This window comes from Lontra canadensis, unplaced genomic scaffold, assembly GCF_010015895.1.
Source record: "Lontra canadensis isolate GAN:19392208 unplaced genomic scaffold, GSC_riverotter_1.0 scaffold85, whole genome shotgun sequence".
Classification (NCBI taxonomy): Eukaryota; Metazoa; Chordata; class Mammalia; order Carnivora; family Mustelidae; genus Lontra; species Lontra canadensis.
In genome coordinates, this window is record NW_022631079.1 from 7,794,331 (window position 1) to 7,907,435 (window position 113,105).

The following is a 113,105-nucleotide window of genomic DNA, read 5'->3' on the forward strand; positions in this document are numbered from 1 at the left end:
AATATTACAGGCCGATTTAAAATGGAAAATACCATGTGAAAATGATTGGTATGCATAGATAAATCGGAAAAAGATCTTGATTATTTCTGTTTAAAACTACCAAAGTATAGTTTTCAAAAGTTTATATTTAAAATACATTCTTACATGAACTGAATTTACATTTCATTATATATAACTGTACATTTAAAGATCCACCATTTCACACGATAAAGTGATAACAGTCTGTTTATGGCTGTGGAATGTTGGATTGTTAACAGGCATCCAGAAATGGAATTACTAAGTTAATGAGTATGAACATATTTTGAGTTCCTGGTGCATATTTCCAAATTACTTCGGAAAGGGTAACACCACTTTACAGTATCATTGGTAATGCATGAAAATATGAATTAAAATCTGCTTTTTTGAGGAATAAACGTTACTTTCATAAAATTTTGCTAATTTAGTAGGTATGAGGTGCATTATTCTAATCTACATTTGTTTACTTTCTAACAAAGTTGAATATGTTCCCATAAATTTGACAGTTAGATTTTGTATGTGCGAATCATTTGGTTATGTTTTCCGGCTACCTTCCCCATCGAAATCTTAGTGTTTTTCTCATTATTATTATGAGCTGTGTGTTATGTATATATATAATATTATCCTTTTATCTTCTGCATTTGTTGTAAAGAACATCTTCTATATTTACGTATATTTGTTTTTTCATTCTGTTGCTTGTCTTTTGTTTATGCATTATTTAAAAAAGCATCAGGGCACCTGGGTGGCTTAGTCAGTTAAGCACCTGACTCTTGATTTGGCTCAGGTCATGATCTTAGGGTCGTGGGATGGAGCCCCGAGTCAGGCTCCACGCTCCCCAGAGAGTCTGCTTCTCTCCCTCTCCCTCCCCTCCCCATCTACCCCCTCTGTGTACTCTCTCTCTCTAAAATAAAAAAATAAATCTTTAAAATAATTTTTTTTAAAAGCATCAGATATTTGAATTTATAGTATATCTGCTGATCTTTCCCTCTAATAATTGTTTTCTGAAGCATCTGGGAAGTTCTCTCTCACATCATCCCTCAAGTTGTTAAATAAGGAATTCCAGGGTGCCTGGGTGGCTCAGTGGGTTAAAGCCTCCTCTTTCAGCTCAGGTCATGATCCCAGGGTCCTGAGATCGAGCCCCACATCGGGCTCTCTGCTCCATGGAGAGCCTGCTTCCTCCTCTCTCTCCCTGCCTGCCTCTCTTGCCTACTTGTAGTCTCTGTCTGTTAAATAAATAAATAAAATCTTAAAAAAAAAAAAAAAGGAATTCCATTTTCTGTTTCTTCTACTAGTTGAGTTTTTATATAGTATTTTTAGCATTTTGATTATGATAAGACTTAGTGTCTTTTTCTTCCTGTTTCTTGTGTGGGTGTTTATTGAGCTCCCCGAATCTATAGATTTATCATTTGTCATCAAATTTGGGAAATGTCCAGCCATTATCTCTTCAAATATTTTTTTCTGTCTGCCCCTGCCTTTGGGGATTACAACTGCAAATAAATCCATCCACTTCAGGTTGTGTCATAATCTAGTGGTAATTTGTTCATTTCAAAAAACAATTCTCTGTGGGTGTTTTGTTTTACATAGTTTCTATTCCTATGCTTTAGAGTTTACTAACCTTTTCTTCAGTGACATCTACTTTGCCGTTCCTCCCATTCAGTGGATTTTTCATCTTACACATCAGTTTTCTGGTCTTATAGTTCAATGTGAGTTTAAAAAAAAAACCTATGTCTCTATTAACTTTTTGAACATATAGGATATAGTTATAATAATTGATGATTGTCTTTGTCTGGTAATTCCAAGGTCTATGTGAGTTCTTCACATTGATGTTTCTTCATTATGTGTCCTATTTTCTTCCTTTTTGTGGGCCTCATCTTTTTTTTTTCAATACCAGGTATTGTGAAAATTACCTTGTTGGGTGGTGGTGGGTGGTTGTTGGGTGGTGGATATTGTTGTATTCCTTTAGACATTATTGAGTTTTACTCTGGAATGTAGCTAGGCCACTTGCCATCAGTTCTCTCTGTCATGTCTTGCTATGTTGGGTGGCGCTGGGCAGTGCTTACATCCAGCCAGTTGCTCCAATTACGCCACTTCTGAGGCAAGACTCTCCTGTGAACTCTACCCAGTCACGAGGCTTTCATCTCACTGGGAGGAATAGGCTCTATTCTTGGTGCTGTGTGAATGTGTGCAGGTTCCCTCTAATCCCTTCAGATAGTTCTTTCTTCATCTTTAGCAAACTAACAAACTCTGACCAGTACTCAACAGGGAATCCCTGCAGATCTCCACAGCTCTCTCACACTCTCTCTCTCCTCTCTCTCTCTGAGGGTCTCTCTTCATCAGTAAACTTTAGCCACCTCGCTCTCCCAGACTCTTAGCTTCTCATCTTCAACTCAGAGAATCCACTGTGCTTGCCTGGGTTTTGCCTCCCAGGTTTCCTGTCCTCAGTCTCTGGCCAGGAAACTCTCCCAAGATGGTACACTGGGACAACGATGGGGCCACTTCTTTTTTATCACGTCTCTCTGAGATCACTGGTAACTTAGTTGCCTGATGCACAGTGTTTTAAAAACCATTGTTTTGCTTGGAGCACTGGGTGTGGTGCATAAACAATGCATTCTGGAACACTGAAAATAAATTTAAAAAAATAAATAAAAATAAAAAAAAAAACATTGTTTCTTACATTTTATCTATGCTTTGGTTGTTTCCAGTGGGAGTGTTACTATAGACCCTGATTACTCCATTCTGTTCAGAACTATGATTTCTTTAGGTATTCTGCAATTAATTCTTGTGTATGGATTGAGGTGAATATCTATTTTGATTTTTTTTACTCCACCCAAATTACCTACCCTAACATCAACTCTAGTGAATATTTTCTTCCTTGTCCTTGTGCTATATATTGGGGTACATTTCTGCATTAGCTCTTTGGTACTGTGGATCTATTACTCATTTTTGCCCCAGAGCTTTACTCTTTTACCTGGAGCTTCTTTGTCATATATTTTTAATAGCTGATAACGCTAATCTACCTTATTATATTTTTTTATTAAATTTCCCTCTGAGAATTTTTATTTTATTTTTTCAAGTTTTTTTTTTAGAGATCTTACTTATTTATTTGACAGACAGAGATCATAAGTAGGCAGAGAGGCAGGAAGAGAGAGAGAGAGGAAGAAGCAGGCTCCCTGCCGAGCAGAGAGCCCGATGTGGGGCTCAATCCCAGGACCCTGGGATCATGACCTGAGCAGAAGGCAGAGGCTTTAACCCACTGAGCCACCCAGGCGCCCCACCCTCTGAGAATTTTTTAAATGTATTCTGTTATACTTATTCTTTTACATCCATTTGGGAAACATTTTGTCAAATATTTAAAACCATTCTGGGATTTTTCTTAAGACTGAATTATATATGTAAATTAACTTGGAGATGACACATAGACATTTTATATAATATTTGTCTTCTTATCCAGGAGTGTAATATACCTATCAATCTTTACTACTCACTCAAATGAGTTAATTTTTCAGAAGTTTTTATTGTTTCTTCACAAAGATCTTATATATTTCTCTCTCAAGTACTTAGTGTTTGTGTGTTGTTACTGGAAATGGGCCTTTCTTTTGTCAGTTTGCTTTCCTACAATTACAGATAAAAAGCTATGGACAGGGGTGCCTGGGTGGCTCAGTAGGTTGGGCCTCTGCCTTCGGCTCAGGTCATGATCTCAGGGTCCTGGGATCAAGCCCTGAGTCGTCTGGCTCTCTGCTCAGCAGGGAGCCTCCTGCTTCCCCTTCTCTCTCTCTGCCTGCCTCTTGGCCTACTTGCGATTTCTCGCTCTGTCAAATATATAAAATCTTAAAAAAAAAAAAAACCTACGGACATCACATGCATGTAGTGTGTGTCTGTGTGCTTATACCCATGCCTATTTAGTTTCCTATATTCCATATTATATCCATGTGTCTCTAGAACTGAGTCTTTGGCTTCTCTAAGTATTTAATCATATTACTGGGAAATAATGGTATTTTCACTTCTTTATTTGCAATACTTAAATAACCCACATTAAACTAAACTGGTTTATTAAGTCTTGAAACTAGATACAGCATAGTTATACTACAAAAAAGTATTAGTCCGGCTCCCATATAGAACTGAAAATAAGCTGAAATCTTCAGAGAAGTCTTTTAAGAATACCAAAGGGAAGAGGGGCGCCTGGGTGGCTCAGTGGGTTAAAGCCTCTGCCTTCTGCTCAGGTCATGATCTTGGGGTCCTGGGATTGAGCCCTGCATCAGGCTCTCTGCTCAGCAGGGAGCCTGCTTCCTCTTCTCTCTCTGCCTGCCTCTCTGTCTACTTGTGATCTCTCTCTCTCTGTGTCCAATAAATAAATAAAGTCTTTAAAAAAAAAAAGGAATACCAAAGGGAGGCTCTCTGCTCCTCTCCATTGGGCAAATAGGGGCATCTTCTGGTGCAGTGCCAGCCACCTCCCCGAGACACGATGGTGAGGGTTGGAGTAAACGAATTTGGCTATGTTGAACACCATGTCGTCGGGGCTGCTTTTTATTCAGGCTAAAGTGGATATTGTCCACCAATTACCCCTTCATTGACCTCAACATATTCCAGTATGATTCCACCCATGGCAAGTTCAATGGCACAGTCAAGGCTGCGAATGGGGAAACTTGTCCTCAACAGAAACTCCAACTCCAACTCCTAGGAGTGAGATCTTGCTGACATCAAATGGAGTGATGCTGGTGCTCAGTGTTTTGTGGAGTCCACTGTGGTCTTCACCACCATGCAGAAGGCTGGGCTTCACTTGAAGGGTGGGGCCAACAGGGTCATCATCTCTGCCCCTTCTGCTGATGCCCGCATGTTTGTGATGGGCGTGAACCATGAGAAGTATGACAACTCCCTCAAGGTTGTTAGCAATGTCTCCTGCACCACCAACTCCTTGCCCCTCTGGCCAAGGTCATCCATGACAATTTTGGCATCATGGAAGGACTCATGACCACAGTCCATGCCATCACTGACACTCAGATGACCATGGATGGACCCTCTGGGAAGTTCAAGGGGCTGTCCAGAGCATCGTCCCTGTTTCTACTGACACCAAGGAGGTAGATGAGGTCATCTGTAAGCCGAATGGGAAGCTCACTGGCATGGCCCTTGTGTCCCCACCCCTGACCTGTCAGTTGTGGATCTGACCTGCCGCCTGGATAAAGCTGCCATGTATGATGACATAAAGAAGGTGGTGAAGCAGGCATCAGAGAGTCCCCTTGAGGGCATGCTGGGCTCCATTGAGGACCAGGCTTGTCTCCTGTGACTTCAAGAGGGGCCCCCTACTCTTCCACCTTGGCTGGGTCTGGCATTGCTCTCAGCGACCACTGTGTCAAGCTTGTTTCCCGGTATGACAATTACTTTGGCTACAACAATGGGGTGGTAGACCTTCTGTTTCACGTGGCCTCCAAGGAGTAATAGCCTCCTGGACCACCAGCCCCAGTGAGAGCAAGAGGAAGAGAGGGGCCCTCAGCCGCTGGAGAGTTCTCACCCCAACTCATCCCCAACATGCTGAAAATCTCCTGACCTCTACTACACAGTTTTCTTCCCAGACCCCTGAAGAAGGGACGGGGGGAGGTCTCAGAGAGCCCTACCTTGTCATGTACCATCAATAAAGTATACTTCACCCAGCCAAAAAAAGAATACCAAAAGGAGAATACAAAAGTAACACAAAGAAAACATCTAAATTTTTTTTCTCTGGTTACTTCCTATCCAATACCATCTCACACATGGAGCTGCTCTTTTCTTCAATTTATCGCCCAACCTCTTCTCTACCCCCTAATTCTCCAAAGCCAACTCACAGAGAGCTGAATCCTTCCCCTGCATACCAATCATCTAAACTTTCCTGGATTTTCCCATAACTCTTTGTCATTATGTTTCTATTAATTTCGCCTTGCTGGTTTTCCTAGGTCTCTACTTCACCACCCAGTTCTCTACTTCTCTGGGACCCTATTCAACACAAAAATCTCCCCCTAGCAAACATTCAATGGAAATTAACTTAGAATGTGGTGGGGCGGGAGAAAGGGATTCAAGACATCCATACCTACAGTTTCGTGTTTGTTAAACAGATGACCGCGTAATTCTCATTTACTACGAAAATCTAAACGTTTTCAAATCCTGTGGGTCTCTAAATGTTTAAAGGCCTTCCTTTTATTGCCTTTAATAATATATCAAAAATTATATGAACCAATGTTTATATAATTTTATACAATTTTTCAAATTTAAAAAGTTCGAAAGCTGCTGCTTCACGTTTCCTGGGGATAGTGTTTAATGCCTTCTGGGGTCAGGAAAATGCTTCAGTGCCATCTGCTGGTTCCTAGAGCTATATCAGGTATTTATTCTAATTGCTTGCCAAATCCTTTTTTTTTTTTTTTTCCCTTTAAATTCCCGGTTCTCCTCGACTGCATTTCAAAATAACCAGAAAAATAATTACCATTTCCAGTGACAGGACCACAAGTATTCAAATTAATAATAATGTAATAACCTTGCCTGGGACAAAATATGAAGAACAAATATTTAACTTCTCGGTTTATTGAACTAATCATGTATTTGTTGCCACTAGACTCAAGTGTAAATTTCACATGCTGAATTGACATTGCTCATTACATACATCTTATTTCATTTCTCACCAATGGATATATTTTCAGGTAGATAGTGTCCCATGTGTTGTGATATATGATGCAAATAATGTACAAACAAAAAAAAAAATTGGGAGCTTCTGAATAACTTACTTTTATTACTTTAAGAATATTTTTAAGTCATTCCTATAACAATACTACTTTCATTTACTTACATTTGATATACATTTCTTGAACAGGAAGGAGATACATACAGAGACAGTTTACACATGTATGTTCAGCCAATAAATATTTACTGTCAACCACACCCCAGGCATGTTACTTCACAGCAGGGATTTAGAAGTAAGCATGAGAAAGCCCTAATTTCAAGACCACCCTTGGGCTGGGGTAAGATCTGCTCCCTACATATCACAAACACATTTTTAAAATTTGCTTAAAAATGTGGGAGGTGGGGCGCCTGGGTGGCTCAGGGGGTTAAGCCTCTGCCTTCTGCTCAGGTCATGATCTTAGGGTCCTGAGATCAAGCCCCTCATAGGGCTCTCTGCTCAGCAGGGAGCCTGCTTCCCCCTCTCTCTCTGCCTGCCTTTCTGCCTACTTGTGATCTCTCTTTCTCTGTGTGTCAAATAAATAAATAAAATTTTTTTTTAAATGTGGGAGGCTGGATGCCTGGGTGGCTCAGTCTTTAAACGGCTGCCTTCGGCTCAGGTCATGATCCTAGGGTCCTGGAATTGAGTCCTGCATTGGACTCCCTGCTCAGCGGGAAGACTATTTGTCCCTCTCCCACTCCCCCTGCTTGTATTCCCTCTCTCATTGTCTCTTTCTCTCTCTCTCTCTCTGTCAAATAAGTAAATAAAAATCTTTTTAAAAAAAATGTGGGAGGCTGTCTCTCAAAATCTGCCTTTTAGCCCTGCTGTGGCATAACCTGTGAGCTTAAAAATCCAATCTCTGATTTGTGTGTTTAAGTGTCAGGGAAACAGGTCTTTTGTCCTGTGTCCCCAACTAAAAGAAAACCCTGTTTGAATGCAGGGAAGACTTATGAGTTGTACTGCTTCTGGACCCTGTGTCAGAGTGTAAGGAAGATTTGTATGTAAAAGGGTTTAGGCAAGAAAGAAAAGACAAAGTAATTTACTTGTCATGTTCTTCCTTTCAGACTGCATGAACACAATAGACTTCTGCATAATGAAGTGTTATTTCTAAGTAGTTCCAAATGTACCTTGTTGTTTCCTTTTGTTTTCCACTTCATGGGTCTGGATGTACTCATGAACCAGCAAAGTATTCTCAACAATTGGATATGGTAGCTCAAGACTGTTTACAGTATTAAATAATTCATATGACACATAAATTTGAAAAAAGGTAGAAATAAATGTAACATGAATGAAGGGTAATACAGATTCTATACATTGGCAACTAGAGGGACATTGAATGACAAGCTTCTGAATATTCAACTCACAATTTTTTGTGCAAAAAATTTTTCTGTCTATTTAATTATTTATTTATTTGACACAGAGAGAGAGAGAGAGAGAGAGAGAGAGAACATGAGCAGGGGAAGGGGAAGAGGGAGAGAGAGGCACAAGTATACTGCCCACTGAGCAGGGAGCACAAGAGGGGGCTCCATCCTAGGACCCTGAGATCAGGACCTGAGCTGAAGTCAGGCACTTACTTTATTGACTGAGCCACCCAGGTGCCCCTTGGGAAAATATTTAATAAGGTAATAATATTTACAAAAAATTTAAAACTTCAACTTTATTTAATCTTATTTAAAAATTTGTTGTTAATTATAATATATTTTGCCTTCTTAAAAGAAAGATAACTGTTGGGGTGCCTGGGTGGCTCAGTTGGTTAAGCGTCTGCCTTTGGCTTGGGTCATGTCCTGGGTCTGAGCCCCACATGGGGCTCCCTGTTCAGCCAGAAGCCTGCTTCTCCCTCTCCCTCTGCCACTCCCTTTGCTTGTGCTCTCTCTCATGTGTGCTCTCTCTCTCTCTCAAATAAATAAATAAAATCTTTAAAAAAAAGAAAAGAAAAAAGATAACGGTTGAAAACAAATGAAAAATAAAATGCATTGGCTTTTTACTTAATTTATATTTTTATGAAAATATATTCAATTTTTGTATACTTGGAATAGAATAAAATTTTATTTTTTAATCTTTTTTGATCATTTTTGTCAATAGAACACAATTTATGAAAATTTGGGTGAAATAACATGATTGGTAATTTTGCTGAAATGAAGGCAAAATTTTACAGAAAAAATATATATGGAATGCATTAACTCTACAAGTCTTTTTCTTCTTTTTAGCTCTATATGTCCTTATTACTCATTCAAAATCATCAGCCAATCAACATTATACCCAGATAGATACAATAATTAAGTACTGTCATCTTTTATATTTTGTCACCTTTCATTTATATACAAACATTTTTATTTTGTCATTATAAATGTTTACTTGTTAAAAATAGTGGTTGTGGGGCGCCTGGGTGGCTCAGTGGTTAAAGCCTCTGCCTTCGGTTCAGGTCATGATCTCAGGGTCCTGGGATCGAGCCCCACATCGGGCTCTCTGCTCAGCAGGGAGCCTGCCTCCTCCTCCTCTCTCTCTCTGCCTGCCTCTCTGCCTACTAGTGATCTGTCTGTCAAATAAAAAAAAAAATAGTGGTTGTAACAGTTAACAGTGGAGGAGGCGTTAATAGTGTATTAGGTTGACTTATAACTTTTTAAAAAAAATTTTACCTATTTATTTATTTGACAGACAGAGATCACAAGTAGGCAGAGAGGCAGGCAGAGAGAGAGGGGGAAGCAGGCTCCCTGCTGAGCAGAGAGCCTGATGTGGGGCTCCATCCCAGGACCCTGGGATCATGACCTGAGCCGAAGGCAGAGGCTTTAATCCACTGAGCCACCCAGGTGCCCCTAACTTTTAAATAATTAGGGGCACCTGGATGGTTCAGTCAGCTGAGCGTCTCACTTTGGCTCGGGTCATGATCCCAGGGTCCTGGATCAAGCCCCACATGGGGCTTCTTGCTCATCAGGGGAGTCTGCTTCTCCCTCTTTCTCTGCCTGCCACTCCCCTTGCTTGTGTGCTCTCTCACTCGCTCTCTCTCTGTCAAATAAATAAATAAATAAAATCTTTTAAAAAATTAATATTTAGACCAATGGTAGGTGGGTCTCTATTTGCACACTTGCCCAGCTTCCACCATCGGAGGAGCAGATTTCATGTCAGCCTGTATGAAGACAGTATTCAAGAGAGGGGACACAAGAAATAAACAGGCAAGCAAATCAGATTGTTCTAGATAGTCATAAATGCCATGGAGAAAATACAAGCTTGGTCTGTTTGATGGATAGAAAGATGATCTGTTGTGACCAGAGTGGAGTGAAGGTCAAGATCAGTCCTATCTGAGGTGATCTCCATTTTGTCAAGACTTTTCATTCAGGTGTCTGCTTAAATGTCGCCTCCTCAGAGGGTCCTTCTCCAACCATTCAAACTAATGATGCCTTTTCTTGGTCCCCCCTAACATATGGCTTTGTAGTAGTGTCATTATAGTACTTACCACATTACTTGATGCTTTTCTGGTTTTCAATTTGTTTACTGCTTGTCTCTTCTTGGTGGAATGTAGGTTCCATGTTCACTACTATATGCCTAGCCTGGCATAAAGTACACATGGAATGAATCAAAGTATTAATACTGGAGGTTAAAAGGGGTAGGGTGAAGGAGGGAGGATAGCCTTTAAAAAACAAGTTACCCAGGGTGCCTGGGTGCCTCAGTGGGTTAAGCCTCTGCCTTCACTTGGGTCATAATCTCAGGGTCCTGGGATAGAGCCCCGAATAGGGCTCTGTGCTCGGGGGGGATCCTGCTTCCCCTTCTCTCTCTGCCTGCCTCTCTGCCTACTTGTGATCTCTCTCTGTCAAATAAATAAATAAAATCTTAAAAAAAAAACACAAAGAAAACAACTTATTCATTCAAATCACTCTTAGAAACTGTGGGGTGGAAGAGAGTCCTTGCCTCAAACAGTGATTGAATTGAGGAACAGAATTCATCACTCTACTGTAATGACATCCCTCATCAGATGAAAGAGCATATGGTGAAAATACCATCTCTGAAAACCATGTTTATCCTTGCATCAAGAAATATTTATCAGCTACAGCTGAAGTTGTGGATTTAATGAATGTAAAGTAGTGAAAGCCATGAAAAGGATTCTTAGGCAACTGATATTTTAAATTCGAATAACAACTGAGAAAGTAAGTTTGCTCTGGTCCTCAATTGAATAATCAAACCAGGAGATAGGCATATAATCACAAAAACCAAGAAGGAGATAATCGAAACACAATCAGGAATATATCTAAAAATTCTTCTAAAATGGAGGAAAAGATGTAATTCAAGATCATGGTATTTTTAAAAATAAACCCATATTTTATATATATTTTATATTATATATATTTAAATAAACCCATATTTTATATATATTACATATATAAAATGCCTATACAAACACATAAATATAAGTATATATAAAATGAGTCTCTGACTTGTTTTCTTTCCTACTTTCAAAATAAAATTCAACATGGCACCGTATACCATTGGAGCTGACATAGAAAGGCATAAAATATTTCAAAATGGAGCAAGCAAGATTAGCTAAGCCTAGTTGTTTTAAACAGGGTGGAAAGACCATGAAGGAGGAGACATTTATGAACATCCTCAATGGAGGAACCATGAACTTTTTTTTTTTTTTTTTTGACAGAGATCACAAGCAGGTGGTGGCGGCGGGAGAGGGCAGGCGGGGTGGGGGAGCAGGCTCCCTGCTGAGCAGATGCGGGACTCAATCCCAGGACCCTGAGATCATGACCTGAGCCGAAGGCAGAGGCTTAACCCACTGAGCCACCCAGGTGCCCAGGAACCACGAACTTTTTGCCAGCTGCAAGCCCTCAGCCTCGACTTAATTCCCTCATCATCATGACACCTGAATCTTTCAAATTCTTCACTTTGAAAGGAGGCAACTTGATTTGACAAATTTCAACCCTTCATTTATCTATTATTCCAATCAAGCCCAATTAACATACTTTCAATTCCTATTTTGCATAGAGGACCTAAAAGATAACAGCACTCATGACCTTTCAACTTTACATCTCTCTCTCCTCCTTGTCTTCCGCAGAGCACGTTCAAGTTCCTACCGAATCTGTCTCCCGAATTGCAATTCTCATTGCCCAAATAAATGCCTGTTTGCTCGACTTCTCAGTGAATTATTTCTTGGTTGACAAAGAGTTGAACCAAACACCTGTAGCACTTTTCTTTTTGTTTTTGTTTTTATAAAGCTTTAAAATATATATTCAGGGGGCGCCTGGGTGGCTAAGTGGGCTAAAGCCTCTGCCTTCGGCTCAGGTCATGATCCCAGGGTCCTAGGATCAAGCCCCACATTGAGCTCTCTGCTGAGCAGGGAGCCTGCTTCCCTTCCTCTCTCTCTGCCTGCCTCTCTGCCTACTTGTGATCTCTGTCTGTCAAATAAATAAATAAAATCCTTAAAAAAATATTTTTTTTCAGGATTTTTAAGTGAAAAAGCAAATTTGTAGATAAAATGGTACTGCTTTTTCATTTCTTACTACTCTTTAACTTCTCCCTAAGCCGATTGCTCTTATACAAGTAAAATTCCCTCAATACATAAGGACAAAACAATCTGAGAGACGTGTTTGTGTGGGTAAAGTAGATACCACCAGAATTTTTAAAAATCCTGTTATCCTCTTAAGGCAATTAACACCACATGAAAAAGGAGATTATTAACTATCTGTAGGAATAACTGAAGAGATTTTTTAGGTTGTTCTGAATGTTGCTGAAGTAAAACAAGAACAAAAGACTGTTAAAAGCAGAGAATATGCATTGAGTATAGAAGCAGAGAGCCCCCAAATCTGTAACTGTTTCCAACAAGCTGCAGGGAAGAGGGTTATTGAAAGACTAAGAGCTTGGCACCGAAAAGTTCCATCTTCTGAGAGAAATGAATGCATCCAGAACAGGTATAGGATATCCAACACTCCTGCGCCCTGGGTAGCTTCTTGGAGAGAAGCCCCCATCTGTAGCACATACCACGCTGCTTTGGAAATAGACGGTGGTATACCCATATGGGACACTCTTCAGCAACATTAATCTTGAATGATGCCAAGACGCAGCGGTTGTCTGGGGCTTGGAGTGGAAATGGGTATCACAGCAAAGGGGCAAGAGGGAACTTTCAGGGGCCATGGAAACTGTGTCTGTGTCTTGACAGGGGAGATAGTTACATCTTCATTTGTTAAAACTCGTAGAACTGTTGAACTGAGGTGGTTAGTTCGATTGGTAAGTTGTATCTCAACAGGGTTAACTTTAAAAGAAAAAAAAAAAAATTCAGTATGCGCTCTCCAGGAATGCAAAGTAGTGACAAGCAAGCGCGCACTGCGCGAGCTCATCTCCTGATATCCTCCGCCTTTCCCCAGTTTATTAAGAAGGTAACAAACTCAGAGAGATGAAGTAATTCCGTGGAGCTCACACAGCACAGGGACGCCAGCGCCGGGATTTGAGCCCAGCCAACGTGACTTCGCAGCTCACATTTTTAACCCCGGGCGAATCTGGTGGTGCACAGTAAAGGCAGGATAACTGTATGTTTAATAAATGCTACCAGTTACAGATCCTTAATGCTCACAAAACGCTCGCCCTGAGACTGAACCCTTCAGGAGCAAACCGCACAGTGCGGCCGGGTAACCCGCAGCTGGGGAGCCCAACGCGCCTCAAAACCGCAGCCTGAGCCTGAGCCTGTACGGCGAAGGGGTGGGGCTTCGACGTAGAGAGGTGGAGTCATCTTATCGCCTTTCTGGTAAGCTTGTACCTCTTCTCTTGCCGTAGTGCCTGAAACCGGAAGCTCTTCCTGAGCGTGCTCTGGATTTCCGGGCGAGAGCCGGCCGCTTGGGTACCATGTGCGGGCTGCTGTGAAGACCGGTTACTCTGTACGCGCCTCCCGCAGTGAAGTTCCCGGTGAGCAAGAGCTGTAGGGCAGTAGACGATATACCAGCGGAGGGGGAGGTGACCGCGGGTTTTCGAGTGTCGCAGAATCAAGGCTGAACAAGCGGTAGCGCGGCCCCAAGAGCTTTAACTGCGGTGTCTGCACCTTGGAGTCCGAGAGTCACGGGGCAGGCGGTGTGTGTCCGGGACAGCGCTGAATGCGAGGAAAGTTGCTTGTATGTGAGCCATTAGGGGCTTGTAGTTAAGCCACTCTGTAGTTTTTCCTGGAGACTTCTCACGGTGGCTTTGTTTCCTAGTCTGTGATTTTAGGAATCCGCCGGCGTGAGAGATGACGTCCCTCGCTCAGCAACTCCAGCGACTCGCCCTCCCTCAGAGTGACCGCAGTCTGTTATCGAGAGATGAAGTTGCTTCTTTGTTGTTTGACCCCAAGGAAGCGGCCACCGTCGACAGGGACACCGCCTTCGCGATCGGTGAGTTACCCGTTAACTAAGAAAAGCTCTGAAGTATTTGTTTTGTAGATGTTGGTGTATCGTTTTTTCTTCTGACTCTCCCTCTTTCTTAGCAGTTTCTAACTTGTTCAGGGGTAGAGAGTAACAAATAACTATGTGCTAGATGCTTGAAATGTATGTAGGTAGCGGCTACCTCAATTTCACAGGTTGAAGAAACAAAGAGGTTGGCTAATGGGTAAAGCGAACAACCGCTGAAAAAAGTCTGGAGGCAGTGACTGGGTTCCAGGAGGAATCTTCTAATCCCTGGGAGGACTGGCGTAGTTACTGAGAGGTGTTTGCTTGTTTTTAAAGGAGTCGCTTCTGCCCTGCAGAACTTTCCTGTTTTTAGTGAGGGAGATAGGATTTATTTTTTTATGTTGAAAATTAGAAATCTATGTTTGGGACTGTATTACAATTATATCTGCTAAAAGAATACAGAGATTTTGGGGGTAAGTTAGATTGTAAAGGGAGCTAAGATGAGTTTGCTTGCAGATAATTGTTAAATTAGCTGGCCTTTTTCCTAGGATGCACTGGCCTGGAAGAGCTACTGGGGATCGACCCTTCCTTTGAGCAGTTTGAGGCACCGTTGTTCAGCCAGCTAGCAAAAACATTGGAGCGCAGCGTTCAGACCAAAGCAGTGAACAAGCAGTTGGATGAAAACATTTCATTATTCCTTATTCACTTGTCTCCTTACTTCCTACTGAAGCCAGCACAGAAGTGTCTGGAGTGGTTGATTCACAGGTAACAAATAAAATTACAGAAATAATTATGAGCTAACAGCTTTGATCTTAAAAAAAAAAAAAGCATTGAGAGCACTTAAACAATTTAAAGCTGAGAAATTAGGCATATTGAGAGATTAACACCATATCTGTTGGGTAAGATAAGCATGTACCTGTTAAACTCACTTCTTTTGATAGAACTAGAACTCCTAGAGATTTTGAGAGGCCAACTTCAGGGGCACCTGTGTGGCTCAGTCGTTGATTATCTGCCTTCAGCTGGGGTCATGATCCCCGGATCCTGAGATTGAACCCCACATTAGGCTCCCTGCTCCACGGGGAGCCTGCTTCTCCCTCTCCCTTTGCTTGCTGCTCCACCTGTTTGTGCTCTTTCTTGCTAATAAAAAAAAAAGAAAAGAAAAGAAAATAGGCCAACTTCATTTCTTCTAAGGAACTCAAGTTACTTTGCCGTTACAAATTATTACTGCATATTTGGAGCAAAGGTGTTCTTAACTACTTTGTTGCTGATATAACAAAACCAATGTTGGAGAAGAGGAAACTAGTATCCTCTAAAATACTGTAACTTAAGAAAAACAATAATGGATAATGTGTATTGAACATTTTTGTACGAGGTGCTATGGTAAGCACTTCGCATGCATTCAGTGCTTAGAGCATTCCTATGGAAAGAGAGTTGTACTGTCCCCCTTTTACAATATACAGAATTGAGGTGTAGTTAAGTTACCTATGTCACGTAACTAGTAAGCTGAGACACAAAATTGGTTCCAGGGTTTAATCTTTTATCCTCTCTGGAATTGTCTTGGTAAGTATACTCAGTTTATATTCCCACTTAGTGTCCCTCACATCACGGCTCAGACAGTTTTGTTTATTCTGCCATGTGTTATATGTTTTGTTTGTGTATTTGTTTATTTAATTCTATTTATTTGACAGAGACAGCAAGAGAGGGAACACAAGTAGGGGGAAGCAGGCTTCCCGTTGAGCGGGGAATCAGGGCTTGATCCCAGAAACCTGGGATCACAACCTGAGCCAAAGGCAGACGCTTAACAACTGAGCCACCCAGGTGCCCCGTGTAATATGTTTTAAAAGTAGAAAGACCTGCTGTGTCATTAATTGGAGACATGGGGATAAAGTGATTTCCCTTCTGGAAGCAGTTGAGTCATTGGGAAAACAAGTTTAACTTGGGTCTTCTGATTATCAGAACATTAGAGTCATCAGATGAAAAACAAGTCTGTAATATTTCTCTTTTTCTTCTAGCATTTAATCTCCCCTCTCCAATAGATCATTAGTGTAAAGAATACTTGTATTTGTGTAACTTATTTACTAAGCAAACATTAAGTTTGATACAAGATGAGTAGCCGCCTTGGTTATTGTTTTAAAATAAAGGTGTATGCAAAGATTGGGGCGTGTTGTGCTACCTGAGGTAGAGAGAAGCTTCATAGAGAAAGTAGTATCTTGGCTAGTAAGTTTAGAGTTTAGATAGACACAAGGGATCACTTCACTGGGAGAATTAGGAAAAGCATTCTGAAAAAGGAGATATTTGAGCTAGGTCTATCAAGGCTAGAAAGGATTTAATGTATCTGATGTAATTAATGAATCACATTATGGTAGAGGAACCAGTACAAAGTTCTGTGAAGTTCAGGGACAAATTATGTATGGTTGTAATTTAATAGGTTTTTCTTTTTTTTAATTCAAGGAAAGTAATGTGATTTTCATCAATCTTCTGGTTTTAGAATTCTGATAATTAGGGAAGCTGAGGAAGCTGTGGAAGGTGAACTTGTTAGAGCATGGAAAGGAGCCAAGCTTTACTGTCTGTTGACCAGTTGATTTTCTGTTGGTTTAACCACCGTGATCACACGGTTTTATTAATTTAATAATAGGTTTAAAAAAAACTGAAAGTGAATGGCATGTAAATTTTGGTATTGAATATTAAAAATACTACTGCATAAGAGTTGACCAAATCCTGCAAAATAGAGAATTATCATTTAATGCCCTTTTATCTTATAGTTATGTGCTAGTTTTCACTGATATTTATTCTTAGTAGTTTTAATTCATTGATAAACAATTTGGACATGTAAGGAAATACATGCTTGTAGGTTTTGCGTCAGTTTGAATTGTTTGCTTCTCTCCCCCCAGGTTCCATATCCATCTTTATAATCAGGATAGCCTCATTGCTTGTGTTCTACCATACCATGAGACAAGAATATTTGTACGGGTTATACAGCTCCTAAAAATTAATAATCCAAAACACAAATGGTTTTGGTTGTCACCAGTTAAGGTATGATTATTGAATGACACATGTTTTACTGAATATTGAGTGTGGCAATTCAGGCTAGGAGGAGGACAAATGGGGACAAAAGTAGACTAACAAACTGTAGGACCATGGAAAAAGTTAACCTTATGCATAATGTGAGGTCAGTGATCAGAAATACAGTTTGAGTTTGAATGTAAAGCACTTGAACTAAAGGGTGTTCAAGAAGAGAAAGCCAAGCATGATAAAGCTTATCACATTACTTCCTCTGCTAATAACATGAAGACCATTTTTGCCCTTACTCTACACACAGACAGTGATGCTCTCTAGACACAGTTGTTTCAGGTATGCAAACCCCATTCACTATTAAAGTTCATTTTAGATTCTCCTTTCTTTGATTTATTCAATATTCATTAAGCATCCAGTATATGCCATGCATGATGCTAATAAGCGGTGGGAATAGCAGTATAAGTTTTTTGTGTTTGTCGTCTATTTCTGTTACTAGTGTTATTGTAAAGCGGAGAGAGCCTGTCACATTGGCTGAAAAAAACGAATCTAACTAGGGGAGGTATTAAGAATCTGGAGAATACAGGGGCGCCTGGGTGGCTTAGTGGGTTAAAGCCTCTGCCTTCTTTGGCTCAGGTCGTGATCCCAGAGTCCTGGGATCGAGCCCTGCGTTGGGTTCTCTGCTCAGCGGGGAGCCTGCTTCTACCTCTCTCTCTGCCTGCCTCTCTGTCTACTTGTGATGTCTGTCAAATAAATAAAGAAAATCTTTAAAAAAAATAAAAAAGTCTGGAGAATACAGACTTAGGTAAATACATAATCAAAATACAAAACATAAGTGGGCAGTATTCACTGAGTGTCTGCACCCTTGCTGCTCACCTCCTGGATTTCTAAACTTTGTGCAGTTTTATATGTTAATCTCCTATCTACCACAAGCTGTATGGAGAGACTGTATATTTTGTATTTATGAACTGAACCAGTAGGAAGTTGTTACTATGGTAGATACTTTAAAAAACAATAATTGTTGATGGATGTCCTTAATGATAGTTGGTTCTTTCTGTCTATAACAGCAACACGGAGTGCCCTTAGCTAGGGGAACTTTGATTACCCACTGCTACAAAGATCTTGGATTCATGGATTTCATTTGTAGTCTGGTGACAAAATCTGTGAAGGTAAGTAGTATCTTGTTTCATGACTATATAGTTCCATTAAAAGATTGCTTGCTTGGAATGGGGAAAGCCTGCTAAGGCATTTCCTAATTACTGTACTTTGAAGAAGTTCCTTTTAAGTAAAAGAGCATGAGCAGTTCAATCAGTTTTGCATCACTAAAAGTGTTTTCCTACAAAAATTATTCTGTTTCCTGCCAAATTCTCTTTATAGTGACTGTTTAAATAAAGAGATGGTCTAAAAATGTCAGGATTGTTCATTCTTGTCATATTTAATTGAACTGTTGCATTTGTGTATTTAATGTTGTATGTGGTAAAAATAAACATGTCAGCCTGAAGTAGTTGAGGAGAGCTGTAAATATTCTTAAACTTTTATCTAGTTGGGCTTCCACTTTTATATGTACTTTGTGTTTTTTTTTTGTTCTAGGTGTTTGCTGAGTATCCTGGGAGTTCAGCTCAGTTGAGGGTGCTCTTAACTTTTTATGCTTCTACCATAGTGTCTGCTCTAGTGACTGCTGAGGACAAATTGGATAATATAGTTGCCAAGCTGTTTCCATACATCCAAAAGGTTGGCCTTGCTCATAAGTAAAGTAGATAATTTTGTACTTGAAGGAATTTCCTGGCTTTTAAAAGTTTCACTTGACGATAAATATTTTAAAATTGGCCGTTGGTAAGATTTAATTTTTTGGTTAAAAAAAATAATAATAACTTGTCTTAAAAACGTAACCAAGGTGGGATCTTAATAAGGGTTCCTTAAGAATTAATGTTGGCTCTTTGGCCCTGCCGCTGTCTTCCAGATCTGGTTTTTTAGCAGTCATGTTAATTCACTGGAAAAGGAATGGATTTAAAAATCTCATCAAGGCATAGGCTCTTTTATTCTTTTTGCAATGACTGACTTACACTTATCAGTGTTTCTTCTTCTCAAGTGCCTTGTTGCCTATCACCCTTCCGGATCCCTCATGGATTTACTGCTTTCACTTCCTACTGGTGTCCCAAAATTATTATCTTTAATCAGACACTGTTTTGTTTCTGAAGTCTCCTTTATAGTGGTGGGTGTTTGCCTGTATAAGAGCCTATTGGCTGGCCCCTGTTATCATAAATAGTGGATGTTTGAGTTGGGAGACCTTCTGAGATCCCTCCCTTCATCCAGGAGACTTACCTCTATGTGCTCAGGAAAGGAGGTTGACTTCTGAGGTGTGGTTGACTCTCAGCTTGTGTTAGGTAGTATTAATCTATTATGGCATTTTCAATTTGTCAAGGTAAAGTGACATTTTAAGTAGAATTCAGTGCTATAGTTTATAATTTTTCCTTATATCTTAAAAAATATTTAGGGATTGAAATCATCTTTACCAGATTACAGAGCTGCCACGTATATGATAATATGTCAGATTTCTGTGAAAGTGACAATGGAAGATACCTTCGTTAATTCGTTGGCCTCACAGATCATCAAAACACTGACCAAAATTCCCTCTTTGATCAAGGATGGATTAGGTTGCTTGATAGTGCTCATGCAGAGACAGAAGCCAGAGAGCCTTGGAAAGAAGTATGTACAATTGAATTGAAAAATGATAGTAATTAAAGGAGAAAGAAGTTATTTTGAATAATTCTTTCAAAGATAAATTTTATACTGGGTTTTCTTTAAGTTGCCGTATATTTGACTTCTGAAGTTAACATGTACTTATTTCTCAAAGGCCATTTCCTCACTTGTGCAATGTTCCTGATCTCATTACAATACTTTATGGGATTTCTGAAATCTATGACATCAGTCCTCTTCTGCGTTACATGCTTCCCCATCTGGTTGTCTCCATTGTTAATCATGTTACAGGTATGTGGTTTTACATTTTGTGTTGAGAAACTTAATGTCTAAGATCAGATTCTCTTAAAATAGGAATCACATTCCTGTTATCTCTAAGATATTTAAAGGTTCTTATTACTTGTTCTGTGTCATTTATTGTTCTGTGTAATTTATTCTTACGTGAAAAACATTTGAGGTGGGGAGTTAGGTTGGTTGAAGGGAGATCCTTCCTTATTCATTGAAGGATATACTCAGAATTCTGTTTTGTTTTTTACCTATCTGTACGTGAAGACAACTATGGAATTATTTTAAAATGATTAATGTATGTTGCCAAGTAAAACTTCCCTTTCTCATTTAGATAATTAATGAACTTCAGTGACTCATTTATAAATACTCAGTTGCCAAAAAAGTTTTTCTCCTTTGAGTCTTTGACCATAGACCAAGAAAATCTCATACATAAAAATCCAGATTTTAAAAAAATCTTTAATTAAAAGTGATTATTTCCATTATTTGCTTTTTTATCCTTCAATAAATACAGAAAGACAAGAAGAAATGCTTGGTCCTATTACCGCTTAGGCTAAGAAAGACATACTAAGGAAGACATCTCTAAATTATGTCAGTCTGTTGAAAATTAAGTTTGCTTACCCAGATCTTGGTTTACATATGTTTTTCAGAAACATGACTAAATGTTTAAAAGTACATTTTTCCTATTTTGGTGGCGATGAGTAATGTCCCAATCTTTGAAGGCAGGGCCAGCATACATCTGTGGTCAGTCTGGAATATTAGATGACAGCTCTTGGTTCAGTAAGGTGTATCGAGGTGATGATTGAGCTTGTTTTCAGAGCTAGTTTATTAAGACCTAGGCTTGGGTCCCTACTTCAGCCCCTTCTAATATGACCTGGAATGACTGTTTTTTGGACTTCTGTTTTAGTAAGATAGGCATGAAAAACTTGTTAAAAATAAAGAGAATTTCAGGTAAAGCGTAAGTGAGGGTAATGTATACAAAAATGTAAAAATATATAAATGGCTAAATAGGTAAAATACACTTTTATAAACAGGTAAAAAGCTGGTTTCAGATGAATATGATTTAGTTATTCCTATAGGAGGGTTTTCTACTGTAAATTTAATAATGTTAAGTGCAAAAAACTTTTCCCAATCAATTTTAATTTATGTTGTATACTAAAGGAGAAGAAACTGAAGGGATGGATGGTCAAATCTACAGGAGACATTTAGAAGCTATACTTACAAATATATCACTGAAGAACAACTTAGACCATTTGTTGGCTAGGTAAGAAGGTATTATTTCTGACATGCTTTTGATTGTATTTTGTGGTTTTGTATACTTTTTAGAATTTTCCAGTATGTCTTTATGATGTGCTTCTAGATTTGTCAGTATCATTTCACTAATTAGAAGTACTTAGTGCAATAATTGTGGCACTAGAAGGAAAAAATAATTTCTCTCTAGTGCTTATGTGTGATCGTGGAAATTTAATCGTTAAGCTAAATTTGGGTTATAGCTACATGTAGCTAGTGGCTGTTTAGAGTTTCCTATTAATGATCAAAATGCCTGAAGCAATACCTCACAGTTGGCATTTAGTAAATATCAATTAGAAACTTAATACTGAGGGTTGGTGTGAAGTGAGGGTTATTTCTTATTTTTCTGTAAAGATAGTTGTTTCCCATTTTCTTTTTTTACTTAAAGGTCAACTTGATATAAATGCAAAGAATGTAGGGACTGCATTCAGACATGGGCTTGAATCCTGCCTCTCTCATTTCCAGGAGAGTAGAGTAATAAGTTCTGAAGGTCAGACTGCCTGGATCTGGTTTTGCTGTTGTGTAACATTGGCCTGCCTGCTGGTGTGTGTCATTCGTGCCCCTTGCTCACAGAGTTGTCTTGTGAATTTCATGATAGTATACGTGGGAAGTACTGTGGAGAGTGTGGGCCCCTGGATCAAACTAGAGTTGAAAACACACAGTAGGACTCACTAAGTGTTGGCTGTGGTGTTTCTCCTTCTTCGATCTCAGGCAAATTACAAGAATCTTAGCCCTGGTTTTTGTCTAAAGAATGACTTCTACCTTGTGGAAGTATGGCAGATGATATTTCTAAGGCATCTAGAACATAATGAGTACTCAGTAAATAGCTCTCATGTCTGCTTGTACTTGTTTTGCAGCCTTCTTTTTGAAGAGTATATTTCATATAGTTCACAGGAAGAAATCGATCCCGATAAAGTATCTTTGCTTAATGAACAGTTTCTTCCACTTATCAGACTTCTAGAAAGCAAGTAAGTTGTGTGTTTGTGCTGTTCTCTAATGTGTGCCTCTTGATTTATAAAAAGATTCACAGGTCACATTGAAATAAAGTAAATGAATTCTAAAGAGGCTGTCCTTTTTGTTCCCCCTTGAGGAAGACAGGTGAGGGATTTAGGTATATTTGAAATTTGACTTTCATATAGGGAATAGGGGCTATGTGGAGACTATAGAGAGTATAATTGTTTTTTACGGAGAGTCTCTGTTGCAATAGTCATAGTTACAGACTTGATTAACATCACCAGGTTTTACGTATACTGTTTTACGTATACGTTTGTTAAAATTATAAGTCTCAGTCTCAGTAATTTCTGAAGTTTTATTTATGTTTTTTTATATGTGTAAGGTGCATGTGGTCAGTGACTTTACCAAGAATAATTAACTCATTAATTTCTTCCCAGATATCCCAGAACATTAGATGTTGTACTAGAGGAACGCCTAAAAGAAATTACAGATCTAAAAAAACAAGAACTTTTTCATCAGTTTATCTCTCTTTCCACAAGTGGAGGAAAGTATCAGGTAGGTTTTTCTTCAGAGAAATTACTACAATTATGGGTATATTTGTGTGGTTCTTTGAAGAGCTCTAGAAGGAAGTTTGCTACTTCATACCTTTCTTTGGAAAATTTTATGGACAGGTGAGATTTAATACAATTTATCTAGTTCCCTGAAGTAAGGCCGTGAGGCAGGGGTTGAATCATTGGAAAAGGCACAGTAATTTAAATAACTGAAGTGATATGTATTTCGGAAGAGTATTGTTTGGAAATGTTACAGATGATCATCAGCAATCCTTAGAAGGTGGCTTCACGTAGTTTCCAGCATGTTCTTATTTTTGTCCCATATCTGTACTTTCCAGTGCAGTACCCACTAGCTGTATATGGCTATTTAAGTCATTTATTCAGAAAAAGGGAGGTAGATTTTAATTTCATGAGCATGTTAGAACTTAGAAATTTCCTGGTGAGTAACCCTAAATCTTTCTACTAGAAGTTAGGCAGTTCTTAAAATTAGCCTTGAAAATAAATATGAAGAAAAACTTGATTGTTTTGGTTTTTCTTTTCTAATAATTAGACTTTCATCTTTAATGGCATTTCATTCCCAAATCTTAGTGAAGTAAGTTGTCGTAAATCTGTCACTGTTGTATCATTTAGATAAATTGCTTTCTGTCTTCAGTGACCAATTTTTTAAATTTCTATTTTCATTTAGGTGCTACTACAATGATATATTTTAGGTACTTCTCAGTCTGGAGTCAGATCTACATAAAGAAAGCAAAGTTACTTCATAGAATTGCTTCACTAAATAAACCTACCCATAGACATGAGGGTACTCAAAGTCACAACATTAACAATGTATATTTTGTTCATCTGTTGTAACTCATACCCTATTCTAGAGACAAAGATTTTACTTTATTTCATGGTGTCTGAAGTTAGATGGTTGTTATCAAATATGTTGGGCATTTTGGGATGGTTTTCTCTAGTTTTTATTCTTGATCAGATGCTGTTCAGATTTAATGGTGAAATAATTTGGTGATTGTGATGAATCCTATAGTTTCTAGCAGATTCTGATACTTCCCTGATGCTCAGTCTGAATCATCCACTTGCTCCTGTGAGACTTCTGGCCATTAATCATCTGAAAAATATGAAAACATCAGAGGTTTGTATCAGATAGCTTCATTTGTGGTATTTTTATCCTTAAGGTGAACAGTGTCATTCTAGAATAAGAAATTGAAGTTACCAACTATAATTAATATTGTGTAATTACAGATACAAGATGAATAAAGCAGAGGAGAGTGTACAGGACAAAGATTTAGGACCATACATACCAGCAGGCGGCACTTTTAACTTGTGTATGCTCTACTAACAACTGTCTTCACATGTTTCCACGTTGCAGATTATTATTTAGCTTAGTGTTTTTCAGACTAGAATTTCTAGATTATTTACAGAGGCTCACAAATTATCTGAGAATGTTTTAGTTTTGAAATTTGACTTTGATAGTCTCAAGTTCAACATGAGTATATTTGGGAACATGGGAATGAGAGCTTTTGGGACACCGTTCATGATCTCAGTACCTGCAGTTGTATTTGTGTTTCACATTTTGGTGGCTGCGAGAAGTAAGTACAAAGGCTGACTTAATTTGTAAATAATATCTTTATACCAAAATGGTATTTTAGAAGACTTTGTAATGATTCAAATGAAGCATTATTTTTCAGAATTGAGCCATTCAAACAATACCTTCACGATTTTTGCTTTGTTTGCTTACTGTTGATACTATGTTCTTAAAATTTTTCTCCCACTTTTAAATGGACTCATTTTTACATAGCCATCAAATCATGGGTTTGAAGAGCTAATTGGTAGAGATATTTTACTGTTGTTACTATAATTGAAATGGGAGTGTTCATTGCTGTGATATCTGAAATCCTCTTGTATATGTACTATTATTAGCATATTTGGAAAATTTCTGGAATAAAAAAAGTGGTCCCAGAGTTGTTTCCCCATGGCATGTAGTACTACAAACATGCTGAACTCAAACTTGTGTCATGGTTGGTAGATCCAGATTCATGTCACAAGTAGAATTGAATTTCAGCTAATCATAATTACCCTAATAAATACATTTCAGTTTGAGTTTTATTGGTTTTATAGGGCTTTTAAATATTGGACTTCAAATTTTTTTTTATTTTTGATATTTTTATATTTTTGAGTTAATTTTAAAATGATCTGTAAATAAAAGTATTAGGATCTGTGAGAATGTTTCTTTAAAAATGATTGTAGTATTCAGATTTATAATCTGTTGATTTTGATTCATTTCTGATCTGGCATAAGGTTACGTTTCACAAACTGCTGATAAGTATGTGCTATTGATTTTTTTTTTTTTTTTTTAATTAAACTACTGAATTCTGGTCTTTTGTTTTGATGGGAAGATTCCAGTGTCTAGAATGAAAAAGGGATTCCTGGAAGCTCCTGATACTCCTAAAGCTGTTCTCAGCCTTCTTTTACTCTTAATCCCTACCTCCCCTATCCTTTTCTGGATCTGGTTAGATTTTCAGTAAAAGGCACTGTATACATCTGCCTTTTAGGTTCAATATTGTCATTACAGTTACTGTCTTTCTCTGCATGCTTTGATTTCACTTTCCCTTCTCCATCAGTGACAGAACATAGATCCTATTATAGAATTTCAGATTGGGATATTTGGCTACTTGTTAGCTCTAGAGAAAATTTTGGTGACATTTGGTACATGAGATTTGAGCTTCAGTTTTGTGAGTTCTAGGGATTTGGGTTTTATCTCCCAACAGAGAGCCCTGTTACTTTTTTATAGCATTATAAAAAATGCCACCTACAGGTAGGGATCTATTTAGGTTGGCTTGTAGTCTTACTTTTCCATTACTTTGAATGATTATATGCTTTATTTTCTTTTGTTAAGAAAAATAGGATCTCTTTTGACAGACTGGCAACTGGCTTCTCAGCAGATGTCCTCATCCTTGTAAAAATCTTGATAATGATAGCTAACTTTTAACAGTACTTACATTGTGTAAGGCCTTGTTCTATGCACTGACAGGTATTATTTCATTTTGTGGCAGTCCTTTGAGATAGGTGCTATTATTAGCTGTCTTTGATAGATAAGAACAGTGAGACCTGGAAAGGTTAAGTAACTTGCTACAGGTCACACAGTTGGTAAGTGGTCGAGCTAGGATTTAAACCAGACGTTCTGGTTCTTAGGCTATGCACTCTCAATATCCGGGCTCTTGTTTAGCAAGATGAACGTCTTAATGCAAAAATTATGTTTGGATTATACATATTCTATGGTATTTTCAGTAGAAACTGGGAAAAGTTTGTACCAAATAATTACTCATCTAAAAAAGACCCTTTAGAGATTATCAAGTTCAGTGCAAGTATGCTTAGAGTGTTTGAGTTTGTGTCTAGGGTAGAGCCTGTATTTCTTGATGGATAATGAGTGCAGTGCTTTTCATAAAACTAAGCTTTCTTTTTAGTGTAAACTCTTGGGGAGGTTTTAGCAATAACCAAATTTATATATTTTTTCTCTTGCTTAGGAGAGTGTTGATGAGTCTTTCATAAAAGAAGCTGTTTTAACCCGATTAGGTGATGATAGCATAGATGTTGTTTTGTCAGCTATAAATGCATTTAAGGTGAGTGAATTTGTTTGTTGAAATACACAATTTGTAAATATTTTTTCATTCCCAGGTGATTCTCTGCTCTAGGCAGGAACATATTTGGAAATTATTCCTTCATTGGGAATTTGTTCTGAGAGCATAGACTTAAGCCTGATTAAGGAAAGCTCATGGGAAAAACTAGACTGCAGAGTTTTATGTATATGGAAGTTCTTCAAGAGGGAAACGTGCTTTGTGAATTTTTATCAGTAGTAAATACCTTGGGATCATGGAAGATTGTCTCATAAATGCCACTTTTGAGAAACTGTTCTCATAAAGCTTTGAAATTATATGAGGACTGTTGGGAGATAAATTCTTTATAATTCATTATTTTTTTAAAGTTCCTTTAACAAGTACCATGTGTATCTGAAGCAAGTGAAAATTTACTTATGTATGTTTCTTCCCCTTTAGATTTTCAAACAATATTTTAGTTCAGAAGTGACGGTTTCAAATCTTCTCAGCCTCTTTCGAAGAGCAGAACTTTCAAAAAATAGGGAATGGTATGTATTCATTTCTCCTCATACTGTTTTGAATTGACAGAATTCTACGTCCGTTTCAGTTCTATTTTCTTTCTTTACATTTTTGCATCTTATAATTTAGTTACATGGCCCTTTGGTCATGGTAGTGGAATGGATCATAATGTAACTTGTGCATCATAAAAAGAATGAGGGTTTGTGGGGGTTCTGTATGTTTGAAATTTTTCTTAATAAATTTTCTTAATAAAAATTTTCCTAATAAAATGGAAAGATTACATAATGGTGACATAAACGGTGAAATCTGAGAAGTAGGGTAGGAAGTAGTTTAATTTTCTGCTTTATAGAATTCTATTTGATTGTTTTTATAAGGATAGTATATTACTTTATAATTAAAAGTAAACATATTAAAATAAGCTCAGAGGCACATGGTCACCTGTAGTGTTTGATATACTCTAGTTACTTCATTTTTTGCATCTAAGCTTTTTGCACTGAAAAAATGACCTAAGCTCCTGGGGGGAGGAGAGCATGTCTTACAGATTTTTGTATCTGTCGTATTTAGTTCTTAGCACACAGTATGTGTTTATATATTTTTTTAACTTATGAGTGAATCCTTCATTTCTAATGGAGTTAAGATATGTTGTGAGATACATATTTTATGTTATAGTCAACCTAGTGATTTCTCCAAAAAAAAAAAAAGCAGTTTACAATTACTGTCCCAAATAGCTCCCTGTTAGCATGGATTTTGAGTGATTGTCTAGGGTCTCTCCGAATAATGTATTTGGTGAGGAGATCAAGATAGTGTCAGTTGAGCGGGAACAATGTAATCATTTTTTTTTTTTTGCTGAGTTTAAGTTTCTAATGGGTCCCTCAACCAAATGTGTTTGTGTTTCAGGTACAAGGTACTTGAGGTAGCAGCAGACATATTAATTAAGGAAAAGATACTGAGTGAAAACGATCAGTTGTCAAATGAAGTGATGGTGCATCTGCTGCCATTTATGATTATTGTCAATGATGATATGGAATCTGCTGATACGAAAATCGCCATATATTTATCGAAATCCGGAATTTGCTCTCTGCACCCTGTATTAAGAGGCTGGAAAGAAGGTAAGAAATTTGGTTGCCTTTGTGGGGGGGGGGGACCAACAACACTTTTTAAATACTTTAAAAAGAGGGGCATCTGAGTGGCTCAGTGGGTTAAGCCTCTGCCTTCGGCTCAGGTCATGATCTCAGGGTCCTGGGATCGAATTCCAAAGGGGGCTTTCTGCTCAGCAGGGAGCCAACTTTCCCCTCTCTCTCTGCCTGCTGCTCTGCCTCCTTGTGATTTCTGTCTCTGTCAAATAAATAAAATCTTTAAAAAATAAATAAATACTTTAAAAAGAAAAGTACAATTAAAAGTTGGCTCTAATCATTATTTGAAATCATGTTTGCTGTGGTCTATGTCAGCAAGATTTTTAAAGATTTTTGCCAAGGTCAGAAACCTACGGTTGACTCTTGAACAGCGTAGGGTTGAATGGCATGTGGATTCACTTAAATGCAGGTATATTTTGATAAATACAATACTCTAAATACATTTTCTTCTCTTATTATTTAAATACTACTTTTTTTTTCTCTAGATTACAGTATTGTAAGAATACAGTATAGCATGAATACAGTATAGCATACTTATAACATTAAAGGTGTGTTAACTGTTTGTTATTTGAAGGCTTCTGGTCTGTAGTAGGCTATTAGTAGTTAAGTTTTTGAAGATATATGCAGATTTTCTCTTGTGTTAGGGAGGGGCATTGGCAACCCCATTCCCCACGTTTTTCAGTAGTCAACGACAATGAAAATGAAGCTGACCTAGAGATAGATTCAGAATTGGATAAAAGGAAAAATACAGAGCAAACCTTCATAGGAAAATTGAAACTTTTGCCTAAATTTCTTACTCTACAGAATTCATGAGGCGAGTATTGGTGATACAAGGGTCCTCTGTGTTCATTTTTTTTTTTTTTTTAACAGCTCTTGAAAATGTGATTAAAAGCACAGAGTCAGGAAAACTAATTGGTGTAACAAATCAGAAGATGATTGCATTATTGGCTGACAATATAAGTTCAGGGGATCCTTCTTCAATGTTAAAAATGGTACGTATGCTGTCAAAGACCACCCCTGGACTTCCTAAAATTTATTAGAATCTCAGTGTTTGGTGTACTAGATTTTTTAAAATAACTTTTACATTTTTTACTACTTTGTTATGCTTTAAACATGTTTGGTTTTACATAGTATGTTCCGCAGAGTGTTTGAAATCTTCTACATTTTATATAATTTTTTGTGGTTTTACATTGGACTGTAAGAATAGTGTGTACTTTTTTGCTTTCTTGTTTCCTGTCATTTAAAATACAAAGTCATATGTTTTATTTAAATAACAATCTCTAAAAGGATTTTTTTTCTCTTTTGCTTTAGTAAATCTTTGTCAAGGTTTTAGGAGTATAATTTTAAAGCATTTATCCAGTTGCCAGATGCAATTATGTTCATTATAATTCTGAGATTATTTAATTTTATTATTACTTTAGAAACCAGTGAAGAGCTACCAGTAATGGAGTATGTTTATTTTTCAAGGTGGAAGACTTAATAAGCTTTGGGGAAAAGGAGTGCTTTAGCCTGAAGCAAAAAGTGACTTTTCACGTGATCATGGCTGTGCTTGTTTCTTGCTGTTCATCTTTAAAAGAAACTCACTTCCCCTTTGCGATCAGAGTCTTCGGTTTATTGCAGAAAAAAATAAAGAAGCTTGAGAGTGTGATTACTGCGGTGGTAAGGAGTGCAAAGTTTTTGGAACATTGAGTAAAGTGGCAGCCCGGCTTACGAATCACAGCAGCACTGAAAATTGGGGGCTGAAATGCTAAATCTTTGGATACGAGGGGTGAATGTGAAGCAGCCTTGGGTAGCAATAGGTAGAGAGTTAGAGAATTTAATTGAATTATAGAATTTCAGGGTTGTGATGTTCTGTATCTGATAGTTGACTCTTCCCTGTATTATCTTTATTAATTACCTGAGTTATACTTAACTACACTTTGTGATGAAGAATTCACTAGGCATGTTACTGCTTGAACACAATATTTACTTCATTCTGTTATTTACTAAGAATTGATTTTTTTTTTTTAAAGATTTTATTTATTTATTTGACAGAGATCACAAGTAGGCAGACAGGAGGCAGAGAGAGAGGGCGAAGCAGGCTCCCTGCTGAGCAAAGAGCCCGACATGGGGCTCGATCCCAGGACCCTGAGATCATGACCTGAGCTGAAGGCTGAGGCTTAACCCACTGAGCCACCCAGGCGCCCCACGAATTGATTCTTTTTAAAATAATTTGAGAGAGAGAATACACTTGAGAGGGGTGTGAAGGGAGAGGGAGAGGGAAAGAATCTCAAGCGGATTCCCCAAAGAGCACAGAGCCCTATGTGCCATGGTCATACAATCCTGAAGTCATGACCTGAGTCGAAACCAAGAGTCAGACGTTTAACTGAGCCACCCAGGTGCCCCAGGAGTTGATCTTTTGTATTATTTTAATATTACATCAGATTTGGATCTCACCAGCTTACTATCATCTTTGACAGTATTGGCTAAAGAGCATGTTTCAGTTGTTTGTATTTTTACCTAGTATCACATCTTGAGGTAATAAGATGATTTCTTTTAATATTTTTAATAGTATTTTGTTTTTGTCTTCCAACAATCAGAGGGCTCCTCATTTTAGGGTTCACTGAAACGAATCACATCTTTCTTGCATTTACATATACCCTGAGGATTTTACAAGTTCTAGCCATAGTCATTGTTACCTAAAATTATGTAAACTTGAAAAGCATGAATTTTTCAGAGCTCCTGGGTGGCTCATTCAGTCAAGCATCTGGCTCTTGGTTTTGTCTCAGGTCACGATCTCAGGTCATGGGATCGAGCCCCTCCTCGGCTTCTATTCTCAGTGCGGGGTCTGCTTAGATTCTGTCAACCTCCCTCTTGTTCACGTGTGCTCTTTCTCTCTCACTCTCAAATACATAAATAAAAATCTTAGAAAAAAATATAGAAGAGTGGTGGATTTTTATATTTTAAAAAGTAGCCCAGATAAGCCCTTCTTAATTTCTTTCTTTTGTAGAATATAATAACCTGAATGGTATTTGCCCTTGGTATTAAAAGTATGGACAAATGGGTTGTTTTTTATATGTGCAGATAACATGCTGTTTTATATTCAGTACCCTTTATAGGAGTCCTGAGTCTCTTTCTGGCTGCAGCAGCACACTGAGCCAATAAAATCCCTCACTAGAGACATTTTCTCAAGTCTGGCTTTGGGTTATTTTCCTTCTAAGTTACTACTTTGCACTCTTCTGTACAGGGTCTTATCATTTTTCTTCATGTTTTCTCCTGCTGCTTTTTAGTATCTGCTGTATAATTTTTAAACACCCTCACATTTTGCTACTTGTGTAACCTATTTGCACCCCATTAGAAGTATGTGACATGAGAAAGCTCCTTTTAAGGGTCTCCTGGAAATCCAACTCCTTTCTTTATAGAAATGTGCCATTTAATAAACACAATTTATATGGATAACATTTGTTTTTAGATATGTGTTTCAAGGAAATATAGATAAAATGAAGCTGTGGATAACTTAATCTTTCTGTTGTAAATAGTGGTAGTTAAACCTTACAAATTTGGTTAAAGCTATTAATCCTGTCCTCAAATGAGACGAAATTTTGGATATTACCCAATCATATATCATTGCAGTTCCCCTGTGTATAACCCATGTTCAGAACTCCTTCATATTTATGTTGTTTCCTTTACTATTTCAGGAAATCCCCTCCGAATGGCATTTTGAGCTGATGATGGACAGAGAGATACCAGTGGAACTGTGGGCCCATTACATAAAGCAGCTCAATTTGGCCCAGCGTGTTGCTGTGGAGGACTCTGTTTTACTCATATTTGCACTGAAAAATTTTATTCATGCACTGAAGGGTCCTAAATCTTTTCCTAAAGGTAGGACAAAGTGTGACTTTTGAATGTGATACTCAAGAAAACAATTATTTTCTCCACAACTATTGTTTGTTTTGAGTGAAAAGTTCCCAGCATGTGTTCACGTAAGTTTATTCATCGTTTCTCTCTCTCTTCATGTCCATGTAGATGATATATGGTGGAATCCCGAGCAGCTGAAAGAAGACAACAGAGCCTATCTGTGCTTGCTTATTGGGCTCTTTGAGATGATACTCGGTGGTACTGATGCCACTCATTTTAGGGTTCTGATGAAACTTTTCATAAAGGTACTAGGCTCATCTTTTTCAGGCATACTTTTCCCTTTCAGAAGATATAGCAGAGCATTTATGACAGTTTTTTAATGAAAATGAAAGTAGATTTTTGAACAGTGCAGAGTATGGGGTAATATACACGGGCCCTGTGAGGTAGTGGTATCATCATGACACCAGTCAGTAGGCCAGAGACTAACATTGCTGCATGCCTAGTACTAGTAGTGTGTTAGGCCTGTCATGTATTTACTAATCACAGTTCATTACCAGTGAGAAACTGCTGTTCAATGGGGTAAGTTAGCTTGTGCAACTCAGTTAAGAAATTTCATGGACCTCCGTGTTGCTAGGTCCAGCAGTTAAGTCTCTGTTCTTGTCTTACCCCTTTCAGCAGCATTTGGCACCACTGGTGACACTTATTCCATCTTGGAATTCTTTCTTAACAAGGCTTCCCCCTCATCACGAGTCTTGGTTTTCTGCTTATTTTCACATGTTGTTACTGTTGTCCAGTGTGTACAGAGTCAAAGTTATAGCAAGTCCTTTAGATTCATTTACATACTTCTCATTGGTTAAAATAAGTATGGAAAATTTTAAGTCATGGAACAGGGCAAATCATTGCAACAAAGTGTTTTCTGTAATTGTACACTAGTGAAAAGAGGATTTGGAATTAACTAAATGTGAGTAAAAATTAAACTTCACTGTCGTTTATTTAATTTAGGTGCATCTAGAAGATATTTTTCAGTTATTCAAGTTCTTCTCTGTTTTATGGACATACGGGTCTAGCCTTTCAAATCCACTTAACTGCAGCGTGAAAGCAGCACTGCAGACTCAAGCTCTTTATATAGGTTGTGAGATGCTCTCTGCTCAGAAGGCACAGGATAAACATCAGCTGGCATCTGTATCTTCTCCAGGTATCATGAGTAGCGTGTTATGTTCTGTCATGACCAACTTTAATGCTTTCTCTATATGTAGTTTATGTGGGTTATAGTTGGGAGAATTTCTTTTTAACTTTTTTTTCTGAAGAGTACTCACAGTGTGTGCACTCTCTCTGCTGTCTACGTATATTATAAGTTAGGTGTATACATATAAATTCTTATATATAAACTGTATATACGTATATATAAATTTTTTTTTTTAGATTTTACTTATTTGAGAGGGCATGCACACCAGCAGGTGGGGAGGAGCAGGGGAAAGGGAGCCCAACATGGGGATTGATCCTAGGACCCCGAGATCATGACCTGAGCTGAAGGCAGACACTTAACTGAGGCACCCAGGAGCCCCTATATAAACTACTTTTAATTAACAAAATGGGTTGTTAATATCCAGCTATTCATGTTCTGCGTTTCATCAGTAAAGGGTTACATGGAGAAGCCACGCCATTTAATACAGTTCTGTATTCATCTGACTACTTAGAAAATGGGTCTCCAATCAGACAACCTTTCTGAATTTGTCTCTTTAATCATGTGTAACTTATTTTCAGGTTGGGCACTCACTAATAAAACACCCCAAGTTTAAATTTATTAAGTTTATTTTTTGATAAAATGAAATTTGCAAATTTCATGAAGTTGATGAACGTGATACTGGAAAATAGGTACTTTAAAGCTACTGACCAAAAAAAATTTAAAAAAGCTACTGACAAATGAGAGGATCTGGCAGAATTAGACCCTGTAGCAATTAAAGATGAGAGAATTGATAAGGATGATGCATATGATTGATACTTCAAACTGGAATGATTTTAATGTCAAAGGAATAAGAGTGGCCCTTGGGAAATTTGAGGGTATTCTAGATTTTTTTTTTTTTTTAATTCTAAAATTGCTTTTTTTTTTTTTTTTTTTTTTAAAGATCTATTTATTTATTTGACAGAGAGGGAACACAAGCTGGGGGAGTGGGAGAGGGAGAAGCAGACTTCCCACAGAGCAGGGAGCCCAATGTGGGGCTTGATCCCAGAACCCCAGGATCACGACCCGAGCGGAAGGCAGACGTTTAACGACTGAGCCACTCAGGCACACCCTAAAATTGCTTTTTATAAATGTTCTGTGAAAGTAAAGTGAATGATCATATGTTTTTCCCAAAATCATTTCTGTTTATCTTTCGTTAGCTCTGTGAAAGAGCACATAATTACAATTGTAACCAAAATTTTGTTAAATACAAGGTAATGTACATACATAGATTTCAAGTTTTACTTAATAAAATCCCATGAATATAATTTCTTTACCACTCACTGTAAAATTGCCTTCCCTTTTTTTAGGTAGACTTACTTTAAGAAGGTTTTTTTCCTAGTTTTTTTTTTCTGCCTTGGATGAGAAGACCATCCTGTACATTTTTTAAACTCTAATTCTTTAATAAAGTATTAAGTATTGTATTACAAGTATTCTATAGTAGTACTTTATATAAGAATTTATTTTAAAATGTCTGCAAATTATTCCATTGTATGGAAGTAGCATGATTTATTAAAATGGATATTTTTGTTAAATTTGGGAGTTTTCATAAAGGTATGTGTATTTTATTTAGAGGTCATAACTATTTGGATTTCCTAATTAAGTATGAAATGTCTGTTATCTTTTGGTATCAAAGGCAGTAGTTTCTGAGGAATGATATCTCCAGGAACCAAAGACTTAACTTTTGCTGCAAGATAGGCTCCCTGTCTACCTCTGACTTGTCATCTGTCACTTTCCTTCTTCCTAAAGTACTTTTGCATTTATGCTGCTAGAAATGTCCCAGTACTCCACTGAAAACAGGAGAGATGCACCTTGTTCTACTGGGAAGCTCAAGGAGTGCACACTAGAGTCCCAGGGGGCCTAAAGTGGAAGGTCATTTAGCCCTTGGACCTGTCCTCCATGCTCTCCTCTTTCAGTACACAGTGAGCTTCTATGCATACCTTGTCTGTGAGGAGTCCAGGAAGTGTTGGCTGATAATTCTTTTAATCTGTTTACAAAAAACGTTATGCCTTTCAAAAGAAAAAGGTATTGGCATATTAATATAGTATGCCGTTATTTGAATTAAGTCTTTGTCAGTGGCTTGGGAATCTAACCACCATTTATTGCTTTCTGTCCAGATACTTACTCAGTTCAAAATTTGCTTACATACAGCAAATTTTGTTAGATGAATAAATATTTAACCTCATTTGTAAAAAGATGTAGACTGCCTTTGGTTTTTTAATACCTGATAAATGTAGTACATTCATTTATATATTTAAAACCAAAGCTCAGTATTTTTTTTCAACTTTTGTGTAAAATAACTTTTAAATCTAAGTAAAATGATTTGGGAGAATGAAGTCACAGAGATTTTAAATGGAAGAACATTCCTAAAAGCTGATTGTTTAAGGTAGTTTTTGCTTACCTTGAGTTCCAGTATGTTACTGGAACATGGTAACTGTAGTACTTTGTTCTTTGAATTCGTTTTTGAATGATACAGGGAATTTTAGCAAGTAGTATCTTGACCTGATGCTGCCCCTTGCATGAATTCAGCTTTCGAGCTGTTTGTTTCTGACTTTATGAGTTAACATTACAGAGACCAGGAAAGGTTTCCAGCTTTCAGTTTACCTTCTCAGGTTCAAAAGTTTGTTGAGCTGTTTCTTAGCATTCCAGAAATGGAATATATGGAATGGATCATTACTACCAAAATAAAAGTTGGCACAACTCGCCTCAGTAGATAGCACAGAATAAAGCTTAAATAACTAATTACCATAAAAGGATTTTAGGTATCGTTTTCTCCCGAAGACATTTTTTCAAAAAACCTCAATTCACTTGAGCTTACAGATACTCTACCAGATTTTTGAAGCAGGTTTTTCAGTGCTGTTGAACTGAGCAGGTCATAGAATGAAGAAAAGCTTCCAGATGCTTTGTCTAAAACAAGTGTAACATTGAAAGTTGACAGTTCTTCCAAACAAAAAAAATAGGCATGTTTCTTTGAATAATTGGATTTCTAAAGTATTTGCAAATTGAGTCCAGTATATTTTTAAAAAGCACGTATTTACCCAAATAGAGTTAATTCCAATAATACAAAATTGGTTCAAAATAATGAACTCTTAGTATAATTAGCCATATCAATTTGAAAGGAGAAAACCCATATCATTTTCCCAAAAAACTGAAAAGGCATTAGATAAAAATCAGTAATTCTAATTAAGTGGCAGCAAAATAAGAGTGAGTAATAAAAATACTTCTCAGATCAAAAGCTAGCATTCTTAATTGCAGAGTTAAAAGCATTCCTTCTAAATTCATTACATTACCGGGCTTGGTTCTAGAAGTAGTAGTTGGCAGCAGTAGCTATTTCAGATACTGACGGAATGTATGAATAAAAAAGCTCTAGAATTTTTAGGTGGGTTATTAAATGGGACATCTGGCTAGCCATTTGGAGACATTAAAAGTTTGACTCCAATCTTATTCCTTAGACAGAAATTTCATGTGAACTAAAGATTTCACATTAAAAAAACAACACACAACTTAGCTTTAGCGGTAGAAGAGAACATGTGATACATGTGGCCTCTCTCAGAATATGAAGATAGACACTTGAACAACTGACTCAGTGTGGGGAGGGCCTCTCTAAGCAATGTATAAAACTAGAAGAAAAATTAGACTAATTTCTGCTTTAGAAACTCAGATGTCCACTAAGGACAAAATATTTGCAAAGCCTGATACACAATGGGTAGTTTACTCTGCGTACTTGCAAGGATGTGTGTAAAGAGATATTTGTGTTAGCAGTTGTAGTGCTGAGAGATAAGGAACAACTGAGTCACCAGCAAGATACTGGTTTAAAAAATACAGAAAATACAATGGAGAACCATACAGTTTTAAAGAATGATTTGATTTAGATACACTTACGTAGAAAATACTTCAAAATAAATTGAGATGTAATCATTCTGTGTGTGTGTGTGTGTATGTACATTGTGTGCTCTGCTCTCACCTGTATGTTTTCAAAAGGATGTAGTAGCATATAGCTAATAACATTTTGCTAGAATAGTAAACAGTGAATGGTCTTAAGAGAGAATTTCAGTGAGGAGGAAAACTTCAACATACTCTCTGGTACTATTTAAGTTTTGTACTGTTTAAATTTTTTAAGTTGCTAAATATTTTCCCCTTTGGTTTTAGTGGTGATATCTCTACTCATTAATCTGGGAAACCCCATAAAAGAAGTACGAAGGGCCTCCATTCTTTGTCTCCAGGCCCTCAGTGGAGTGGTGTCTCAGTTCCACCTGGTAATAGATCATTTGGTTCCTAAAATAGAGGAGATCACCTCAGATGCCACCTATGTTGCTCAGGTAAACTCATCATCAAAGAAGACTGATGGTGTGCGCATGCCTGTGTATACCTGTGAACGGTTTTGTCCTCTTTTGACATTTTGCTTTGTAGGGATTTTGATCGAGTCAAGTCACTGAATTTGGAAATTGATGTCAATATCTGCACAACTTTCTCTTACCGTTTTTGAAAAAGATAGCATACAGTGTTTCAGTATGTGGCTTTTGATAGTACTAACTTAGAGGTATTGTACCATTTCCTGTTAAGGTTTCAACAGGAAATGAAAAATGATTCACTATCACGTGATTTGGAAAAGACTCTTCTATGATCAGTACATTTAGCCTTTATAGTTTCTTAACCCTTTTTTATCTGATTTTCTTTTTGGTGTGCTAGGATTTAGCTACTTTATTTGAGGAACTACAGAGAGAAAAGAAACTGAAATCTCATCAGAAGTTATCTGAAACTTTGAAAAACTTACTCAATTGTGTATATAGTTGCCCATCTTACATTGCAAAAGATTTGGTGAAAGTACTTCAGAAAGTCAATAATGAGGTATGTGCAATTCAGGTGGCTTACACATTCCATGTAATGTTACTAAACACTATTGTATCCACTAGTGAGTAAGGAAAACATTTGCAGGAGTTACAGCTACTCACTCAGAAGTGAAATTTTTCTTTCTAATTTGGGAGAGGGAAGTGAGATGTAGAAACAGAGGACACAAAAAGCAAGTACTGGTAGGTTTTTTTTCTATTTAAAAAAAAAATTGTATGTTATCCCTACTTAATCATTTACTTGAAGTGAATTTTAAAAAGTAAAAATATGGGGAAAAACACTGAAGATGCACTGCTGAGAAAACTGTTGGTTTGTGTCTTCTGGTGGAAATCCTACACAAGATAATGTATTTGGACATAAGCATGAACATTCCAGAATCCTTTGTTCATTCATAAAATGTGTGTGTTTGAACATTAATTCTGGGGGAAAATCCACAGCTTTCATTATGTTGTCAGGGAGGCCTTGGCACAAAGGAGGTTGTGAATCACTGGTTTTTGTGATGGCACGTGTGATCAGACGGTTGCAAAGTGCATGGATGCTTCACTAGTCTCAGACTGACTGCAATGTGGAGAACTAAAGCAGGGGTCAGTGCAGTGAAAACCACATGATCAAATTTTCCTAGTGGCAGCCAACAGATGGCATTGAGCGGCTTTGTGTCATCCCTTGTAGTTTAAACTAGGAATTGACTGTCTTGTTCTGTGAAAGACCAAATAGTAAATATTTGTTCTGTGGGCTCCACAGTCTTTCTTGCAGGTGCTTGGCTCTGCCATTGTATTGTGAAAGCTGGAGCCAGTTATGTAAACATGAGCTTGGCTGTATTTCAGTAAATAAAATTTACCAAAACAGGTGGACCTCTGGATTTGGCCCACGAGCCATAATGTGCTGGCATTTGGTTTAGTTGTTAAAGACCTCACATACATAATTTGGAAGCTCTGTTTGAGGAAATATGCAGTGTTTGCTAAAATTTATTTTTGTGGTCGAAAACTTTAGTTTGTGTTTCTTGTTATCAGAAAGTCTTGGGATACCCACAAATTACTCCTCATTTCTGAAGGGTTTAGAGCTTTTGACCATTATAAACTGAACCATCAGAGAGAACCTGAGTGCTTAATTGGATTAAATAGCCTTGCTCCTGTCCAAGGGATCATCTTTAATTGTTTTTTTTTTTTCTCCAGGCTAAGCTCCCAGGCTTGCAACATCGTATCTTGGGATGTCTTTGTAAAGCAAGCAAAAATAGGTGTCAGTATAGATAACTGTTTGCTAATAAATTTCTCCAACTTTAGATGGTGCTTTCTCAGCTGTTGCCTATGGCTGAACAACTGTTAGAAAAAATCCAGAAGGAGCCGACAGCTGTCCTAAAAGATGAGACCTTTATTTTACATCTCACTCTGGGAAAATATAATGAATATTCAGCTTCCCTTTTACATAAGGACCCAAAGAGTCTGGATATATTTATAAAAGCTGTACATACAACAGAGGAACTTTGCACAGGAATGCCAACCATTCAGATAACAGCTCTTGAAAAGGTCAGTGACTTTTTTCAAAGACTAAAGTATGTTCAGGCTCTTAAAATTTTGTAATGTTTTACTTGGAGAAGCTAAAGTGGACTGGACATGTTTTAAAATGGATATGATCTGTTTGGCCTGCTTTTGCAAAATTGAGTGATACATATGTGTGATAAAGCTGCAGTTTAGCTGACAATGGGAATGATATTACATCATAAGAAAGAACTGTTTAAAGGTCATTTTTGGGATTCACATTTGTTGAGCTCAGTTGCCTTTTTTCTACCTCCTCTAGATTACAAAGCCATTTTTTGCAGCTATATCAGATGAAAAAGTTCAGCAGAAGCTTTTGCGCATGTTGTTTGATTTATTGGTGAACTGTAAAAATTCACATTGTGCTCAGACTGTTAGCAGTGTTTTTAAAGGGGTAAGTTACACAGTTTCTATAATTTATTTATTATTGTTCTCTTCCAAGTAACACCATGTTTAATCAACCTCTGATATCCAGTGCTTTTAGAATGTCAGATGTTAGCATTAATAAGAATCATGGACAAGTTTAGCTCCTAGAGAAGTGCAGAATCAAAATTATAAGTCTTCACCATGATTTTTATTTTGTGAAATATTTATATTTTAACCAGGTTGGGTATAGTGTTAGTTTGGCTCTTACATTAGATGGGATCTATCTGTTTTATGCAAGGATTTTCAACGGAGTGTTACTTAACAGAGTACTCAAAGGGTTCTACTTAATTTAAATAGTTGTTTGATGACATGTATATCATGGAATTGAGCATGTGCTCATTGGTTTATATGTATATTAAAACATAGCTGTACGTCAGAACAACCACTTACTTTGTTGAAAACACAGAAAACAAATTCACAAAAATAGGTGCTAGTATGGGGAAGTCCTACTATGCAGATTCACCAGCTCTCAGTATTTAACATATTTTCTTAGATTTCTAAGGTGCAGATTTCTAAGTGAAACAAATTAAGGTGCAGAGCAGTGTGTATACTACACTCCTGTTTGTGTGGTGTTTTTTTTGTCTTTATACAGCTGTTAGGACATGGAAAAGAATATGGTGGCATTTGCCTTTGGGGTTTGGGATTGGTTTGGGCTCTGAAGTCCTAGGAAAATGTGAAAGTGGACATGGACATTTAAGTCAACATCTGTTTCTCTAATTTTATCCCATTGAAGTGTGTCATCAGTCATTCTTCATTCATATTTCAGATTTCTGTTAATGCTGAACAAATCAGAATAGAACTGGAGCCACCAGACAAAACAAAGTCCTTGGGCACAATTCAGCAAACGAGAAGACAAAAAATGCAGCAGAAGTAAGAGCTAGGAGTGCAATGAAAACATGCTGTTTATTCCTCGGGCCTTGAATGTTATGAAACCGTTATAATTTTTTGATGCCCATTAATTTGGCATACATAGTATGATAATTTTTACTTTGCATTGATAGTGTTTGCTTTTCAAATATTTTCTGTTTCCCAGAAAATCACAAGATCTAGAATCTGTTCAGGAAGTTGGAGGTTCTTACTGGCAAAGAGTAACCCTCATCCTAGAATTACTGCAGCACAAAAAGAAACTAAAAAATCCTCAGATACTGATACCAACTCTTTTTAACCTGCTGTCAAGGTACTGACACTTGCCTTTGCATTTGATCTATGAGAGAATAGGATTCTAATTCATGCACATCTTACTTAACATTCTTTTTAAAAATACAGTCTTTTCTTAACTAGTCTGTAAAATAAAGCAAGTTAAGTACTGTAGTTGAAAGGTTAAAAGAAAGTTGTTAGGTACCCATTGTCAATGCCCAAATTGATCATCCTCTTGTGTTGTATAGTGAATGACCATTCCCCTTATAGCCTGTTTCTTAACTTTCAGCATCGAGTTCTTGGGGCATCCTTACTTTAAAGATAAAGGGAGAAACCCGCTATGGTTTTTAGGTATAAATTACCAGATAGCTGTAGTGTTTGCCATTGTATTGTAGATAAAACTTGTTTTTGTCTGAAGAGAATGTAATTCTCAAGGTGGTTCTCTAAGATTTCAAATAGGTTGATGGAGAGTACAACAGAGAAGAGAGATAAAATTTGACATTAAGCACCTGCCCATATGAGAAAAAAAATCAGTTAGAATCTTGTGTTTTATAGGCTGTGTTTAATGTAAATATTTTAGTTACTCCTAATTAAATATGTATTCTGGAGAGTGGTCATTAATGCATAACTGAAATCGTGTAACTTCATTTCCCATTATGTCTTTGCCGGGGGTTCCTGAAGGAGCTTAGAACCTCTGCCACCGGAGCAGGGAAATATGGAATACACCAAACAATTAATTCTTAGTTGTTTGCTCAACATCTGCCAAAAACTCTCTCCAGATGGTAGCAAAATACCAAAGGGTATGTACTTTGTTGGAAGGAAACCATGGAAGGATTACTTGCTTTGCATGCCTATGTACATACCACTTAGAGATTTTTTTTTTTTTCCTCCTCACTCTAGATGTTCTGGATGAAGAGAAGTTCAATGTGGAATTGATCGTTCAGTGCATCCGTGTTTCAGAGATGCCGCAGACCCATCACCATGCCCTTTTACTTTTGGGTACTGTTGCTGGAATATTTCCTGTAAGTACTAATGATTTGAGACTTCAGCAGATATTTTGATATTTTCTTTCTTCAGTGGAAATGCTTAAGCGCTCACTGGTCTGAATTCAGGCGACTTTGGGTCTTATTGGTGGGACTCTTAGCCCTGTCTCTTAACAGTTGTGGCACTGTAGCTGGTTGATCTTGCTAAGCTTCAGGTCCTCTTGTAAAATGGCAATGATAGTAACCTTCTTCGTAGGATTATTGTGAGGATGTGACTGGGTAGTTTATGGTTTGCACTTAGCACAGAGCCTGGCACCATGTAACTTATAAGCAGTAGTGTTGGTGTTTCTTGACAAAAATTACCATCCCATTGTCCTCAGACAGCTTTCGTCCAGTGAGTTGAGAAAAAGTACTTTGATTATAAACTACCTCGGCTAGAGAAATCATATTCCTTATAGAAGTACATCTTTTGAAGGTAATTGAGATTTTTTTTCCTGTTGGGGATTTAGGTCACAGGTTCTTAACCTGGGGTTCTCTGGGAGCTTTAGCGGTCTTTCAGTATACTAAACATCATGTAGATTTTATGCATATAGGACTTTTTTCCTTGAAAGAGAATCAGTAGCCCTCAGAGGAGTTGATAACTAGAAACAATTAAGAATCATTGATATTTTTTCTTTGCTTTAATTGAAATATAGTTCATTTACAATAAAATTCATCCATTTAAATAGATTTTACTATTCACTGATTTCAGTATGTTGACAAAGTTGTATAAATATCACCATTCTCTACTTCCAAAACATTTTCATCACCCCCAGAGGAAACCCCATACTCATTAGCCGTCACTCTTTATTCCTTCTATCACTATAATTTCTGCCCCTGGCAAACACTGATCTACTTTCTCTCTCTTGGTTTACCTGTTCTGGACATTTCATGTAAATGGAATCCTATTATACGTGTGCTTTTTAATGCTTTACTTCTTTCACTTAGCACAATGTTGTCAAGGTTCATGAATGTTGAAGCTTGAATCAGTATTTCTTTTTTTATGGCCAAATAATATTCCAGTGTATGTATGTGCCAGATTTTGCTTATTTGTTGGTCAGTTGACAGACATTTATTTCTACATTTGGAGTATTGTGAATTATGCGCTGTGAACATTTGTATATGAGGTTTTGTATAAATATGTTTTGGGTTCTCTGGTATATACAGAGGAGTGGAATCTGTGTGTCAGAAGTTAACTTTAACTTTCTTAGAAATAGCCAAACTGTTTTCCAAAGCATCTATATAATTTTGTACCCACCGGCAGTTACGAGAATTCTAATTTCTCTAAACCCTCACTGCTAGCTGATCTTTTTTTTTTTTTTTAAGTCATCTTAGGGTATGTGAAGTTTCTTAGGATTTGGATTTTGCATTTCCTTAAATGCCTAATGTTGAGCATCTTTTCATGTGCTCATTGACCATTTCTTTGTCTTTGGAAAAATGTCTTTGGGAATCCTTTGCCCATTTTTAAATGGGGTTTTGTCTTCTTTTATTGCTAGACTATAATGAATCATTGATATTTGGTGTGCTTAAAATGGAAAATGTTGAAAGATGTATTTTCTTTCAGGATAAAGTTCTACACAACATCATGTCTATTTTTACATTTATGGGAGCCAATGTCATGCGTCTAGATGATACTTACAGTTTTCAGGTTATTAACAAGACTGTGAAGATGGTTATTCCAGCACTTATTCAGGTAAGCTGTCTTTATACCATCAGTAGTTTTTTATTGTTTAAGTGTGCTCCATACCCAACATGAAGCCCACCACAAGGCTTGAACTCATGACCCTGAGATCAAGACCCAAGCTAGTAAAATCAAGAGTCGGACGCTTAACTGACTGAGCCACCCAGGTGCCCCAGGTTTTTTTGTTTTTTTGCTCTTTAAATTTTTACATAGTATGAAAGTAGAAGTAAGTGACATTAAAAGCGTTTCTGAAATGCTCAGGTATTTGTGCTTCTTATATTTCAGAATGCTGAAGCTAATAATTAGTTTTAGTAACAATGTTCATTCCAAAAATACAAGGAAACATGCGTAACTCGTTTGCTGTGCTAAAAGGGTAGAACTATACCTGGGGCTTAATGTTATGCTGACAAAGTGAATTTAAATTTGCCGTATATTTCAGGATGTTGCACTTGGATAATACCATTATGCAGGTTAGTAGAGGTAGGGCATTTTAGAGCTACAGTGGCAAATTGGTTAATTCAACAAACATTTTCCCAGTGTTCTCTAAGAGCCATGTACTCAGAGATGATTGAGTCTCTGCCAGGAAGGATGAACCATTTGAAACTAAAAATCATCCTTAAAAATGAAAGAGCTTGATCATCTGCATGAATTTTCTGTTTACCCCCACCTGTTGTTAATGTCTTCTTCACATTATTGGCCATTCCAGGGATGACCGTATTCAGCACTCATCTTCTTTTAATCTTGGTATTAGGTTGATACTCTCTGTGTCCAACAATTGGCAAGTACAGGACATAGATGTTAAAAGAAAAATAACTGTATGCATCAGCATCATATATGCCAGTTGAATAGGTCTGTGCTGAAAGAGTTCAGAATAAAAGACAGCACCCATGAGCCAGAAAGACCACAAAGTTTCATAAGAAATACAATTTGAACTGATAGGAATGGAGGACAGGATTTGCTTGATGAAATGACAAGGTCCGGGAATGTGTATAGTGTGTGTGTGAAGAATATAAATTAGAGTGATGTGTGGAGTGTAGAGTGTTGAGACAGGGAAAAGTAGAGGGCATTGGTTCATTCATTCTTGCATTCAACAACTGTATTTGGAGTATCAGTTCCAGAGTTTAATGGTTTGAACATTAGTCTGTAAGCAACAGGGAGTTTTTGGCCTTTTCTGTGTTCTGCTTAGGTAGATTATACCCATTTTTCTCCGGGCAGAACACAAATCCTTCTTGTTGCATGCAGGCTCCCAGTTGGCCTAAGAGCAGACTTGTTCTGAGTACCACATACTTGGGATCTGTCATTCAGTACCTCCAGTTGGTATCTTTCCCCACGTGAATCTTGTTCATACAGATGATAAATCTTCTTTGTGGCGGGGCTCACATCCTACATGTTGTATTCCCCTCAGGGCTATGCAGTCCCTGGTATGTAATCTGTACTCACTGAATATTTACTAATAGGTCCTTGCTTATTCGTGTTCTTTTGATCATTTTTGGGGGGGGGCACATCTGAAGGCCTTCCCAGGTCTACCTGAAAGCTTCCTTGTGAAGGGTTATTTGCTCCTACTCATTGTCTCTGCTTGCTGTTCTGCAGTCCGATGGTGGAGACTCTGTAGAAGTCACGAGAAATGTGGAAGGAATCGTGGTGAAAATCATTAACGTGTTTGTGGACGCGCTGCCGCACGTTCCAGAGCACAGACGCCTGCCCATCCTTGTTCAGCTTGTTGATACATTAGGTGCAGAAAGATTCCTCTGGGTTCTCCTCCTCCTGCTCTTTGAACAGTATGTCACTAAAACAGTGCTGGTGGCTGCCTATGGAGAAAAGGTCAGAGTTCAGGGCGGGGTGACTAGAAGGAAATGTTGATGTTTCACACATACTTCGTGATACTTTCCAGTTCATGTGTAGGGCCAGTGATGCTTATTTCTGTTATTTACTTATTTATTTGTTTGTTTATTTTTTAAAGATTTTATTTATTTATTTGATAGAGATCACAAGTAGGCAGAGAGGCAGGCAAAGAGCGGGGAGGGGGGAAGCAGGCTCCCTGCTGAGCAGAGAGCCCTACGAGGGGCTTGATCCTAGGACCCTAAGATCATGACCTGAGCAAAAGGTAGCGGCTTAACCCACTGAGCCACCCAGGTGCCCCATTTATTTATTTATTAAAGATTTTTATTTATCCATTTGACAGCACAAGCAAGCAGAGTGGCAGGCAGAGGGTGTGAGAGAAGCAGGCTCTCCACTGAGCAAGGAGCCTGATGTGGGACTTGATCCCAGGACTCTGGGATCATGACCCTAGCCAAAGGCAGATACCTAACCAACTGAGCCACCCAGGCGTCCCACTTCTGGCCGTTATTTAACAGTACTTGCTCAGGACTGTTTTAAAGGATGTTTTTGACTTTTTTTTTTTTTTTTAAGATTTTATTTATTTATTTGACAGAGATCACAAGTAGGCAGAGAGGCAGGCGGAGGGCGGGTTGGGGGGGAGAGCAGAGAGCCCAGTGTGGGGCTCGATCCCAGGACCATGACCTGAGACCTGAGCTGAAGGCAGAGGCTTTAAACCACTGAGCCACCTGGTGCCCTGTTTTTGACATTCTTTACGATTGCTTTCAGAGCCTGTGGCACTCCGAATACCCTCAGTAGCAACAGATGATTTGCTGCGGGTGATCGTACTTTCCGGAGAACTGGTCCGCAGTGCCATGCTAGATGGATCTGTTTTAAGCCTAACACAGTCCAGCTATAGAGTAACTAAACTGTGTCTCTTGAAAATGGTTTTGAAGGCATTTCATGGGGAAGGGGAGGAGTGTCAGGATCATCAAAATTGTCACAACACTGGTGATTGTTTTTAAGAGCCCTATTTGCATAGATGAGGGTAGAACTTCTAGGTCAAGGCTAGGCTTTTAAATGACTTTTTACACAGAGGATCGGGGATAGGTCTAGACCTACCCTAAGTAAAGGAACGTATTTTATTCTGCTAGAAATCACAATGCAGATTTTCCTGGAATTAGGCCCACACAGTTCTCATAAATTGGCTTTTTTATGTAGGACACTTCGTAACTCATTCATCTGGGATACACATGACCGTAAGGAACAATACGTAATGCCTTTGCATGCTAAGAAATATTGTTAAAGCATTTCCCTAACGTGCACTTACTAACAAATTGGACAGGTATAGTTTTATTACCTATTTCTCTTCTTTGTACAGGATGCTATTTTAGAGGCAGACACTGAATTTTGGATTGCGGTCTGTTGTGAATTTAGTGTCCAACATCAGATACAAAGCTTGATGAATATTCTTCAGTACTTAACAAAGTTGCCAGAAGAAAAAGAAGGTAAGCATTAAGTGTTAATTAATGTTTCATCTGAAAAATTAGGAGAAGCAGAAGACCGTGCATGTTATCCTTAGAGCACATAGTACGTTTTTAGAAGGGTTTTTTGCAAGTAACTTAATAATTTTTAACAAGTATATGATTGTGTGTCTTCTCAAGTCCTTGTGGAAAATAGAAAGTAGGACTTCAGCTCACCTCTCCTCACACACTGGCTTTTTTACTGCTGGGCTTCTGTGGATGTGTTGTCTGTAGAGTGTTACCAGGGGCACAGGTCGCATTATGGTAAAATGACAGCAGGTTAACAGGGACTTAATAGCTGTCTCTTGTCTTCCCATTAAAATATTTGTGAAGAGACAGGAAGAAGAAAAACAACACAACTTTGGTAACTAGGGGCGCCTCAGTGGCCGTTGGTTAAGCATCTGGCTTTGGCTCAGGTCATGATCCCAGGGTCCTGGGATCAAGCCCCATGTCGGGCTCTTGGGTCACCGGGGAGCCTGCTTTTCCCTGTTCTTCTGCTTGCCATGCCTCCTGCTTGTGCTCGCTCTCTCTTACTCTCTGTCCAGTAAATAAAAAAGATCTTTAAAAATAAATACTAAAATTTTGCTGTGTATGTGAGTCTAGAATAAAATTCCACAGATTCCAGCACCAGTGAGCCTGGTTTAAGAAAGGGTTTGATGTGTTCTTCATTCTCTGCCCTTTGAAGCAGAGCAGCAAGGAGTCCACAGGGACTATTTTCTGTACAGCTAGCTGATTTGGCCCTGCAACAGCTTGTCTGATCCTCCATTCTGCTTAGGTCTGGCAGGGACAGACCAGCCTGGAGAGCTGTATATAGTGACCTGTTTATGGAAGAAGTCTTCAATTTGAGTCACTTTCTAGGACAGTGTTTTCTAAGAGGCCCATTGTGGACTTCTAATTACTGTATCTTCAAACCCTTCTATATTAGATAACTGTGGATATGGGATTCTACAAAGTTTTCGGGGACACATCTGTGAACTTTTAGAATTAATTAAACATTGAAGCTAGAGAAGACCCTTCCTTTATTCTGTCCCGGGCCACTAAGTAAATGCCTCTGTGGCTTCAGGATTGGGAATAGATGCAGTACTGAAAGACGCATTTTGTAGTGCTTTTGTCTTTCATTTACTTGTCTCCATTGCCTTGGGTTTTTTTTGTTTGTTGTACTCCCAGGGCTCTTGGATATGGTAATAGACATCTTTCACTAATTCAGAAGATGAAAAACTGGGTGTGACAGATTCACAAATTCCAATCAGAAAATTATATCCCATGTACCATGCTCTTTATATCCATATCTTTCTAAAGATTTCACATGAAGATGAGTGAGGTCACTTGTCGTCTTGTTCTTTTTCAGAAGCTGTTCCCAAAGCTGTATCAACTAAAAGTGAATCACAAGAAGAAATGCTACAGATTTTTAATGTAGACACTCACACTAGCAAGCAACTGCGGCATTTTAAGTTCTTGTCTGTGTCCTTCATGTCTCAGCTCCTGGCTTCCAGCCATTTTATCAGAAAGGTGATGTGTTTTTTAAATGTATTTATGAAAAAATTATTTTTTTGAAGGAACTATTTTGAAAAAATTAAATTTTTTTAAGGAACTATCATTTAAATTAGTAAAAAGAGATTGGCAAATATAAAAACATGAGGCAGCCCTTAAAGATGAGAAAAATACAGTAGACTTTACCATAAACTCTTTGGCGTGATCTGTTATGGCTGTACACATGTAAACCCTGCCACTCCGTAGTTCCACTCTCAAGCGGTACACAGGCATACCTCGTTTTACTGTGCTTCACAGGTGCTATGTGTATTTTTTTTTTTTTTTAACAAATTGTAGGCTTGTGGCCTCATGCACCAATTTTCCAATAGCAATTGATCACCTCAAACTTTTTCATTTTATTTGGTACGGTGACCTGTGATAAATGATGATGACTTGCTGAGAGCTCAGGGGATGGTTAGCATTTTTTAGCAATAGGGTACTTCTAAGGTATGTACTTTTTTTTTTTTTTTTTTAGATACAACACTATTGCACATGTGATAGACTACAGTTAGCATGAATATAACTTATATGCCCAGGGAAACTTATATGCCCAGAAAGTTCATTCAACTCACTTTACTGTGATGACTTTATTGTGCTGGTCAGGACCTGAACCTACAGAATCTTCGAGGTATGCCTGTGCACCCAGCAGAAACATACATATGAGCCAACGTTTAGCATACGTGCTAAAACACATTGAGGAGAACTCCCGTGAGAGCAGTAGTTGTGGTAGCCCAGAACTGGCAGCAAGCCAGGTGTGTGTCAACAATAGATGAAGTGTCCGTCGTCATAAATGGACACGAGTGAATCTCAAAAAGGTAATAGTAAAAGAAAACAGGCAGACACACAAGAATATGCCCTAATTCCAATTGTGTAAAGTTGAGAAACAAGCACAACAAATCTGTGGTGTTAGAATTAAGGACAGTGTTTACCTTTGGGAAGGAGGCAAAGAGTAGTAATGAGATCAGGTAGAGGAAGGATTCTGAAGTGCTTCTAATTGCAGGCTCTTTCTTTATCTGCATACAGCAAGCTCTGTACCTGTGATTTATATGTCTTCCTGTTTGTGTGTTAAACTTTACACACAGGAAGAAGGAAATACAGAAGCAAAATGAAGAGAAGGAAGGATTGGGAACATCAGAGTGGTTGAACATTAGAAAGTCTGTTCTGTGTCTACTGCATGAGCAGGTCAACAGGGGAAACCATATGACAGTTGAAGAATTTATAGAGAAATCATTAGATAAAATCAGTACTTATCATGGTTTAAGAAAAATCCTCCTAGCCTCCAACATGAATGGGAACGTCCTTGGCCTAATGAAGATACCAGAAACTGGTTTATATCACACTTCTTAATGAAACAGACATTGTAAAGTCTGGAACAAGGAGGATGTCCTGTCCTGTCCCATTGCCGTTTCTATTCCGCAAAAGAATGGAGCCTAAGAATCAGAAAACATGGTCACCAAACTCCTAGAGCTAATAATTCGTTTTGCAGGCTTGCTTGATAGGGGTTAGTGTGGACACTCCTGAGGATCCGTCTGCCGAGGACAGTGGTGGTACACGAGCAGTCGGAGGGGTCACACCCGTACAAAAGCAAGGGAGGTGATGATGTGGCGGGAGCTTTGCGAAGTAGGTGGGGAAAGAGAACTGTCCTATAACTAGAGCCACCAGGGTTTGTTTTCCATTTGGGGAAGGAAGACTGATCTCACACTGTATACAAAAGATAATTTTAAGTAGATTGAAAAGGAACACTTAGAAGAAAATTGAGAACAGTGTAACCAGAGGATGGAGATTTAAAAGTTCAGTTCAACAAAAGGCCACCATAAACAAAATGAAAAGAAAGCCACAGATACAAAGTTCATCAATTCAGTTCCCCTAAGAACATCTGGCAGAGAATATGAATTCACTAAAAAGGGAACAGAAATGGCCAATTAATATGCAATGAATAACGTTCCTAGTAGGAAGGAAATTGCAGGTTAAATGGTAATGCCACTCTGATGTCCCTCAGATTGGCAAAAATTTAAAAGCTCTTTCTACCAAGAAGTGGCAAGGCTGTGAGGACATGGTTATTTGTGTCCACAGTGATGGGTAAGGTCTCTGAACAGGGACTTCAGAAAGCACGCAGCAGTCTCCAGGTTGGAGATGTGCATCTCCTCAGATCTAGCCATTCCCTCTCTTGGTTATGTGCCCTACAGAAAGGGGCCTGCTTCTTCAGGGAGATAAACAAAAATGTTCTTTTCGAACGTTCTTACCAGCAGAAGACATGGACATAAACCAAAATGTCCATGGTAAACAGAGGTGGACAAGCAGATACGGCGTGGTATGTCCTGTGGTGTGTGCAGGGAGCACTGTGTGCCATTAAATAAGCACTAGGACGACATGAGTTCCCGTAGACAGATCCCAGAACTCCCATATTCCCAGAAAAGCACATTGCCAACTGCTGTGTACTCTGACTTCATTTAACGGCAGGTTCAAGTTGGTGGGGCTGGGGGTATTGGGAGAAGAGAATAGGGAGCAGTACACGGGACTACACCCGTATCTGTAGTGTTCAGTGTCTTAAAATCTGCTAAGAGCTAAGGAAAGCATTTCATAAAATTTCATAAAATTAGTATAAAATATGCATAGAATAGCTAAAGTAAGGGGAACCAGAGTTATTAAAGTATGATGGGGATAATCTGAACCTGATTAAATTGTAATGTCAGAAAACAGCCCCTGGGAAGTTTGAACTGAATAGTCTTAGATAGCTGAGTTTTACTGCATTTACCTCAAATGATGTTATTACTAATGTCCATACTGTTCTGATGATACGATGTTTTCTTTAAAAATTAGGTAGTTGAAAGTGGTGGTCCTCAGGTTTTAAAAGGCCTTGAACAGAGGTATGTTACTTTTTTTTAACTTGGAAATAATTTCCAACCTTCTATCAAAAAGCCAAGAATCGTGCAAAAAATTCTCATATGAATCTCCTTTGTTTTAGGTTGCTGGAAACAGTTCTTGGCTATATTAATGCTGTAGCACAATCCATGGAGAAAAATGCAGACAAACTAACTGTGAAATTTTGGCGGGCACTGCTGAGCAAAGCTTACGACATGTTAGATAAGGTAGGTTTTCATTTCTCCCCATCTCCTGTGTTATGTTGACTGTTTATGTCATCGTGAAATGATCTGACATACAAAGTTTTACTTAAAAAATAAACTTAGCGATAAACTTTTCTTAATATACTGCAGCTTACATTTTTCTTAGAAAAGAATCCCTTGATGGCTAGAAAGAAATTCATTTGTAAAAGGATTGTTTCCCTCCCAATTATGAGAACATGTGTCTCTGTCTCAGAACATGTGTCTGTCTCATATGCTTTGAATATTCAGTCATCTAATACTGTATTATGTTCCACTTTATTCAAGTGAAATAGAAAAATACCTCTTTAGGTAGAGTGTTGGGGGATACTAGAAATATCACTGGCCTTGACATTATGATCACTATTCAAAATCTAACTACAAGGCTTTGAACAGTTCACTTACTCTTAGCATCAGCCTTTTTTCCTTCTTAAAATAAACATGGTTAGTAATGCCTCTCTGAAAGGTTAGTCTAAGAAATAAGAAAAAGGATCTCTAAGTGTCTGGAACCTAGAAGCTCTGCAGTGAATAGAAGTCTGTCTTATTCTGAGTGGATCTTCCTTTTTAAAAAATTTTTTGTTCATTGTGAAACTGCCGTCTAGGTCAATGCCTTGCTGCCCACAGAGACATTCATTGCTGTGATCAGGGGGCTGCTGGATAACCCACTGCCATCTGTCCGCCGGAAAGCACTGGATCTTTTGAACAATAAGCTACAGCAGAATATATCCTGGAAAAAGAAAATTGTAAGTGGAGACCATACACCAGACCCATTTACCATTCTTGGCTTTATCAGAGCACTGCATTTAACTCCCTAGTTCATCCAGTGGTACAGTTTAAATAAGTGTATCATTATCTGAACATAATGCCATGAGGTGTGTTTCTAACATGTGATGTTAATTCTAATAGGAATTGTGATAAGAGTTCTTAGAATGGAATCTCAGCCTAGTGGAATTCTTGGTAATATGGACCAGATGTTGTGGTTTAGCATACTGCTTTAGCATAATTCTAATCCTTTTTTGCTCCAGACGGGTAGGGTGCTTTAGATAAATACGTCCGAAATTGGTCACAAGCACATTCACTGGCTCAACGGTAAATAAAGCAGGTGGGGAAACAGTTGCTTGTGTAGAATTGTTTGGCATAGGACATCCTGGTCTGATTTCCATTTAGACGGTCTCAAACAATAAAAGTGGGAAAATGGACTAGTGTTTTATTTTGCAGCTTTAATTATATGAAAATCTTGGCTGACCTCTTCAGGTTTATCGTTTCCTCAAACTGGTTCCGGTCCTTTTGGCCATTGTGCAGCATAAAAAAAAGACAGTAGAAGAACAAGCAATAAACAGACAGACAGCATTATATACCCTGAAGATTTTATGCAAGAATTTTGGTGCAGAAAATCGAGAACATTTTGTCCCAGTGCTGAACACTGCAGTGAAACTGATTGCACCGGAAATGAAAGAAGAGAAGAATGTCTTGGGGAGTGCTCTGCTGTGTGTGGCCGAGGTGGCCTCCACTCTGGAAGCACTGGCCATCCCCCAGCTTCCCAGGTGGGCTGACTGGGACCTGGGACAGGAACCGTCACTTTGGGTTTCTGGTACATGTTGAAAAATAGTACGTTAGTGGCTTTTTTGCCTCTAAGTAAAAGTTATGTAACATTAGTTACAGACATGATCTTTGCTTCAAGCTAAAACCTACAACATTATCATATCCCTTTATGATGGTTATTGTCCCCTGATTTTTCATTCCCCTTTGGCCTGCTATAACTAGGAAGTGTAGAGGGTAAAGTCCCTCTAGAGGGCCCCATCTCTTTGGGCAAAAGCTGCATCCTGCCACCCACATTCTGAAGTTGGATGCTCCTGACTTTGTCCTTGGCTTTGGTATTTACTAGTTGCGCAGCCCTGGGCAGGTTACTTAGTCTATTAGAGCTTTGCCATCTCTAAAACCAAGATTATACCTCCCACATGGGATTCTGGTGGGACCATGAGTGTAAGGGTTTTCACACAGTGCCTGACACATAGCAAATGTTAAACTGAGAGACCCCGTTATTTTTAAAAATGACTGCGTAACCATGGGTACTGGGAGATCTCTTGCTCTTGGGCTCATAACATGTGCAGACGCCGTTTTGTGGACTGTGCGGTGAGGTGATGTAGCAGGCACGGTTTGGATTTTTTTCATGACTTCTACTCCATTCTATTTCTTCTTAAAGTTACTCTACAACTCGTTTTCTCATTTTAGCCTGATGCCATCATTGTTGACAACAATGAAAAACACCAGCGAGCTGGTGGCTGGTGAGGTCTATCTGCTCAGTGCTTTGGCGGCCCTACAGAAGGTTGTGGAGACCCTCCCACACTTCATCAGCCCTTACCTAGAAGGGGTCCTGTCACAGGTGAGCCACAGTGACCTCAACATGTTGTCTGAGATGGCAGGGGCGGGAGAAGGGGGCAAATTACAAAGCTAACAATTTTGTTTTTTCTTTAAGTTTTTAGTTTCTGTTTCGCGGAAGCCTCTTATTTCTGAAAGCTGTCTTGCTTTTTTAGTAGAAGTTCCCTTTTTCTCTCCCATTGTCCCACCTGCTTGATTGTGACAGTGATACGGTTATTGCTGTCTTGCAAGGCTCATCTCTTTCGGTTTTGCAGAATGTGTTTTACTGCCTTTCTTCTGCCTCCCCACCATGAGATTTTTGGCATTAGGCTGGTAGAACTGCATTTTATTAATTCTTACAGGAACTAGTGTGCCCTGTTTCTAACATGAAGGATTTTTTCATCGTACGGGATCTTCCAGAGCAGGATTCCTCTGTCGTAGTTCACTGCATACTTGGCAGACAGGCAGCGGGCAAGTGACATTTCTAACTGAAAACGCTCCCAAATGATCCTTGTTCTGTTCTCCCATTTGCCATCCACGAGGTTAGGAGCCTTAACTGCCATGGTGAGAATTACTTCGCTGATTCACACACTCTATGGCCAAGATTTAAATTACAGAAAGGGACCACTGCATCTGAGGGGATTTCTTTTCTTGTTTTTTTTTTTTGTTTTTTTTTTTAAGATTTTATTTATTTATTTGACAGAGAAAGATCACAAGCAGGCAGAGAGAGAGAGAGAAGCAGACTCCCTGCTGAGCAAAGAGCCCGACGCGGGGCTGGATCCCACGACCTGAGATTGTGACCCGAGCCGAAGGCAGCGGCTTAACCCACTGAGCCACCCAGGCGCCCCTCTGAGGGGCTTTCTAGGAAGAACTGGACTTTCTCATGGTCCCTGCATTCCTGTCCTCTAAAAAAACAAAAACAGAAAAAACAGTGGGAGTGGGGCACCTGGGTGGCTCAGTGTGGTTAAAACCTCTGTCTTCGGCTCAAATCATGAAATCAGAGTCCTGGGATCAAGCCCCGCAATGGGCTCCCTGCTCAGTGGGAAGCCTGCTTCCCCCTCTCTCTCTGCCTACTTGTGATCTCTCTCTCTGTCAAATAAATAAATAAAATCTTTAAAAAAAACAGTGGGCGTGCTCTGTGTCCTTCTGCCTTCCACCGTGTACCTACATCCCTGACTCCCACCTGGGGAAGAGGCATCTATTCATTTTTCTCTACAGATGTTCAGGGCTGGCTTTAAAAGGAATTCTGTGTGAAGCGCACTGAGCTTTCGGCAACCACTAGCATCTGAACTGAGTTCTGTGAGTGTGCAGACATTGTCAGTGAGTTCTAATACTGGCTTTGATCACTCTTTTTTATATTCCTGTAGGTGGTTCATTTGGAGAAAATCACTAGTGAAATGGGTTCTGCCTCACAAGCTAATGTCCGTGTCATATCCCTTAAGAAGACACTGGCTACCACACTCTCACCCCGAGTCTTACTGCCAGCAACCAGCAGAACGTACAAGCAAATTGAGAAGAACTGGAAGGTTAGATCATACTGGGTATTAGACTTTGGAGAAGGGAGATATAGTATTAAAATTCTTAAGTTTTCCCTTAAAGAAGAGGATTAATTCCTTAATGAATGCATTAATGAACTCTGAGAATATTAAAAATTGGCACATCTCTTTACTCTGTCACTGGTAGAACCACATGGGTCCATTTATGAGCATCCTGCAAGAGCACATTGGGGTCATGAAGAAGGAAGAGCTCACCTCCCATCAGTCTCAGCTGACCACGTTTTTCTTGGAAGCCCTGGACTTCCGAGCACAACACCCTGAAGTAAGCTCATTTCCTTTTCCCCAAATCCTAAAGTTATCTGCCTTTTTAAGAGCCAGAGAAAAATCTAGCTGTGTAACCTGTTTTATTTGTGAAAATTATTGAGAGCCAGATATTAGTAATCTGGCTAATAGATCAGATGCTCTTTTGTTTTCAGAATGATCTGGAGGAAGTGGGAAAAACAGAAAATTACATCATTGACTGTCTAGTAGCCATGGTTGTAAAACTTTCTGAAGTCACGTTCAGGCCGCTATTCTTCAAGGTAGGCTTTCTTCTCCCACGTCTCCTTTGTATCCAGATATAAACGGTACAAGATAAATAGAATAAAGTAATCCTACTTTATCTTTTTAGCTGTTTGATTGGGCTAAAACAGAGGATGCCCCAAAGGACAGACTGTTGACATTTTACAACTTGGCGGATTGCATTGCTGAAAAGCTGAAAGGGCTTTTTACTCTGTTTGCTGGCCACTTGGTAAAGCCTTTCGCTGACACCTTGAACCAGGTGAACATCTCCAAAACAGGTTGGTAGCGGACTCTAGTTAAGTGGACACCTTTACTCTTGCTACCTTACACACGGTACAGTAAGTGTAAGGAAGGTGAAGTTTTTACTTCATGGTCAGTTGACAGACATTGAAGTGTTTGTTTCAGGGTAATGAAAGCGTGTTATGGTCCACTGATGCACTTGGGAGAGAGAATAAAGCACATGGGCGCTAACTGTAGGTTCCTGAAAGGAACTCTAAGATGTTCAGACTGGCGCACTGCCCAGTGACCCACTTGACAGCTGCTAATTGAACTTGCCAAACTAAGTGATCTCAGCTGAGAATCTTCTCCTAAGAAGTTATGTATCCAGAGCCATTCATATTGTGCCCTCATCCTGATTGATTTCATTTTAGAAATACCGTTCTGTTTGTGGTGTTAATAGTGATTTGAATTTAAACATTGGCGATTAAATTGTGAAAAATTTTTTTTCACTTTTATTCTCTCCTATCTACAGATGAAGCGTTTTTTGACTCTGACAAGGACCCTGAAAAGTGTTGCTTACTCTTACAGTTTATTTTGAACTGTTTGTATAAAATCTTCCTTTTTGACACTCAGCATTTTATCAGTAAAGAGAGAGCAGAGGCCTTGATGATACCCCTGGTGGACCAGGTAACCAAACAGAACCATTTCTTTTTGACAAACGATGAGGAAGCCGCCATCCCTGTTAAAGTGTTAACATCTAAAAATTACAGCTGCTGGGTTTTAATCAGACTTTTTAATGAAATTTTTATTTCAAAATTGATTTTCATTTTGAATGGAAGGAACTTCTCTTCACAGTGGGGTGTACTAAGTCTTACTTTTGAATTTTTCAAATGAAAGGCATGATATAAGGCGCCATGGTTAGATTTTTAATTTTCTAAACTTGAATTTATTGAGAATGTTTTAGGACTTGCTGCTCTCTGGAAGAACTCCTGTCAGCTGTTCTGGAGGGAAAAGAGTGATGCTAAGGGTTAGGAGCGTCTGAGCTCCAAAAGGTGGTAAATTTGTTCTAGAGAGAGTACTAGAATTACACCTGGTTTTTGAGCCTGCTGCCATCATGAGAGTGAAAAATTACTTATACATTGGGTATTTTTTCAAACAGAAAGGAGACTTGTTGCTCAAAGTCCTTGTCTCTCCCTCTTCATAGCTAGAAAACAAGCTGGGAGGGGAGGCACGCTTCCAGGAGCGGGTGACAAATCATCTGATCCCCTGCATCGCGCAGTTCTCCGTGGCCATGGCAGATGACTCCCTTTGGAAGCCGCTGAACTACCAGATTCTGCTCAAGACCAGAGACTCCTCACCCAAGGTAGGAACCGTGGTTGACAAGCATTGAAGCTGTGTGTTCACCATACAATCTGAACAACCTTAAAGCAGTCGAGGATATTAGGACCCTGGTAAATCTGCAGGGACACAGCTTGTCTTGTAGAACTAGAGGATGCTTGTGAGGCAGAAGTTTGAGCCTGACAAATTTTTGGTTTTTACTTAAACCCTATTTATAAATAACAGAAGTCCTCTCTCCACCGCAGTGTTAGACCCAAGTACTAACATTTTGTAAATACTTCTAAATTTTGAGAAAACCTGAATTCCTTTGTTTAACCTGAATTCCACTGTTTAAGTGTCTTTGTGTTCCCAGAGACAGTCTTTTTCAGTTTGCCATGGAATATTCCTTTGAGCTAGAGCAGTGTATTATCTTCACTGTAATTTATCAGGCTTAGGATTTTGTGGAATCATGAAAGGTAATAAGCAGCTCACTGGGCTGTGCAAGGATGAGTGGAAATTAAAATCCCATGTCTGAGTGTCAGTGTTTTCAAACTGGTTAGCAGAGAATCACCATTTCTTTAATTATCATACAGGAGCCTCAGAGAATAACAGACCAAAGCAAATTTTATTGAAAGGTTTTGTACTTGAAATTCATAATATTTACTTATTAGAACAAAGAGAACAATGAAGCTATTTTCATGAGCCCCCAGATTTTATTTTTTTAAAGATTTTATTTATTCATTTGATAGGCAGAGATGTCAAGTAGACAGAGGAGGAAGCAGGCTCCCCGCTGAGCAGAGAGCCCGATGTCGGGCTCGATCCCAGGACCCTGAGATCATGACCTGAACCGAAGGCAGAGGCTTTAACCCACTGAGCCACCCAGGCGCCCCAAGCCCCCAGATTTTAAATTGCAGCTTTTTACAAAGTTGCAGCATGAAATTTATGACTGTATAATACCAAGAAAGTCTGGTTTGAACGTAGGTGGTTACAGATGCTTAAATCATTTTGCTGTATCCGAATATTTTTTTAAATGATCCAAAACTAGAAAGAAGACTGGTACAGCTTTGATTTTAAGCTGAATCACTGGAGCACCTGGTTGGTTCAGTCCATTAAACATGCTTTTGGCCCCTGCATTGGGCTCCCAGCTCAGCAGGGAACCTACTTTTCCCTCTCCCTCCTCTTTGGCAACCGCCCCCCAGGGCGGCTGGTGCTCTTGCTTATGCAATAATTAATTAACAAATCTACCTAATCTTTTGTATTTTAAAGGTAATCACTGAGTGCCTGACAACCACTTGCATTACTTCTCATAGACCAGTCACGTGAGACACCCAAACCTTTAATTCTGTGCTGAGCATGAGACCAGATCCAGTGCCCAGCCCCTCCCACAACTATAGTGGTGACACAGGGCTCTGGGGGAGGGGCCCTGCCTGAGGTGACCGGGATGCTCTTCAGCCAGGCCAGCGTCCTCTCCAACAGCCAGGCGAGCCACTGAGTTCCAGCATACATAAATTTGGGAGAACACTCTTGAGTTTGTGTGTAGCATTTTATTTTTAAAGGAAAACGTGGGGGTGCCTGGGTGGTGCAGTCAGTTAAGCGTCTGACTTGGTTTCAGGTCCGGTCCTGATCTGAAGGTCATGAGACAAGCCCCACATCGGGCACCATGCTCAGCATGGAATCTGCTTAAGATTCTCTGTCTCGGTCTCTACCCCAGCCTCCCACCACCTGCACTCACACGCATGGTGCGCTCCCCGTAGGAGGGGGCGGGGAGAAAATGTTATAAAAACAAATTCGCATTGGGCCCAGCAGCACTGGAAGACACTTATAAAATACCGGTTTGTAGAAGGTTGCTCATATTAAATCATCATTCTTTACCTCTGTCCCTTTCAGGTTCGATTTGCCGCTCTGATTACCGTGTTAGCACTGGCTGAGAAACTAAAGGAGAATTATATTGTCTTGCTACCAGAGTCCATTCCTTTCTTAGCTGAATTGATGGAAGGTAATTCCTAAACTACTAAGAAATAATTAGAGTAAAATTCTGTGAAAATGTACTGAGTGATAATGGGAATGTAGATAGAATGGGGTGAGCCCTTGGCTCCCACCTTCCTCCTACACCGCATCTCCTGCTGCAGATGCGGGAGGCGGAGTTCCTGTTTTGAGTAGGGTGAGGGAGCACGTTAGGGGACCACCAGGTGTTCGTAAGAAACTTCGTTTACACTGTAATCACTACCTGTACTTTGGTGTTATGATGGTAAGATCGTCCTATATGGTTTTTCATCAACCTTGGATGTTTATATCCTTGAGTATCCTGGTCCCCAGACATAGGGCTATTGTAGCAGAGTGTCTAGTGCCATTAAGATGGCAGTAGATGAGCTGCCTGTTAGTAATGACCATTTACTCCATGCTCTGCATGCAGGATCTCATTTAATCCTCACGATGGGCTATATGCCATTATCCCTGTTCTCATAAAGGAAGAAACTAGAGGCTTTATAAGAATCTAATAAAGTGGGACAGGTAGAAGTAGGGTTGGAATCCAGCTGTGTGCACTTGTGGACATACGGCACTCGTGCCATCATGCAGCCCGAGGGAGAAGCGTTCGGGTCTTACTCAGCAAGGCCGACAGAGCCAAGTAGACACTTTTTCATTTTAGTGGTTCGCTACTTTTCTAAAAGTACATTCACCTGTTTCTTATGTCCTGGATGAGGGGCATCACCAGGAATTTGGGATTTTCATTAGTGTACCACTACCTTAAGGGCTCCACGTTACTCAGCTTCCAGGTCCAAAACCAAGAAGGGAACCAAGGCAAGAATGGGGCATGCGGAGGAGGGTTCCACGATGCTCTCTGCTCCATTTCCCTCTGGTGACCAAACAGTGGCCACAGAATGCAACATCTGAAGTATTAGACGAGTGATTAAAGCAGAAGATTGGTTCAGTTTTTATTTTTGTTTTTTAGATGAATGTGAAGAAGTAGAACATCAGTGCCAAAAGACTATTCAGCAACTGGAAGCTATACTGGGAGAGCCGCTCCAGAGCTACTTCTAAACCTTGGGCTTCTGGTGTTTCTTCTTTCTTCCTCTGTTCAGAGGTCAGATTTATTTTTCATATTTTTATTTTTGGGTGTTTGGTACCATATTACTTTTGGTACCCTGACCCCTGTGCGGACTCCTTTATAAAATTCCTGCCTGGTTTGTGCTCCCATAGAGCCTCTCCCACCCCCTGTACAGAATGGCCACGAGAGTAAATGGTACCCGGTGTTTGTACGCAGTCTGTGTTTGTTTAAACATTTGTTGGAGTCTTTTCTGATTGAAGTCATTGATACTATGGCTGTGTTTAAGTTGGGCGCTCAGAGTTGAAAGTACCTCATTTAGACAGTAAAACCTTAACTCTTTCCAGAAAGGGAAGTCCTATGTACGTGTGTGCAAGTCATGATCTCACTTATGGTAGCTCTTCAAGGACATGCACTTAGCAGCGCTTCGGACTGGAAGCTATTTGGAATACTTTTCATTTTGGGTAGATGACACTTCAGCCCTAATTTTTGTGTGTGTGGCCACAGAGGGAATTAGTTCTGGAATGCATTTCCCACTTAGGACTAGGATTGTCTTCTTTACCCTTCAGTCTTTGGGGTGCCACAGCAGTGGGCTGTGGAGGCAGGGCCCAGAAACACTAGGTGGCATGGCTCCTCCAGGATTAGAAGTGATGGCATTTCCACTGGTGGTGATCCAAGAAGTACTTGTATGAGAAAGTATCATTTGCTTCAAAGTTTTGAAGTTTTCTAATCTGTCATGTGAAGCAAAGGCTTAAGAAAAATTAAACCTGCCTTTATTTAAGGCATTTACTTATGCCTTTTTAAAAAAAATTTAAAGCATCTAAGAACTTCCCATAGAATGTTTAGTTTGAAAGCCTTTATTATAGAAATTTAGTGAGGAACTGAAAGAAGCAAAAGGCTAAAGTGCAGCTTCAGAGATACGGCTTGGGAGGACTGGGCACTCCCAGCTAAGAAATGTCTTGGTAAGATTAATTCGTAAGTGCTAACAGCTTCTTCTTAAAATACTGATTTTTTTTTTTCCTGTCACAGAACTTGTCTTATGGCTTAATAATACCTTCATGTGTAACAAAAGAGCAAACCTAAGTATGCTTAGATATTAGAGAAAACAATATATGTGGGCTTTTATTTTTCTCTGAGTGGCCTGTAGTCTGCATGTCCTCTGATGTTCTTTTTTTAAAGGGGAAAAAAAAAAAAAAACCTGGGGGATTCCTTCAACTTTCCCAAGTGAAAGTTTGACAAGAGGCAACATAATTAATTAACATGAATAGAAAAGAATTAAGTGTCAGAAACTTCTTCCCTGAGTATTTCTAAAAAAAAAAATCAGATTGCTAGTTTAGTCTTTTTGGTATATGGGTACAAATAATATCTAACCAAAACCTGTAGAAAATATTTCTAAATGCTGGCAGCATATTCAGCCCAGCAACTTAACATGATAAAATGATCAAACTGATTCAGCTTTTTTACCTCCTTACTCCCAAGGCTTTGAAACTTCCTATAACAAGATCTGACCTGTAAGAATTGTACAAAGAACTTCTGCCAACTCACTTCAAAGAATAATAGAAAAAATTACAGAAATGCAATAATTTAACCTGCTGATACAAGTCTGATTTTAATCACTTACAGTGGAACAGTGTTTTGATCTCTGTCGCTAATGAGGGACTAACCGTTAGAGGAGCAGAAAGGCAGGGTTCGTTTGCATAGGGACAAGCAACAGATTGTTACACCCCCTCTCTGTCCCAATGGTCTCTGTGTATTTACCCTCTGATAGTGCCTATTTTATCAACAGTCATGATATCTAATCTTGACTTGATTTTAGTTAAGTCCTGTCCCTTAAAATTTTCTGTTGGGGTATGTGCAGACCTCGGACTCATCCTGAATTCAGGTACACCAAGCATTTACTGACAGACATCATTGGCCTTGAGACTGACATCAAGTTCATTTTAATACGACTGGTTTTGTTTTGCTGCATTTTTTGCCTTAATCTTTGTGCTGTGTTCAGATTTTGTAGTGTTAAATTATTTGGCAATGCTTACAGCTAGTAAAGCTAGGTATTTATCATGCCAAAGGAAACTGCGAGATGGAAGGCAACATCAGTCCTTTCCATTATGGGATGTGATTGAAAGCGATTGCTGGAGAAGTAGTGTTTCATAAGTTAGTTTATGTAGGTGACTTCACAGCTGAGTAATTATCTCTGGTTACTTTAGGTGACTAATGCCTGTGGGAAAAGCAGTGGCATGATGTCAGAGCACAGAAGATTCTGAGCTTGAGAACAGGGAATATTGTGCTCCACTGTATACTTCTGTCCTCACAGCTACTTGTTGAATGTGAAGATTTAAAAAAGAAGAGGCCAGGGTGGGAGAGAGAATAGAAAGACCTGAATAATGACTGGACGTTGCTGTTGCCTCAAATTTCCTTATTCTGTGCTAGACAAAACCACACTGTGTGGCAAGGAACACAGAGTGAGAATGCCTAGTAGGACTTCACGTTATACAAGCTCATCTTCATATATATATACAAATATAACAGATGCATTTTAACAAGGCCAGTGTTACATAAGTCATTTTGTATTTCAGTTTTTGTAGCAAGCATATCAGCTACCAGCTCCTTACTTCCAGTAAGTGAATATCTCCATCAATTTCCAGTGTGTCGATATCGCTAAGCTCTTTAAATCTGTGTTTGTACTCCAGGCTGTGTACACCATTTACCGCAACCTTGAATTCTCTAGCGTCACAATAAATTATCATCTGGAAGGAAAGTACACACAACATTAGTGGCTCCCCTTGGGTTTGCTCTATACAGATGTTCTCCCAGCCTGCTGCTGTTAAACTTCAGCATCTTAGAAGTTATCTGGTAGTAGCATCTTCTGCTTTGTCCCACTCAGGGAACGGAGTATGCTTGGAGCTTCACACTGTCCCCAGGGCCTGAGGCCTTCCTTCCCTCAGCACATTACCTCTGCTGTCCCCTTTCCTGCCTATTGTCCCCGCTCCCCTGCCTGTGTTCGGGGATTGTAATGATGCAAGAAACTGCCGCCATATTGGCACTCACAGAGAAGCCGATTCCAGCTTACAGTTGAAAACCAAGGGACCTGGATTGGGACTTTTCTGCCTTAAACTCTAGGGTCTTAGACAAATCATATAATAAAAAACCAAGTTTTTGCACTCTATAGGATTGCACAGCTGCCTCGTGGCCCTGACTTCCCTCCCAGTTCAGCACCTCTTGGTCTCCATCTGTTTCCCAAAAGCTCAGGCTTCCGTGAATCCATGGAGGAATTCGCGTTCCGATTCGTGACTAGTGAGTCTTTCAGAGATGTCTTTGCCTAAAACTCAAAACAGTGAAAACCAAAAGAAACTCCAATCCCTTTAATTCACTCTTGCACCTAAAATTCCTACTTCTGATAAGACATTCCTGCTGCCAATCAGCCACAATTCTGCCATTTGTTCTCCACTCCCACTAAAAGGACCCGTGTGGTGAACCTGCACTATGTTCTCCCGACTGCATCTTCCCTCTGTCAAGGCTTCAGCAGAGCGGAAAGGAGCAGCCCTGCTGCAAACCCGGCTCCATCCCCAGGGGCCAGGCTGAGGCAAAACCTAAATCTGCAAAGAAGCAAAGAGTGTATTTATTCTTTTGCTCTGACTAGTGCAAAGGTACCTTTGACAAAATCTCAACACAAAATACAGCCTCGTGCCCGGAAGGGGCAGTAGAGGGGCGCAGTGGGAAAAGTCCATCCATCAGTCACCACATCGTACCAGAGCAGGTGGCACACCGCTGCCTTACCAATGGGCAGGACAAGTCTGTGGCCCGGGGAACACACTGCCACTACACAAGTACACAACATGCAAAAGACAGACCCACAACCGCCAAGAAAATATGGAACAACAAAATCCCTCACAACCATTGGATGTTCTAGAACAGCTCATACCAACGTGATTTGATGATTTAAAAAAAAAAAATTTACAGAACTGAAATATTTCTTTAAAGACTGTAGTAGTTCGAGTGAATAAATGAATTTTAAACAATGAGGAACAGAAGATACTGGTTAAAATCAAACTAATGGAATCGAGAATCTTAAAAAAGGCAGGCATTTCAAGCAGAGAAAAACGGATCACGATAGACAATTAACAGTGGTCTAAGAGGAGGTTAATTACTGTTCCTGAGATACAGAACAAAAGGAAAAAATGATTATTTAAAAGAATTCTTGTCCTTTTTCATTTTATTACAGAACCAAACTTGGGGTCAGTTCAAAGAACAAGTTATGTCACTGGTTTCCTGTCACCAACCCCAGGGGTCCACTTCCTTCTGCAGCTGTCACCTCTGTGTCCTTCCAGTGAGCCCCCGTTACCTTTTATACCTGGACTCCTGCCAAGCCAAGAAAACCCCTGTGCTATACTCTCCCCTCCCCATCTTGTTCAAATCATCCCCTCAATGTGGAAAAGCCACCTTTCACTTCACCCTCCTACATCCTTCTGAATTTCAAACCCATATCCACACCTTCCAGGGAACCTCCTACAACTACTTCACATTGGTCACAGCATGTACCGGAACTTACGAATACATCCGAATGTCTGACTGCCGTCTTCTATTCAGCCTTGACGTTCCTGCTGTTAACAGCTACTTTTGAGGAGTCCTTAAGAACTCCGTGTAATGGTCCAGAGCAGGTGACCGTTTGTAGGATGTAGAAGCATGACCTAAATCCGGGACCCTGAATGACCATGTAAGGCAGCACTTCACCTAAGCTGGTGAGCGGACCTAGCCAGCCACCCAGCATCCACGTCTCATCCGCTCAGCATCCAGAAGATTTTGGGAAAGGCTGCTTGACCATAATATTCACACACATGGGGGACTCAGGACTGTATGTCTTTAAGTTCTAAGGGTCTAAACCTCTTTTTCCTTGAATATACGTGAACAGGACTAACCTGGAAGAAAGGACTGCCACCTAAAGCTACATATAACCAAGATGGCAGGTGACAGAGCAGACAATTTCATGGCTCCTGTGTCCTTAGGTTCACTTAGCATTAGCCTAAATCGGTCTTGAGGCACAAGGTTCCTGTTAAAATTCCTACAAATACAGCACCACACAGTAATAATTCCAATGCAAACAGTGTGCTGTTCTACTTGCTGTGCCATTTATGCCAACCAAAATACTGACTGTATTTTGAATGCCATTTATATGCACAGTCTCCAAATAAAAGCCAAATGCAATCTCCACATGGACTTGATTTTTAAAAGACCATTTATCCTATCCCTCCTCCCAGGATTCTTTGCCCTGTCCCATGATGTAATCTTACCTCAAAGTACATCCCAGGACTAAATGGGAAACAGGTAATATTTCTCTCTTCTTCTCCCCAGGCCTCGTGAAGAAAAGAGTTTCTTACGAATGCTTTAATATTGAGGCGTGGGTTCAAGTGAAGAGCAATATCCTTTGATTTTCCCGATACGAGGTTAACATTAAAGCTTTTGAGAGAATAAAGAAAATTAACCGGTAGTCAGCAGTGCTCTTCCTAGAACTCTTCCCTTAACAAGCAGAACTGAGCTCTCTTCACAACTACACAAAACGTGTGCACACACAGACCTAGGGATGCGGATGAAGGTAGAGTTTTAAATTCGGAGTTAGCATTCCACTGATGTAAATATGCTCTCTGCAAAATAAAAACCTAAAAAACTTGGACATTAGAGTTGAAGCCACAGATCTGGGTGGGAAGCAACTGAAGGGTTAGAGCAAGTAACCAAAGGCTTGCTTCAGGCTGCGGCCCTCTCGAGTACTGTTCTCGGTCAACGTTTACAGCTGTTCTGTTCTTCAGTTCATTGCTTTCTAGGAAATAGGGGATTTCAAGCTTTTGAATGTCTCTGGAAAAGGTTCTTCAGAAATTCTACCAAGTCACATGACATAAGGGGCCCTAACAAGTCAGCGGACCTCCTGGCTGCCCTCAAGTCTTCAAGGCACGGGTGGGCTTCCCAGACAAAAATGCCACCCTGCGGTGTGGCCACAAAAAGCCTATCTCAAAACACCGGCCTTCAGTCCCTGATTCTGCCACCAGCTCGTTAGCAGTCTTGCTGGCAGCCTCCCCTTTCTGGTGAGGATCAGGACACTAGGCCCGCGCCCGTCTCCCAAGACTGTTAGGGGAAGAAGGCAGGAAGAGACGTGCGTGGAAAGTGTTCGCCTCGTCCTGGTAACTGGTACTGACCCTTTGGCAGTTTTATTCACTTCTCCTTTAATGAAGACGGTTCGTCCAGGGCCCATTGAAGAGTTCAGCCTCGCAGTGAACGGCAGAGTCTGAAGAGAAACCACAGTGAGCACTAGAAGGCCTGCAGAAAGCGACCTCATGGGAGAAAACTGTCCGAAGATACGGGGCCATGGGTAAAGGACTTGCCCCTGTAAGCCCCAGCGGTCAGCACCGCCTGGCTCACAGCCAACACTCAAGGAAAGCGTCTCAGAGGAGGAAATGAATAAATGTGAAGCGGGGCTTGAAATCCCTTGTGTGAGTCACACACTCTGAGAAAGCCGCCTACACTCGGGGCCTGCAGCCGTGCTCCACGTTCTGCCTGAGGGAAGCGGCCCAGGTGGGAGCATTACAGAAACACACACTCAGCCCAGAGACTCGATGCCCCGCTGACTCTCCTCTGTCCGGGGTCCGCACAGAAAGGCAGAGTGGCTGCTCTGGGCTTCTACTGAGGGCAGAAGTTATACATCACCAGCTAATTCAAACTTAATCGGTTATACAAAATTAAGAAAATTTCTGGTTCTTCAAACCTTTGACAAACAGCCGGTAGGTAGTATTTTGGCGCAAGTCAAAGTGTGATGGGCAGTCGAACCTTTGCTCTTGGTGTAGACAGTTCTGGGTACGATTTTAGAAATGTCTCCTCTATTACTAGGCTGTTGGGGAAAGAGTTCTGCAGTAAGGTGGGGAAGGAATGAAGCTGTCTTCTAAGGTTTAAACTATTCATGTCCTGGGCGATTTTACAAAATGTTCCCTGTTATAACCTGGGCAGAAATACTTACAAAATGTGGCGTGTCGGACTTCAGCACCTATTGGAAGAGAAAGTCAAAGTGAAGACATTTGAAAGGGAAAAATGCATTTTCTAACATGATCAGTCAGAGCCTATTGCTTTTAACAGCCAGAGCCGGCGCTTCCTGATGGTGCGCTGTGGAGCTGTGAGCGACAGGCTGCTCAGGCTGGGGCTACAGCCTCATGGCCCTGGTCATCGGAAGCCTGTATCCTCTGGCATAAATAACTTTTTTGTAGGACTACGTGTGAACCTCAGACATATTTTACTTGTTCTTTCCAAGGTGCTCCCAAGATGCTGAGCTACTGTATTCCATCTATTAGGTCACAGGTTCCGAGACCATAAGGCATCCCTTTGTCCATTAATAACAAAGACTGTACTTGTTCCTACCAGCGAAAAGATACATGTGGGAGTTCATGTGCCAATGCACTGTGTTCAGTATTTATAAATACTGTGACAGTTCTCCTCAACAGTTACAAGTGAGAGGGGTTTTTTTGTTTTGTTTTATGTAAGAATGGCAGCTAGTGGGCAGATGCACTGAGAGCTCAAGCATCTGCACAACTAACAGGGCCTGGGACAGAAGGAAATGCCTTAATTTTCAAATGCTTACTTCAAGCCTATTAATATTAAAAATAATTTTTCACATTAAAAACATAATTTTTAAAAACTCAGCCTACCACCTGATTTACATGGCAACTAAAAGAACATTTTCAAACTGGTAGTTCATTAAAAGATGTAATATTTACATTTTCTTTACTTATCTCTGTCAGTTCCAGAGTAGATGCTTGGGTACTTCTGAAATCCTGAAGATAAGATTAATTTTTAACATCCATCAGAATTCTAAATACAACCCTCCCTGACATATCAAAAACAATTATTAATAGTACTAAACATGAAAATATGCTTGAAAATTACAATCCAAAAATGTACTTAACGTAACGTAAGGGTCCTCCCCCACCCCCCAATCAGACTGGCAAGCATTACAGAGACTAAGAATGAGCATCAAGAAGAATGTGAGCGAGCGGGCAACGCGGCCGAGACTGTAACGTTCCTGGAAAGCTTTCTGGAGGGTGAGCTCGCCAGCCCTCCAGCTGCTATCAGTTGTAACTTAAAATGCAAATACCTTTGACTCAGACTTTCTACTTCTAGGAACTGATCTTTGACAAATCCTCCATTGTATTCCTGTGTCAAGGAATTTGCCCCTGTTAAAAAGGGTTTTTGTTTTGTTTTGTAGTCACTGTTTTGGGTTTTGGGTTTTGTTGTTGTTAGAGCCATACAAGATTTGAGATCCTATAGACACTGAAGCCCTGGCCTGGACATAGCAAATTACCAGTCTGAAAGATTCACTTCCAAGAAATTAATACACTAATGACGGAAACATTTACAGAATTTTTACCTTAACAGAAGACACTAAAGATATTTCCTACCGTTTCATCAGAAGACATCAGCGAAGAAGAGCCCAGCGGTGGAAGGGTACTCACCGAGCTGAAGCTATAACCAACTGAGTGGACATTCACTTTGCCATAAATGCCCAGAGTGTCTACTTTCCCTGGGCTAATCCTGTGGGCATAGAGCAGTATGTGTTTCCCATTTACAGCCACCTACATGGACAGAGAAGACAGCCCAGCACCCCGGAAAAAAAAACAGAACAAAAAAAATTAATACATTTACTAATGCATCCAAATTTAAATCATGTTTGCTTGGGTTTAGTATCTTCTCTCACAGGTCTGCACATTCTATGTCTGACCAAACTGACTGGAAGCATCCATAATATTAGCAGTGTTTCTGAACTTCCTCTGAGGAACAACCATGGAACTCCCCGCCCACTGACAAATTATGCATTTATGAATACAGATGTGCATACGCATATGTGTCCCCATGCATGTACATGAGACACTGGGCTTCAGAGTCACCTGATCCCCTCGTCCTGCAAGCCTTCCACCCTGCCTGCTGTCCTAGAGGACCACACTCTAAGGAAGACCACCCTGCACACCACAGGCGCTCAGTAAATCTTCTATCTGCTGAATGAACACACATGGGCCAGCTACTCAGTTCAGCTTTAATTCCTACCGTAAGTGGGAAAAGGCTCACCCTCAAGGCAAGGGCTGCTGTTGGGAGGAGACCAGAAAGTCACTCCTGAGCGTCCTGCAGCACCGGGCCTGCCAACAGGGACCCACTCCACTTGACTCCGCGGCCCTCCCTCCCAGACGGGATGTCGGGAGAACACAGGCCACATGCACGATTCCCCAACCTCCAGAAGCTTAAAATCCCACTAGTGGGTAAAATAAACCCAGAAGGCGGCACCGCAGTACAGGAAGGAGGGTTTTAGAGAATGCTGTAGACACAAGTGCTCAGAAAGCCAGGCAAGGGAGGGATAAATGGCGACTGGGCGATTCAGGAGCGGTGTCTTGGGAGCATATCCCGAAGGACAGAAAGGACCCGCACTAGAGATGGGGAATCTTCCCTCTAAGGCGAGCGGATCTAGGTCTGGGAGGTTCAAGGCTCCATGGGGCTTGCGGGTCAGTGCGCCCTGTCCAAAGCCTCCAGGGCCACCTTCTGCCTCACCCCCACATGCTAGTACGGGCAGGGTCTTTACCGCTTGAAGCCAACGCTGGTATTTACTATGCGTAGGACTTCTACGAACTCCTCTGCGTCTGAAATCTAATGATCCTAAAGAACTTGTGGCGGGACTTAACTCGGATTCCCTATCCATCTGTGAGTTCCAGATGCCCCCACATCTGGGTCACGGTGATCACCGTTTACTATCCCAGTTAGAGGATGCTGTGCTGATTCGGATCTAAGCTCTGCCATGCTAGCAGAAACAGGATCGAATAAAAAGGTCTGGCTGCCCTGGACACATTCCGGGTGAAACACCGGAGGCAGACACAGGTGTGCCCCACCTCACATTCAGGTACTCCCCGGGCCCCTGCTTTCGAGCCAAAGGATGGAGCCACTCTTTTTCTCGGAGTTAAATTAACAAAGGAGGAGTTCGTGGATGTGCAGAGCTGCCCTGGGTGCTTATGGTCCTTAACGAGGATTCCACCTTCTTTCTCCAAAACCTACCTGGAATTTATCTTTCAACACCATAATCACAATTTCAAAAGATTTTTCTTTTTTGAAAGGCACATCGTAGGTGATCTCTTCCCATCCCCATTTTTCATTTTTCAGAGTATTGCACACGATGCAGTCAGACCACTTGAAGCGCGGATTGAAATGAAAGGCCACGTCGGCACGCGGCTTCACGCTGCTCCCGCACTGCAGATCAACCTGGAACCTGCGAGAGCAAGGAGCGAGGAGCCGCGTGGGAGCCCAGAAGGAGGCTGCAGGGGGAAACCCAGCAAGCCCAAAACTCCAGCCTCAGAGACCTAGGACTGATCCGCTGTTCACTCACCCAGGTGGCCTAAATACCTTCTTACAGAATCTTCCTTTCCTTCCTCGGTGCAGAGCCCTGAGCTGGGGCTGGGGCCATGTCAATGCAGAGCAAGAGCCCACATTTTCCAGCCTCCCTGGAAGGCAGGTGGCCTCCGGTGCCGGAGGCTCTGCTGAGGTGCAGGTGCTCAGGGAAGACTCCTGAGAATGGCCCCAGTCAGCTGGCATCTGTCTTTTGTCCACTCCCCTCCCCTGCGCCCTCCCCCCAAACCCCACAGGCACCCACCCAGCCACCCAAAACATGGTGTGAGGGCTGGGTTTCTAGCTGCCACGAACCACGAGAAAAAGGACCCAACACAAGGGACAGCAGAACCGTGAGTTGAGGCCTGCTTCTCTAGATTCTACGGAACTCCCTAGAAACATGTGGGCTATCTTCTTCAGACTTGACTTTCACTTCTTACTTAAACCGCTGTCATCCAGGCCTCAGAGGCGGCCCAGCTCGAACTTAAGACAGCCTCATCCAGTTTGTACCAGAGCAAGCATCAGACGACTCACCCGGAACAGATCATAAGCAATGCTGTGGTAATGTTACATGCAACTCGACCTTGTCCCTGGGGTCTGACCACGATTCCCATCGCTAACTAGATCTCTAATACTTTACAGCAGTAAAACAAAACATCCAAGTGAACTTTATCTCAGCCGCTTATTCCCATCTCCTCAGCACCTGGGCCGTCGAGGAAAGCAAAACCAGGGCTCAAAGTACGAAAACAGTCTCCCCACAAAAAGTTCAGTCTTGTTCCTTTTTCAGCCAATATGATAGCTTTACCTGTCCGAATCACAGGGAACATGCCCACGTATTACAATCAAAGTTCCAGGCTCCAACTGCCCAGGAATGGTCCCAACATAGGGGATTACCTAGGAAAAAATAATTTTAACAAGTGGATGTTTATAGAAAACAAAGACTACATTTTGAAAGGATGCATGTAAATCTCAGAATCTTATAGCATTTTCCAAGTCACTATTCAAACAGGATAGTGACAGGATCTGAAACATCTTGGAGTACTTCAGAGAAAGATACAGCTGGAAGTTCATAGAACTTTTTCTTTGGCTGGGGGTTTTGTGAAATAAAATGTCTACTTAATAGGATAATTCTGCTAACAGAAGAAACAACTTGCTGGAAGTCCTCTCCCCCTCCCCCTCTGTTTCCCCTAAAGTTCCACTAATGATCCAAACGTGGGACCGAGACCATGCAAGGCCCCAAGCCCATGTTGATGGAGGCAGCAACATTCACTGCCTGGGGAGGGGGCTCCAAACATAGCCCTTCTCCACACCTGGGATCCGAGTGTCTAATCTTCCCTGCCAGGATTCCAGACCCTTGCTGGGAATCAGAACCACGTGATCTTAGGGTGCCTATGGTCTCTCAAGGCCTAGCACCCGCCTGGCCTGGCCTGGTCCAGTCTGCAGACTTAGGTTGTAACACAGTATCCAGGTCTCTGCCTGCCCCCTTATCACAGAACTCAGCCTTTCTGCCTGGGTTGGGACACACTATCAGATCTTGTCTGTCCCTTTCCCCAGAGCCGACTCCACCATCCTCCCCACCCACTGGCTGTGTCTCCTGCATCACGACCATCGCCCCTTCCATTCAGGGACATCTGAGCAAGACAAGCAGGCCAGATGCCATCATGCTCTACACCAAGCTCACTCCAGTTATGATAAAAATGCTAAAGTCTATCCAAGGTAGCCCTGATCATCAAGAAATAAGACCTAAAATGAGAGGACACATAAAAGTAGCTGTAGAGGGGCACCTGGGTGGCTCAGTGGGTTGGGCCTCTGCCTTCGGCTCAGGTCATGGTCCCAGGGTCTTGGGTTCGAGCCCCCACATCAGGCTCTCTGCTCGGCGGGGAGCCTGCTTCCCCCCCTCTCTCTGCCTGCTTCTCTGCCTACTTGTGATCTCTCTCTGTGTCAAATAAATAAATAAATAAAATCTTTAAAAAAAAAAAAAAAAAAAGTAGTTGTAGATTGGTTGCTCCTAAACAGAAAATCTCAGCTCAAGGGCCATCTCCTCCATGAAGCTTTTTTCAGACTCCATGGGCCAACAGACTTAACCCCTCTCCTAGGACCCCTCACAGCACATGAGACGCTGCCTCAATTTTAAGCTGCGCAGGGCAGGCCTCAGTCGGCACCTTCAGGTGCCCACAACTGGGGTCAGGAGATGATCAGTGGTTACATGGTGAGGAGTGAGTGCTCGTCAGCCCAGAAACTGGGTTCCGGCAAGCCACACATATGCAGCGGAGTGGCAGCTGAGCGGCGGCAGCTCAACGAGCATGCTGCGGCCTTGACCAGTGAGCTGAGCGATGGCTGAGCACAGCAGGAAATGATTGAAGCCAGCTGTCACCCAGTGTCGTGACAACTGCTGAGAGCAAGGTGGGTGGGAGGAACAGAGCCCATCACACCAGAAAACACAACACACGCCCAGAAGGAGGCTACTGCCACACACCAGAGTTGCTGGGTTTTGCCTGGAGAGGATACGGAAGGAATTACACGTCCACACTGATCTGGGCCACGGCCAATTCCAGGAACAGCCAGCAGCACCCTTCGCAGGGTGAATCTCTTAATCAACTGAACAGTCTTCGTGACTTCGAATTTTATATACATTTCAACTGTATTTATGCAGAATGATGCAGAAAGGTAGGGATATAAATATTAGTGAGAAAAGAGCCTGTAGAACTAGACACAGTATGATCTTAACTAAGTTAATGATAAACATTAAAAAAAAAAAAAAAAAACCACTGTAATGAAAGGAACCAAGAACGTTAACAATAGTTTTCTTAAGGAATGGGATCTTAATTTTCTTCATGTAGTTTTATATTTTGCAGATCTCTATGATAAGCATTTATATTTTTATAACAAGTTTTTATTATATATTTAACTTTAGGTTTGGAAACTTTCTGAGACCAGTAATCTATTCCCATCACCGCTAATAAGTTCTCCCCAACTGTTAATAAATTGTTCCAGTCTGAGAAACAACAGCGCTGAACACCTTCGCCATCTGCTGTTTCAGCTGTCTGCATGAGCGCTTTCTACATAGGAAAGCGCCCTCCACGGTGTCAGTCATTCTCAGGTGACTGGGACCATGTGAGTGACACAAAAGGCTCTGCAGCCCACTCCCTGAACTCAGAACTCTGCAGAAAGGGAAAAGGGTATTGTTTTGCAGGCAAATGTCAGGCTTCGGATGTTTCATGAATAATTTATGTAGAAAAATTAAAAGCCAGTTCTGATCACACTGGAGACAATACCGTAAGCTGAAGCCATACTTGGGTTTAGTGTTACCTGCCGGAGCGTCCTAGCTGTCTCATCCTGCTCTGCCTGTTGTAGGATTACTTCCGTGATGTCTGCTACCCACAAAGGCCTCTCCTAGGCGGCTGCTGCAGCTAAAAGAAGTGCGTGAGTCCTGTCCAGGAGGAGCTTATAACACAGCTGGGGAGAAGAGCCCCGTGGAAATGGGATACTCTGGCTGTTCAGAATCACAGTCTTGTCCCGTATCTGGAAGATCCTCCCTCAACCTCATCCAGACTGCAGGAAAGGGCAAGGGCATGGAACGAATCCCCGTTCCTTGGGACTGCCAGACCTCCCAGACAGGAAGTTAGAACCAGGGCAGAAGCCAGAATCAGAGTGCTGGTTCGGCCGGTGGGCGGCAGCGCTCCCTGGGGTCAGAGGCACAGCTGGTCCAGGTGGGGTTGCCAGTGCAAGGGGACCATCTTGGGGGAGGAGGGTTAACAGTCATACAGCACGACCTGGGGTGTCGTCTGTGATTCTGTAGTTGCCAAGTGTGGTTCTTCAGTCCTGCTAGAGATTCTCAGAACTATTGGGTGTCAGTGAATAATGCCTTTTCGGCTCAGACTGGTTCCTGTGCTTACAGCTGCAAGCTCGAAGCTCAACACCTTCAAATATAGGGCAGAAGAGGCCAAATTGGTGCTCCAGAAACCATTCCAGGTTGCCCAAATACAGTTTCTAAGGAGGTGTGATGTGAGCTGGGCAGTTAGGAGGGGAAAGCCAGTTCAGGAAGACACGTCCATCTACAAAAGCAGAGAGGCAGGAAAAGACGAAACAGATCTGGCAGACATAAGCAGTAAGGGGGCAGTACAGAATGCCTGGGTGGCTTGGTTGAATGTCTGCCTTCGGCTCAGGTCATGATCCCAGGGTCCTGAGATGGAGTCCTGCATCAGGTTCCTTGCTCAGCAAAGAGCCCGCTGTTCTCTCTGCCCATTGCTTCCCCTGCTTGTGCTAGCTCTCTACTTTGAAAAATAAAATCTTTGAAAAAATTAAATGGGGGTGGGGGAGAGTTCAAGACAGAGGGTCAGACTGCAGTATGAGATCATGAAAGCAGGGCTTGGGGACAGCAGTCCAGTCGGGAACAGCACAGTGGAGCATGGGGCATTCACGGGGAGAGTGGCTACTTTAGGGAGCCGGAGACAAGGACAAGCCAGGTTGATGGCAGCAGACATGGGGAGACGTGGGGAGGAAGAGACACACACAAGAACTACTTCCAAGGGAACGATCTACAGAGGGCCACCATCTAACATGGTAAAACTGAGGAGGAAACCAATTTCAGAAGAAGAGGCGTATCATTTTGAACAAGTCTGGTGTGACGGGTTGGGAGAACAGCTAAGAGCACATACACCGAAAGGAATAGTGGATACAGGGCCACACGGGATGCGAGAGGCCAGGACTCATGCTCTGAGTCCAAGAAGAGAGGGTTACTCAAGGTATCAAGGCATGGAACCTAAGAGAATGGAAAAGCTGGGGCAAAGGTTTATAAAATGGTTTGTAAACTGAGGGACTATGCAGAAGGGAGTTCACAAACAGACCGCCAGCGCTGCAAGGCCTCCTGACGAGGTTGGCCCTTGGCTGGGGTCTAGGAACTTGGATCTAGGGAGTGCACCCACCACCCAGACGGCTAAGGGTGGTCTCCTGTACTTAAACTGCAAGCCATGTGCAAGCTTCCCTGGCGGGCGGCATTTCACATGCACTGTCACAGCTTGTTGCTGGGGGGTTTCAGTGGGTCCAGGGGAGCCCACTGGGGGAGGGCCTGCGGAACCCGGCACCTGGTTTCCCCTGGACTTCGCCCCAGGTGCCTTTCCCTTAGTGACATGGCTCTGTATCGTTTCACTGTAATAAATCACAGCCATGAGCAGGACTCTGTGCCAGTGAGTCATCACGCCTGGGTGTGTGCGTCAGGGACCTCGATGCGGGGGACGGGAAGAGAAAGGAGAGAAGGCCCGGTCAGCTAGACACATCAAGGAGGTCAATTTCCACATGGGAAGGCTGTCAAAATCCTTAACATGGAAAAATAAGGAAGATTTTTTAAAAAGATAACGAAGTGGCTATCATGCCCTTTGATCCAGTGATTCCACTTTCACAGACTGTAAAATTCAGGCATACACCAGGCTGTACCACACAGCACTGAATCACAAAAGCCAACAGTCCTTTAAAGGAAACGGGCCGAATAAGCGACAGTACACCCACACCACGGGCCAGTCGTGCAGCCAGGAAGATAAGCGAGGCAGTGCCACGTGTATGTACTGAACTCCCCGAAACGCATTCACTGGGGAAAGCAGCACACAGAGCAGTGTCTATGCAGGCACACTCGGAGAGACTGCGGGCTCGGATTCCGGGCCACTTCAGTGGAGTGCAGAGGGCAGTAAAGCTCTTCAGATATGCTGTTTGGTTTCCCAGTGCAGGAAGCAGTTCTATTTACGTGAAACCACAGTCTATTAAGTGTGCAATGGCACTACACCTAAAACAAAAAGTACTTTTTTTAATTTAAAAATACTGCTATGGGGGCACCTGGGTGGCTCAGTGGGTTAAAGCCTCTGCCTTCGGCTCAGGTCATGATCTCAGGGTCCTGGGATCGAGCCCTGCATCAGGCCCTCTGCTCGGCGGGGAGCCTGCTTCCCCCTCTCTCTGCCTCTCTGCCTACTTGTGATCTCTCTGTCAAATAAATACAATCTTAAAAAAAAAAAAAACCTTTAAAAAATAAAAATACTGCTACAAAATGCAAACCATCATCTGAGCTTTCAGCAGGTTGTAATCACTGATTACTAGAATTGAAATGATAATAATGAAAAAGTCTGAAGTGTTCCAAGAATTTCCAACCTGTGACACAGACACGAAGAGAGCAAACGCTGTTGGGAAAATGGTGCTGAGAGGCCCGACTGGGCCTGCCACAGACCCTCACTTTGCGAGAAGCACCACAAAACGAGGTCTGTAGTGAAGAAACAGGATCAACAAAAGTGATACAACACACTCTGGGATATTCACGTGTACTCTCAGAAAAGATATACAAAAAACCGGTAAATATGGTTGCCTTCAGGGAGGGGAACCGAGCACCAGGGCAGAAGGAAAATGTATGGCTTAATGTAACCCTTAAATACAGTTTGAATTTTTAAAAGTGATTTATACATACTGTCATTGGATTTTAAAAATAATAATAAAAAAAGGAAAAGCCACTGGGTTTGACATAAATAAATGAAATTAAATTTGGAACACAGATTATCCTCAAACTATTCAGGGCTTGGCGGCATGGGAGGAGGCATAATTAAACAGCAGAAAGGCATGGAAAGAAATGGAAACCCGCAAAAGGGAAGCTGATTCGGGGAGGAAGACATGACTTTAGTTATAAACTCCTCAGTCCTGAAAGGCCGGCAGAGCATCTAAAAGCATTGGGTAAAAGGCCAGAACTGCTCACATACTGTGTACATACTCAGAAGGTCTAACAGTGATCAGTAAAGACAAAATGGAAAAGACATGACTAGTAAAGACAAAGAGGAAATTTTTTTTAAAGAAAGAGTTAAAAAAAAAAAATCAGAGGGCAGAGCTGTGGTGAGGGAATGAAGACTGCAGAACGGATGCTGTCTCAGGACACTAGTCTGCAAGGGGAGAACAAGAAGGACATGGGGCTGGACGAGACCATGGAGGTTAAGATTTTACTCTTCTGGGGGGCCTGGGTGGCTCAGTGGGTTAAGCCTCAGGTCATGATTTCAGGGTCCTGGGATTGAGTCCCGCATCGGGCTCTCTGCTCAGCAGGGAGCCTGCCTCTCTGCCTACTTGTGATCTCTGTCAAATAAATAAATAAAATCTTAAAAAAAAAAAAACATTAAAAAAAAAGATTTTACTCTTTTGTGTTTTAAGATTCAGTGGTAAGGCAGAAAGGGGGCTACTCAGAATATGAAGGAGAGAAGGATAAATGTGGAAGCGAGGTTCCCAAGGAGACTGGAAGGGTGTTTTGGAACCAGGTGGAATGAATGTTAACCACCAGTGTGAGTCACTGCTAAAGAGCATCTTAACCAGCTCACACTAGGTCACAGATTAAGAACTGCATAAATAGCAATCAGTGAAATGAATTAGGTATGAGAAAGCACACAGAACAGTTAACAGTGCACTTTGCTTTTTCTAAGAAGACAATGTGGATAGAATTTACTGCCAATGTGGATGGAAACTTTAGGAACATTAAGAAAAATTAAAAGGCAGTAGTTTCTGTGTCTTCCTGATAAGTCAACAAACACATGAGTGTGCACACTGCTTAAGCTCTCCTCCCATCTGCAGCTAGCTGCCCTTCCAATGTTCAAAACAACGGGTAGAAGAAATAGAGGCTGCCAAGTAATTTAGAGATTTTAAGTCAATCTATTAAGATACTGTACAACCTAGACTTAAAAAGAACTATTTTCTTGCATTACAGTTATTTTGTTAGTGAGCATAGCAGTGTGAGCACTTGGTGCTATGAACATTGCTTTAATAAGTTAATGACAGAGCACAATGTCATTTTTTTAAAGATTTTTTTTAAAGATTTTTTAAAGATTTATTTTAGAGAGATTGAGAGACAGAAATAGAGAAAGGCATGGGGCGTTGGGGAGCAGGGAGAGAAAGAATTCCAAGCAAACTCTGCACCAAGCACAGAGCCCAACACAGAGCTCGATCTCATGACCCTGAGATCACAACCTGAGCCAAAATCAAGAGTAGGACGTGCTGCCCCAGCAAAATGTCATTTTTGCTATTCAGGTCAATCTTTCTATCTCTACCCTTTTCTGCTTGTGAAAACAGACTATAATACAGAAAAGCTTTTTTAAAAAAAAAGGAAAAGAAAGAAAGGCTATCCGCCAAAAATCTTTACTGTGGAAGAATGTGTCACCAGAAACTACCCTCAGAGCAGGAGCGAGGCTGTATGGATGCCCTGGCTGTTTCCTGCCCTGGAGCAGCACTGTCTCTGGGCCCTTCGGCAGGAAATGAACGTCAGTGTACTCTTGTTTCGACCCTTCAGCTGAATGTGCTAAAGCCAGAAATTACAGGAATCATCAGCATGCTTGTACCAGGATGCACAGGGATTTTAATCTAAAAAATGACTCTAAATCACACTCAGAGGAGGCACCTTCGTGCAGGAAGGGCAGAACTGTGGAGCATCACCCAACCATCCCTTCCGCCTCCTTTAAGTGGGAGGGAGGACTGTGGGAGCCAGGACTGTACTCCAGGCACCCTTGTGGACAGGTTTGTTTTTTTTTTTAATCTTTGCAGAAAGTCCATCTACAACCTTGAGATGTTGTTGCTGTTGTTTTTTAAGTAGGCTCCACGCCCAGCACGGAGCCCGGTGTGGGGCTTGAACTCAGGGCCCTGAGATCAAGACACTTAACCAACTGAACTACCTGGGCATCCCCAACCTTGAGATGTTTTTAACTCAAAGATACAGAAAATCATTTTAAATGTCTCACTGACTTCAAACTCGGTCTTCCTTTTTAAGGGACGCCTACTACTGAAGGCTATTTCTTCTAAAATGGAACTTGCTTGAGTGCTGGTTGTCCCTGCTCTGCACAATGACATCAAAACCTGGATAAAAAAGAGTTACCACTAGAAAGTAACTAACAAAAAAAGGGGACCACGAACACTAATGAGACTGGCTTACCTGCTTTAAGGACTCACACCCTGTCTCTCTTGCCCACCAGTCTCCTGGGGGATGGTTACAAAAGAAAAGCAGCAACTCTACCTCAGACCTAAATTCAGGATTCAGCTTCAGATATGTGGAAACCAGCCATTTCTAAAGATTGTTGCCACCACATTAAAACAAGTTCATTACTTCCCGGGATGTTCCTGAAACTTCCAGCAATTGCAGTCACTGGGGCTTTTGGACCACAAGACCCTAATTCTTCTCTTTTGCCATCTTGCCCCTAGCTTTTGACCTTTTCCCCATACAAGTATGAAACAGTATTTGAAAGGCAGAGGGAAAAGCTGAGACATTTACTTCTCATGAACCGGGTCTAAAGAAAAAAGAAAATTAAAAATTTGTAGAGCAATTAATCCATTTTCCTTTGAAAATTATGTCTTGTGATTATCTTCCCACCACCACCAAAGCTGGCTTCCCCGCACTGTACCCCCATGCTCTCCATTCAGAACACGTCCTCACCACCCTGTATTGTCACCGTTGACTTCGTCCTCCACTAGACTGAGCTCCACCACAGTCCCTGTCACAGTCCCTTTCCATATGTTTACTGAATTTGATGGTCTCTTCTCCCCAGCAATGGACAATTACTATCCAATTGGATTTGCTCTAAATCCTGCCACAGATAAAAAGTGATTGTATAGCAATCACGTACCGGGTTAGAGATGATATTCTGCAGGTTTGTCAAGGACAACATCACTCTTTTCCACCTTACTGTTGGTTGAGGTCTCTCCTCTGTGTAGGATCTAAGATTTTAAGCAAGTTTCATTTAATGGCTTCCCAGATTGAAACTGATGCTCTTGCCCTGTGTAAAATTAAAAGTCAGAAAGAAAAATTAGCATGCATTATTTTTCTTTTTAACTGTTTTTAATTTAAATTACAAATTATTTTACTTATATCTACCAAATAATAGGATATTACAATCAAAGCTGTGACCCCAATTCTTTCATTGTGTACGTGCACACTAAGTAATTTTGTTCTCAAGTGCACATGGAACCTTCTCCAAAACAGACCACATACTGGGTCACAAATCAGGGCCCAACGGATGCCAAAAGATTGAGATTATTCCCTGCATATTCTTAGATCACACTGCTTTGAAACTGGAGCTCAACCACAAGGAAAAGTTTGGAAGGAACTCAAACACCTGGAAGCTAAAGACCACCTTGCTTAAGAATGCTTGGATCGACCAGGAAAACAAAGAACTTAAATCATGGAAACCAATGAGAATGAAGACGATTCGGTCCAAAACCTATGGGATACAGCAAAGGCAGTCCTAAGGGGGAAATATATAGCTATCCAAGCCTTGCTTCAAAAAATTGAAAAATCCAGAATATACCAGCTATCTCTACACCTTAAAGAACTGGAGAATGAACAACAAATTAAGCCAAACCCACACACAAGAATGGAAATAATCAAGATTAGAGCAGAGATCAATGAGGTAGAAACTAGAGAAACAGTAGAACGCACCAATGAAACTAGAAGCTGGTTTTTTTGAAAGAATAAGATCGATAAACCATTGGCCAAACTAATCCAAAAGAAAAGAGAGAAGACCCAAATTAATAAAATTATGAATGAAAAGGGAGAGATCACAACTAACACCAAGGAAGTAGAAACAATCATCAGAAGTTATTATCAACAGTTATATGCCAATAAGTTAAGCAACCTAGATGAAATGGATGCATTCCTGGAAAACTATAAACTCCCAAAATTGAACCAGGAAGAAAGTGACAACCTGAATAGACCAACATCTAGTAACGAGATTGAAGCAGTGATCAAAAACCTCCCAAAAAAACAAGAGCCCAGGACCTGACGGATTCCCTGGGGAATTCTACCAAACTTTCAAAGAAGAAATAACACCTATTCTCCTGAAGCTGTTTCAAAAAATTGAAGCAGAAGGAAACTTCCAGACTCTTTTTATGAAGCCAGCATTACCCTGATCCTCAAACCAGGCAAAGACCCCACCAAAAAGGAGAATTTCAGACCAGTATCACTGATGAATATGGACACTAATATTCTCAACAAGATCCTAGCAAATAGCAAATACGATCCAACAGCACATTAAAAAGATTATCCACCATGACCAGGTGGGATTCATCCCTGGGTTGCAAGGACGGTTCAACATTCGCAAATCAATCAATGTGATAGAACAAATCAATAAGAGAAGAGAGAAGAACCACATGGTCCTCTCAGTTGATGCAAAAAAAGCATTTGACAAAATCCAGCATCCATTCCTGATTAAAACACTTCCAATTATAGGAATAGAGGGAACATTCCTGAACTTAATAAAATCTATCTATATAAGACCCACAGCAAAAATCATCTTCAATGGGAAAAAGCTCACAGACTTCCCGTTGAGATCAGGAACACAAGGATGCCCACTCTCACCACTCTTGTTCAACACAGTATTACAAGTTCTAGCAACAGCAATCAGACAACAAAGAAATAAAAGGTATCTAAATTGGCAATGAAGAAGTCAAACTCTCTTTGCAGATGACATGATACTTTATATGGAAAACCCAAAAGACTCTACCCACAAACTACTAGAACTCATACAGCAATTCAGTAAGGTGGCAGGATACAAAGTCAATGTACAGAAATCAGTTGCTTTCTTATACACTAACAATGAAAACACAGAAAGGGAAATTAGAGAATTGATGCCATTTACTATAGCACCAAGAGTCATAAGATACCTGGGAATAAACCTAACCAAAGAAGTAAAGGATCTGTACTCGAGGAACTACAGAACATTCATGAAAGAAATCGAAGAAGACACAAAAAGATGGAAGACCATTCCATGTTCTTGGATCGGAAGAATAAACATTGTTAAAATGTCTATATTGCCAAGAGCAATCTATACTTTTAATGCCATTCTGATCAAAATTCCACCGGTATTTTTCAAAGAGCTGGAGCAAATAATCCTAAAATTTGTATGGAATAGAAGAGACCCCGAATTGCTAAGGAAATGTTGAAAAAGAAAAACAAAACTGGGGGCATCACGTTGCCTGATTTCAAGCTTTACTACAAAGCTGTGATCACCAAGACAGCATGGTACTGGCATAAAAGCAAACACTTGGACCAGTGGAACAGAGTAAAGAGCCCACATATGGACCCTTGACTTTATGGTCAAATAATCTTCAACAAAGCAGGAAAAAATATACAATGGAAAAAAGACAGTCTCTTCAATAAATGGTACTGGGAAAACTGGACAGCTATATGTAGAAGATTGAAACTCGACCATTCTCTTACACCGTACACAAAGATAAACTCGAAATGGATAAAAGACCTCAACGTGAGACAGGAATCCATCAGAATCGTAGAGGAGAACATAGGCAGTGACCTCTTCTATATCAGCCACAGCAACTTCTTTCAAGATAGGTCTCCAAAGGCAAAGGAAACAAAAGCGAAAATGAACTTTTGGGACTTCATCAAGATCAAAAGCTTCTGCACAGCAAAGGAAACAGTCAACAAAACAAAGAAGCAACCCACGGAATGGGTGAAGATATCTGCAAACGACAGTACAGACAAAAGGCTGATACCCAGGATCTATAAAGAACTTCTCAAACTCAACACACACAAAACAGGTAATCATGTCAAAAAAATGGGCAGAAGACATGAACAGACACTTCTCCAATGAAAATATACAAATGGCTATCAGACACATGAAAAAATGTTCATCATCACTAGCCATCAGGGAGATTCAAATTAAAACCACCTTGAGATACCACCTTACACCAGTTAGAATGGCCAAAATTAGCAAGACAGGAAACAACGTGTGTTGGAGACGATGTGGAGAAAGGGGAACCCTCTTCCACTGTTGGTGGGAATGCAAGTTGGTGCAGCCACTTTGGAGAACAGTGTGGAGATTCCTCAAGAAATTAAGTATAGAGCTTCCCTATGACGCTGCAATTGCACTACTGGGTATTTACCCCAAAGATACAGATGTAGTGAAAAGAAGGGCCATCTGGACCCCAATGTTTGTAGCAGCAATGGCCACGGTCACCAAACTGTGTAAAGAACCAAGATGCCCTTCAACGGACGAATGGATAAGGAAGATGTGGTCCATATGCACTATGGAGTATTGTGCCTCCATCAGAAAGGATGAATACCCAACTTTTGTAGCAACATGGACGGGACTGGAAGAGATTATGCTGAGTGAAATAAGTCAAGCAGAGAGAGTCAATTATCATATGGTTTCACTTATTTGTGGAGCATAAAAAATAACGCGGAGGACACAGGGAGATGGAGAAGGGAGTTGAGGGAAATTGGAAGGGGAGATGAACCATGAGAGACTATGGACTCTGAAAAACATTCTGAGGGTTTTGAAAGGGCGGGGGGTGGGAAGTTGGGCCAGCCTGGTGGTGGGTATTGTGGAGGGCACGTATTGCATGGAGCACTGGGTGCGGCGCATAAACAATGAATTCCAGAACACTGAAAAGTCATTAATAAAAAATTTAAGTAAATAAATATATAATTTTGGATCATCAGTGCAGGAAATAGTGATTTAAAATATACATTAGTAGAGGGGCACCTGGGTGGCTCAGTGGGTTAAAGGCTCTGCCTTCGGCTCAGGTCATGATCCCAGCGTCCTGGGATCGAGTCCCACATTGGGCTCCTTGCTCGGCAGGGAGCCTGCTTCTCCCTCTGCCTCTGCCTGCCATTCTGTCTGCCTGTGCTCGCTCTCTCTCTCTCTCATAAATAAATAAAATCTTAAAAAAAAAAAAAAAAAGAAATCTACCCAATAAATAATTCACAGTAATGGTCAAAAAGACACTGACCTAGGGAGAAGAAATGAGTGAAGACATTGAGAACTTCAACAAACAGAAAATATAAGAAAGTACCAATCACAGTCTTCAACTGTATTCTTCAAATACAATAACAGAAATGAAAAATACAATAGAGGGAATAAACAGCAGATTAGATACAGAAAAATGGATCAGAGGTCTGGAAGACAGGGTAGTGGAAATCATCCATAATGAACAGTAAAAAAAGAAAATAATAAGTTTAAGTACAAGATAGTTTAAGGGACCTCTAGGACAATATCAAGTATGCTAACATTCACAGTATAGGGGTCGCAGGAAAAAAAAAAAAAAAAAAGAAGGCAAACAACTTTTTAAAGAAATAATGGCCAAAAATTTCCCAAACCTGAGGGAGGGAACAGACATCCAGTTCCAAGAAGCACAGAGAGTCTCCCCCAAAATGAACCCACAAAAATCCACTCAAAGTCATGTTACAATTAAAAGGTTAAAAATAAAGTGAGAATCTTAAAAGCACCAAGAGGAAAAAAAAAAGGGCAGACCCCCCCCCCTTGGATTATCAGCTGATTTTTTCAGCAAAACCTCTCAGTCCAAGAGCGAGAAACACAATATATTCAAAGTGCTAAAAGGAAAAACAAGAATACTCTACCCAGCAAGGTCATCATTCCGAACTGAAGGGGAGGTAGTGTTTCCCAGAAAAGCAAAAGCTAAGGAACTTACTGCATCACCACTAAACTGGCTCTACAAGAAATATTAAAGGGATTTTTTAAGCAGAAAACACCATAACGAGAAATAAGAAATACATTTTAAAAATCTCTCTGGTAAAGGCAAACATATGGTTCAGATAGCAGATCAATAACAGAGAAAATTAGTATGAAGGTTAAAAGAAAAAGCAGTAAAATCAATTTTATCTACAATAATTAGTCAAGAGACACGCAAAATAAAAGGATGTAAGACGACATTAAAAAGACATGGAACGAGAGTAAAAACGTAGTGCTTTTACAACATGCGCCAACTTATGCAACCACCAACTTAAAACAGACTGCTATATACGAGGTTGTTATATATGAACCTCATGGTAACCACAAACTAAAAGCCTGTAATAGACAAACACACATAAAAGAGAAAGGAATCCAAACATCACATGGAAGAAAGTCATAAAATCACAAGAGAAGAAAAGGGAACTACAAAATCAACCAGGAAACAATCAATAAAATGGCAATAAATACATACTTTTCAATAATTACTTTTAATGTAAATGGACTAAATGCTCATTAAAAGACGTAGGATGGCTGAGTACATTTCACAAAACTAAACAAAACGAAAAAACAAAAAAAAACCATAAGGTGGACTGTAAGGGCCTATATGGCCAGAGCTGCTCCACCTCGGTTGAACAGCCATTTTGTTGTTTATGCAGTAAAATTTAAACTGACCCTGCCCCTCCCCCTCCCGAGGGGACTTACTTAAAAAGCAAGTCTGGGAAACCAGTAAAATGTGGTCCACCAGTCCCTGGTAACAGAGCCCAAATACGAGGGCGGGTCAGGTCAGGTGGAGATAACAGAACCTAGATGCAGGAAGGAGTGGGAAGGTGGAGACATCCAATCAGTGGGGGCGCAGACTGTCTCCCTAGCTACCAAGGAGTGTGGGCCGCGCCTTTCGGGCGCCAATTCTGACCAAGGAGATAGGCTAGTTCAAAAGAGCTACTATGGGGTGAATTGTAATTCAACTGGACACCCGTGTGTGACCCAGCATGACTGTGCAGCTTTCTCTGTGTGTTGCAATCTCACTGGCCACTTGTGTGTGGCCAGGCTCAACCACGTGGCCTTTGCTCTATAAAAGTTAGTCTGTGAGGCTGGGAGGGGTCGCTTTCTCTGTAAAAGGTGGCCCCGAATGGTCAGGTTTGACCCTCGATGCTTGGCGTGAAATAAAGCTTTGCTTGACCTTCGCTTTGTATCAGTCTCGCTCCTTTGATTCGGACCTCTCAGGAGGGATGCCGGGAAGATGGTGCAGTAGAACCCTCAGCTCACCCTGTTCCACAGACAGAATTAGACAACACCCATATCAGCATAAAAAAAACAAAAACAAAAAACCAGAAAACCACCTGAAGGCAGAACAAACTCCAGAACTAAATGCACAGAAAAGACAACACGAAAGAGGGCAGGAAGGGTAGAAACACAGTGAGGAGCTAAACAGACTATGAGCCTCCCAAAGATGGGAGGAACGCGCAGGCCGGGAGAAGGGGAACAGACTATCGCACTAAGATCACACGGGGAAGACGAATTCCCTTAATATTTGGCTTTGAAAGCCAGAGGGGCTGAATTTTGTGAGCCTGTTCAACCAGTGGGACTTTAAGTCTGGAATTCTAAAAATCAGTGGGCCCAGCTGTGGAAGAGCCCCGAGAATGAGCAGCTCAGTCCTTGCCCTTAAAGAAAGAGCCCAACAAACAGCCTAGAGAGATACAGAATAGAAGCAGCAATTTGAAAAATGCTTGGGGCCCATGGGAGGGAGATTTATTTACTAATCTCAGAGCAGGTCCTAGAGGGGCAGGGGTCACTGGAATACTCCACCAGGAACAAAGAAACTGACAAGCACCATTTCCCTCCCCCACCCTCCCCCCAGCATAAATACAGAGCAATCTGTGGGAACCAGCACTGTGCTGACTTTCACTACCTAACTTGCTTCCATCACTCCCCGCTCCCTGGCCTTCAGGAATATGCCCCCTTCCAGCCAGGCGTGCTTCAGTTCACTTCTGGACCTCTCCTGTAGAAAATCAGCAGTGTGCAAACCTTGCTAACACTGCTGCCCACCACACACACACACACACACACACACACACACACACACGCCCCCCATGCTACAGATCTACAGCCTCTAATACACTCCTGGATGGGGCCCATTCAAAGCCGGGCCACAAGCCAGGCAGTGTGCGAGCAGCCCTGGCAGGGGCTGGCCTGACTCCCAGTGACTACTGCCCTGGGGCGCGGGGAATATGACCACACATACCAGTCTGACCGCTGACCCAGCAGAGGAGTGGAGGCAGACGTCTGCTCTGACTGCAGGTCCCACCCACCAACTAAAGCTTCACAGGGAACAACAAAGAGCACCCAGAAGTTCAGAGCTACCACAGCTCTGGCAAATGCTTGTTCTGACTCAACTCAAGCCCTAGCAGCCCAAGACGGGTCCACTCGCACTGCAAGGACCAAACACTGCCCACAACAAAGAGAGCCACTGAGGACTGAAGTCACAAGGGGCTCAGCCACCACAGCAGGGTGCATGTAACACACACAGGACACACCCCTGAGGCACCAGGTTCCAGAACAGGGACACCGCACTAGAGGACACTACAGGAAATCCTCATAAAGCCACGACTTTCAAGACCAGGAGACATCGGTGACTCTCCTAACACACAGAAACAGACACAGAGAATTAGACAAAATGAGGAGACAGAGAAATAGTTGCCAAATGAAAGAACAGGAGAGACCACAGCAAGAGACCTAAGCAAAATGGAGATAAGTTATATGCCTGACAGAGAATCTAAAGTAATAATCATATCACTGGATATGAGAAAAAAGTGGAGGATGTCAGTGAGACCCTGAACAGAGATAAAGAAGATCCAAGCAAAGATGAAGGACAAAACAAATGAGATTAAAAATACACTAATGGAATAGACAGCAGGGTACCAAAGCAGAAGAATGAATCAGTGACCTGGAAGACAGAGTAATGGAAAGTAATCAAGCTAAGCAGTTAAGAGAAAAAAAAATGCAAAATGAGAATAGACTCAGGGAACTCAGTGACTCCATCAAGCATAACATTTGCAGTATAGAAATCTTAGATGGAGAAGAGAGAAATAGGGGGCAGGAAATTTATTTGAAGTAATAGCTGAAATCTTCCCAAGTCTGGGCAAGGAAACAGATATCCAGATCTATGGGATACAGAGATCCCCCAAGAGAATCAACCCAAAGTGGCCCACACCACGACACAAAGTAATTAAAATGGCACAAAGTGGTGATAATGAGAGCATTTAAAAGTAGCAAGAGACGGGGCCCCTGGGTGGCTCAGTGGGCTAAGCCTCTGCCTTCTGCTCGGGTTGTGATCTCGGGGTCCTGGGATCGAGCCCCACATGGGGCTCTCTGCACAGCAGGGAGCCTGCTTCCTCCTCTCTCTCTGCCTGCCTCTCTGTCTAGTTGTGATCTCTGTCTGTCAAATGAATAAAATCTTAAAAAAAAAATCCTCAACAGAATATTAGCAAATTGAATAAAAAAATACATTAAAAATATCATTCACCACTATCAAGTGGGACTTATTCTTGGATTCAAGGGTGGTTCAGTATTCCCAAATCAATAAATGTGATATAACACATCAATAAGAGAAAGGATAAGAGGGGCGCCTGGGTGGCTCAGTGGGTTAAGCCTCTGCCTTTGGCTCAGGTCATGATCCCAGGGTCCAGGCATCAGGCTCTCTGCTCAGCAGGAAGCCTGCTTCCTCCTCTCTCTCTGCCTGCTTCTCTGCCTACTTGTGATCTCTGTCAAATAAATAAATAAAATCTTTAAAAAAATTTTAGAAAGAGAAAGGATAAGAACCATATAATCATCTCAATAGATGCAGAAAAAGTATCTAACAAAGAACAAGTACTATTCATGATAAAAATGCTCAACAAAGTAGGGTTAGAGGCAACATATCTCAACATAATGAAGGTCACAGATTAAAAAACCCACAGCTAATATCATCCTAAATGGGAGAAACTGAGAACTTTTCCCGTAAGGTTAGGAATTAAGATAAGAATGTCCACTCCCACCACTTTTATTGAACATAGTACTAGAAGTACTAGCCACAACAATGAGACAAGAAAAAAGAATAACAGGGATCCAAATTACTTAGGAATAAGTAAAACTGGCACTATTTGCAGATGACATGCTTCTCTATACAAAAAAACCCTAAGGACCCCACCAAAAAAACTACTAGAACTGATAAAGCAATTCAGTAAAGTTGCAAGATACAAAATCAATGCACAGAAATCCACTGCATTTCAGTATACTGATAATGAAGCAGCAAAAAGAAAAATTAAGAAAACTCCCATTTACAACAGCACCCAAAATAGTAAAATACCTAAGAATAAACTTAACCAAGGAGGTAAAAGACCTGTACTCTAAAAATGATAAAACACTGATGAAAAAAAAAAACCAAAAAACTGAAGTTGACAAAAACAAATGGAAAAACATTCCGTGTTCATGGATTACAAGAACAAATATTGTTAAACTGTCCATACCACCCAAAGCAATCTACACACTTAATGTAATCCCTATCAATATACCAACATTTTTCACAGAACTGTAACAAATAATCCTAAAATTTGTGAGAAGCCATAAAGTACCCCAAATAGCCAAAGCAATCTTGAAAAAGAAAAATGAAGCTGGAGGTATCACGATTCCAGATTTCAAGTTATATTACAAAGCTTTTAGTAATTAAAACAGTATGGAACAAAAATAGACACAAAGATCAATGGAAAAGAATAGAATGCAAATAAATAAACCTACAATGTTATGGCCAATTAATCTTTGACAAATGAGGGAATATGCAATGGGGGAAAAGAATATGTAATAAGACATCCGTTCCTGATTAAAACAATTCAAAGTATAGGGATAGAGGGAACATTCCTCAACTTCATAAAATCTATGAAAAACCCACTGCGAATATCATCCTCAATGGGGAAAAGCTCACAGCCTTCCCTCTGAGATCAGGAACACAACAAGGATGCCCACTCTCACCACTCTTATTCAATATGGTACCAGAAGTCCTAGCAATCAGCAATCAGACAACAAAGAGAAATAAAAGGTATTCAAATTGGCAATGAAGATGTCAAACTCTCTCTCTTCACAGGTGACATGATACTTTATATGGAAAACCCAAAAGACTCCACCCCCAAACTACTAGAACTCATTCAGCAATTCAGTAATGTGGCAGGATCCAAAATCAATGTACAGAAATCAGTTGTTTTCTTATACACTAACAATGAAAATACAGAAAGGGAAATTAGAGAATCGATTCCATTTACTATAGCATCCTAAACCATAAGATACCTGGGAATAAATCTAACCAAAGAGATAAAAGATCTGTACTCAAGGAACTACAGAACATTCATGAAAGAAACTGAAGAAGACACAAAAAGATGGAAAAATATTCCATGCTCATGGATCAGAAAAATAAACATTGTTAAAATGTCTATACTGCCTAGAGCAATCTATACTTTCAATACCATTCCAATCAAAATTCCACTGGCATTTTTCAAAGAGCTGGAACAAACAATCCTAAAATTTGTATGGAACCAGAAGACCCCACATTGCTAAGGAAATGTTGGAAAAAAAAAAAAAAAACTGGGGGCATCACATGGCCTGATTTTAGGCTTTACTACAAAGCTGTGATCACCAAGACAGCATGGTACTGGCATAAAAACAGACACTTGGACCAGTGGAATAGAGTAGAGATCCCAGATACGGACCCTTGACTTTATGGTCAAATAATCTTTGACAAAGCAGGAAAAAAAATATACATTGGAAAAAAGATAGTCTCTTAATAAATAGTGCTGGGAAAATTGGACAGCTATGTGTAGAAGAATGAAACTCAACCATTCTCTTACAGCATACACAAAGATACACTCGAAATGGATAAAAGACCTCAAGGTGAGGCAGGAGTCTATCAGAATCCTAGAGGAGAACAAAGGCAATAACATCTTTGACATGGGCCACAGCAACTCCTTTCAAGGTATGTCTCCAAAGGCAAAGGAAACAAAGTGAAAATGAACTTTTGGGACCTCATCAAGAGCAAAAGCTTCTTTCTGTATGGCAAAGGAAACAGTCAACAAAACAAAGGGTAACCCATGGAATGGGAGAAGATATTCGCAAATGATAGTACAGACAAAGGGCTGATATCCAAGATCGATAAAGAACTCCTCAAACTCAACACACACAAAACAGACAATCACATAAAAAAATGCGCAGAACATGAACAGACACTTTTCCAATGAAGACATACAAAGGGCTAACAGACATATGAAAAAGGGTTCATCATCATTAGCCATTAGGGAGATTCCCATCAAAACCACACTGAGATACCACCTTACAGCAGTTAGAATGGCCAAAATCAACAAGACAGTAAACAACATGTGTTGAAGATGATGTGGAGAAAGGAGAAGAGTTAATAGCTATTTTAATACTGTTACACTGGGGCACCTGGGTGGCTCAGTGGGTTAAGCCTCTGCCTTTGGCTCGGGTCATGATCTCAGGGTCCTGGGATCGAGCCCCGCATCGGGCTCTCTGCTTGGCAGGGAGCCTGCTTCCTCCTCTCTCTCTCTGCCTGCCTCTCTGCCTACTTGTGATCTCTGTCAAATAAATAAATATTAAAAAAAAATCAAATATATCTTAAAAATTAAAAAAAAAATACTGTTACACTGTTGGTAGGAATGCAAGTGTGCAGCCACTTTGGAAAACAGTGTGGAGATTCCTTAAGAAATTAAAAATAGGGGCACCTGGGTGGCTCAGTGGGTTAGGCCTCTGCCTTCAGCTCAGGTCATGATCTCGGGGTCCTGGGGTCGAGCCCCGCATCAGGCTCTCTGCTGAACGGGGAGTCTGCTTCCCTCTCTCTCTCTACCTGCCTCTCTGCCTACTTGTGATCTCTCTCTCTCTGTGTCAAATAAATAAATAAAATCTTTAAAAAAAAAAAGAAAGAAATTAAAAATAGAGCTTCCCTATGACCCTGCAATTGCACTACTGGGTATTTACCACAAAGATACAGATGTAGTGAAAAGAAAGGTCATCTGTACCCCAATGTTCATAGCAGCAATGGCCACGGTCGCCAAACTGTGGAAAGAACCAAGATGCCCTTCAATGGACGAATGGATAAGGCAGATGTGGTCCATATACACAATGGAATATTATGCCTCCATCAGAAAGGATGAATACCCAACTTTTGTAGCAACATGGACGGGACTGGAGGAGATTATGCTGAATGAAATAAGTCAAGCAGAAAGAGTCAATTATCATATGGTTTCACTTACTTGTGGAGTAAAAGGAATAATATGGAGGACATTGGGAGATGGAGAGGTAAAGGGAGCTGGGGGAAATCGGAGGGGGAGATGAACCATGAGAGACTGTGTACTCTGAGAAACAAACTGAGGGTTTTGGAGGGGAGGAGGATGGGGGTGAGCCTGGTGGTGGTATTAAGGAGGGTGTGTATTGCATGGAGCGCTGGGTGTGGTGCATAAACAATGAATTCTGGAACAGTGAAAAGAAATTTAAAAAAAAGAATATGCAATAAGAAAAAGACATTCTCTTCAATAAATGGTATCTGGAAAACTGGACATGCAAAAGAACTTTCTGACACCATACACACAAATAAACTCTAAATGGATTAAGTACCAAAATGTGAGACCTGAGACTGTAAAAATCCTTGAAGAGCACACAGGCAGTAATTAATCTGACACAGGCCATAACAATGTCTTTCTAGATATGCTTCCTGAGGCAAGGGAAACAAAAGCAAAAATAAACTATTGAGACTACATCAAAATAAAAAGCTCTGCACAGCAAAGGAACCAACCAACAAAACTAAAAGATAGCCTAATGAATGGGAGAAGATATCTGCAAATGACATATCTGATAAAGGGTTAACATCCAAAACATAATACAGAACTTACACAACTCAACACCAAAACCCCACAAATAATCCAATTTTAAAATAGGCAGAAGACACGAACATTTTTCCAAAGACAACATCCAGATGGCCAACAGCCACATGAAGAGATGCTCAACATCACTCACATCAAGGAAATACAAATCAAAACCACAATGAGATATAGCTAAATCAAAAACACAAGAGGAGGCACCAGGGTGGCTCAGTGGGTTAAAGCCTGTGCCTTCGGCTCAGGTCATGATCCCGGGGTCCTGGGATTGAGCCCCGCATCGGGGTCTCTGTTCTGCAGAGAGCCTGCTTCCCCCTCTCTCTCTGCCTGCCTCTCTGCCTACCTGTGATCTCTGTCAGATAAATAAACAAAATCTTAAAACACACACACACACACACACACACACACACACACACACACACACAAGAAACAACCAGTGCTGGCAAGGATGTGGAGAAAAAGGAACCCTCGTGGTAGAAATGCAAACTGGTACAGCCACTGTGGGAGACAGTACAGAAGTTTCTCAAAAAATAAAAAATAGAACTATTCTATGATCCAGTACTTGCACTACTGGATGTTTATCCAAAGAATGCAAAAACAATTTGAAAGGATATATGCACCCCTACGTTCACTGCAGCATTATTTACAACAGCCAAATTTTGGAAGCAACCCAAGTATCCATCAATAGATGAAAAGATAAAGAAGATGTGGGATACACACACACACACACACACACACACACACACACAGGAATATTATTCAGCCATAAAAAAGAATAAAATCCTGCCATGTGCAACAACATAACAGATCTAGAGAGTATAATGCTAAGTGAAATAAGTCGAAGAAAAATACCATATGATTTCACTCATATGTGGAATTTAAGAAACAAAGGAAAAAATAAGAGACAAACCAAAAAACAGACTCTTAACTACAGAGAACAAACAGAAGGTTACCAGAGGGGAAGGGCTGGAATATGGGTGAAAGAAGTGAAGGGAATTAGAGTACACTTATCTTCATGAGCACGGAGTACTACAGAGAATTGTACTGTACACCTGGAATTAATATACCACTGTACATTAACCATACTGGAATTAAAATAAATTTTTAAATAAATAAATAAACAAGCAGACCTATCCATATACTGCCCACAGGAGACTCACTTCAGATCTAAAGACACACAACAATTCAAAGTGAAAGGATGGAAAAATATATTCCACACAAACAGGAAATAAAAGAACATGGCATAGCAATACTTATTTTAGACAAAGTAGATTTTAAAACAAAGACTGTAACAAGAGACAAGGGCATTACATAATGATAAATCAACCCAACAAGAAGATATAACAATTGTAAATACTTATTCACCCAACATAGGTGCTCCTAAATAAATAAAGCAAATATTAACAAACACAAATGAATAAATTAACAGCAATACAGTAACAGTGGGGAACTTTAACGCCCACCTACATCCCTGGAGAGACCACCCAACCAGGAAATTAATAAGAAAACACTGGCCTTAGAAGATACATTAGACCAGATCGACTGAATAGATATATACAAAGCATCCAATCCCAACACAGCAGATACTAATTCTTTTCAAGTACACACGGAAATTCTCTAGGAAAGACCACACATTAGGCCACAAAATAAGTCTCAATGAATTTAAAAAAGACTGAAATCGTATCAAGCAACTTTTCCAAACACAATGGAATGAAACCAGAAATCACTTACAGTAAGAAGAAAAAAAAAAAAAACCTCCACAAACATGTTAAGACAAAGAACATGCTACTAAATAACCAATGGATCCATGAAAAAAATCAGAGAAAATTAGACAAATGAAAACACAACATTCTAAAACATACGGGATGTAGCAAAAGCAGTTCTAAGAGGAAAGTCCATAGCCTACCTCAAGAAAAAGAAAAACAAAAAATAAACAATCCAACCTTATACCTCAGGAGAACAGAAAAAAAAAGAAGTACAAAATTAGTAAAAGGAAGGAAATAATAAATATCAGAGCAGAAATAAATGGAGACAAAAAATGGTAAAGTTCAATGAAATGGGTTCTTTGAAAGAAACAATATTAATAAACCTTTAACCAGACTCATCAAGAAAAAGACAGGGCAAGGGTAAGTAGAATCAGAAATGAAAGAAGTTATAACTGATACCATAGAAATACATAGGTCATAAGAGACTACTACAAATGATTATATGCCAACAAACTGGACAACCTAGAAGAAATAGATAAATTCTTAGAAACATACCATCTTTCAAGATTCAATCAGCAAGGGTGCCTGGGTGGCTCAATGGGTTAAGCTCCTGCCTTCGGCTCAGGTCATGATCTCGGGGTCCTGGGATCGAGTCCTGCATCGGGCTCCCTGCTCAGCAGGGAGCCTGCTTCCCTCCCTCTCTCTCTCTGCCTGCCTCTCTGCCTACTTGTGATCTCTGTCAAATAAATAAATCAAAATCTTAAAAAAAAAAAAGATTCAATCAGCAAGAAACAAAATCTGAAGAAACCAATCACTTGTGAATGAAATTGAATCAGTAATCAAAAAACTAATAAATTGAGAGGCAATGTGGGGGCTTTGGGAGGTAGGAAAGGAATAAATGAAACAAGAGAGATCTGGAGGAAGACAAACCATATGAGACTCTTAATCTCACAAAACAAACTGAGGGTTAGGGGGATGGGAGGTTGGGTTATGGTAACTGGGGAGAGTGTGTGCTATTGTGAGAACTGTTAAGTGTAAACCTGGCAATTCACAGACTTGTACCCCTGGGGCTAATAATACATTATATGTTAATTAAAAAAAAAAAAACAACTCCTAATAAAAGTCCAGGACTTAGAAACCTTCACAGGTGAATTCTATGAAACATTTCAAGAACTGTTAATGCCTATTCTTCTCAAACGCCTCCAAAAAACTAGATCAAAGAATGCTTCCACTCCAAACTCATTCTACAAGGCCAACATTACCCTGATACCAAACCATACAAAGACACTACCAAAAAGTTACAGGCCAATATCCCTGATGACCATAGCTATAAAAATCCTCAACAAAATATTAATAAACTGAATTGAGCAATACATTAAAAAGACCATACATGTGCTCAGGTGGGATTTATTCTGGGGATGCAAGGTTCTTTCAATATCCGCAAATCATTTTGTTATGCCCCAATAATGGGTCCGTGAATAAAGGAGCGAGACTGATATAAAGCGAAGATCAAGCAAAGCTTTATTTAGCACCAAGCATCAAGAATCTAACCGAACGTTCGGGGACGCACCTCTTACAAGACAGGGCGACCCTTCTCTGTTTCACAGACTAGCTTTTAAGGGCAAAGGCCATGCAGTTGGGCCTGGCCATGCGCAGGTGGCCAATGAGATTGTAACACACACAGGAAACTCCACAGTGATGCTAGGTGACCAACTGAGTTACAATTTACCCTAGCAGACATTTGACCCAGCCTATCACCTTGGTTGGGATTGGCGCCCAAAAGGCTCCCAAAGAGCGGGGCCCATACTCCTTGGTAACTAGGGAGACAGTATGCATCCCCCCCATTAATCTAATGTCTCCACCTGGACTGACCCACCCTTGTATTTGAGCTCTGTTACTTGGAGCTGGTTTCTGGGACTTGTTTTTAAGTAGGTCCCCTGGGGGAAGGGGAGCAGGGACAGTTTAAGGGTTAAACAACAAAGTTATTGTTTAACCTCAATAGAAGCCTCTGGCTAAAATAAAAATATAAAATAGGTCCTTACAATTTAACATGCTGTACCACATTAACAAAACAGAATGAAAATCATATGAACATCTCGATAGATGCAGAAAAATCATTTGCTTAAATTCAATATCCACTTTTTTTTTTTTTTTAAGATTTTATTTATTTAGGGGCGCCTGGGTGGCTCAGTGGTTTAAAGCCTCTGCCTTCCGCTCAGGTCATGATCCCAGAGTCCTGGGATCGAGCCCCACATCGGGCTCTCTGCTTAGCAGGGAGCCTGCTTCCTCCTCTCTCTCTCTCTCTGCCTGCCTCTCTGCCTACTTGTGATCTCTGTCGAATAAATAAATAAAATCTTAAAAAAAAAAAAAGATTTTATTTATTTATTTGACAGACAGAGATCACAGGTAGAATCTCAGGAACAGATATTAACAATCCCATTTACCATTACATCAAGAAGAATAAAGTACCTAGAGATAAACTTAATCAAGGCGGTGAAAGACCTAGAATCTCAGAACTCTAAGACACTGATGAAAGAAACTGAAGAGGACACAAATAAATAGAAAGATATACGATGTTCACCGAATGGAAGAATTAATAATGTCAAAATGTCCAAACTACCCTAAGCAATCAGAAGAGCTGAGGCAGGGCACCTGGGTGGCTCAGCAGGTTAAAGCCTCTGCCTTGGGCTCAGGTCATGATGGGATTGAGCCCTGCATCTGGCTCTCTGCTCCACGGGGAGCCTGCTTCCCCCCTCCCTGCCTGCCTCTCCTCTCTGCCTACCTGTGATCTCTCTGTCAAATAGATAAATAAAATCTTAAAAAAAAAAAAAAAAGATCTGATGCAATCCCCATCAAAATACCAATGGCATTTTTCACAGAACTAGAAAATATAATCCTAAAATCTGTATGGAACAAACAGAACAAACAAACAAACAGAAACAAAAAACAAATAGCCAAAGCAATCCTGACAAGAAGAACAAAGCTGGAGGTATCATTCTCCGAGATTTCGAAGTACACTACAAGGTAGAGTAATAAAAAACAAAGAGATGAACAGAACACAACAGAGTGCAGAAATAAGCCCATGGTTACATGGTCAATTAATTTAGGACGAAGGAGGCAACAATGAGGAAAAGACAGTCTCTTTAATAACTGACATTGAAAACGTGGACAGCTACATGCAAAAGAGAAACTGGGCCACTTTCTTGTAACAAATACAAAGATAAACTAAAAACGGGTTAAAAACTTACAAAATATAGGACCTGAAACCATAAAACTCATACAACATAGGCAGTAAGCTCTTTGACATCAGTGTCAACAGCATCTTTTTGGCTCTGTCTCCTCAGGCAAGGACAAAACATTAACAAATGGGCCAACAACAAAATAAAAAGCTTTTGCACAGTGAAGGAAACCATCAACAAAACAAAAGGGAAACCTACTGAATGGGAGAAGATATTTGCAAATTACACCCCAATCGGGGTTAACAACCAAAATACATAAAATACATACATAAAATATCCAAAATACATAAAATAATACAACTCAGTATCAAGCAAACAGTATGATTAAAAAATGAACAGAATACCTGAATAGGCCTTTTTCCAAAGAAGACATACAGATAAGCACCAGGTACAAGAAAAGATGCTCAACATCACTAACCACCAGGGAAATGCAAACCAAACCCACAATGAGAGATCACCTCACACCTGTCAGAATGGCTAAAATCAAAAAGACAAGAAATTACAAGTGTGGACAAGGATGTGGAGAAAAGGGAACCCTGGTGCACTGATGGTGGGAATGTAAACTGGTACAGCCACTGTGGGAAACAGCATGGAAGTTCCTCCAAAAATTAAAAATACAACTGTCATATGGTCCAGCAATTCCACTTCTTGATATTTAGCCAAGAAAATAAAAAACACGAATTAGGAAAGGCATATATAATCCTGTGTTCATAGCAGCATTTACAATAGCTAAGATATGGAAGCAACCTAATGTCCATCATAGTTGAACTGGTAAAGATGTGGTTTATTTGTACAATGGAATATGACTCAGACATAAGAAGTAATGACATCTTGACATTTGTAACAAACACAGATGGATCTTGATGGTGTTAGGCTAAGTGAAGTATGTAACAAAACAGAAAAGAGACCCATGTTGCCAGAAGGAACAGGGGTAGGAGGGATGGAGGAAACAGGTAAAGGAAATTAAGAGACAGAATCTTTCAGTTATAAAGTAAATAATAAAAGGGATATAATGCGCAATATAGTCACTAATATTGTAACAATCTTGTAGGGTGACATCACCAACTAGACCCCCAACACATGACCTTTACCACCCACCTCCTTCTACCCACCAACCTTGGTATCCTGCATTTTTCCTTAAGCTCTTCTTTACAGCTTACGTCTTAATTTAGGCAAAAGACCCTGTGGCATAATATCCCATGATGGAAACATCTCAATCAATAATGACCAAAGGTGCACCTGGGCCTTGGACTCAAGTCATGATCCTGGAGTCCCGGGATTGAGTTCCGAATATGGCTCCCTGCTCTGCAGGGAGTCTGCTTCTCCTGCTGACCTCTCTCCTCTCATTCTCTCTCTCTCTCAAATAAATAAATAAAAATAAAAATAATAATGACCAGAGGAAGAACTCTGGTGGCCCTAAACCCCTGCTCAGGCTTGTACAGATGGACCAAGGAGTGACCTCCAGAATAACCAACAATTACCTTGACGTCATTATAATACTAATGTAATACCCAGGAGAAGCACAAACTTCACTTACATAACAACCCATTCACCTTGCCTAGGGGAGTCCCAGCTTTGAAAGTTATTCCCCAGAATCTCCTTATTTGATGCAAACAAAGCTTCCTCTGTGGGACAACTCACCAGGGTGTAGTTTCTATCTCTGACTCATCACGGAGCAGACTCCTGTTGGTTCCATTATAGTAACCGACGTTTACTACATATACATATAGTCAATAATACTGTAACAACTTTGTGGTGGTAGATGTTCATTAGATTTATTGTGATCATTTCATAAATAACGTATATAAACTTTGTAAATACAGACTCAATGTTACACCTGAAACTAACACAATATATGTCAATTATTCTTCAATTAAAAAAGAAGACCAAGTTTATCGGATCATGCAGGCAAGTTAGTAACAGCAGGAGGAAAGACAATGTTAATTGTGATAAGCAAAATTAGCACTAATTGTCCCTTATTTTTGCCACCCAAATCCTAAAGTTGCTCAAACAAAAATAAAACCAAATAATAAATTTAGAATACATGCATAGAAAATCTCTAATGTGGAATTTATTACTAAAAATAAAATAATAGCAAAGAGTCCTGTACAATTACTAAAGATACTCATTTAACTCTTCTCACCTGTAAAGTGAGAATAAGAATTGCATTCACCTTACAGGTTTGTTCCGATTAAATGAATTAATAAAACAGTGGAATAGTAAGTGCTTTATAAATGCTTGCTCTTATTTTAATAGGAGCCATTGCTCTTCCTCCTCCACATTAAACAAGGCAAAAAGAAAAAAAATCCAGGGGTGCCTGGGTGACTCAGTCAGTTAAGCTCTGACTCTGGCTGGGGTCCTGATCTGGGCTCCCAGCTCCCCGGAGAGTCTGCTTGTCCCTCTCCCTCCGTCCCTTCCCCGGGCTCATGCTCCCGCTCTCTCTCTCAAATAGATAAATAAATAAAATCTGAAAAAAACAAAACAAAACAAAACAAAAACAAAAAAAAAACCACCAATCCCTTCGATAACAATGATATCATAGTCTCCCTTGTGGCTTAAAACAACTACTACTACCGGCGGGGAGGGGCGGGGGCTGCTGCGCATTAAGATAAAAGTACTCATCTGATAGAAGTTCACATTAACTAGCTCCAAGGAATCCTTGAAGTCGTCGAGCAGAACTAAAAGAGAAACGAAAGTGAAGCTTCCTACATTTACTTCCGCCAATTGTCATTACACCGCACCACAAATACGCAGTAACCGCATCTACGAGTTTCTATGAACAAAATACTGCCTCCCTCTAGGTTTACCACCTAAATGTAACCCCAGCCTGCCATCAATTTAGACATTAGTCAAAACCTCAAAACCCTTCCGCTCCGTCAAATTCAGGAAGGGTGAATCCGAGCAAACAGAAAGGACAGAGATGCCACGGCCACACTGATAATTTACATCAAGACCAGAGAGTACCCGGTTTAAACCACAGGCTTGCGTGAAACCAGTCATTCCCAAAGGGACGGGTCCCGCTGTTTATTCGCTTCACAAAATGCCACCATCACGTTTCACCGACAGTCAAAGCTACTACGCTCCCAACTTTTTAACGCTGCAAATGACTCGGCATCTTGAACGAACGTGTCTGCGGAGAGTCCGGAAAGCAGAGGAGGTCCGTCCCCAAGTGTCCAGACCCCCCGGGTGCAGGCGGCGCTCGGCTGGGGCTGGAAGCCAGCAGGTGCGGAGGGGAGGGTCTGCGGTGGGGCAGCCGCAGCCGGGAGGGCCGGGCCACAGGTCCCGCGGCGAGTCCCTCCCGGGAGCCTCCCGCCACCCCGCCCCACGCGGCCGCGGAGAGAACCTGCGGAATGGGCGCCCCCCAGATGTCCCAGACACCAAACTCCGACTCGCAGACGGCGAAGTCCGCGGCCCCTCTTCTGCCGCCGCGCCCCCAGCGAACCGCAGTCGGCCGACTCACCCGCGGACTGGCGTCGCAGGCGTCCGGCGCGCACCGGGCTGTTCTTCTGCCGCAGCGCGTCCCCGGGACCCCGGGAGGCGTGGGCGACTACGGCAAGCCAGAGGAGTCAGTCCGCCTCCGTCTCGCGGTTCGCAGGCCCCGGAGGGCGTCGCCGGCGGGCCCGCCTCCGTGTGTTGGGCGCGGTCAGGGCGCTGCGCGCCTGTGGCCCCGGATCGCCCCCAGGCGGACTTTCCGCCTTCGGCTTGCTGCGGGACGGACGGTGAGGGAGGACAACAGGGTGTGTTTTAAGAATTCCTGAGCGCGCCCGCCTGCCTCTGCCCGGCTCGCCTGCCCCGTGGTCGGGGTGGGAGAGCGGGGAAATGGGCTGGAAAGGAGAAAACTGGAGCGCCCTGGGCCCCGCGTGTTCCGCCCGCGCACGTGTCCCGGCCTCTGCCTCGGGTCAGAGTGCAGATGGTGCTGTGAAAGATAACCCGACCTGGAGGCGCCCCTTTTTGCCCGTACACAACCTGGGTACCCGTGACATGGGCGGGGAGCGGGTTCGGTACCGCAGCACGGCGCCCAGCCCCGCGCGCCGCGCCGGGCTACTTTAACTTGGACTTGCCGCAGCTGTGGACGACTCGTCAAGTACTTGACGAGTTGGTTTTCTAAGTTACACGCTTCCCCTAGGGAACAGTGCCAGCAGGATGGGGCACAGTTACGAGCAGACTTAGATGTCCAGTAAATAACCGATTTCTCAGTCAGGGACCCACACTGGCCGCTGGTTTGCTGTAAAAACAAATGCAAATCAAGTTATGTAAGCTGCTTGAACAGCTGGCTGCTTGCCATCTGTTTTCTATTAGGCACCGCAAAGATTTCATGTTCAAGCAATAGGCGTGGAGTCTGCTTGTCTCTCGCTCTCCCTTTGCCCCTCCTTCCCACTCTCCCACCTCAGGTCACGCACTACCCTCCCCTCTTCTCCCCTCCCACCCCCATTTCATGCACACTTGTGCGCGCTCTCTCTCTCAAATAAATTAATTAAATCTTTAAAAAAAGAAGATACTACAGTGGTGCCTTGTAGACTCAATTGAGTAAGCCACAATAAGAACTACATGTACATTGTGACTTGTCGCATACATATTTAAAATTATGAAAAAAACTTTGCAAAACAATACTCTTGTTATGCAAAGCACTCTAATTTTTCATTTAAAAAATGCTGCCACTAAAATGTTTGCAAGACCCATTAGCGCGTTATCAACTGAGGTTTGAAAAACATTTTCAGGGATATATTGGAGCTGGATCATACTGGCTTGGGAGACCCAATTTTGCACCTCATTTCCATGCTGGTATCTTGAAATTGGCCACGACTGGAAGTATTTACACCACACCACTACCAACTAAGGCTTTCCCCCACTCACCCCACCCCCCAAAGCTGGATATTAAACATTTACCACCACACTACTGACTCTACTCCTATGTATGATACAGTATAGCGGAGAACGCTAATGATGGAGGAGACAGGGGATAATTACAAGAGTGGTTCTTGAGATGATTTTGCCCCCAAACACAGCAATAAACATTCAGAATATCAGTTCAAAACAATAACATAGATGTTACAAATTATTTGCAGACAGTTGCCTTAGAGTTCCAAAGCTGAAGGGATCGTTTCTAGTTGCATCAATGTCTTTTCATCACTTTACTGACCTCTTTCCTCACTCAAGAAGACACACTTAAGAGGGGCTGCCAATCTAGAATGTGTACGATATAAAAATAGTGTCTTAGAAGCAAAATGTGAACAAATGTATAGTGCCCCAATTTTTTAAAAAGCAGTAAAAAATAATTTTAGGGGACGCCTGGGTGGCTCAGTTGGTTGGACGACTGCCTTCGGCTCAGGTCATGATCCCGAAGTCCCGGGATCGAGTCCCGCATCGGGCTCCCAGCTCCATGGGGAGTCCGCTTCTTCCTCTGACCTTCTCCTCGCTCATGCTCTCTCTCACTGCCTCTCTCTCAAATAAATAAATAAAATCTTAAAATAATAATAATAATAATAATAATAATTTTAGTTTTATGAGTTGAAATTGTATGATCTTCTGGTTCCTTAGTAGGATTAACACTTTTTTAAAAAGCAGTAAAAAATAATTTTAGTTTTATGAGTTGAAACTGTATATGCTCTTCTGGTTCCTTAGTAGGATTAACACCTTAGAAAGGAACACCTGCCACAGTTTGTTAATGATGTGAATCGTGTTGTTTACAGGTAGGAAGCACTTCTGGTGGTGATTTTGTTTGTTATTGTGTTGCTGTGTTTTTGTATTATAATTAAAATTTTTTAATCTCCAAGCATTGATTGGATGTGGTGCCACTGCTGGGAAAATAGGCCTCAAATCAATAATTTTGGAATACAAGTCAGGTGTGCTAAAACACTGTAAAGAACTTTAAGTAAAAACTTTGATGGGGCGCCTGGTGGTTCAGTGGGTTAAAGCCTCTGCCTTCAGCTCAGGTCATGATCCCAGTGTCCTGGGATGGAGCCCCGCATCAGTCTCCCTTCTCAGTGGGGAGCCTGCTTCCTCCTCTCTCTCTGCCTGCCTCTCTGCCTACTTGTGATCTCTGTCAAATAAATAAAATAAAATAAAATAAACTTTGATAGATCACACTGTGCATTTAGAAGTCAAAACTCTAGAACAAGAATAATGATATATTCTAGCAAGAATGATGATATATATAAAAGCACTATTTTAAAAAATCTGCCACGGGGCGCCTGGGTGGCTCAGTGGGTTGAGCCTCTGCCTTCAGCTCACGTCATGATCTCAGGGTCCTGGGATAGCAGGGAGCCTGCTTCCCCCTCTCTCTCTGCCTGCCTCTGTGTACTTGTGATCTCTCTCTCTCTCTCTGTCAAATAAATAAATAAAATCTTAAAAAAACAATCTGCCACAATAGTTACAGATTTATAAGAACATACACCTGCTTTTCATCTAGTCCCGTGAGAAAATTGGTCCTGAATTATGCAGATTTTAAATGATGCTGTCTTTAGGAATGCATTATTTTTTTTTTTTAAGTAATCTCTATACCCAATGTGGGGCTCGAACTCATGACCCCAGGATCAAGAGTTGTATGCTCTATGGACCGACCGAGCCAGCCAGGTACTCCAGGAGTACATTCTTCATGAAACCACAGCACTTATATTGCTTATACACAGGTCTACTTCCCAGGAAAATTTCATGGTTGGTGTCGTCAACCTCTTCTGAATATCCCCACCTTTCTGTAAATGGACTCATTTCTTCTTTGAATTCTCTTCCTTTGAACTAATCTCTCTCACATCCCACTACTAACACCACGCATGAGCACTCAGCCTTTTTTCCCAACCTTCAGACCCCACTGTGTTCAGATTTATCAGGCTTACCTCTTCTGTTCTACAGGATCATGTTCCTTATCCAGTCTTTTCAGGTGTGAGGAACAAGCTTCTAGAACTATGGTTTTGTCATAAAATAAAAGAACCTTGAAGATGTGAAAGATCTGCAGAGGAATATAAATTAAATCAATTCATCCCAATGGCCCAAAGAATGAGATGCTGTCCTATTTTTAAACTACTTCCCTTTTGAAAGACTTGGCAGACGATGGTATGTTAACGAAAGAATAGGGTGTTGTTATTCTACGTAAGAAGGTATCTGAAATTATGTAAATTTTTAAAGTGAAAACACAATAGAATACTTAAACTATGTATATTATAGTAGGTAACATTTTAGACACCAGGGGTACAATGGGTAAAAAATATCGCTTTCCAAATGACAGTACAGACAAAAGGCTAATATCCAGGATCTATAAAGAACTTCTCAAACTAACACACACAAAACAGATAATCATGTCAAATAATGGTCAGAAGACATGAACAGACACTTCTCCAATGAAGACATACAAATGGCTATCAGACACATGAAAAAATGTTCATCATCACTAGCCATCAGGGAGATTCAAATTAAAACCACATTGAGATACCACCTTAAACCAGTTAGAATGGCCAAAATTAACAAGACAGGAAACAACGTGTGTTGGAGACGATGTGGAGAAAGGGGAACCCTCTTACACTGTTGGTAGGGATGCAAGTTGGTGCAGCCACTTTGGAGAACAGTGTGGAGATTCCGCAAAAAATTAAAAATAGAGCTTTCCTAGGACCCCACAATTGCACTACTGGGTATTTACCCCAAAGATACAGATATAGTGAAAAGAAGAGCCATCTGTACCCCAATGTTCATAGCAGCAATGGCCACGGTCGCCAAACTGTGGAAAGAACCAAGATGCCTTTCAACAGACAAATGGATAAGGAAGATGTGGTCCATATATACTATGGAGTATTATGACTCCATCAGAAAGAATGAATACCCAACTTTTGTATCAACATGGATTGGACTGGAAGAGATTATGCTGAGTGAAATAAGTCAAGCAGAGAGAGTTAATTATCATATGGTTTCACTTATTTGTGGAGCATAAGAAATAACACAGAGGACATGGAGAGATGGAGAAGGAAGTTGAGGGAAATTGGAGGGGGAGACGAACCATGAGAGACTATGGACTCTGAAAAACAATCTGAGGTTTTTGAAGGGGCAGGGGATGGGAGGTTGGGTGAGCCTGGTGGTGGGTATTGTGGAGGACACGTATTGCATGGAGCACTGGGTGTGGTGCATAAACAATGAATTCTGGTACACTGAAAATAAATTTAAAAAATGAAAAATTAAAAAAATATATCACTTTCCTGGAGCTTACATCTAGTGGGAATTAGACAATAAGTAATTATGCATATGTATTTTATGTATGTATTTTAAAATGCAGAAGAATGATGTCAGTAACTGTTAATGCCCCTTGTTATCTTTGTTCGTGCAAAGGAACAGAGATTCTTTTTTTTTTTTAATTTTATGTATTTATTTGACAGAGAGAGATCACAAGTAGACAGAGAGGCAGGCAGAGAGAGAGAGGGAAGCAGGCTCTCTGCTAAGCAGAGAGCCCGATGCGGGGCTTGGTCCCAGGACCCTGAGATCATGACCCGAGACAAAGGCAGCTGCTTAACCCACTGAGCCACCCAGGTGCCCAGGAGCAGAGATTCTTAATGCTGTTGGAAGGCCTCCCTCAGCTTTGCACTGTGGCCAATGAGCTTTATCTGAGGCTCAGTAACTGCTAATTGTAAAGGCCTCCCTGAGCAACCCAATCTGAATATTTAACCAATCCTTCTTGTATATGGCTAATCCTCTTCTAGCTAGTATTTACACAGCTCATTGTAAAATAAAGTAACAAAGGAAACCTCAGAGGAAGAATTTCTGAGACAGGTTAGAGCAAGCAAGAAATCCAGATGTTTTTTTCCGACTAGAAAAATGTGATTGAGTCCACATACTAAAACCCCTTTTTATTTTGGAAATGTAAAAACATACACATCACTTGAGAGATGACAGGATGAATTTCCATGTGCTCATTGTCCAGTTCCAGCAACTATCAAGATGGCCTATCTTGTCTTGTCTGCACTCCCTCCCCACCACTGGCTCCTTTGGAAGCAAATCTTCAGACTTCATTTAATCACTAAAACTTTACAGGTTTCCTAAGATCCAGGTTCACATTTTTGGCCAGAAGACCTCCTAAGTGATATGTACTTTGAATTTGCAAGTATCAGGAGGCACTTAATTTCTGGTTTTTCTTTTTATGCTGTCAAGACTGGCCAGTGATTTCAGATGATGTCAGCCTGACTCATCTGTTACAAAGTTCTCATCAGTTTTTGATCAAATATTTTTAGCAACTACCTGTTGATGGTCATTGTCTAGATCCATTATTTCATTACGAACTGAAAACTGGTGGTAGATCAATTCCATCATTTCTCCTACGTTTATGAGTTGGAATTCTTGTATAAGGAAATACAGTTCAGTGATCCCAAGGTGAAGTTCATACCAGAAAGGCAAGGGTTTGATTCTTTCCCTTTATGTAGAGAATTTCATATTTCACTCAACTCCCTAGCCTCCACAAAAGGTAACTAATGAATCATCTTTTTTTAAAGGTCATTATGAATTGGTGAATATTAATATACTTGATGCGTTTCTAATTTTTTTCTGATACTTAAATTATCCCATAATTTATCCTACAATCATATAGGATATGCATAATTATCCCATTATCCCCTCAGAGAGAACCACTGTGGGTTCTTTTGACACAACCTGGTAATCTTAGTTTCCTTGCCTTGGGTTATGACAAAATGTCCCAAGCTACCATTGTTATTTCCTGCTAAACCCAGACTTAGCAGTTTCTCCAAGAAAACTTTAAGGGGGAAATGGTATATAGAGATCACAAATTTGACTAGGAATGGTTATAGCCACTGGGGTGGTTTCTAGACTTCCTCTGTAGGTGATGCCAGAAAAATGTTCATTAAAAAACAAAAGTAAATATTATATATATTATAAAAATTTAAATAGTAAATATTATATAAAATATAATATTGTATATATATACTACTAAATGTATAAATCTATTTTTAAATACATGCTTAAATATATAAACACATACTTAAAATATATATTTAATTAAAAATATATAAAATATAGGGGCACCTGGGTGGCTCAGTCAGTTAAGCGTCTGGCTTCGGCTCAGGTCATGATCCTGGGGTGCTGGGATTGAGCCCCACATCAAGCCCCACACGGGGCTCCCTGCTCTGTGGGAAGCTTCCTTCTTCCTCTCCTGTTCCCCCCTGCTCTCCCCTGCTTGTGTTCCCTCTGTGTCTGTCTCCCTCTCTGTCAAATAAATAAATAAAATCTTTAAAATTAAAAAAAAATATATATATATAAAATATAAATATATATCTGAGTTTATACTAATTTCATACAATTTAGGATTACAATGTTTTCATTTAGCTTTTTTATTTTATATTTATACCACATTTTAAAAGCTTGGTAAAAAATAAAATAAAAATCTTAGTTTCTAACAACATTAACATATTTATTTGCTTTATTCTATTTTTTCTTTATTCTATTTTTTCTTTATATTTATTATATATAAGGGTTTGGGGACAAAAAGTTAAATATTGTAACAATATGATTGCAAAACAAAATGAAGGATTATTTGCAGTTGCTTTCTGTCTTTAAGCTATATCTCACAAGCAATGTATAATATTTCTGTGTTTTAAAATAATTTCATAATACAAAATGATCTCCTGATCCACCACAATCCCTATCAAAATTCCAACAGGGCTTTAAAAAAAAAATTCTTTCTTTTTCTTTTAAGATTTTATTTATTTATTTGTCAGAAAGAGAGAGAGAGGGCACAAGCAGGGGGAGTGGCAGGCAGAAGGAGAAGCAGGCTCCCTGCTGAGCAAGGATTCCAAATGTGGGGCTAATTCCCAAGACCCTGGGATCATAACCTGAGCTGAAGGCAGACACCTAATAGACTAAGCCACCTAGGCATCCCTCTAACAGTGCTTTTTGCAGAAATAGGAAAAAAAAAAATCCTAAAATTCATCAGGAATCTCAAGAGACTCTGAAAAATATGATAAATCTCGAGGTCTCACACTTCCTGATTTCAAAACATCTTACAAAGCTAGTAAGCAAATAGCGTAGTGGTGGCAAAAAGGACAGCCATACAGACCAACAGAACAGAATAGAGAGCCCTGAAATAAACCCTTATGCATTTGGTCAAATAATCTTCAAGGAGGGTGCCAAGACCACTCAGTGGGGAAAAGACAGCTTCTTCCACAAATGATGTTGCGAAATTTAGTTATTCACATGCAAAAGTGGACCTTTACCTTACACCTTATACAAAAATTAACTCAAAATGGATTAAAGATTTAAACGTTAAACCTAAAACTATACAATTCCTAGAAGAGAATAACAGAGGGGGGAAACTTCATGACTTTGGATTTTGGCGATGATTTTTTGGATATGACACCCAAAGCACAGAAAACAAATTAAGAAATAGACAAACAGGGCCATATCAAACTTAAAAATTCTGTGCATAAAGGTCACCATCAACAGAGTGAAAAGGCGACCCATGGAAGGGGGAAAAATATTTGCAAATAATATATCTGACAAGGGGTGAATATCCAAAACAGATATATAAGAACTCCTACAACTCAACAACAAAAAAACAGATAACCCAAATCAAAAATGTTCAAAGAATCTGAACAGACATTTGTCCAAAGCTGATACATAAATGACCAACAAGTTCAACATCACTAACCATGAAAGAACTGCAAATCAAAAACCACAGTGAGATACCACCTCACAGTCCTTAGGATGGCTACTGCAAAAGAAAGGTCGGGGGAGAGAAAGAAAGAGAGAAAAACTAACGAGGTTTGCCAAAGATGTGGACAAATTGGAATTTTTTTCCCCAAAGATTTTATTTATTTGACAGAGATCACAAGTAGGCAAAGAGGCTCCCCGCTGAGCAGAGAACCCAATGCGGGGCTGGATCCCAGGACCCTGAGACCATGACCTGAGCTGAAGGCAGAGGCTTAACCCACTGAGCCACCCAGGCACCCCAGCAAATTGGAATCTTTAAGCACTATTGATGGGAATGTAAAATGGGGTAGCCTCTATGCAAAACAATATGGCAGTGCCTAAAAATATTAGAACTAAAATTACCATATGATCCAGCAATCTCAACTGTGGTTATATATCCAGAAGAACTGAATGCATGATCTCGGAGATGTTTGTACACCTGCGTCCACAACAGCATTATTCACAATATCCAGGAAAAGGAAGCAACACAAATGTCCTTTGATAAACAAAAGGAGAAACAAAATATGACATCTATAGTGGAATACTATTCAGCCTAAAAAGGAAGGAAATCCTGTTGCCTGAGACAACATAGATGAATCTTTTTTTTTTTTTAAAGATTTTATTTATTTATTTGACAGACAGAGATCGCAAGTAGGCAGAGAAGCAGGCAGAGAGAAAGGGAGAAGCAGGCTCCCTGCTGAGCAGAGATCCCGATGCGGGGCTCAGTCCCAGGACCCTGAGATCATGACCTGAGCTGAAGGCAGACCCACTGAGCCACCCAGGCCCCCAAAATAGATGAATCTTGAGGACATCATGATAAATGAAATAATCCAGTCACAAAAAGACAGCTACTTACATGAGACATCTAATGAAGTCAAATTCATAGAAACAAAGTGGAAGAGTAGTTTCCATGGGCTGCGATGAAAAAATGGGGAGTTGTTTAGTGGGTATAGGATTTCAGTTTTGTAAGATGAAATAGTTCTGGAGATTTGTTGTACAACAATGTGAATGTACTTAACACTACTGAACCGTGCACTTAAAACGATCAAGATGCTAACTTTGATGTTGTGTTAACGACAGCTTTAAAAAATAATAATTTGAAATAACTTATCTCTGTGTGAATAAAGCACCAGCTGAACACACCTCTAGATTCATTGGTTTCATTTTGCTTTCAATTTTGGGGGCTTGCTTTTAGCTTATTTCATTTTGATTTAATTTTGGATTATAATTTTATGAAATATTTACATGGTCCCAACACCAAATTTACAAACAGATCTACAAATAAGACACATTCTTGGAATCCTAGTTTTCAGCCCTGTCCTCTCCATCCTATTCCTGCCCTCTCCCTACACATAATATATGTCGATAGTTTTTATATTCACACTTGCACTGTAAAAAAATGATAGCACACTGCGCATAGTTTTGCACTTTGCTCTTTTTTCAGAGATATTCTTTGTTTTCTTCCAGCTGCATATTATACTATTGTGTGGATGTGCCTGTGATATTGTAATTTATAGTAAGGTATATATGTATTTGGGGGGTGCCTGGGTGGCTTAATTGATTGAGCATACGGCTCTTGATTTCTTCCGCTCAGGTCATGATCTCGATCATGAGATCAAGCCCCGGATTGAGCTCCGTGCTGGGCATGGACCCTGCTTCCAATTCTTCTCTCCCCTGCCCCTTCCCCCACCTCACACATGTGCATATGCTTGCTCTCTCTCGCTCTCTCTCTCTCTCTCTAAAACAAATAAAATAAATACAGTTTAAAAGAAATATACATTTGGTCTTTGTCCTCTTTTCTGGCACAGAGCTCCTTGGAATTTCCTAAGGGAGGAGAGCTGTAAAGGTGCCTTTTATTATGTTAATGAGGTGCCTTTCTGACCTTACATACGGATGGAGGATGGTGGACCTTGGAGCCAACCATGTGACTGGAGAGCTGGAACTTTCTGTCCCACACCTGTCAACCTGCAGGGGAAGGGGAGGAGCTGGAGGTTGAGTTCAATCATCAGTGGCCAAAGATTGAATCATCCATGCCTATGTAATGAAGCCTCCATAAAAATCCTAAAGCACGGGGTGGGGGAGCTTACAGTTTTCTGAACAACTGGAGGTTTAGAAAGAATGACCTACTCAGGGAAGACAAAGGAGCTCGGCACCCTTTTTCCATACCTTGCACCGAGCATCTCTTCCATCTGCTATAACTGAGTTCCATCTCTGTTTAGAATAAAGTGGTAAGATGGTGAGTAAAATGTTTCTCTGAACTGTGAGCTACTGCAGCAAACTGAATGCAGGGAGGTGTCCTAGGAACCTCTAGTCTCTGGTGGGTCCTTCGGAAGCACAAGTGCAACTGGCATTTGAGGTGGGAGAAGGCGGTCTTGTAGGACTGAGCCCTTAAGGCGACTGATGCTATCTCTGGGTAAATATGTCAAAATTGGATTGAATTGTAGGACACTCAGCTGGTGTGGGAGAATTACTTCTTGGTGTGGGAAAACGCCCCCATCCCCGAACACACATGCACATTGGAATCGGATGCAGAATCTTTTAGTAGCATGGTTTGTTCAACCTGTGGACATTTTGGATTGCTTCTCATCTTTTGCTATCATAAATAATGCTTCAATGCATAGCCTGTGCATATCTTTTTGTATTTTTGCATACTGTCTCTCTGGGGTAGATTCCTAGAAGTGGAATTTTTGTGTCAAAAGTTGAGTGCGATGTAATCTTGCTAGATGCGAGCTAAAGCACTTTTTGAGAATTCATTCAAATCCTTTGTTCCTACTCCACTTCAGGAGAAGGTCCAGGCTACTGTGATGGGAAACAGGTGTTGGAGGTGATGCCTGAGAGGCTCTAGTGGAGAACCTGTCCCCTGAGAGGCCGGGGGGAGCTAAAACCAAAGGAGTGAGCAGGACAGGGAACCACACGGAAAGCCAAAGTCGAGAAGCCAGGAAGGAAAGCTAGGAGATTCCAAATAG

General features: G+C 40.6%; 2 protein-coding genes and 1 long non-coding RNA gene across 8 annotated transcripts; 1 reads left to right on the plus strand and 2 right to left on the minus strand.

Annotated features, from left to right (window-relative positions):
* Window positions 1-13,465: 13,465 nt before the first annotated feature.
* On the plus strand, window positions 13,466-61,121 carry HEATR1 (HEAT repeat containing 1). 2 transcript variants are annotated; one of them, XM_032883105.1, is made up of 45 exons: window positions 13,466-13,585; window positions 13,870-14,043; window positions 14,586-14,802; window positions 16,929-17,070; window positions 18,117-18,218; window positions 18,640-18,780; window positions 19,544-19,755; window positions 19,904-20,037; window positions 21,193-21,295; window positions 22,179-22,289; window positions 22,713-22,830; window positions 23,854-23,958; window positions 26,351-26,446; window positions 26,879-26,967; window positions 27,836-28,047; window positions 28,942-29,063; window positions 29,539-29,730; window positions 31,749-31,932; window positions 32,077-32,213; window positions 32,911-33,103; window positions 37,280-37,449; window positions 37,820-37,978; window positions 39,259-39,501; window positions 39,773-39,904; window positions 40,703-40,806; window positions 40,970-41,113; window positions 41,755-41,873; window positions 41,974-42,095; window positions 43,660-43,788; window positions 45,367-45,597; window positions 46,973-47,099; window positions 48,463-48,623; window positions 51,465-51,511; window positions 51,610-51,733; window positions 52,348-52,488; window positions 53,000-53,289; window positions 53,978-54,128; window positions 55,471-55,629; window positions 55,787-55,921; window positions 56,076-56,180; window positions 56,270-56,438; window positions 56,912-57,066; window positions 57,584-57,742; window positions 59,584-59,692; window positions 60,647-61,121. In XM_032883105.1, the coding sequence occupies exons 2-45, from the start codon at window positions 13,902-13,904 to the stop codon at window positions 60,733-60,735; spliced, it is 6,426 nt and encodes a 2,141-aa protein (XP_032738996.1). In that variant the 5' UTR covers window positions 13,466-13,585; window positions 13,870-13,901; the 3' UTR covers window positions 60,736-61,121. The 2 variants fall into 2 exon arrangements, with proteins under 2 accessions (XP_032738996.1, XP_032738997.1); XM_032883106.1 differs by having other exon boundaries at window positions 13,532-13,549.
* On the minus strand, window positions 23,342-36,453 carry LOC116882588. Its single transcript, XR_004385668.1, has 3 exons — window positions 36,416-36,453; window positions 35,960-36,037; window positions 23,342-23,934 (listed from the first exon to the last, which is right to left on the minus strand). It is a non-coding gene; the product is annotated as an uncharacterized LOC116882588 (long non-coding RNA).
* Window positions 61,122-62,877: 1,756 nt separating the features above from the next.
* On the minus strand, window positions 62,878-102,050 carry LGALS8 (galectin 8). 5 transcript variants are annotated; one of them, XM_032883107.1, is made up of 11 exons: window positions 101,927-102,049; window positions 80,752-80,901; window positions 71,937-72,025; window positions 70,805-71,015; window positions 69,223-69,342; window positions 68,488-68,544; window positions 67,737-67,763; window positions 67,488-67,610; window positions 66,922-67,010; window positions 66,025-66,190; window positions 62,878-63,483 (listed from the first exon to the last, which is right to left on the minus strand). In XM_032883107.1, exons 2-11 carry the CDS (start codon window positions 80,791-80,793, stop codon window positions 63,334-63,336), a joined length of 1,074 nt encoding a protein of 357 aa, XP_032738998.1. In that variant the 5' UTR covers window positions 80,794-80,901; window positions 101,927-102,049; the 3' UTR covers window positions 62,878-63,333. The 5 variants fall into 5 exon arrangements, with proteins under 5 accessions (XP_032738998.1, XP_032738999.1, XP_032739000.1 ...); XM_032883108.1 differs by lacking the exon at window positions 101,927-102,049 and adding an exon at window positions 101,810-101,830; XM_032883109.1 differs by lacking the exon at window positions 68,488-68,544 and having other exon boundaries at window positions 101,927-102,050.
* Window positions 102,051-113,105: the final 11,055 nt, after the last annotated feature.

Excerpts from the sequence above, each read along its gene's own strand:
- HEATR1 (XM_032883105.1), top strand. The coding sequence starts at position 13,902 with ATGACGTCCCTCGCTCAGCAACTCCAGCGACTCGCCCTCCCTCAGAGT. Across the intron at positions 29,064-29,538 it reads CTTCTTCAATGTTAAAAATG|GTGGAAGACTTAATAAGCTT; the intron begins GTACGTATGCTG and ends TTATTTTTCAAG. Across the intron at positions 40,807-40,969 it reads AGACAAAAAATGCAGCAGAA|AAAATCACAAGATCTAGAAT; the intron begins GTAAGAGCTAGG and ends TCTGTTTCCCAG.
- LGALS8 (XM_032883107.1), bottom strand. The coding sequence starts at position 80,793 with ATGTTGTCCTTGACAAACCTGCAGAATATCATCTCTAACCCG. Across the intron at positions 71,016-71,936 it reads GTTCCCTGTGATTCGGACAG|GTTCCAGGTTGATCTGCAGT; the intron begins GTAAAGCTATCA and ends TTGCTCTCGCAG. Across the intron at positions 69,343-70,804 it reads TGTTGAAAGATAAATTCCAG|GTGGCTGTAAATGGGAAACA; the intron begins GTAGGTTTTGGA and ends CTGTCCATGTAG.